Consider the following 143,051-nt stretch of genomic DNA (forward strand, 5'->3'; position numbering starts at 1 on the left):
TATGCATTTTTCTGCCTAACAAATTTAACCTACATGCTAGCTAATGTACAGGCACCCTTCTATCATGTTTGGCTGACATATTTTTGCATGGTGGATAAATTATTGGCAGACTATGCATCCATTTAGTCATTCCTGTGCCAACAAATGGACATGCTGAAACTCCTGTAAGTATCAACTGTCTATTCCCTTTTGGTCATCACCGTTTCATGTAATCCTAAAATGAGTCTTTTCCAAGGTCAACAGTTCATTATCAAAGTCAATCGGAATATGAAAATTAAAATTGGACTTCAATTCGGTAATAATTTCAGGAAAAGTGATCCTGGCAGAACATCTGTTCCATTAGCCAATGGGATTACCTCCCACAGGTTTTTATTTGTTAGTGTAAGTTACAAATTTCTAGAGTTTTTTTTACGCACAAATTTCTAGAGTTCACCCAGAATCTAATCACCTTGTTACTTTTTACCTGCAGTGAGCAGATACGATTCAGAGGAACTATGGTGGAGCATGTGTGCAGATGAGGCAAAATTTACTTGTTGTTCATCACATAATTCCTCTCTAAAATCCAAAGGTTTTTCTCTCTGTTTATAGCAGCATTCCATTTTGTGGCTTTATGTTTTCATTCTCTTAATTGCTTTATTAGAATGGAATTCATTAATAGGAAGGTCGCTTATGGTGATGGTCCACATTGACCCCATCCTGTCAGTGAAAGGAAGAGCCTGTGAAGAAAGAGGTATTTCTTTAGCCCATATGAATAAGCATGATCTACGAGCACCATTTACATATTGTCCTAGCACCTTGCATTGGTTTAATCTTCAGTGCTATTTTGACTTAGACTCTTATGAGTTATGATACATGTTCTAAAGTATCCTTCTGTTTTGTCATTTTTTCAGTTTTGACTGTATAAAATAGTTTGTGGATTGGTTGCATTTGTTTTTTTTAAGAAAACAACAAATATATGATATTTTGAGAAAACAATCATGATGTCTCATTAATAAATTTAGAAATCATAATAGGACGTTGCCTAAACCCTATCATAACATACACTTAGAGTTTAGTGTTCAGCTGAAAAATGAGTGTAGATGAGCTTCGTTTGCCACTAAAATTGATCATGCATGACAAATGTCAAAAAATAAATGTTGCTTTGATCAATTGTGGCTCTAAATTTGTAGATGTTGCTTTCACCCACTGAAGCAAAATTAATTTATGTGGCCTTAGAAATTCACCTAAATAATTATATAATTTATGTTGTTGGGTGATCTTGGAGAAGTGTTCAGTGGTTTAGTTGGTGAGGTCATCAGCATTCAATTTATATGATTGGCCCTGTTCAGCTTACCCCATATTCGGCTTGTTTTTTCAGTCGGAACAGTGTTTTTCTCTCACAACAATTCAGGCAGAACAGTGTTTTTCAGCCAGTTTCAGCCAAATTAGGGTTCATGTTATCAGTCCAACGGTTGGCATTTATTATAGAACGAACTATGATTATTGCTAAGATGTTCTTGATGGAAGGAAATTTGGAGTGCAGGGAGGCCAATGCTTTATGATGGCATTTTGGTTTAGAATCAACTCGCTACGCGACCACTGTACTAGCAGCTTTACTATTATTACCTTATGACAAAATTATAATTTACATGCAAGTGACATTCAAGTGTAGTGCCAAACTCTCTTTAGTCTTCACTGCATGTTCAGATCAGCAGATGCACCAGTAGCTTTTGCATGATAGATTGAACTAAGCAATGTGACCACTATATGTTCCGATTAGTAGATGCAACAGTATACTTCTCTATAATAATCTCTAATCCTGCTATCTATACTCAGAATTGTAATGTGTGGCACTTCCATTATCTTATCCTGCTATCTGTGATTGGTTGATAAGTTTTATCATTGGTTTTGTATTGCCTTTTAGTTGCAGGAAAAGGCATCAAAGGGCTTGAGGGAATATCCAAGTAAATGTCTCTTTCACATGTAGGAGGAAGAAAGAAGGAAGAAAAAAAAGGAGGGGACGAAAGGAAAGGAAGAAGCAAGCCCCCCTTAAATCCCGTGCTGCAAAATCTGGTTGTCGTCAAGGATGCAACTACCCAAGAAAATAAGTGACGCCATATTTGTTTTTGAATATTATTTACATTTCAATAAATAAATAGTTATTCTAAATTTGGACATAAATCCAAGAAAAAGTATGATACAAGAAAATAAAGTGACGCCATATTTGTTTTTGAATATTATTTACATTTCATTAAATAAGTAGTTATTCTAAATTTGGATAGAAATCCAAGAAAAAGTATGATAGAAGTAAATATTTTTATAACACTTTTTAGTTCAGAGAAAAGAATTTTTTTAGACACGTGTGTCCCGCACATGCATGGCTACTAGTTTAGGAAAAAGATAGGGAAATATAGCGTTACTGTATACTAGGTAATGGCCTGGTTACAAGATCCCTATCTCATTCTCTTGTTTGCAAATTTGGTTTGGGATAACATCTATTTGTGGGACCCAGAATAGATTATGTATCTACTGATGTAGACACATTCTATAGGAAGGTTTATAGCATGTCAAAACAAGTACATAAGCTTTTATAATTTACAAAAATATAAGTTCATAAATGAATTGCAGGACGCTTTAGAAAATTCTAAATGCCACATGACACGGTATTCAAGCAACATACAATCTTCAAACATGTAATCTTAAATCAAAGGAAAAGATTTTAATCAAAGAAATTTCAGTTCAAACACATTCCCTGACTAACTTTGTAAGAATGAATATAGTTGATGACGACACATGCATCTGTACAAAAGACGAAAATTCCTGGAAATGGCCATATTTGCCTGGTGATTAATTCAGTTTGTAACCTTATGTACACACATTTTCTTCATTTCAGTGACTACTAAATTTCTACCTAGATCCAAATAAACTTGATTTGTTTCACCAAACTTGCATCCTCACATTCATCTCCTTGATCCTTCATTCTGCATAGATAAAATAAATTACACCAGGTCCTCAGGATAAGAGGAAAGTATAATCCACATCTTAAAAGACTTTTTTTCCAATTATGCATACGTCATTTGAGTAAGCAATTAATTACTCTTTTGTGCAACTAGGTTTTCAGTCTTAAGAATCAAGCCTTTGATAGTATTCTAGTTGACCGGAATGTAAAAGCGCAGAAGCCATGCAGGTACACACACAAACTATTTTTTAGCATGCTCCTTTGACTACCTTTTAGAGTTTTAGTAGTATACACCGTTTTCATGCTGCATCATTTTGAAAGGGTGAAGGGTCAATGGACAATAGAAAATAAAAAAATAGGCTTTGAACCAAATGATCACAAGAACTATCATGTCAAAAGAGTGGAAATGAAATAAGAACCAGAAAACAATGGCTTCATACTAAACGGCAAGAAAGTCAATATTTTTTTCGGTTGTATAAGCCTATATATGTAGACAACAAAAAAAAACTATTTACGGTTAAATTGACATCCCAAATTAGGGGGTTTTTGCTTGTCCCTCCTAAATTTTAATCGTTGTCCCATCGAATGTTTGGATACATGCATGAAGTATTAAATATAGACTAATTACGAACTAATTACATAGTTTGCGACTAATTTGCGAGATGAATCTTTTGAGCCTAATTAGTCCATGATTTGACAATGGTGCGCTACAGTAAATATATGCTAATGCCGGATTAATTAGGCTTAAAAATTCGTCTCGTGGAGTACTGACAGATTATGTAATTTGTTTTTTTATTAGTATCCGAACACCCCATACAACATCCTCCTGACACACCTCCTAAATTTTAGTACCAGGATCCAAACACCCCGGGTAAGTTTAGTAACATGCTGTATAGTGAGTAGACAGAAGTTTGTAAAAGAATACTATAAAGGAAAGGCTAGTAACCTACCATCAGTCCTTTCCAACATCTGGGATGCAGCCACCAGCAGGTCCTGTATCCATACCCCCACGGGCAGGCAGGTTAGTGGATCCAATGCATTGGATATTGGCGCCATCACAGGCACCTTGTTGTCCCAACACCACCTGAGCACTGGAACTTCCCTGCATTCCAGGTCCAGGGTTGCAGTACATGTAATCATTGCATCTGAAATCACAGGAGTTGGATATCCCAAGAAACGCTTCCTGCTGGTCGATGATGTTGTGGACTGGCCTCTGAATCTGAATCTGATACGGGAGAGCAGCACCAATCTCCCGATCAATCCTCCCTCTGAACTCACCAAGGAGGCAGCGCAGCCTGGTGAGCTCCACCTCCCGCGACAGTTTCTCCGCCTGGAGCGCCGCGACGTGCGCCGTGAGCTGCTGGTTTAGTGCCGTCAGGTGTCGCACCTGCTGCTCCAGCGACGCGGCGTGAGCCTTCTTCTTCTCCCGGTACTTCCTCACCGCGGCTCGGTTCCCGGTCCCCGTCCCGCCAGATCCAGACGACGGGAGCTTCCTGGAGGACCCGTCGGACGGCGACGCGGCGTCCGGGGGAGGAGCCGCAGCCGCCGCGGCGACCGTCGTGGCGTGGGCGTGGGCGTGGGCGTGGACGTGGACGCAGGTGTGGCTGTGCGAGGGATCGTCGACCGGCGGGACGCAGATGTGGGTGTGGGTGTGGGTGCAGGTGCGGTGCTCCGCCGTGTCTTCCCAGACGCCGGCGAAGAAGCCGTCCGACAAGGAGCAGCCGCTGCCGCTGGGGAGATGGTCGTTGCCGATGTCCGGGCACAGGTCGGAGAAATCCATGCCCCCGTCGCCCATCGTCGCAGTCAAGAACGCACCGCACCTGGTGGTAACAAGAGCATCGATCAATATGGATATGAAAATGAGACGAACAGAGAGAGCGAAATCCAAGCGAAGCGAGGAAGGATTGCTTCCACCTACAAGAAAGGCAACGTACGGGAGGGAGAAGTCCAACCCAAGACCAATCGAGGAGCGGGGAGGGAGGGGGAGGAATGGAAAGGACAATGGAGGGGGCGGACGCAGACGCGTATAGGGATTTATACGCGTCTCGGTCAATATGGATAATGCCAACTCGGTGCCGAGTCGACAGGGCCACCAAAGTCTCGTTTGTCTGCACACGAGTTCATCTCCTAGAATGTTTGTCGGTCACAGCCAGGAGCCCAGGATGTCTAGAATATCCTCCCTTCGGAGAGAAAATGGCGGTTTTGCCATCATGAAAGGTGAGCTTCCCCCTTTTGCCCTCTCGCTGTCGCCGCATCTTTTCTTTCCTGTTTTTGCCCCTAGCTGAACGTGAACGTTCCTTTTTCAATCATGGTGGGAGAGAGCCGAGTCGAAGACGCCGCCGCTAGGGCACGCGAGGAGAGGGAACGGCTCCCCTGCCGCCGCCGCCAGCCGACGGCAGCCCACCTCCTCAGCCGTCTCCTCGAAGCCAGCCAGGCGTCCCGGCTCCACTGGTCGACGCCCGTGCTGCTCCAAGTGCTAGATGGAGAAGAACTGGCCAGATCTCATCCAAGGGTATGTATTCTTGCTGTGCTGGTAATCTAACTGTGCCCAAGCGTGTAGATTAGCCTCGATTAGTGTAGATGTGGTGGTAATCTAACCGTGCCACCTTTTTTCTTTACTAGGCTCGATGGGGAGCCTGATCTTAGCACCATTATGGTACTAACTTGCATTTTGTGCTTCGTTAATTTTTTTCCCTTTGATAACTTTAGGCTGGCAATGTTTTTTTATCCTTTTTCTATATTGTTTGCCTTCACTAATTATTGTTTTTTGTAGGTGACAAAGGTTATTGGTGAGCACACATGTACATCGAGTGCTAGGAGGAAGACTACCACACCAATCAATGCTTGGGTTACTATAAAGGCAATACATCACCTTAGAAAGAAAACAACTATGGACATAAGTTTTTTCAAAAAAAAACTATGGACATAAGGAACTGCAAAAAAACTTTACAGGATGAGCACTAATATATTCACTTGTTGTCTTGAATTATTGTGCTCATTAACTTGAATATTTCTCTCTAAACTTGCAGGCAAAGAAAGCCAAGAAAAAATACAACAAAATATGGTGAGAATGCAAAGATCCCAACAAAGAGAACAAAGAAACAAGGGGACAGTGCAAGAAATGGCACCTCACCAGACAAGACAGTCCAAAAGAGGAGCCCAGCAAAAAAACTGAAGCCAAGGAAACGGAAAACCAATTGATGCTTTGTGTCTGTAATGTTATTGGGACCATGAAATTATATCTGGACCTTATCCTATGTATCTGAACATGTATCTGGAACTATGTTATTGTAACTTAAATGGTACATATCTATGGTATGAACCTCTATCTAAACTACTATGTTTCTGGAATGTTATTGTGGTCATGAAATTGTGTCAAAATTCTGTCCAAATTGTATTGAAATTCTGTCCAAATTCAAGCAAAATTCTGTCAAAATTGTCTAAATTGTACCAAGATTCTGTCAAAATCAGACCACAGGTCAAAAACACATGTTGATTCTAGGACAGCATCTTCATTCCATAGGACTTAATGTCAGTACAACGCTCTACAAATTAGTTGCTAAACAGACCACCACCAAGAGTCATACAACACAGTTCTAGAACACAATTTTGCTTCACTTGCTAATAAGCACTACCACACCTAAAAGAATCCGACTTTTAAGCTTGTCCATCTTGAGATAGATCCTCTCTTCATCAAAAATCCTGCTTTTAAGCTTCATTTCTTCCTGACAGTTAGTTTCACCATGACCTTCTAATGGCACTGCAGCTTGCAAATCTTCTTTAAGCTTCTTTGCGACTACTTTCTTGTAGTCTTTCAACCACCTAAAGAATGGACATTTCTTCACTGCTGGTAAAAATGACAATACATAACACAGTTTATTTATCCAAACCTTAACACAGTACCTAGTTTGTATATGACAATAAACAACACATCAATATATACTCAGATTCATTGTACTTTACGCATTTGAAGAAAATTCTACCGTTGTTCTTCCAGAATTTGCATTGCACTACTTTATCACCATATTCTAGGCATGGAATCAGGGGAACCCACTAGGGCCAAGTGGATACAGAGAAAGGACAACTGTTGGAATGAACGGCGAACTAGATGAAGCACTCATAGCCTGGCGTGTGCGGCGGTGGCCTGGGGAAGAGCACCCGGACGAGCAGGAGCAGCGGCCGCAGATCCAGCGACGGGGAGAGCGGCGACCTGCTCGTGGCGGCGGCGGCGCTAGCCTGGAATTGTGGCGGCGGCGGCTGTGGGTGGAAGAGAGGCGGTGGCGGCGGCCATGGGCACGAACCTGGAGTCGCGGCGGCGGCGGCCGTGGGCGGGAACCTAGAGTTGGGCCGGCGGCGTCTCCGTCTCGCCCGGTCCGTGCTCTCCGTGAACTCCCCGCGAAGAGACCATGAACGAGGGAAACAAAGAGATAAGGCTCAGGGCCAAAACGGGAAAGAAAAGATGCGGCGACAAAAAAAATATATTAAATTTAGCACAAATTTACTCAAATGGCATTCTAGCTGGTGAGACACGTTTGATAATAGCAAACGGGGGAATTCTATTTGTGGGATGGCAAAAGAGCGAGGCCCACATTTCATAATGGCAAAATCGCCATTTTCTCCCCCCCCCCCCCCCCCCCCCCCTGTTTTTTCCAAGGAAAGCCTTCTTTTCTTTTCTTATTTTTTAACATAAATGGAAGTACACCCAATCCTGTCAAACCTGTACTTCAATGATTATCTTTCTCACTCGTCGTTTCGATGGAAAAATCACTTCAGTGATTATCTTTCTCACTCGTCGTTTCGTTGGAAAATCCCCGCCAATATCATATTGACTCTATCTCTCCGTCCCTCTCTACAATAAGAGTTTCCGAGAGTTACTTTATTCAAATTTTATCCTTTCGAGAGCTCTGCAAGGCTGACAAAAAGAGTAACAGGGCAACACACAATCTTGCTTTCATTTATTTTGAGTTCTTTCTTTGTTGAGATGGACATCGATGTTCTTTTGAGTTTTGAAAAGGGCTAGGTAGGTTTTGGAAAGAAACGAACAAGGTCTAACAGTCTCGTGGTGTCTTCGAGTCAGCTGGTTACTACTGTCATATTTTTTTTCCAGAGCAGGATTTGGGTGGTCTTCTTCTCACACCCTTCCACGTACCACAAGAGCTGACTTAATAATGGAGAGTTTGGATGGACAACTCCAAACAAGACGACGATTGACAAAAGATAGATTTCCTACCAATCCAACATAGTTACAGAGATGATTTACGGTCCATTGTATTTCTATGTACAAGTGGTTGAATCTACTCAAAGTAAGAATGAAAGGTACAGTGTGGCGTTGGCTTAGCAACTTGTGCCTGTTTTTTTTAACTTGTAGGGGCTGCTGGTAAGTGGTAACCGCAATAGTAATTTCGTTAAATGTTATAATTAGAATTATAAATTATAATAATCAGAGTGTTTGAGTCAATGGATTGTTTTTTTAGAACTGGAAGTCTCCCCAATTTCCATTATGCAGATAACGGAAATACAAGCATTCAGAGTTATCCAGAGTAGACGGGATAGCTACGAAAGATTTTACAACCAGAATGATATTCATGCCTACACACAGACAGTTTTCATCATCTACTTGAGACGCCTGACTTAAGATCAAGGAACTCCCAAAAGTATTAACCGGTACCAACTGAAGGCGAACATTACAGCAAAAGAAAACGTAATAAGAGTAAAAGGAACTGCCCCTGAACCACGTCCAAAATGGAGATATTCTTCACTAGAAACACCCAAAACGTTCCACCAGTAGGGGAACCAGACTTCTAGCGTTTGCTTCAAAAGCAGCTCTTCTTCCTTCAAGTTGCATCACTGTCATCACTAGACCCCTGCAACAAATTATGTTCACCATATCTCTGCTTCCTCTTCTTCGTCAGCTTCAGAGCAATTTGCAGCATCATATTGATTCCAGCTTCCAATGCCGCCTTATCATTGTCCAGGTAAAGACCTGCCCAGTAACTCATAAGGGCGCATGCATAACATACAATCGAGGTAGGATCATGTAAAGCTTTGCCTTCAAAGCATGTTTTATAACGAGTTTTCCATATAGCCCAACATACAGTAGCAATTCCCAGTGTGTGAAACTTTTTACCAAAAGGGAGCCACCTTTCACACCAAATCCAGCATTGATCCAATGATTTGGGAACATTGTTAGCCCCTAAGCTAATGGCAACAATTGCCCATACAGCTTTAGCAACACTACACTGGAATAAGAGATGATTTACAGATTCAGGTTGATTACAGAAATAGCATGAAGGATCATCCTGCCACTTTCTCTTGATCATGTTGTCCTTAGTTAGAATAGCATTATTAAGGACCATCCACAGAAAAATCTTAATCTTAGCAGGTATTCTTTCTTTCCAGATTTTTTTATGATATGGGCCACTATCATTCACAGTTAAAGCATTATAGACAGACTTAACAGAAAAATGTCCATGACATCCAAATTTCCAAGTGACTGAATCAACACCATTACTAAGATGAATACTGGTTAAGTCAAGAAAAATTTTCTCCCAATTTTCTCTCCATTCACCTATCAACCATCTAGAGAATGTCAGGGTATTGGATTTAACTTGAGAAATAATATCAGATTGTTGACATATAGCAAATAAGTCAGGGAAGAGCATATATAGAGTTTGATCATACAACCAAATATCTTTACAAAAAAGTGTTTTTTGCCCATCCCTAATTTTGAGCTTTCTTCCTTGTAAATAAATTTTCCTTATCTTGAGTAAGTCAGCCCATACGGGAGAGTCAGACTGTCTGTGTTTCACAGTACAGATAGAGCTCTCCTTGATATACTTGAACTTCACAATTTCTTGCCACAACCCTTGTTCATTATCTAGTTTCCACCACCACTTATAAAGGAGGCTAATATTCATTAATCTAATATCTTTGATTCCTAAGCCCCCCTTCTTTTTACTCTTACAAGTCTTAGGCCATCTAATCAGGTGATACTTCTTTTTGGTCCCCTCACCTTGCCAAAAGAAAGTCCTTCTAAGCCTATCAAGGTTGTTTACCACTGTTTTTGGCAACAAATAAATTGACATTTGGTATACAGGGGCATTGTTAAGACTTGAATTAATAAGAGTGGATCTCCCAGCAATAAACATGTTCCCACCTTTCCAAACAGCTAGTCTTTTTTTGCTTTTTTCTTCTAAGGGTAACCAGTCTATGATGTGTAATCTACTAGGACTTACAAGTACCCCTACATATTTAATAGGAAAAGTACCAAGTTGGCAATTAAAAATCTCAGTATAAATCTGTAACACCCCAGGTGTTTGCCACCAGTTAAGCAATGGGTTTAAGCTTAAACATGACAGATTAAGTGACGATGGAGGTGTCAAGGTCAAACCTATAGAAACGAGCCACAACCTAAACTTGGATATTGCACCTTTGCTCGTCGATAGACCCCTTTTCAAGATATATGCTTAGGTGGTGTGATTGGGATATCTTCATGTGTCTCACATCAATACCCATCTATATTGGACACTCGAAAAGTTTCATGAAGTTTGGAATCAAAAAGTCACATGAAATGATAAGTTATATCCTTGTTGGAATGATTTTACTAAGTGCTTGAATTGCGCTATTAAGTGAATGAGAACATGAGATGTCAACCAAAACTTGCAACCATGCCCAAATGACTCTAGATGAACTCTACAACAAAAGTCATGAAAGGTTCATGTTGGGAAAATGCCAAGAAAATGCCACAATGGGTCACAACGGAAGCTTTATCGTGGTCCTTCTTTGATCAAAGTAGAACTATAGCTTCTGCACCTGTTATGAAGTTGAGCCTTTAATAAAAGTTGAAGTTTGAGTGGAGTAGAACAAACTTTGTTTTTGGACCCAGAGCCAGATCAACTTGGAACTAAGTCAAATCGAGGCTCGAACTTTGAATTGACAGCTGTTTTCAGTACTTAGAAAATTTTCTAAGTCTGGAATCCATTGTCATCGTTGTTGGCATTCCGCGTTCTCCAAATTTTGCTAAGCAACTTGAGTTGATCCAAATGTAAAAGTTGGAGCTTACATGATGGGGAAGAACATACAAGAAGATGCCACCAGTTGCATTTCATTTCGACCATCAATTTTGGATGTTCGCTTGTCGCTGTCAAATCACCGACACTATCAAGTTTAGTACTAATTATATGCTAATCCAACAGCCTAATGGCCGAGCACCCTTAATCAAAGTCGAAGAGCATTCTGAGGACAGCAACTTTTCTATAGGCGCCAAGGTTCGAATCTGCACCGAATATGCCGAAAACGGACTCCAAGTCGGGCACAGCAACGCACGCCACGTACTCGATGAAATGACTTCGTGGCGGCCATGCACCAGAGCGCGCCCCACCATGGCCGACGTGCGTCCGACCTCCGTGCCACGCGCCACCTCGTGCCCTGCTGCTTCAAACCGAGCGCCTTAGCTGCCCCAGTCCCCATTCTCCTCTCCACTCTCCCTCCCTGGCGTTTTTCCTTCGCGCTCACGCACGCCAGAGCGCGGCCGCCATGAATGCCGCCGCCGAGCTCGCTGCCGCTGCTACTGCCTCCACTCCATCCCTCCTCCATCCGAACCAAGAACGGCATCATCTTCTCCTCATCGCGCCGCGCCTCTGGACCTCCTAGACCGGCGCCGTTGGCCTCTGTTGCTCCCCGCCGTCAGTGAAGCTGCCGTCACCGCCACGGCTGCTGTGGCCGCGCCACCACAGGCCGCGTCGGGCCATGCTGGGCAGCCCAGCATGCGCGCGCAGGCCCAGGGTCCCTCCCCGCCACTTCACCGTCGCCGGCGACGACCATGGCCGGCCGGAGCCGCGAGCCGGTCACCTCTCCCTGCTGCCGTCCTGAGGAAGAAGAAGGTGGACCACGCGCGTGAATAGAGTGTCTTCCAGGGGGTTAAGTGATGAAGTTGTGACTCATATGAATAGTGCAGTAAAGGATCCGTTCGTTCGGGTTTTATTTGTGAAAACTTCAGGGTCCTCGATGCAAGATTTAGATTCCTTTTCTTTCTGATTTTTGCAGATTTGAATGCTCCACTTTGATAATTCATAGTAATTCGTACAAAAATCGTAAAATAGAAAATTAGGACTTTTTGGAATCTTTGTGAAATTCTCTATGCAGTAGATCTATAATATGGCAGTATTTAGTTTAAAGTTTGTGCTGTAAAAATCAATTGATGCAGTTAGGTTTGTACTACTAGTGGTGTCTTGTCTTTTTCATAACTGTAGTTTTTATGCTCAAATAAATGTGAAATTTTTGTGGAGTGCTACTGATGTGATTAGTGATGTCTGGTAAAAATTTCAGTATTTTAGGCTTGATAGTTTAAGATATATAAAAATAACAAATTGCCTGTATTGCCTTAACCCTATTCTGAATAGGCCTGCAAGATTAAATTAATTGGCCTAGTTAGGTTATGAATCATGACTTGGTGAAAATACATGAGTTGTAGTACTTTTATTAAGCTTTCCAAAAAGTTAAATATCATGATTTTTGGTTAAGTAGATCTTGAGTTACACTTGCTTAAATCTCTGTGTCTGTTTCTGCCCAAACCCAGACAGGGTTTCATTGTTGGTATTGTGGGGCCTTCTTAATAGTATAATTAGCTTTAGGTGTTTACAACAAAGTTGTTTAGAATTTGACAAGCTTTCTAAAAAGTCTAGAACCATATTTATTGGACCTGTATAACTCCATTTATAGTTGTTTAAAGTGGCATGTCAGTTTCTGTCTATGTTTTGGATAGCGATGCAATTATTGGATTAATTGACCCTTCTAACTGTAGAATCATCTTAAGATGATAATAATAAAGTTGTAGATAACTCACCTAACTAGCTTGTGTTAAATTTTCATGGCATGTGGCCAAGTAGTTTGTGAGTTATGACTGTTCTAAGTTGGTCTTCAGAAATTGTAGCTTTCTGGAATTGCTGGACCAGCTTTGATAAATGTGCCTGTTTAACCTGGTTAACTTTGTAATCATGCTGATAGGTTTAAATATGAATTGTAGACAATTTCATAAGATTTCCAGAATGTCTTCTTGCAAGTCATTTGGATTTGTGTAACTCCAGTTATAGCTAAATCTTGTAGCTGTTGTTTGCATGTCCAGAAATTGGTAGATTCCAATTATAGTGTTTGCTTGTATATTGTTAAGTGTGACTTATGCCTTGAGTGATGACTGAGTTAGAGCACCTGAGATCTTGGGAAACTTGTGTCATGCTTGATGTTGTCGTCTTCTTTGCCATCTTAGCATGATAGATTGTGTGATGTTTAAGTTAAGCATCGCAAAGTACTTAAGTGTGTTAGTGTAAACTATGCTTGTCTTGCTTGCTATTTTGTGATATGTCTCATGGTACTATTCTTCAGATTTATGCACTTTCATATTGCATCTTATCTAGGTGCGCTAGATGAACCACGTGAAGAATGTGATGTTGGAGCCAAACCCAAAGACGGTGTTTGATGGATCTGTCCCGAAGATGGAAGGACTAAGCGAGTGCTAGGATCTGAGATGTCACCAGGATGGTGCAAGTTAACTGAGCTGACTTGTGTCGGATCCCAGGCAAGCCCCGGAGCATTATAAGTCTCCTACTTTATAAAAGCAATTCTTTCTATATATATGAGTTTATATATATTGTTGCATTAAGTTGTAGGAGTTGATTGAAACCGTTGATGCATTTATTACTATCCTTGCCTACCTTACTACCTTGTCACCCTGTTAGGTCAGGATCGAATAACTGCTTAGCCTTGCTTAGACCAGTAGCGATCGGTGATATCCGGTCACCTACATTATAGGTGGTTACTGGAAGAATTTAGCTATGGAAAGAATGATATCCTGGAATTAACCATATGTGATGGATAATTGGAGACCGGATGGAAAAAGTTGGAGGCAACCAGACAGGGTTCTGGGGTGCTGTTAGTTTCCGTCTGTGTCGATTAAGGACCGATCGTTGTTGGCCCTCGAGTCATGTTGAACGCATGCCTTACATTTAGCTGGCCGGATAAAGTACCTTCCGACCGCGAAGCTGGGAGATTTTTCGGGCCGAGTAGATTGCCCGCAGCGCACTGTGCCGGAGCAGATGTGGTAGGACACGGGGGCGAGATGATAAGACCAAAGTGTAGTCGGTTGGCCCCCGGGTACATGTGGTTCCTGGCAAACTCGAGATTCCTAGAAAGTTGACTCGGTGATCAATATCTCACTTTAGCAGGTGAGTGAGGTTTGTGTAAGGAATAAATCACCAGCTGGTTAGGAATCGATTCGAATCGCCATCGCTCTTGGATAGTGAGCACTTGACTCGAGTTACAGCATCGTAGTAATTATTATGGAATAATGATGGTTATCTGGATGGTATGGGATATGCTAAATCTAAATTGGTAACTGGATGTTATTGGTTAATCAAGTGATTGCTATAGTACAGGTGCTTACCTAGATGGATAGGTCATAATAAAGATGATGCAGAGTACTTAAAATGGTTTCTTCATGATAGCTTATACTTTTCACAAACAAGTCAGCTAGCCCACTAAAGAAAGCCATGCATAATCCTTGGTGTCATTTATTTTGGTTTCCGACGAGTAAGTCTGGCTGAGTACATTCGAGTACTCAGGGTTTATCCCACCTTGTTGCAGGTGATGTTCTTGACCTGTTGATGATGGTGGCTAACCACCGGTGGGCTCGGTGATTCTATACTTACTTCTCATCTATATGCTTTTGTCGGATGATGTCACTAAGCTAGCAATATATTTGGAACTTATATTAATGTAATCATTTGAAAGCTATGTTGTTTTCACTAAGCGGTTTTGAAACCCAAACTTAACTTATACTATTATTTGTTAACCCCTTTGTAATATTATTTCCGCTGCAACCCGATGTATGTGATGTGTATTTGCTTAATCACGCGATCTTGGTTGTGATGTTGATTTACCGAGGTCTTTCGGGACACTCGGCGGACTACCGGGTTTATATGAGTGAAAGTATGGGTGTGTCAACGTGTTAGCGGGGACAACCGTACTTGATCTTGTATAAATTGGGCGGTTCTGTCACAGCTGGTATCAGAGCGAGATTAAGCATAATACTGTCATGTACATTGTTTTAAAAACAAAGTTTTGGTTTTAAAAAGTCTATTTTAACTAAAACTTTAGCTACAGGCAAATTTGTCAATACTAATTTGCAAAACTATGCTAGCGACATCCTCCTTTATGCTCAGTTAAGGACTATTAGGTGGCTATCTAAGTACTAACATGGGTGTTTTTACTTTCGTCGTCCATACGGCGTGCTATTGTATGGATGCCATTCACTTGAATGGTAATGTATGGATCAATTGCCTCTACGCCCAGGTAAGTGTGAGTTGTGAGAGCATGACCGTCCAACTATCGGTCTAGGGGAAAGTTAGCTGTGGTTACTGGAATATTTACATGTCACACACATGTATATATGAAGGTACTTAATTGCAGGTATAATTATCGGGTAGCTGTGATACTAGAGTATATACATCGGGGGATGTATGTACGAAAGTATTTAGTTTACTGTTTACTTTACATGCCTTTTTGGGAAATTATGGGCTGCAATGAATTTGCCTGCAGGTACGCTAACCACGAATGCGAAGATTGAATGTAGCTGACGACTAGCTATATATCGAGAGAGTACGTGTTATGTCACCGACATAGAACGTGATTGCCACCTTAGGCTGGCAATTTCGTGAGGACGAATAGGACGAGCATGCATCATGATTGTGCTTGTGCATAATATGCTTCCCTCACCTTGTTCTAATACTAAGTAACTTGTGATCAATGTGATGTTACTATCTTCCTTGTGTGGAGTTAAACAAGAATGCCTTGTTCCATGTTGCTTGAATAGGAAGTGCTTGAGAAAAGTGTGTGCTTAGCCTTGCTAGAAATAATTGTGGTTACATGCTTAACCTATAATGTCATCTAGTTAGCCAAGTGGGGGTAGGTATGCTTGTTATCTAATTAGTGCCATAGTTATCACCCCTTTTGTCCTCGGTAAGCATACGAGTGTTGAAGAGCGCTATCCTAGAACCACGTCCAAGTTTTGGTAATCACTTGGTGGACACAAGACGTATATGGAAATTCGGCAAGAAGTCCCCTGCTCAGTTGTCCTTGGCAATTAAGCTATGCTCTCTTGCGTTGTGTTTTGATTTTCGGATCCCCTGCTTGTTGACTCCTAACCTTGTGACTGCCTTTGTTTGCTATCCCTCCTTCGCATAGTGCTTCCTCCTATGCAACCCAATTTGTGCCATGTGAGATTTCTTGTAGGTTGTATGTTCAGTAATGGTGCCACAATTAGCAATCTACGGTGCCGCGACGAAACCGAGAGCCTCCTGTGGGTGCACACACAAGGCTGTGCTGCTCGGCACGCGCTGGTATCAAGGTTTCTAGTCATGATCCATTACAGAACTACACCGACATGTTATTTTCACGTGAGCTCTTCCTTGGTTATCTCTCCTTATCATGTCAAGCGATCTATATGTCGAACTAGATGCAATAGGACTCCCTTGTGAAGTCATCCAATGGTTAACCTTTGAAGAATAGGTCACTAACAGGAACATAAATAGACTGCAAGAGGGTAGACAAGTGACTCTGCTCGACGTGACTGTCCCTGTAATGACGTCGATCATCTAGTGAGCAACTTATGTCATTTTCATTGGATTAGAAAGGTGCACCACACTTAAGGTTGAACAAGTTATCAGTCGGAAGGTAAATGGACTAGGATATTATGTGCTGTAGTAGGTCACCTAGTGCTCATGAGCTTCCTGTCCAAGTCTTGACCTTTATGTGCAAGGTGATCAACCGACCTTCTTTGGTGTGACCCCTTTCTGCTGACTTCAATGGCGACCATCTGTAGGCTTCGACTAAAATTTTTATTATCAAGAGTGAAGATTTGGAACCTTTTTAGTGTTGAGGGACAACTGATTTGTTACTAGTAGGAAAGTTAGTCTTCAGATAGGTAACAACTAATTGGTAACTATGAAGGCCAGATCTCACAGAACAATGTTGATCAAGGAAACAGCAAACCTGGCCCCGCAATGCAAGTGCTACTTCTTCTCCAAATGTGCTATCAAGTCAATTCCATCTTGGACAATCACACAGATAGTGCTGGATGCTATATCAGCTAAGTAAAGAGCTAGTGAAAGCACGTCCCTGATTTTAGTTAGCTTCTTTATGCCCCAAGGTGCCAATTACACATGTGTCCGGACTCTATTGGATGAAGTGTCGAAGGATATATAGGAATGGTTCCTTGTCAATATAGAAATGCCCTATATGTGGAATAATGTTTTGTGACCTGCGAAAACAGCCCACAAGTCCAATGCTTGTGCATAGTCAAGTTGGTGTCTAGAACGATGGTTGAAGTGTTACCAGAGAAGCATGTAAGGAAAACTCTAGCCTCCATCCTTAGCTAGGGAAAGGCTGCTGCTGCTATGAGAAAGGTTAGAGAGTGCAAAACACACACATCAATGTGTGAAAGCAAAGAAAAGGGAGAACACGAAATATGTCCAGATTTTGTGGCACTAAACCGGTTATCTTCAAGCCGGCGATTAGTGACTCAAACGAAGTTGGATTGACCCCAAACTTGGTGATCTCATTCCTTGCTTAGGACCCTTCAATGTCTTAAGTTGGTTTGAGTATTGGTTGAGTAAAACATCGGATTTAAGAGATATCTTGTCGGCTCGGTTTGCTGCCATTTTAGAACACAACAGTTTTGGTAGATGAATTGTTTGGATGGTCAAACGGTGTCCGGTTGAGTTGATTTTTGGTGAGTAGTTAAAAGACCCATGGATCTACCCGCCCACCAAATTTTGTGCATATTGGAGCAGTAGTTTGTGAGATATGAATAGAAAACAAAAGGGTATAGAATCTGCAATTTCGTGGTGACTGCGATCATCATTTGCATTAGACGGTTGTGTTTGTAATTCATGCCAAGGAATTACAACTTGTAGGTGTATCGCTGTTAGACAACCCTCCATGCCCTAGAGAAGACTCCTTGCACCCATGTTTGTGCCGTACCTTTGTCCTCTCGTATCGATAATAGTTGAGCAGTCAAGATGTTCTACAAGTCAACTTGTGCCGTTACAAGTCAAAAATTAGATTGGAAGGGTGTTAAACCATAGATTTTCGGATTATGGTTTTTGAGATATTGATTGGCCTTAGAATGGAAGCCTCGACGACAAATGTAGTAAGAAGGCTGGTTTTGCTACGATGCAAGTCAACCCAACTTGTTGTGCAACTGCACCACGAAGGCAAATTGTACTCAACCTGCTTGGTAGTGAACTAGTCCCTAGTTTTGTGATTACTTGCAACTTGTATTGCCCTCCAAGCCTCGCTAACATCCTTCTACGTCAATGGTTCTCCAATGCTGACATGCCTTTGGTACCTTATATGTGTTTTTACCCAAGAGGTTGCATCAGATTCAACCCAGATCACTGTTGCAACTTGGATACGAAGGCTCCCTAAGGAATGATCACCGAGAACGTTGAGCCGACAGAGTCAGCTGCTATGTTTACCACTCACTCAGCAGACTCAGACCATACAATATTGTTATCAGAGAAAGAGAACTGCACATATGGAACCATTGCAACGAGTATCCTTCAGAAGATTATCATCTAGTGCAAAGTCCATAAGGTCTGTGCTATATCCACTTGGGAAGTAGATGCTGCAAGTATTTAGTCTACGTTTGTATCGCTCTTCGTACATCAAGGACGAAGTACGTAGGACATTGCTATCTTGGATTCCTCCCAAAGTAACAATAATTCATGAAGGCCAAAGAAGGAAATTCTTCAGACAACAGCTTACGATGAAGAGCAAGTATCAGAAAGTGTCATGACCAAATTAGCCTCTCTGATGCTCCAAAGTTAAGTAGCCTAATGCTATCACTAATGTTGGAAACTGGATGACATGTTTCTCTTCCCTTAAAAGTCTTTCGCATCGAATCTCGGGACGCGATTCCTTTAAGGGGGGAGGGCTGTAACACCCCAGGTGTTTGCCACTAGTTAAGCAATGGGTTTAAGCTTAAACATGACAGATTAAGTGACGATGGAGGTGTCAAGGTCAAACCTATAGAAACGAGCCCCAACCTAAACTTGGATATTGCACCTTTGCTCGCCGATAGACCCCTTTTCAAGATATATGCTTAGGTGGTGTGATTGGGATATCTTCATGTGTCTCACATCAATACCCATCTATATTGGACACTCGAAAAGTTTCATGAAGTTTGGAATCAAAAAGTCAAATGAAATGATAAGTTATATCCTTGTTGGAATGATTTTACTAAGTGCTTGAATTGCGCTATTAAGTGAATGAGAACATGAGATGTCAACCAAAACTTGCAACCATGCCCAAATGACTCTAGATGAACTCTACAACAAAAGTCATGAAAGGTTCATGTTGGGAAAATGCCAAGAAAATGCCACAATGGGTCACAACGGATAATTTAAGCTTTATCGTGGTCCTTCTTTGATCAAAGTAGAACTATAGCTTCTGCACCTGTTATGAAGTTGGGCCTTTAATAAAAGTTGAAGTTTGAGTGGAGTAGAACAAACTTTGTTTTTGGACCCAGAGCCAGATCAACTTGGAACTAAGTCAAATCGAGGCTCGAACTTTGAATTGACAGCTATTTTCAGTACTTAGAAAATTTTCTAAGTCTGGAATCCATTGTCATCGCTGTTGGCATTCCGCGTTCTCCAAATTTTGCTAAGCAACTTGAGTTGATCCAAATGTAAAAGTTGGAGCTTACATGATGGGGAAGAACATACAAGAAGATGGCACCAGTTGCATTTCATTTCGACCATCAATTTTGGATGTTCGCTTGTCGCTGTCAAATCACCGACACTATCAAGTTTAGTACTAATTATATGCTAATCCAACAGCCTAATGGCCGAGCACCCTTAATCAAAGTCGAAGAGCATTCTGAGGATAGCAACTTTTCTATAGGCGCCAAGGTCCGAATCTGCACCGAATATGCCGAAAACGGACTCCAAGTCGGGCACAGCAATGCACGCCACGTACTCGATGAAATGACTTCATGGCGGCCATGCACCAGAGCGTGCCCCACCATGGCCGACGCACGTCCGACCTCCGTGCCACGCGCCACCTCATGCCCTGCTGCTTCAAACCGAGCGCCTTAGCTGCCCCAGTCCCCAATCTCCTCTCCACTCTCCCTCCCTGGCGTTTTTCCTTCGCGCTCACGCACGCCAGAGCGCGGCCGCCATGAATGCCGCCGCTGAGCTCGCTGCCGCTGCTACTGCCTCCACTCCATCCCTCCTCCGTCCGAACCAAGAATGGCATCATCTTCTCCTCATCGCGCCGCGCCTCTGGACCTCCTAGACCGGCGCCGTTGGCCTCTGTTGCTCCCCGCCGTCAGTGAAGCTGCCGTCACCGCCACGGCTGCTGTGGCCGTGCCACCACAGGCCGCGTCGGGCCATGCTGGGCAGCCTAGCGTGCGCGCGTAGGCCCAGGGTCCCTCCCCGCCACTTCACCGTCGCCGGCGACGACCATGGCCGGCCGGAGCCGCAAGCCGGCCACCTCTCCCTGCTGCCGTCCTGAGGAAGAAGAAGGTGGACCACGCGCGTGAATAGAGTGTCTTCCAGGGGGTTAAGTGATGAAGTTGTGACTCATATGAATAGTGCAGTAAAGGATCCGTTCGTTCGGGTTTTATTTGTGAAAACTTCAGGGTCCTCGATGCAAGATTTAGATTCCTTTTCTTTCTGATTTTTGCAGATTTGAATGCTCCACTTTGATAATTCATAGTAATTCGTACAAAAATCGTAAAATAGAAAATTAGGACTTTTTGGAATCCTTGTGAAATTCTCTATGCAGTAGATCTATAATATGGCAGTATTTAGTTTAAAGTTTGTGCTGTAAAAATCAATTGATGCAGTTAGGTTTGTACTACTAGTGGTGTCTTGTCTTTTTCATAACTGTAGTTTTTATGCTCAAATAAATGTGAAATTTTTGTGGAGTGCTACTGATGTGATTAGTGATGTCTGGTAAAAATTTCAGTATTTTAGGCTTGATAGTTTAAGATATATAAAAATAACAAATTGCCTGTATTGCCTTAACCCTATTCTGAATAGGCCTGCAATATTAAATTAATTGGCCTAGTTAGGTTATGAATCATGACTTGGTGAAAATACATGAGTTGTAGTACTTTTATTAAGCTTTCCAAAAAGTTAAATATCATGATTTTTGGTTAAGTAGATCTTGAGTTACACTTGCTTAAATCTCTGTGTCTGTTTCTGCCCAAACCCAGACAGGGTTTCATTGTTGGTATTGTGGGGCCTTCTTAATAGTATAATTAGCTTTAGGTGTTTACAACAAAGTTGTTTAGAATTTGACAAGCTTTCTAAAAAGTCTAGAACCATATTTATTGGACCTGTATAACTCCATTTATAGTTGTTTAAAGTGGCATGTCAGTTTCTGTCTATGTTTTGGATAGCGATGCAATTATTGGATTAATTGACCCTTCTAACTGTAGAATCATCTTAAGATGATAATAAGAAAGTTGTAGATAACTCACCTAACTAGCTTGTGTTAAATTTTCATGGCATGTGGCCAAGTAGTTTGTGAGTTATGACTGTTCTAAGTTGGTCTTCAGAAATTGTAGCTTTCTAGAATTGCTGGACCAGCTTTGATAAATGTGCCTGTTTAACCTGGTTAACTTTGTAATCATGCTGATAGGTTTAAATATGAATTGTAGACAATTTCATAAGATTTCCAGAATGTCTTCTTGCAAGTCATTTGGATTTGTGTAACTCCAGTTATAGCTAAATCTTGTAGCTGCTGTTTGCATGTCCAGAAATTGGTAGATTCCAATTATAGTGTTTGCTTGTATATTGTTAAGTGTGACTTATGCCTTGAGTGATGACTGAGTTAGAGCACCTGAGATCTTGGGAAACTTGTGTCATGCTTGATGTTGTCGTCTTCTTTGCCATCTTAGCATGATAGATTGTGTGATGTTTAAGTTAAGCATCGCAAAGTACTTAAGTGTGTTAGTGTAAACTATGCTTGTCTTGCTTGCTATTTTGTGATATGTCTCATGGTACTATTCTTCAAATTTATGCACTTGCATATTGCATCTCATCTAGGTGCGCTAGATGAACCACGTGAAGAATGTGATGTTGGAGCTAAACCCAAAGACGGTGTTTGATGGATCTGTCCCGAAGATGGAAGGACTAAGCGAGTGCTAGGATCTGAGATGTCACCAGGATGGTGCAAGTTAACTGAGCTGACTTGTGTTGGATCCCAGGCAAGCCCCGGAGCATTATAAGTCTCATACTTTATAAAAGCAATTCTTTCTATATATATGAGTTTATATATATTGTTGCATTAAGTTGTAGGAGTTGATTGAAACCGTTGATGCATTTATTACTATCCTTGCCTACCTTACTACCTTGTTACCCTGTTAGGTCAGGATCGAATAACTGCTTAGCCTTGCTTAGACCAGTAGCGATCGGTGATATCCGGTCACCTACATTATAGGTGGTTACTGAAAGAATTTAGCTATGGAAAGAATGATATCCTGGAATTAACCATATGTGATGGATAATTGGAGACCGGACGGAAAAAGTTGGAGGCAACCAGACAGGGTTCTGGGGTGCTGTTAGTTTCCGTCTGTGTCGATTAAGGACCGATCGTTGTTGGCCCTCGAGTCATGTTGAACGCATGCCTTCCATTTAGCTGGCCGGATAAAGTACCTTCCGACCGCGAAGCTGGGAGATTTTTCGGGCCGAGTAGATTGCCCGCAGCGCACTGTGCCGGAGCAGGTGTGGTAGGACAGGGGGGCGAGATGATAAGACCAAAGTGCAGTCGGTCGGCCCCCGGGTACATGTGGTTCCTGGCAAACTCGAGATTCCTAGAAAGTTGACTCGGTGATCAATATCTCACTTTAGCGGGTGAGTGAGGTTTGTGTAAGGAATAAATCACCAGCTGGTTAGGAATCGATTCGAATCGCCATCGCTCCTGGATAGTGAGCACTTGACTCGAGTTACTGCATCGTAGTAATTATTATGGAACAATGATGGTTATCTGGATGGTATGGGATATGCTAAATCTAAATTGGTAACTGGATGTTATTGGTTAATCAAGTGATTGCTATAGTACAGGTGCTTACCTAGATGGATAGGTCATAATAAAGATGATGCAGAGTACTTAAAATGGTTTCTTCATGATAGCTTATGCTTTTCACAAACAAGTCAGCTAGCCCACTAAAGAAAGCCATGCATAATCCTTGGTGTCATTTATTTTGGTTTCCGACGGGTAAGTCTGGCTGAGTACATTCGAGTACTCAGGGTTTATCCCACCTTGTTGCAGGTGATGTTCTCGACCTGTTGATGATGGTGGCTAACCACCGGTGGGCTCGGTGATTCTATACTTACTTCTCATATATATGCTTTTGTCGGATGATGTCACTAAGCTAGCAATATATTTGAAACTTATATTAATGTAATCATTTGAAAGCTATGTTGTTTTTACTAAGCGGTTTTGAAACCCAAACTTGTACTATTATTTGTTAACCCCTTTGTAATATTATTTCCGCTGCAACCCGATGTATGTGATGTGTATTTGCTTAATCACGCGATCTTGGTTGTGATGTTGATTTACCGAGGTCTTTCGGGACACTCGGCGGACTACCGGATTTATATGAGTGAAAGTATGGGTGTGTCAACGTGTTAGCGGGGACAACCGTACTCGATCTTGTATAAATTGGGCGGTTCTGTCACAAAATCTCAGCCCAATTCTCCTCATCATTGATTACCATGACTTCACTTTTATGAAAATTTATTTTAAGGCCAGCCATCAATTCATACATATATTAGTCAATGTATTATGGTGGTTGATTACGGTTAGTTAAAATGAGAAATTCCTATCTTATTCTTTTAATCTCCATCCGATAAAATATGATCACCTAAGCTTTTGCGCAAACACGGGGACGACGTCATGTTGACATATGGTTTCCGCTGCAATGCACAAACACTCGGCCTGCTGCAGATGTCATGAAACGCTGGGAAACGCTGGAAAGATTAACGCGTGTTTGTTAGTAGCTACTAGGACGGTCCAGAAAAGATTAAAAATCACCTTTCTCCAACCCAATGTTGTTTCGATCGTTCAATGGAACTCTTGTACCCACATCATCGGAGCCAATATGACAGTCATGTAATTGGATATGATGGTTTACGTGTCTGCCAAGGTAGTCATTAATCTACGTTCAGGTAAACGAGACTAGTAAACCAAATTGCAATAGTACCACTACAGAAATCGCTATATATGAAAATTGGAATTTCCCTCTAAGACAAAGATTTTTGTCTGGTTCTTAATGAAGGATGTTATTACAACAAAAGGCAATATCCTAAAACAAAATTAGACTGGTGAAAGTTGTTGTTTTCCAATAACAAAGAATGCGTGAGACACTTTTTGGAGTTTTGGTTACAAGTAGATCTAAAATTGCGATCTCAAATGTTAACGTGGGAACAAGTACTTCTCTTTTTTTTTTTGTTTACTAGCAAATATGCACGTGCATCGTAACGGGAGGAAAAAAAACTACTAAACATTCATGTAAAACGATAACGTGCATGGTACATATCTACTTACGTTTTTTTTTGCTTTTTTAATTTATTTCATGATGACAGTCACATCTATAATATAAGTTAATGCTGACAATAAATAACAATATCCTATTAAAATACACCTCAATATATTTTTCCTTTCGTTGCAAAGCGCATAATTATTTAGATATAAATATATAATAATTTTATAGCTTTTTCATACTACCCATGTGTTTCTATGACTCAATATCGACCTTTTTAGCTTTTTCACGCATCATATCAACCTTTGTAACTTTTTTGTCGATGTGTCAGGATTGGTCTGTCCGCCAATGATTATGACGAGAGATCTTTTGATTTTTCACATGGCAGCCCTTGCCATGAATTACATACATACATTTGTTTAGATTTTATTAGTCAATAATCTGCCTAAGATTTTGGTTCAAGAAATAATTAGTTGTACCATTGACTAATCCATATTTTAATAAAAATAAGTTTTGTTTCTTATCAAAACTACATCAGATGGTGTAAATCTTTATCCTCAAAACTTAATGCGCAAACAAACATAATAAGCGCTGAAAAGTAGGGGTTATGCACCGGGGCTTGCCTTAGGCATGAACCGAACAGCGGAAAGTTAGTGAAGGCTTTGGCAACACTGACAGCGAGGACATCCTCCTCATACTCCTCGGCCACCTCCGCATATTCCGGCTCTGCCTCTAGCATGTTCTCATTCATCGCCGAACCTATATGTGGATTTAATACACCTATAGACAAAGCACAATCTTACAAGATTCATCACATCTATAGATAGATCATATTTTTATGAAGCTAACAAAACTGGTTTGAAATTTTTTTGATTTTTCTATGATTTTTGGTGAATTTTGCAAGATCTCTGTTTTTTTATGTGAAAAGAGAAATATGAAAGAAAAGAAAAAAGGTTTGTATGAGCTTGGTCCAGCTCACAACGAAGTCGGCCCAAGTCGAAAAAAAGGCCACTCGAATTTAGATATTTTGTATCAGGAACCCCGATCTATTTCAAAAACTATTAAGATCCTCCTACATTTTCTTTCTCTCTGGTATCTTTACATCTGAAACCTATATTTCTTTCTATTCTCTTTCCTACTCCTAATCCCTCCTAATCTTTGTTTGCAGCTGACGGACCAACACAGAAACGGATACAGGCTGGACAGAAAAAATTTTGATGGCAGAAATTTTACATCTTAGATATGGCTGACTAGAAATGACGTAATCTTTTTTTTATATAAGACGACACGTTGACCAGTAATGGACTGTGTTTCTATTCAGAACTAGTACTAGAGTGACAGTACACATCATTAGCACACCAAGAGAAACTACTAATGCTGGCTCTGTTCGCTGGTTGGTTTTTTGGCTGGTTTGGACTGGCTGGTGCTAATTTGTTGTGAGAGGAAAATACTATTGACTGGCTGGTTTGGACTGGCTGAAACCAACAAGCGAACATGCTGGCTATCGGCAGACTGAGGCTGGCACGATCAAGGTACGGAGGAAACAAGACAACATGAGTATATGACTGTGAATGAGCAGGTAAGAGGGTGTTTAGTTCCATAACTAAAGTTTAGTCCTCGTCACATAGGATGTTCGGATACTAATTAGGAGTACTAAATATTAGTTAATTATAAAATTAATTATACAGATGAAGACTAATTTACGAGATGAATCTATTAAGCCCAATTAATCCATTATTAGCACATATTTACTGTAGCACCACATTGTCAAATTATGACCTAATTAGGTTTAATAAATTCGTCTCGTAAATTAGTCTCAATCTGTACAGTTAGTTTTGTAATTAGTCTATATTTAATACTCTAAATTAGTGTCGAACATTCGATGTGACAGAGACTAAGATTTAGTGGAATCAGACACCCTAAGTCGCAGTTGGTTTAGTGCCTGTTTAGTTTCCAAAATTTTGCAAAATTTTTCAAGGTTCCCCATCACATCGAATCTTTGGACACATGCATGAAACATTAAATATAAATAAAAAAATAAAACTAATTACACAGTTTAGACGAAATTCACAAGACGAATCTTTTAAGCCTAATTAGACTATGATTGAACACTAATTGCCAAATAACAACGAAAGTGCTACAGTACCATTTCCCAAAAAAAATTCGCCAACTAAACAAGGCCTTAGTAGCATCTCTAGGTTCTAAGTTGACTTCTCGTGAGAGTAAATTTAGGCATTTCAAAAATAAAAAAGTCCCTCGACGAGTGACGGCGAAAACAGAATTCAGTGATTTTCTCGGCTAATTAAGAAGGCAGCGAAACCAGAGTTTTCAGTGATCTTTTGGCTAGCAAGGTTGAGTTGGTTAAGTTCTCCTATCCCTTTATCTTTCTTTCCAATTTTATTGTGGGTTTGATAAGAACCTTTTTTGCTTTGTGGATAAAAAAAAAGAGTTTTTTTTTTTATAACCCGCTTGTTTTATTCTAATAAATTCTATATGGAACTGCCCGCTGAAGAGAAAATCGATCTGATTGTCTCTCAGCCTATATAGAATTTTGGAAAGAAAAAACCAGAATTTTCTTCTTTTTTTTATTAACATTAAGAAAAAATGCCCTGCAGAGTTTATCCCGGACCGGTTGAATTTCTTTTGTGAGTACTAGAAAATGCCCCGCATGTTGCTGAGAAGATTGCGAAGAATTTAGATTAAAATTGAATGAGGATGATGTACATGGATAGATTGCAATTAAGAGGTTACAATTTTGCAATCAAGAGGTTACAAGTTGCTGGGATGATATGAACATTAGTGGAAGATGGTGTACGGATAACTTGCACGTTGACTTGTTCAAACTGTTTTTTTACCTGACGTTGTTTTGAAGCTAGTTTTTGCTGAGACGGCGATGGTTTTTAACCTAGTCTAGTTGCGAAACCATCATCCTATATTGTATTAAGACCTATGTTGACGTGGTGAACCGGTTTGAAAATAGAAATATCCAGTTCAAATATAGTTGAAGGTCCAAAGTCAGTGTTTTAAGTTCAGAGGCCAAAATCGGGCACCTGTGAATTGTGATGCGACAGTTCAAGGGCTAAAAGTAGGTTTTCCCTTCAATAAAAAGGAGCAATTAAAACATGCAAGGCTAAAAAAAACACTGAGACTTTTTCTATAAAAAGATGAGCGCGCTAATATATAGCAGGACCCTCCAAGTACCACTCACTTTCGTTAATGAAGTGCTCAGGGAGTCGGGGTGTGACGGCAAGTCGGTAGAACATCAGCATGAAAAGAGCACCATCACTACTTTCAGCACACAAATTTACAAGCAAACGGCTGCTGAATAGTCCATGTCCATCCGTGTGTCCTGACAAAAGTAGAACGAATTGCATTCCAAAGACTTGCTGGGACTGGAACATCTCCTGGTGCGCATCCTTCTCGGAGTCAGTACAGCTACGAACGACACATCCTTCTCCGGATCAATACAGCTACTTGCTGTGCTTTGCACGAAGTTCAGCAACATTGGCTTTGATAGTGGACGTGGCCAGCGTCGTGGGTTTCAGGACGCTCTTGGGGTTCAAGGCCTGCCGGATCTTGAACACGGCCCACGCCGTCCCGATGGCGTGGCCGGCCGCGTCCAACCCTTCGTTTGTTGCAGCGGCAGCTTTGTCTCCATACCTGCCAAGACACAGATTCAGTGTAAGAGATGCAAGGGATGTTAGTCTACTCGCGTTCGTCAAGACGAACTAACACTCGGTGAGAAGTGTGATGCAGGATATGGGGTCTTTTTCTGTGGAATCGAAAACATACTTGTGAGATACTAGCCCAGTCGTCACAGTTGATGATGTGGACAAAACATTCTTTCCAGCCACCTCCACGGCGTCGCAAATCTTTCCTGTTTGACGACAACAGAAGAGATGTCAACAGAAGTTGAAAAGCTTGGCCCACGCAGTTTAGTCGGTAAATGGATAACAACAATGCCAACAACTTAGCATAAATAAAACAGTGAATATGTAACAATGAAAATTCCTAATAACACCAAATAAGGGCTACATATCTAGCAGACACTTTCCTACTGCAAGCTTACAGCCTAACTAATTTGTTCATCCATGGGACACAAGGATCAGGTGGAACCAACAATCTTCCTGAATTTAGATTTATCGACCACCCTATCAGAAACCATGGTGGTATTCAGGGTGAAAAGTAGCCAATTAGTTCATCTATCGCCCTGACTGATTTGTTTGGAGAGGAAAATACTGTTCGTTCGCTGAAAAATTACGGATTATAAGCAAGCGAACAGGGCGACTACAGAGCATGAGGTGAAAGTTACTAATGTTCAGAAATCTTTAAGGACTTGACTATAGATCATCAACACTGTGTGGCTGTACTGAAACCAACACCAACTCTTCATTACCCAACAATATGATAGAGGCTAATCAGTATCACCAAAATGAATCAGCACCCCAGCAGCAATGGTTCACCATTACTTCGCAGCACTAAAGAATATGGCTACTCTATGTCATGTGGGAAAGAAATGGTGAAAAAACAACGAAAACAAGAACTACCACCTGCACCTGAGTACTGAAATTAAGTTTCCTCAGAAGTCAAACTACAAAAGTTATCTTCACTAAAAAAGATTCAGACCTATTGAGGACACTATAAAGGGCACCCAAGGCATCTCTATTTACACAGAAACTAATAGAACATACCCAGACATCAACAGAGATCAGGGGAAAACAGGGATCTCGGTCTACATATGAGACAAATGCGACTAGGCATAGTAGGCAATGTATAAACATTCAGACCTATTGAGGACACTATTAAAGGGCACCCAGGGCATCTCTATTTACACAGAAACCAGTAGAGCATACACAGACATCAACAGAGACCAGTGGAAAACAAGGATCTCGGTCCACATATGAGACAAATGCGATCTAGGCATAGTAGGCGATGCATAGACCCAAACAACAAATATTTGTTCACTTATGCAAGGTGGAGGACACATTTGAGTTAATATATAACATGCCACTAGATAAAATCAATAATGACTCGCAAGCACATGATCTTATACCATAAAGATGTTAATAACAACACGTACCAAATCCATCAAGTGAAGCAAGGACAATCTCTCCAGGCAACAGGTTGAAGAACTTCTTGCCAGCTTTTGAGTTCGCCAGCGAGCTTGTGAAATAACCAGTAACCTTCACAACTCCCGACAAAATTCCAGTTGCCACTTTCTCAGATATTTGGCTCACCCTCTTAGCCCTGCCAGCAATTGTAAGCATGAATGTTCTTAAGCAACTCAAATATTCGTCTGAAATCATATATCTCAGAAAGGTAATTAACACAGAATATGCCAACATTATCTATGTCCAAAATGGTTTAAATAATAATAAAAAACTTGTATATTCATTAAACAAATCGTAAAGACAATATATCCAGAAATGAGATAATACAGTCAGCCAAACCATACGTAAATTCAACATCCAGAGGCAGAAACAATGCGATGGTATTGACAACAGAAATGTTCATGAAAAAAGTTTATACCATCAGAAATGTTCATAAAAACAGTTTAAAGTTCAAACGACTGTATCATGCTAGCATAGACATCTGAACAATGTCTTAACACCAACATATACTACTCAGGCAAGCAATCACAAGTTCAGAAAACAACGCTTCAATGAACAGTCTCATTATGAGTTATAACATCAGCATATATTTATGGGCATCACTACAAAAATGTTTTAGGAATCGGGAGCTTCTTCTAGATGACAAAAATAAGGAATCAAGGCGCCACACAACTAGAAAGAACACACCATACCCAAATGATGTACAAAGCAAACAATGCTAGATTGAATCCTTAACAATATTTATTTTATAACTAAGGACAAAGGACATTTTATTATATATTGTAAAAGAAAATCAGAGACGGCCAATACCTTTTGATCCTCCTGAGCATCTCAGGGCTGACCTCGGCGTTGGCGTCGCCGGGCTGCATCCTCTTCTTGAGGACCTCATTCCCCCAACGTAGCCTCTCCACCGTGACCTCCCCGCACCACAGTATCCCCTTGGCCAGGTGCTCGGCGCCCGTGGCGATGCTCCTCGCCACCGCGCCGCCGTACGCCTCCACATTGGGCGCGACGGCCGTCCAGTACGCGGCGGCCTCGACCTCGTCGCGCACCCTGCCCTCCAGCTCCTTGGTGCCGACCACGGAGTGGACGGAGAAGCTGGTGTATGCGGCGAGGACGCCGTCGAGGCGCGCGTCGGGGCAGGCGAGCGTGAGCCCGTAGTGGAGCGGGTCGGGGCTGGGGTCGTCGGCGGAGGCCGGCACGGTGAGGGAGAAGGCGTAGTGGCAGGGGTCGAGCTTGACGGCGGCCACGTCGCGCGCGAGCGGCCACTGGACCGGGTCGAGCAGCGCGATGGCGGCGAGGGAGGTGTCGCCGGAGCGGATGCGGAGGAGGGAGAGGTCGCCGGCGGCCAGCGGGTGGCTGCGGCTGCGGTCGATGAGGTGGAGCTGCGCGCCGGGGACACGGAGGAGGACGTCCTCCGACGGCGGCGGCGCGTTGTCGTGCTGCGAGGGCGAGCCCGGCGCCGTCGGCGACGAGGCGGCGGGCCCTATCTCGACGGGCGCGAGGTCGGCCATGGAGAGCGTCGGGTACAGCGGCGGGGCGGAGGGGGCGGGCCAAGGGTTAGCCTTCGACGACGGGGAGGAGGAGGAGGAAGGGGAGCCGCGGGAGCGGGATTCCATGGGGACGGCGTCGGCGGGAGGGATTTATAGCTCGCCGGAGGAGGAAGGAAGGAAGAGCCGTGGGGCACGCGGCGACGGCGTGCCGGCGAGCGACGTGGCGCTTGTATAGGGCGCTCCGGCCGCGTACGTGGCGACGGGGAGGTGGGTGGGGTCCACGCGCTTGACGACGGTGGGGCCCGGTTTTGCGGTTGGGGTGGTTAGCTGGTTTTATTGGGTGGAGGCCGGCGGGCGCTCCGCTGTCCATGACCTGTGGAACCCCCTGTGCTGTACTTGGGTACCGGCCTGGCCGGAGTCCCACCTGTCGGTGAGTGGTGGCGGGTAACATTGGTGAGAGTTTAGAAGCGTGTGCGCATGCACACGGGCACGGCACGACCGCCCCACGTGGAGATCTCGTCGTCCAATCCAACCGCAGTCGACTGTTTCTCTCTGGCTGACGGGTGGGCCGTAGATTGCAGTCGGCAGGTGAGTGGCTCTGGTCGGCGCCGGTCACGACGGTCCGTTTATACTCCCTGCATCCCACAAATCAGTTCGTTCTGGGCTGTAGATCAGTTTTCACATATCTGTTCGTTTTGAGTGAACCACGGCTAAAGTAGACGAGTTTGCCCTGGCCTCTTCGGTTACCGCACGGGTCATTAATGCAGAGCGGCGCTAGCGCATGACTGCATGCAAGACGAGGACGGGCATTGAACACATGCAGCTCGCGCCTCGATCGCGTCGGCGCCGGAGTCCATCGCGCTGGAAAAGATGACGGCGGAGGTCGCGTCAAAGGCGAAAAACGCGGCCGAGTGCACAATTGCCATGCAAAATTCGTGACCTTTGCAAAAATGCCGAGCGTGGTAGGGATCGAACTGAGGCCTCCTAGATCAGGAGGCAGCGTGCATACCACCCCAGCTACGCACGGTTAGTGTATAAATGATACCCACAGCCCTATTTAATAAGGGCATACAGGGAAAAATACACTCTACTTAATTGCTCCTTGGTATCCTAAATCATGTCCAAAACGAACTGATTTGTGGGATGGAGGGAGTATCCTTTTCTTTGATGGTTTTTTTCCCTGTGAGCATCTTCAAGAGTATCTAAAACACTCTCCTAATCCACGATTTTTAGCAGGATAGAAAAAAATCATCTCTAATATCTCCTAATTCATCTCCTAATCTTTTAGCACTTGAGAAAAAAAAAACCTTCGTTGCGTGTAAAGATGCGCGGACTGGAAATCGCGCGTATCGGCGTGAAGGACGGGGAAAGAATAAAAAGTAATAAATGGTTCCTGATGTAAATATACAAGAGAAACAATTTAAAAAAGTGATTAGAATAATTTAGAAATAGTATAGAATTCCTGATATAAAATTGTATTATTATTTTAGGAGTGGATTATTAGAAACTGTTGGAGATGATCATATTTATTCCTCCCAATATCTTTTTAGGAGTCGGAAAACAACATATTTTTGGAAAGAGAAAATAGGGTATTCTTGGAGATAGCTCTAAAGAACACAATTCCCTCCTTGATGATTAAGGAAGCAACTTGGAGGCCAAGGGCAAGGGCAATGTTCCTTGCTCCATGGATTGGACTAGGGCAACTGGGCAAAGCGTAAGTGTCCTGGCGTGTGGGGAGGAGTCCTAACGTGTCACTCCCAATACGCAATTATACATGAATATCTTTGCCATAATTTTTGTTACCTGATGATATCAGTGATCAAACAGACAGCATGTTTAAGCAAAAAAATTAGTAAATTCTACGCGGAAAAAAAATCACAATACGATTACTTTGCACAGTCATTTATGCATCACACCATGGCATATTAGCAGAAAGAGAAAACAAATCATAGTACGAACACCAAAAATCTTATGTGCACGCACACTCACCCCATACACAGAGCCAATAGATCTTCTGGTTTCAAATACATATTGTTTCTAACATAAATCTAAACAACATGGTCACGGGCATCCATCTAGCAAATGATTGTTGTTAATTTTTTTACGGCCTACTACACAGAGAAGACACTTAAAATCATATTTGTTGTCATTTGTTAGGTCTGGAGTCCTATGCATGACTTAACCTAACGAGCGACACTGAGATTGTTCTTAGGAGAACTAATTTCTTCTTCAACACCTTCTAGTTTTTTTAGGATGCTCATGTGTAGTAGGGCCCCAAAACCCCAATGTCTCTTGACTCCGTCCAATGTAGTTCAAATCTCAGTATGTGCATCTAATGTTGTATGCATCGTGCTGGCTGCAAAACTCTAGGTATTGATGTGCATGGATATCTACCGCATCGCATCCCCAGCGTGAGCATCGCCGCGTAGGGATACTCAGCCCTACACGCAGTAACGAGGCGAGAGTGCTCTGGGCGCATAGCTCTGAAGACGGCATTGTGTCTGTGCTTCCAGAGTTCCCAGCATACTAGCAGGAGCAGAGATGAGAACACTGCCCTTGGCATCTCAATTGTTGGGTTATTATTATAAATCAATCCATAATTTGAGACGTTTGGATGACCTTTAGATTATTTTAGCTGGTTACTATAATCTAGTCGGGATCAAACACATTTTTATAGCCTATAAAAGGACTTGTAGTGTCCTATTCATTCTAGGTTTTTATCTATCGAAACTCTTCTTACCGTATTTATTTTACTTACTTTTTTTTGAGTGGACCGTATTTATTTTACTATACCATTGGGGTTTGTTGATGCTGGCTGATGGACTAGGCTCAGAGAAATGTCGACGACAGCCATGCCGAGCAAATGGCCCGATATGCCCAGCCCAACCCATTCCGTGTCCCACGACAATATTCTGATTCTAACCTTTTAATTTCCTATTGCATCTACCGTTTTCAACTTTCGCAACATCGCCAAATTTCCCTCAAAAAAGCCTATACTAGAAGCAGACACCTGTCGTTCAAAAACTGAAAGAAGAAGAAGAAGATATATCTTTCACAAGAAGCCATCTCGAATAACCAAAAGCAAAAACGCCAGGGAATATATGCCGTTTCAGTTGCGTTGCATGGGCAATGAGCAACAACGCACCAGGAGAGGAGATATATATATTTACAAGTCCGAGTCAGATCAGATAATCTAGCGGAGAATAAGACGAGATAAAGGTTTGCGAGGTCCCGTTCTTTGCGACCCCAGATTCGATTCCGCAGGGATGGCCTGCAATCATCCACTGACGCGACGGATACCGTAAATTCTTGCACTCGTAAAAATCCCCATTCCTACGCCTTTACCGATTCCATTCCATGGCTTCCCGTGTGGTGTAAATAAAACGAGAGAGCGAGAGAGGAAAAAAAAAGGGTGAAGATGACAAGGAATTGCAAAGCAGAGCATATGTATGTAAGATCATGGAGACATTTCAGCTTCAAACTTTACTAATATATGCACATATTCATTCAGCTACCCAAATGGCCCCCAATCGCATCGCAATACGAACGCTACTTTCACCTTCCAGGATCACGAGTAGCCACCTGCTGGTTATTAGTCGTAGTACACATCCATCCATCACACACGATAAAAAAAAAACCAAAATTAGCCGCTAATAAATCGCAGGCGTTAACCCCGGATCATGCACCGTTAATCATCCATAGCCGGGAGAGTTGTTGAGGTTTCAGAAGGCGTGGAGGACGTCGGGCTGGGCCGCGGCGGAGGTGGAGAGCATGTGGACAACCTCGCGCATGGTGGGCCGGGCCGTGCTGGCCTCCTCCACGCACGCCATGGCCACCTTGTAGAGGTCCGCCAGCAGCGGCACCGGCTCCGGCGCCAGGCGCCGGTCCGCCACCGCCAGGGCGGGCTCCGCAGCGGTGGCGTCCGGGAGCTCCGCGGTCACCTTGCGCACCCAGTGCACGATGTCCACGCCGTCGCCGAAGCTGCCCACGGGGCGGCGACCCGCGATGAGCTCCAGCAGCACCACGCCGAAGCTGTACACGTCGCTCTTCTCGTCCACGCGCAGGGTGTACGCGTACTCTGCATGCGAGTCGGATCACATCACAAGGCTTGTAAACGTCACTTGAAGTGATTACAGTTTTCTTCTGAATACATGAATTGCTGCTAAGAGTTTACTGTGTCTAAGATCACAAATCCTTGCCCCATGCATACACATGCACATCAAAGTAAATGACTCCAGCCAAAAAAAAAGCAGCAATTTAAATTTTGAATTTGATTGAACTTATTTAAGTTTAGTAACCAAGTTTATAGAAAATATTATTAAATATTATAACTCAAAGTAGATAGATTCTAAAGTACATTTTTTAATTAGTCTAATAACAATGTTAATATTTTGATAGATTTAGTAAGATTTAAAAATGTTAAGACTCTTTTGCATTTTTTTAGACGGACAGAGCACTGAAGAGTGAAGCCGACATATTTATGAGGCACCTGACAAGTCAAACATGTGGGCAGATCTGCTCCAGGCAAGGTGCCATGGACATGGAAGGGAAGCTTTTTAACCCCTGTCGGATCAAGCTAGCTGCATGAAAAGGCCCACAAGGATACACACAAACAAACCAAGGCAGGTCTTTTGTCCCCCCCATCGAGCTCCACAAGATAACAACAAGATCTGCTTCTAGGACATGCCAAATCCAAGCTCTACTACAATCCAAGGAACAGAGCTAGAGCAAGACACTAACCACATTGATTAGCCACTGTCTCCATCTAAGGATACACACAAACAAACCAAGGCAGGTCTTTTGTCCCCCCCATCGAGCTCCACAAGATAACAACAAGATCTGCTTCTAGGACATGCCAAATCCAAGCTCTACTACAATCCAAGGAACAGAGCTAGAGCAAGACACTAACCACATTGATTAGCCACTGTCTCCATCTAAGGATACACACAAACAAACCAAGGCAGGTCTTTTGTCCCCCCCATCGAGCTCCACAAGATAACAACAAGATCTGCTTCTAGGACATGCCAAATCCAAGCTCTACTACAATCCAAGGAACAGAGCTAGAGCAAGACACTAACCACATTGATTAGCCACTGTCTCCATCTATCTCCAGTGTTACTACTACACTAGTACAGCCATGCATTGCAACAGTGAGTTTGATTGAACGCGTGGTTTGCAGTGAGTTTTGTTACCTGGGGCGATGTAGCCGTAGGAGCCGGCGATGGCGGACATGCACTCGGACGTGGCGCCGCCGCCCGCGCCGCCGAGGAACTTGGCGAGGCCGAAGTCAGCGACGTGCGCCTCGAAGGCGGAATCGAGCAGGATATTGTTGGACTTGACGTCGCGGTGGATGATCCTGGGCGCGCAGTCGTGGTGCAGGTAGCAGAGGCCGCGCGCCGCCTCGACTGCGACGCGCGCCCTGGCCTCCCACCCGAGGTGGCCGCCCTTGCCGCCGTGCAGCATCTCGCCGAGGGAGCCGTTGGGCATGTACTCGTACAGCAGCAGGTTGGTCTCCCGGTTGGAGACGAACCCGAGCAGGCGCACGATGTTGCGGTGCCGGATGCGGCCCAGCGTGGTGACCTCCGCCGTGAACCCGCGGTCGTGGTCGCCGCACCCTCGCCCCACGAGCCGCTTGATCGCCAGCTCGGCGCCGCCGCGGGTCACGCCGTGGTACACGATCCCCGCGCCGCCCTTGCCGATGATGTTGTCCTCTTTCAGGCTCTCCACCACGTCGTCCGCCGAGAAGTCCAGCTTCTGGAACGCCGTCATCTTCCAGGCGCCCGAACGCCGCCGCGCCGCCTCGCGCCACGCCTCGCGTGCCTTCCGCGCGCCCAGGATGGCCAGGACCAGGAGGATGAGGAGGACGAAAAGCCACACCAGCAACTTTTTCGTGTTCCACCGACGCAGCGAGAACGGCGAACGCGCGCCGCCGGCCGATGGCGAGCACGGGCCGCTGGCGAAGGGCGCGCCGCACAGCCCCGGGTTGCCGACGAACGAGCTCTCGTTGAACACCAGGAACTGGCCCTGCATCGGCACGGGGCCCCACAGCTGGTTGTAGGACACGTCCAGCGTCGTGAGGCTCGTCATGTTGGACATCGCCGGCGGCAGTTCGCCGGATAACCTGTTCCTCGACACGTTGAGCGTGCACAGGATCTTGAGCGACGTCACGGTGTCCGGTATCTCGCCGGTGAGGCCGTTCCGGCTGAGGTCGATGGCGCCGAGGGAGCCGCAGCCCATGAGCTCCCTCGGGATGCCGCCCGTGAGCGCGTTGCCGCTGGCGTTGAGCCTGGTGAGGTTCCGCAGCCTGCCGATCTCCGGCGGTAGGGGCCCCAAGAAGTTGTTCGACTCCAGGGACAGCGTCTGCAGCGCGAGGAGGTTGCCGATGGCGGCGGGGATGCGGCCGCCAATCCCATTGTTCCCCAGCATGAGCATGCCGATCTTGTCGCCGGCAATCACGTCAGGCAGCTCGCCGGTGAGCATGTTGTCGGTTAGCTCGAGCATGTTCGCTTGGGGAAGGTCGAAGAGCCCGGGCGGGACAGGGCCGGTCAGCAAGTTCTTGCCGAGGCGGACGTGCGTGAGCGTCTTGCAGTCGCCGAGCGAGTCCGGAATGCTGCCGAAGAAGGCGTTGTCCATGAGCACGAGCAGCTGCAGGTTCCGTCCGGCGCAGAGGTCCGGAGGTATGGTTCCCGTGAGGTGGTTCCCGGTGACGTCCAGAGTCTTGAGTCGTCCGTTCCTGCCGAGCGCGGGCGGGAGGCTGCCGGTGAGGTTGTTGTCCCACACCTGCAGCACCTCGAGGAACGGGAACTCGCCGACGAAGTCCGGTATCTCGCCGCGGAGGTGGTTACGGAAGAGGTTGAGCAGCGTGAGGTTAGTGAGGCCGGCGAAGCTGGCGGGTATCTCGCCGCTCAGGTCGTTGATGGAGAGGTCGAGCGACTGGAGGCTGTTGAGCGCGCCGAGCTCCGGCGGTATCACCCCCGTGAGCTGGTTCATGGCGAGGAAGAGCGTGTCGAGGCGGGACAGGCGCGCGAGCTCCGGCGGGATGGGCCCTGTGAGCGTGCAGCTGCTCATGTCGAGGCGGACGAGTGACTGGAGCGCGCCGAACTCCGGTGGCACCCCGGCGCTGTACTGGTTGTAGTAGCCGACGTACATCTCCCGGAGGCGGGTGAGGCGGGACAGCGACGGCGGGACCCGGCCCGACAGCGCGTTCCCGTTGAGCCCCAGGTACTCGAGCGCGGCGAGGTCGCCGAAGGTGTCCGGGATGGAGCCGTTGAAGTAGTTCCCGCCGAGGTGGAGGTAGCGGAGGGTGCGCGCGTGCGGCGCGCCCAGCGGCGGGAGCGGGCCGGACAGGTTGTTGTTGTAGACGTCGACGAGCTCAAGCGCCGGGAAGTACGGTATGGAGGTCGAGGCGGAGGGCGGAGACGGGAAGGGGCCGCTGAGGTTGTTGTTGGAGAGGTTGAGGTGGCGGAGCGCGGGCATGGACGCGAGCGCCGGCGGGACGCGGCCGTGGAGGGAGCAGGCGGCGATGGTGAGGCTGGTGAGCGCGTCGAGCAGCGCGACCTCGGGCGGGAGCGCGCCGCTGTGGAGCGGCACGGCCGTGAGGTTGATCGCGACGACGCGCGACGTGGCGGCGTCGCAGGTCACGCCCGTGAAGGCGCAGTGTGCCGGCGGGGTCGCGGCCGGGTCCCAGTCGGACAGCGCGGCGGCGGCGGAGGTGGAGTTGGTGGAGGTGGACGGGACGAGGGACGCCTTCAGCCTCGACAGCGTGTACGCGTCCCGCTCCGGCGTGGCGGAGGCGGGGGCGGCGGTGAGGAGGAGGAGGAAGCAGAGGAGGATGGGAAGAGGCATTGTGGCTGTGGCTGCTGTGGACGGGCGCGGAGTGGTGGCGAGGGGGACGTGGTGGTGGTGGATGGAATAAAAGGGAGCGGAGGGAGGGGACGGTGGTGGTGGTGGTGGAGGGAATGAGCATATGGAATGGAATCCGCGGCGGCGGGGACGGGGCGGGCGAGCTGATGATAGGCAGGTCAAAGGAAAAGCAGCAGGGCGGGAGGAGAGGGAGAGGAGGAGGGGTGGTGCTGGATGATGGCTCGGCCTCGGCGCACGGCAGGCTGACGGCGTGCTGTGTCAGATAGGCGTAGGCGCAGCAGAGGGAGAGAGAAGGAGACGGCGTTGTGTAGTGTTGTGGGATGCGACGGGACGGGACGGGGTCGGAGGGGACATGACGGGCGCCATCAATTTGCTCTCAGCTTGCTTGCAGACTTGCAGTGGTTCCAGGGCCAGAGACGCGGGCGACTAGCCGAGCTAGTCGCTTCCTTTGTTCCCTGCACCATTAAACCCTCCAGCACAGGCACAGCCATTGGCGCCATTTTTGGAGGCGACTTTGCTCAATTTCTCCCCGTCTTTCTCCCCTACATAGCCCGTAGGGCTCCTCCAGAGAACACATGTCCACGTCCCTCCTAATTTTTCCGTCCGTCTGATCTTCGATTCTACGGCCCGGATTGCATGGACCAGCTTTCGCCGATAGTGGCTTCTCCTGCGCTTAACCAGCTTCTCCACTGCGACGGCCGAGGCGACGGCGCCCCCCGGGCGGTGCGCGGACCTCCGCGGCGGCGCACGGCCGCGACCTGCACCCCGCTGGCCTCATCTCCCTCTTCCCATCAGTCTCTCCCTCTCCCTCTCCATCACGACACGGACAGGGCAACGACGGCTGGCACAGGCGGGCGCGGCGGCTACGGGCGCCCTCCTCCTCCTCCTTTCCCCCTCGCGACCGGGCCCCGGCGGTGGCCGCCGGCGTCGCTTGCCCCCGGCGCTGCCTCCTCCCTCTGCTCCGTGTGTGTTCATGTGCTGCAGGTGCTACAGGAAACCCTAGCAGCCTGTGCTAGGGGTCGCGCGGCCCAGCTTCGATCCAACCCCCGGCGACGGTGCCCTTCTCCAGTGTGGACACGCTCGCCAACGACAGCAGCAGCGACTGGCAGGTTGTTGTCCCTCCGGCGACTGCGTGGGCGACGAGGTAACCTCCCATCTCCTCCCTCTCTCTTGACGTTCTTTTACTGGATGTTTTGGTTGCGGGAGCCCCAAATTGTTGGTCCAGTTACCAAATTTTTGTGAGATTTTTCCTACATTCCTGGTACAAGTGATGCAAATCTGTTTCAAGAAGGCCACCTCCCTTCAATCACTCACAATGTTCCCCAAGTGCCGCATTGGTGAATACCCAGGCCTGTACAAACCATTTTAATTTATGTTCCTCAGTATTAGATTTTCACTTTTCAGACTAATGTTTTAAACAAGTTAAGAAATTTTGGATAGGTCAATGCTTACTACAGCAGCTGACATGGTTTTCGTCCTTTCAAATTTGTGCCTGAATGTTCTCCTGTAGACATGTATGTAGTTTTTTGTGTGAATTTGTTCCAGTTTGAGAGGCGAGTGCTCTTTGTTGAGGTTCCAGATAAGACCTAATTTCTTCGAGCTAATTCTAAAAAAAGGTTTTATTTTGTAAGGCAACCATGCTGCAGCCTCACATTTACCTTCGTCCCATATTGACCAGCATAGATGTTATACTTAAACATTTGCTACGGCAATACATGTTTTAAAATCATTTTACCTATTTGATTTTAGCATCCATCTTTACTTCTGTGAGCGAAGTAATTCACTATAACATTGCTGGAAAATGTTGGGTTGCTTCTTATATGTGCACTCTATACTCATAACAAGCCGATCTTCCTTTTCCCTCTTGTATAAACTGAATCCCCACTAATGGATTTACCATAGTCGCAAGCCAGCTCAAAATGTGTGCTTCAAATTTGTAAGAATAATAAGCCAAACAGTGACAAATTGAGAAGTCAACTCGTCTTGAGTGATGAGCATTTCACCATGCTTGGGCAGATGCTCAGAATGGAGTTCCAGTACAGTTTTGAAGTGCACAAAGTTTCCTCACAAAGTGAACATTCATAATTTTGGAGTCAGGCTAACAAATCTTTTTGCAGGATTGCCATGCTCTTTTTACTGGAGAGGATGATACTTGGGAAGATTGCCTTCTCGGTGTGAGAGGACTAAAACCAAATAATTACGAGGCAGTGTGCTCTTGTCATATTATTTTTACTCAAATGAACCTCCATTTTAAATGTATCTCTCTTGCTTACTATACCTTGTTTGTGATTTGGTTTCTTGTTTCATATGATGGCCGTAGCCCACTGGCGATCCTCTCGCATGGTCTACCGTGGACGTCAGTACTGATCATGCCAAACCCTCTTCCTCCCTGCACTGTAACAGAACACTCCCTCTATTTCGTGCAAGTGACGGCTGATGGAGTTGGCCCAGGATTGCCTCCATGTGCATCATCCATTGTTGCTTGCAGAGCCGCATCAGTATATGATGTTCTTCCACATTGTTAATGCTTCTGTTTTTGTACTGTAGCTGTTGCTTGTGTTCTTGTATTATTTACTTACACATTGCTTAATTAGAGATGAAAATTTACTATGTCACAATAAGATTCCTATGTGCAGGTTACTGAAATAGCTCATTGTAGACAAAACCAAGATGGCCCGCAGTCTTTCTTAACACAGATACTAGATGTTTACAATATTTTCTTAATGCCTATGCTATCCAATTTCCAGTTAAATTGATAACTACTAGCTATTCCATAGTTTTTTTATTTAGATTATACTGACAGTTAATTAGAATATTATATTCTGTACAACAACAACAACAACAACAAAGCCTTTAAGTCCCAAACAAGTTGGGGTAGGCTAGAGTTGGGCCACAGTCTTACCATTTCTATTCCATAGTTTTTTTATCTAGATTATACTGACAGTTAATTAGAATATTTTATTCTGTAAAGCCAAAAAAAACAATGTGCATAAAATTTAGATATATTTGGGCCACAGTCTTTCCATTTCTACTGCTGCAGGTTGTTGCTGTCTTCTTTCTACTGTTTTTTTATACCTGGTGCTTTTTGTGCTGCTGCTCTCCTAGGCTGGGAAAATACTATTGTTCAAATCTGCGGTCCCTCTCATTGAGCGCTACTTGCCATCTGAAGCTTGGTTGTTTTTCCACATTTGAATTATCGATTATTTGGCTTCCAAAGTGCCTGTTCTGTTGGTTTTCTCATGCAGACTTTAGGAAAACATATTGGCAGCATCTAACTAGCAAAGGCAAAGGGTTTTGAATATAGCAGTTATTTTGAGAAAACTGGCTCAGTGATTGGTTTCTGATACTTTAATATTACTGACTGAACCTGGTTCTGAAGCTTTTCCAGCTAACAAAACAATGTATATGGGACAGGTTCATAAACCATTTTGAATATGCACCAATACTGGACCTCCTCTAAAGAAAAGAAGATTGTGTGGGTGCATCGACAATTCACATATTATTTAACCATCTACAAAGGAACCTTTTTATAGCACCAGAAGCCTCATGAAGTTATTCTGATAGTTTTAGACCTCCAGTAGTATTTCCTTTGCATGATCACATCAATTGTTCATATCATAGTTTGAACATTGGAGGACCAATGGTCATGGGTTCACTTTTTATTACTGTTGTGTATGCAGTAATGGATAAGTACCTCAGGAACCTTAGTTAGCGAAGTTGTCTGAAAGGGCCACCAAGTTTGACAAACTCAGATAGGTTTCAATCATCAATGATGGACTTGGTGCTAATAGAAATTGAAGCACATCTTCATGCGCACCTCTGTCTGTGGTAATTACTGTTTTTGCTTCTCATGAAACTATTGGTTTAATTTGATAGTTGATACGTAGTTCAACTAATGATAGTGGAGTCAACTGTTTGTTGTTTTGTTTAGATAATAGGCATAACACTGTGCAGCTTCGACCACTATGATAGCTGAGAAAATTCATTACAAAGTCTGAAAAGTGTTGTATGACACAGGGAAAAAAACTCGGAACACTACCTTACATGATGCAAATCAAAAGAATGAAAATATCTATCTTCCCTGATTCTACAGTCTATTTTACAGCCTAATATAGTTTCTAGGATTATGTAATGCCAGTGTCTCCATAACTACATTTTTTAGCTGCTTAAAATTACCAAAGCTTGATATGATTATTTCTCCAATGCTAACATAAGAATAGTTCCAGTTTTGTGCAGAAACTCAAAAGAAGCTATGTGAAAGTTAGAAGGATCCAGCTGTTGTCGCAAAATTTCCATCTCAGAGGTACTTCCTTTCATGGTCATAAACTCATAACTTAAAAATGTAAATGAATTCCTTAATTTCCTATTGTACATGTACAAATACTTAATAATGCTATTTCTTTGTTCTCTGAGAACAGAGAATCAGGCAGGTTCAGAATTCACATCCACACCGATGGACCAAAGTAGCTCTCATTTGTATCCATTGATTTTTGTTTTATGATTATTACAGTACACATAGGTGGTACATGTTAAATTAACATTTTTAGTTGACTCCTTCTAAATGAAGTTTTGCAATATTGAATTCCAGCCTACTTTCAGAGTACAGGTTAGACCTCAATAGCATTGAATGAATTATATTAGGAAGAATTTTTTTTACAACAGTGTAGTTTCCAATTGTCTCAATCACTGTCCCTGTGCATTTCAGCATCTATATTGTTAATGGCTCCACAATCACCTAAATCCTTAGGTTGCACCCTAACCAAAAGAAAAATGGTCGCATATTGGTCAATGAATTCAGCCACTCACTATTTGTGCTTCTCATGAATTTTCGCTTTCTCGTCAGAGATCGATTCCTATCTTCAGTAGGATACCTTTTCCACAAATAGAGGCACTAAACCTACGAATACTATGTTGATGATTAATTCCTATCTTCAATCTGTATTAAGAGCTAATCCCTCTAGATTAATACAACTCCGTTTATCCATTACCTGCTTGATCACTGTGGCTCTTAATCAACAGGTGTTGTTTAGCAAATATTTAAGCTAACATATTATTTTTGTACCCAGTTCCTGCTAATCAACCCACTCATCCAGATATAGGCAACAACAAAATTGCACTACTCGGCCTCTGACACCTATGGAATCACAAGGATCATGGAACCAGGTGAGACAGCTACATTAAAGTCCGCAGGCCATCATACTGCTTTTTAGCAAATATGAGTTCGTTAATTTTTACCTATGTTTTCCTGTTTTTCTCTCTCGTTTTGTTACCCTTCTTTTAAACTTTGCCTATTAATTTTGCCTCTCACTCACAGTCCACTCAGGGCCTGTTTGGTTTACAGGATTTTCAAAGGAATTCTAAAGGAATCGTAATCCTATAGTTTAAAACACTGTAGCGACGTTTGGAACGGAGGATTCGTGAATTCCTTTCCAGAGGAAAGGCTCCTGCAGACGCTCATTTCAGAGGAAAAAAAGAATCCACTCAAATCTCTGGTTTTGATTTCCTTTGAGCTGCGCAGTGTTACTTCCTACGTTTTTCCTGTATTATGGATTCCTGCGTTCCAAACACCCCTTCTAATTATTTCCCGCGTTTTTCCTTTCATCTGTTTTACCACTACACACCCACCCCATTCCTACGTTTTTTTCTATTCCTGTGTTTTTTATTCCTACGTTCCAAACAGGCCCTCAATTAATAGCACAGCCACCAGCCCATCCACAACAGCAGCAGGTGAGATCCGGCAAAACTCTATACTCCTACTCCCTCCCACTGCTTGCCAATCCATTGAATGGCAGCTCAATTTTTGGACCATTGATCCTTTCAGTCTCAGGAATCACGAAAACAAAAACAAAGTGACATATCCATGCAAACAATTAGTAATGCTTAGTGTTGACATGTGACAGTGCCATTTAAACCAACGAAAGTAGCTAGCAGTATGCCAGTGCTGATTCACAGCTTTATAAACTGTTGTTAATATAGTCAGGATTCCTTTTACACAAAAAAGGGTACTAAATGTAAGAATAGTACACTGATGAATGATTCCGTTCTTAATTCTATGGTCACAACTAGGTCCTGTATATTGACATGATTTTTTTTTATACATCACCTTACCTGTGGCTGAAATTAATCCTTAACTTCAATTGAAAAATATACAGGCCACAACCGACAGGATGCCTAATTACCATTACCCAAACCTGACAATAATCAACGAGACAGACCTCCACAGCAAGAACTCAAATGTCTTTGACAATGCAGTGATAGTAAGTCTTCCACTGTCAGCCACCGATGCAATCGGCCATCAAAGTACCAGAGATGCAATCCAGCAGCAATTCCAACTGGGCATGCAGGTAGAAGACGTATCAAAGTTATGCTTCCTGCATTGTACTTAATCTATCAAGACTATCATGCTTGCCACCATTACATGCTATTGTCACCACCATGAAGCAATCTGGAATCGTTTACTCTCGCGCGCAAGGACGCGCGTCATCCACTAGTGATACTACAAGCGTGGAAAAAAAATTTCCCTATGTTTTGTCCGTGAAATGATCCGATTTCTTATACCCTCACTTCGTCCACAGAAGAATACAATTTTCGTTTTTCAAGAAATCAAACGGTTTGTACTTTGACTAAAGTTATATAAAAAAGTACTAATATTCATAATACAAAACTAGTATCATTAGATTAGTTATAAAATATATTTTCATAATAAATTTATTTGGAGACGTAAATGCCAATAATATTTACTATAAACTTAGCCAAACTTAATCAAACTTGACCAGCACGGGTCCCATATTTGCAAAAAAAAATTTTGACGGATGAAGTAGTAACTCCTACTACACTCGAAGAAAGTCCTAAAACTAGATGCAGGAGCAGGAACAGGAACAGGTTGAGGTCACACCATAATGTCTGGGCGTCTGGCTGTGCCAAAGTAGGATGTGAGAATTCCCAGAATTGGCAGCAAATTTCCATTCTTTTCTTTTCCAGAAAGGATCAGATCATCAGAAGGAAATTTCCGATGGACATCTCTTTCTCTTGTGTCGCGTGTGACGACTAGACTAGAAGAGAAAAAAAATGGCTGGTGCCTCGTGACTGGTCCCACTTCCTGACAGTCCTCTACCCTGCTCGGCCTCTCTCAAACGTGACTGGCTGCATATCTGCATGCATGTACTGTTGCAGTAGTATCACTAGTGCCACGGTACTGTACACTGGTACGAGTCTCCACATGTGGTGATGCATCTAGCCGAGCCCACCTCACAGCCACAGATTTTTGGATCGTAGGAAAACAACATAGTACAAATATAGGGAACTTTTCTTCAAGTTTGAGTTTCTGTAACTTCCTTTGGTTCTCAGGAATTGTGTGAAGCAAAACAAAAACATAGGGAACTTTTCTTCACGTTTGATCTCACACTCAAATCTCATGTCCTACAGATTTCTGTATTTTTCATTCCTCCATTTTGTATATATGCATTCCTATTCTATTCCTAATATCAATATATCATGCATGTATTTCTAAAATCTTACCGTACACTCCAAAGGGCCTTAGATTTTATACTGGAGCTCAAACACGAGGACAGTGCTAGTGTGCCACCCGTGCTGGATCATGCTGCTGAATAAGAACATGGGAAAGGGAGGACGAGGTAGCAGGATCAATCAAGGGCGCGACTGCTGCATATCTGCATGCATGTACTCCGTAAGTCCCAAAAAGAATACAATTATGGGAATCGTGCATCAAATTTATAGTAATTAGTCTCAACCAAGATTTATTTATGAAAATATATTCTGTCGTTGCTCCGTTGATATCCGTTCGTACTGGAGGTCTGGAGCAGCACTACACTACCACTGCCAGTCTGCCTGGTGCTGCACCTGTGCTGATGATGCATCTAGCACACACCTCACGGTCACAGATTTGATTTGGATTTCAACGTTCACATTCAGGCCTTTTGGATCGTAGGGGGGGAAAATCCACTCAAACCTCACGACCTTTGCTTTATAATTTTCCTGTATCTCCGTAAATTGCTGTATTTTTCATTCCTTTATAGTATGCATTTCTATTCTACTGTATTCCTGTATTTCTGAAACTGCTGCTTAGCAAGAACAAGGGAAGGGAAGACGTAGCAGGATGCTCTCGATCAGTTGCTGCCATTCTGGCGAGCACATGGGCGTCTGCACAGTTTGACGAAGCAGGGGATGGCGCTGCCTGCTGCCTGCTTAGACTTTTTTCTTTCTCCTTCCTGGCTCCCCCCCCCCCCCCCCCCCCCCCCCCCCCCCCCTCCTCCATGTCCACTCTCCAACAGATCTGCCTTGGTAGCCGTGCCCTGCCTGCCTCTGCCCAGGATAGAACGATGAAAGGTCTTCTTCTTTTCCCATCCATCCACTCCTACCAGAGTACCAGGCACCAGCAGCGCCGCTGCAGCAGCAGGAACTGCCCCGGCGCAGCCGCACAGTGCACGGCCCCGGGCAGGCGGCCACCGCCAGTCCGCCACCTCCATGCACGCAGCATGCATGTGTGCTACGGCCGGCTACTACGGCAGGGTGCAGGGACAGGGAGTGGGTCTCCTGCCTCCTGCCATAGACGTACGTAGGCTGAAATGTTTCATCGTTTGATTGTTTGGCGCATATTCTTGGGTTCCATGTAAGGACTGTTTACTTTTCTTATAATCTGTCTTTTTCAACTTGTTTTTTTAGTCAGAACCATGTTTTTCTCTAAAAAAACAACCGGAACAATATTTTGGTTTATTTTTTCAGCGAAGCGAACGGGCCTAAGAATCCTAAACGATTCTCGTATCCAAACGGCCTCTTATTCTGCATTTCTTAAAGATACCACACACTACTATACTATTTCCTACTTCATAAAAGGATACAACTACGAGATTTGTATAATTCAAACTATCTTAATTTTGATCAAGTTTACGATGAATAGTATTAACAGTTATGTCTCCAACTTGGTTTACTTCGAAAATATACTTCATAATTAATTAAAGAGTACTTAATTTGCATCATTAATCATAAATGTTAGTACTTTCACTCTTACGGGTTGAAAATACATTCCAATCTCCATTCGTGCCTAGTACCAACTAGCAAATAGGGAGCAATATCGGATTTGTCTAGTAGTGGAGGAATGCGAGCCAGGCCGGACAATGCTATATAGCCTACCAAATTTCAGGCAGAGAGTAATGGGAATTAGAAACTACTACAAGAATCCACACCCGTGCCGTGCGTGTCACTGTCACCTGCATATTAGCAGTTGAACGTTCAAAAGAGAGGCAGCTTGTTACTACTACTACTACTACTACTACTACAATGCGCGCACTCGTCCATGGATCGAATCGATCTCACTCACTCACTCACTCACTCACAGTCAGGTTAGGTTTAATCACGACATGCAAGCAAGCAAATAATATACATACATATAGCTGAAGCAGCAAAGCATTTTGCATCTCGAAAAGAAAATACTACTGCTACTGCCCTAGAATCTAGATACCGCATTAGGACGAATATTAACCTGAAAGAACATTCGTCTCCCACTTCCTCCTGCCCTCCATTACAGTTCCCCTTTAATTAATAGGAGTATACTACTAACAAATAATGATCCTCTTTGAGCATGATGATCCGCGGGCGATGGACAGAAAGGCTACCTGCTCATTGCCATCCATGTGCCGCTACGACTAACCTGAATGCATGGCATGGCTGCAGCTACTTTGTTTGTCTGTTTGTTGCAGCAAAGCCTGGGCACCTTTTGTTGCTCTCAAGTCTCTTTGCTTTGGCCTTTGGCACAAGTCAAGCACTAAACAATGGCAGTTCTGGTGGGGGATATAAAAGAAGAATCGAATCGCATTAGTGACAAATGTAGCTTTGGATGGAGCTTCGTTGTTGTTTAAACAAATGGAAGAAAAGCGTCGTCCATCCATTGCGAATTTGCAAAGCTGCAGGCACACTTTCAGTGCTAGCTGCGTGGAGGAAGGGGAAATTGGCCGACCGGTTGATTTATTGGAGCTGCCCGTGGGAGAGACGAGAATAGATGCAGGTGCTAGCTCCTTCCCAAAATGATGTCTCTTGCTGCTCTGCTGGCAAACACTTTCACTTTGTTAGGCCTCTGCATCTGCACTTGTGCTGATGATACGTTCCACTACTCAAAACCTGAAACGAATTTACCATGGAGTGCGTTTGTGCAGTGGTGCCGCGAACATGTTCCAAAGCAAGCGGAGCGGAGGACCGAATCATGGCCTGCTGGGTGGATGCTAGCCCACAGGCCACAACACCACCATTCCATGCTTATGCTTATCCACCGGCCGGCCGGCCGGGCGTCCACTCCTTGCCTGCTTACTGCACGGCTGCACTGCACCTCCATCCGGCCGTCTAGCGTAGATACATCATCAAACGACCATGACCATGAGCAAAACACACATGGCAATTAACCAATAACCATATAGCAGATCTATTAAAGTCACCACAAAATTACATAAGTAAAATGACCATGTACGTATCGTGACCTCAGTTTTCTTCCGCTCGGTAATTGCCATGAAGCTCTACGTGGAAGCCCAATAACTGAAGCCCAAAATAAATACTTTTGTAATGAATCCAGCCGAAAAAACATATATCCTTTCCCTCTCTAATGGACGGCCCAACAAGGCTTGGCCCAACTTAACTTCAACCAGCCATCACTCCATCAGGAACAGTCGCACGTTTCACACCCGAGCATCGGGACATTGGCCGCACCGCTCCTCTGTTCCCCCTCTCGTTTTTTCCACAAACCCTAAGCGGCGGCTGTCGGCGGACAGCGGATTCCGGCGGGCGGCGCGTCGGCCGTCGGCGCGAGGCGGTGGCCGCACCGCGCCCGCCGTGGCCCGTCGCGCGAGCTGCCACTGCAGCGTGCAGGGCCACTGACCGACAGACCGAGGGGCTACTGAACTGTGAAATTCAATATGTAAGTTAAAATTTGTTCAGTTGTCTTACCAATTTTCCATTTAATATATTACTGATTGCAAGTAGTGAAATAGAACCACCAGCACTGATCATTACTTAGTCTGTTTATCATATGGTCTACATATTTCGCATGTTGGAACTTTAATACGCTGAACAATTGCTACTTTTTATATGTTATAAACAATTTTCATGTTATACTCAGTTCTAAGCATCTATGGAAGAATGCATTAGTATGTGTTATATCTGCTGTATATTATACAATACAACTATATTGATATCATCAATACAAGTTCGGCACATCTCGTGCCGACCGTTTCCAAAAATAAAAAAAGCCAGATATTAAGGTTGTAAAAATAAAAGATGGCCCTTCGCAATTCAAATATCCAGCCTCAAAATTCTGGACCTGCCTACCCTTGTCAAGTTTTAGCTCCGCATAGCAACTTGCTAAAGCCTGTGAGAGCTACAATTTCATATCGATGACTTCATTGCGCCTCCTTGTCTAGATTTCATGTTAATATAAGACATCTGCCTTTCGTGTGTGTTTACGCTTTGTTCCTGCTTGTCCTTGATACATCGCTCCTGTTGCAAATGACGATTCATTTCATTCACTTTAACCTCCAGTTAACACTGTTTTTGCCTTCCTTTCCTTCCCAATCTCTTTGCCTGCAGAACACAACACAGCGATGGACGGCCAGCCAGGTGCTGCGACGGCGAGTCTTGGTTCAAGAGTAAAAGCAAACCTGGTTCTTGGATCTGAATCGTTTGCTATCAGCCCCGAGTCCGGTATCCTGTCAGAGCAGCTGGCTGCAATGAAGGAGAAGAGCACGGCGATCCTCAAGGAATACATCGCCAAGCACAATGCTCCAAACGATGTCCCTGATGAGTCGGTTGAGGGCGAGTCTGACGGCGAGGGTGAGGCGCTTGTCAACAACCCGCCGAAGAAATCTAAGAAGCAGAAGTGACCGTCCTGAACTTGGTCAGATTCGTTGTTAGGCACAGCTAGCGTATGTATCTCCAGTTATGCTTTTGACACAGGAAGACCAGATTGTTCTTTGGCACACACGTCTTGCTTGTGTAAGACCAGATTATAATGAGCCACAATTACAATATGCAGGTGTAAGCACTTGCTGTTCATACCATTATATCATGCAATTTTGCCCAGCAGTTCTGTCTCTCTGTCATCTGTTCATATTTTCTTGTCCTAAACTCTCTCTGTCCATGTGCTCTTCTGAACTCCGAAGTCTGAATTCAGCTATATGCATAGCTATGGAATATATGGGCCTATCTATGGATCTGACTAGTCTCTAGTCTGTATGGGCAGGGGTGTGCCGATGATCCAAACGATGGCTGGATGAGCTGGCTGAGTGGCGACCAAGCAACTGATCCTTCTTTTTTTTTGAATCAGTATATGGTCTTCTTTTCTCTCGTTTAAAACTCATGAACTAGTAATCCTCTGATACCTTGAAGAACAATCACAGCAGATGGGGCTAGGGGGTTGGGGGAGTCTGTTTTTGACTTGTTCAGTAGGCCCATCTAGCTTGAAACGTAGTTTTTGTGGCCTGCGTGCTAGACCCTGCAAGTCGTGTTTGCTGCTCCTGGGCTGTAAAATGATTTGAAGTTATTGGTTCAATAGGAGTTGCTGACTAGGAGCGGCCGCAGCGACAACCGCACGCCCGCCCTAGGGTTCGACTCCGCCGGCGTTTTTCACTGTCGTGAGGTTCTTCGGCCACAACACTACCCCTTCGTCGTCCCCTGTCCTGCTCGGGCTGATTAAGGGGCCGACTTTGCTCGGCTACCCGGCTTTGGCAGGATCAGAGGCAGCCGGATCGTGTTTTTGTTGTGTTGGCTTGTGATGGCGATGGCGCCGCCCAGGGATTTGGGCGGGGAAGATGGTGACCTGAAAGATCTGCTAAAGGAGAAGACAACATCTGATGATATGGCGAGCTCCCTCGAGGAGTCCCGCCGCTCGCAATGAGTTGCTTAAGCTGGAACTGTCGCGGACTTGGCAACGCCGCGACAGTTAAAAAGCTTTGCGAGTTCACGAAGGATGCTGCCCCCACGGTGTTGTGCGTCATGGAAACATAGGTCCATAGATCACGGATGGAGAGGTTGAAGAAAACACTAGGCTATGTTCCAGTTAGCAATAATGGCCGTAGTGGTGGTTTGGGAATTTTTTGGAACAATAATATCATTGTGTCTTTGTTACCGTATTCACAATATCACATCGATGCCATTGTTACAGGGGGGCACTGACCCTTGGAGACTTGTATTTACCGGGAGGCTCAAGTTAGTGAGCGACATAAAACTTGGGATATGCTCAAGTTTAACAGATCATCATCTCCATTACCGTGGCTTTGTATTGGAGATTTCAATGAAGTTCTACATCGGAACATGATGGTGTCCAAGAGCGAAGCGCTGCACAGATAGGAGCGTTCTGGGAGATGGTTGATGTGTGTGGCCTTACTGACATTGGCTTCAGCGGTCGAAGCTGGACTTTTGAAAAAAAGGTTAGGGGGGGATCCTACTGTCGCACTCGGCTAGACCAGGCGCTTGTATCGGGTGATTGGCTGGCGCGCTTCCCTATGGCTACGGTGCAGCATCTGGTAGCGGCGGCATCTGATCATGGACCAATTTTACTGACCTGGCGTAGGGTGGATAACATGCAGAAAGAAGCGCCGCCAGTTCAGGTATGAGGTGATGTGGGAAGAGCATGAGTCTTTCCCTGCCTCTCTTGCTGAGTCATGGCAGCAAGAGCGTGAAGCAGTGACAGCAAAGGATTTGCAACTCAAGCTGAAGGGTGTCGCCAATCATCTGGGAAGATGGGAGCGCCAAACCTTTGGCCATGTGAGACGGGAGTTAAAGCGTCTGAAGGAGGACCTGGAGAGGATGCAATCGACCCTCACCGGTTGGGGCCATCATCAGAGAGATCGCGCTGGAGCTGCATCGCTGAGGCCGCAATAGGCATCGCCAGGGGGCTGGAGTACCTACACGAAGGGTGCAAATCTCAGATAATCCACTGCGACATCAAGCCTGAGAACATACTGTTCGATGGTATACATACACCGAAGATTACAGATTTTGGGATTTCCAGGCTCTTTGGAGACAGAAAGACACACCACACTATCACCAGCAGGGGGATTGCTGGTACGAAACCTTATGTCGCACCCGAATGGTTTGATGGTGGGGGCAAGGTGGATGTGTACAGCTTTGGAGTCATGCTGCTGGAGATGATATGCTGCAGGAGGGCAGCAGAGCTGCAGCAGCGGCTCCAGCCTAACGACCAGGATGAGAGCACCATGAGAGCTTTGGCGGAGAGCTTACTAAGGAGTGGGAGGGCCTTGTCTTTATAATCTGTCTTTTTTAGCTGATTTTTTAGTTGTAATAGTATTTTTTTCTCACGACAAATTAGCTGGAACAGTGTTTCAGCATGTTTTTTCAGCGAAGCGAACGAAGCCATTGAGAGCGTGGAGAGGTTCACACGCGTTGCCATCCATCACGTCGTAAACAATCGTAGAACAGTATTTTTCTCTGACACCAAACCAGCCAGCAGTAATAATCCACGATTAAACAGGCTGTGTATGGTGCTTGCAGAAGGAACCGTCGGCTAGGCCGAGGATGCGCAAGGTGGTGCAGATGCTCGAAGGCACTGTGGAAGTCGACCCTCTGCCTGACCCTCCAAGGCCTCCGACCTTCTCTTCCGACGACGGCAACGAGAGCCTCCCTCACTCCGCAGTCGCACTTGAGATCGATTGATCCATCCATCATATGCTATTATTATGCTATATGATATTATCATATTATGCATGCGTGGTCAACTTCTTATCCCACTCCCTCCTGTTTCTTCTTCTCTTTTTTTTTTAAGTTATAGCACATTTAGGACAAGTTAATTACTCCTACTTTGTATTTAAGTGATTAGCTTTACTAATATTTGTTTAAAAACGGAGGAAGTGATATCTTGGATGTCACTTTACTTCTTGTGTTCAGGAAAAGATATGGCATTATGGAATGTATGTATATGTAATAATCGAGTGCAGCTGTTGTATTATTACAATATTACTGCTGCATGTTTGCTCATCAATCGTGCTGTATTCTGTTCTATTGTATTCTAGGGGACGGGAGCATCAGTTCCAGACTTCCAATGTGATCTGATAGTGCAGGAGATTGAGCTGTGACCGCAAAAACATGCCGCGTTTAGACCCTATAGACTCAGTATAGTTTCCTTTGCATCAGCAATGTTCAGTTATTACTGTGCGTTGTTAGCTAATCTACTGCTACCTTATGTGAACACAGTAAGGGAAGATGCTGCCGAAAATGTCTCCTGCTGTGATACTGTAGCCGCTGCAGGTGCAGGTGCAGATGCAGATGTAGGCGCCGCACGGCTCACCTGTAGCATTGTAGGCACATACAGTGACCGGCGCAGAGCCAGTCTTGTATGTTATCTAGTTACTGTTACAGCATGTGCGCTGTATTAGGACTAGATTGATAGAGTTGTATAAATAGACTACCACGGCAACTTAGTAAAGAGAGCTTAGATTTGCCATCTCATAGACATGGCTTCGGTCAACGCTGGTGTCTTATATTGTGCGTGCATGCTCTGTTCTCTCTTCTTCTTTTAGCTCAAGCCATAGTGTGTGGGAACGGACAACGCTTATTCGTGGTCGGCATGATTAATGAGTGCTCGACAATATTAGCGGATGCTTGACAAAACTGCTAAGGGATCCCGTAGGGCAACATGCGTTCCTCTTCTGTTTCAACTATGCATAGCACAGCAGCACCTTGGACTTGGATATGTCAAAAGACTTGATTTCACCTCCTCTAGTGTACGTTACTTGTTATAAGGCATCCAACTTTATTTGCACACATCTCCTAGAGTTCAGTTGCCTGAGCTGTCAGGCGACGAGTTCAGGACACGATCTACTTCCTTGCTGCTGAGCTGACGAAAGGAAGAACAAAGGCTATCACCGTTTGACCATCACACGTCGCCTGAACTTTTTGGAGAAATCAGGCGCCTGTTTAATAGCAATTCCCTTATTTGCAACTGCACAGTTTTATGCTTTGTTCATACTGTATACTTGAGACGGCCGCTCCTGTTACTGATCATCCATTGGATTTGACCTGTCATACTTATCATAGTCCTCGCGTTCAGTTTTCTGCCTGCAGGCCACCACACCAGCAATGTTGGGCGAAGCAGGTTCTGCAGCTGCAAGTCTCGGTCCGAGAGTGAAAGCTACTCTGGTTCTTGGGCCTGGTTTAGATTGTCTCAAAATTCTAAGTTTTTTTATTCTTTTTTCATCATATTAATTTTTGGACGCATGTATGGAGCATTAAATATAAGTAAAAAAATAACTAATTGTATAGTTTGGTTATAAATCACAAGACGAATCTTTTGAGCCTTGTTAGTCCATGATCGGACAAAGTTTGTCAAATACAAACGAAACGTGCTACGATATCCAGATTGTAAAAATTTACAATCTAAATGAGACCTTGGAGCAGAATCGTTTGCCGTGGGTCCCGAGTCTGGACTCCTGTCGGACTAGCTGGCTGCGATGAAGGAGAAGAGCATGGTGATCCTCAAGGAGTACACCATCGCCAAGCATAATGCTCCGAACGACGTCCCCGATGAGTCTGTAGAGGACGAATCTGATGGAGAGGTTGACGCTCTTCTTGTCAGCAACCCACCGAAGAAATCTAGGGGTGTTTGGTTCGAGCCGCTAAACTAGCTAAACAGCTTAGTTACTTTTAGTAACTCCAAAGTTATTATAGAGAACTAAAATCTTTTTAGTAGCTTTTAGTCATAGTGTTTGGTTAAAAAATTACTAAAATGATTAAAAGCTATTAAATTTAGTAGCTACTCGACAAACCAAACAGGCCCAGAAGCACAAGTGACTGTCCTGAACTTTGTCAGATTCATTGCTAGGCATAGCTAGCGTATCTCTATAGCTTTGGTTTTCACACAGGAAGGCCACATTTACCTAGACAAGCCCGGCAAGGACTCCAAGAAGGAGACACCGTCCACGTCTACGGTAAATTTTTTGTCCGCTCGATCTCGCGTCCAACGCTCCAGATTTATAGGATCAGATTTTACCGAGAGCAGCTTCTACTGCTTTTGTTTACTTTCTCGGCTTCTCCTCATCTCTTCCTCTCTTCTTTTCTCGCTGCTATCCGGCTTCTCCTTCAGACCTGGGCCAACAAATATATACTGGCTTCCAATTCTCCTTTCCCATCCCATCCTTCCAGGAAAAAAAGAAAGCAACGCCGTTGCCTCTCCGCCTCGTCCTCGACTCCTCTTCCTCCCGTGCTTCTCTCACAGTGCGCCGCCGCCGCTCGCGCCGCCGCGAGCGCCCACGCCTCCCCTTCTCCTCCCTCCCTCTCGACGTGCCAACGCACAGGCTGGGCCCGAACGCGGACGCCTCCATGCCTCGCGCGCGGCCGGCATTAGGTGCTTCTGCGCTACAGGAAACCCTAGGTACCTGGCTGTGCGTGGCGTCTTCCTCTCCGGCAGAGCACCGGTGCGGTGGCGTGGGCGCCCCCTCCCCCGGGGCGAGCGCAGCAGTGCAGCGGCGCGGATGGCCGCAGAAGGTGTGCGCGACGGGATGCTCCTGCATCGGCACACCTCCCCGCTTCCCACGCGCCGGCAGCGCGCGGTGCGTCATCGTCACCCCCCGCATCCCGGCGTGCCAGCTAGGCCCGCGCCTTGGTGGGGCGCGACGGCACCCCTGGGCTACGGCGCAGCCCGCCCTCTGCTCCATTCGCTTCTTGCCGTCTCTCAGGTGAGACAAGACACATGTTTCTCTCTTTATTTCCCTCTCTTGATTGCTACAGGTTCACAGGTTCATTCCATTTGTACCAAAGCCAGGTCCTTTACATGCTTTTGGCTTCGACATAACTAGGTGTGAAGTGTGAAAAAGAAACCATGGATACGCTGTGTTCTTTGCTTCGATTTACTAATGTGTTTTATACTGATTTGTACATCCTAAGATTAAATTACCACATGTGGCTATATGCTTGCCGTGATGTGGTAATATGCCTTATATTATACTGAAGGATTACATCAATTGAATGCCTCTAATTACCGTGTTTCCTACTACGTAATCATACCATTGTATTTATTACAGTGATATTTTCCTGCCAAGGATATTGCATTCTTAGTTTATTAGTCACATCGATTTGAATTTACGAGCACGTTGAGGTATGGAGCTAATGCACACCATTTTTTTCCCAGTGCTGCATTGGATCAGCGATGATGTCAACTCTCCTATTTTCAATTGAGAGGGTGGCATATTTTCTTTCAGTGATCAAAGTAAATTATCTGAAGCCATGCAAATCTACTTCTATCATGAAAAAAGGGGGCAGAATGGCCACTCTTGGTAAGAAAAACTCTTCCAATGTTTTTTCTTAATACCTCTAAGTTCTACTGTGCACTCTGCTTCATAGATTCTATTTCTTCTGTTATTCAATAACATGGGTTTACAAAATCCATTTGTCCTTTTCAAATATATACTGATAGTTTAAAATAGTGAGAAAGTTATCATAGCTTATTGACTTATCTGAAAACCATTGTTCCATTCTTTTGCCAAAGTAATTGTTATTTTCCTGTGAGATGACACAAATAGTATGGTAAATGCTTCCAACAATTGTTTCTGTTCATTGCCGCTTGATTGCTGTGCTTCTCCTATGATTGTGTCTGTGGGATGCCTGTTATTTGAGATCTTATAACAATTTGATTGGTTCAGTAAAGTTGTTTGGGCCGTTTACTGCAAATATATGCTTACTGCTTGAGCTCAACACATCCGGTGAAACAACAAGGGTGGCTTCTAATCCAACAGCTATGTATTCTAATAAGACAACAGTCATGGTATTTAACTATAACACCATCTTGCTACAGATTTCTTATACATTTACTCATTATCATACTGGATAACAAATTGTGTGGTTGGCATCGTCCATTTCGATTAAGCTATATACCTATACGCTATGTTTTGCTATTTTTAGATGCTCTTTCTACCTAATAACTAGGTCTGTTGTGTACGTAGTTCTATTTGTCAGTGCAATTCTCTATTTTAGTAGTATGTGGGGTTTCTTTTATCTCTTTTCGAAGATATTTATATATGATTTCCAATATTTTTTTCCTATGCTCCATGTAGGTCTGAATCATCTGGAGTTGAGGTTTGGGTGGGTTCTCTGCACCTAAATTCTCTAAGATTTGGTTAGTGCCTTCAAGCTTTCTCTCATCCTTTATTTTTTACTCTTGTGTGTGCTATTGTCCGCTTAGATGTTTATTCTTTCTTTCAATAGTTCTTCAGGACCAGGCTGTTTATTCTTTCTTTTAATAGTTCTTCCTCTACTGTGGGTACCAACAACAGCATGTAAAATGCAGAGTAGTAGTGAATTTCAAAACTCTCGTTCGAGATTCCTATACTCATGCTCAGGTAACTGAATGATCTAATATTTTGGAATTAATGATCTGCTCCCTTGTCCTACACTTCTAATGAAAAAATCTACGTGCTTTACTGCTGTGACAAAACTATTTACGCTAAATGATTTTTTTTAATCTATACAGCACACATGCCTGCTGTGATTTTGAAATGATAAATTTTCAAACTATAGTGCAATGTTTTCGTCCTGTTGGTTCCCTTCTTGGCAGAGAAGTTGGTACTGGCTAGCTGGTAAATGTCTCATTCCACAGATTTATCAAGTAGAAGTATTTTGTTAGTTACAATTTCTTATGAACATTGATTCATTAAGATCAGAGGTGCAGTGTCATTTCAATTGTATAATATACCTACTATTTTTTCTGGCATTATGCTATTCATCTATTTCTCCATGCTTATGGTAATTACTGACGCCACATATACAGGCCATTTAATCATACGATATTTTATATTTAGCCAACATATGCAGGCTAGGTTACGATACTTATGTTCGTTGGTGCTTTGGATAGTGTAAATTGAAAGCATGAAAAAATCTCTCTTGCAGCGTGTCTCTTCAGTTTCCCAAAGTTAATCATCTACAGTTAGCTTTTAATATTGCAAGGTAATTACTCTCCAGGTTGCTACCATGTGCCAGTTGTTTGCATATATTGGGGAAATGAAAGTGACATCATTTGTGTTGCTTCCTTTCCGAATCATAGTGTTCTTCTTCTGTATTTTATGTGCCTTGCTTTTTGACCCCCGTGCTTTATCCTTGAGGCCGCGGCCTGTCACCAGCTAACATGCTTATGAATTCTATGTGTTTGTGGAGCTATTCCCATTCCAGGTAAAAATTAACTAATCCTGTTTTTTAGACGCCTTCCTCTTTGTCGGTTTTCGATGTCTGAGTTAGTGCCATTCATCATATGTGCCAGTTCGTCTTTTGGCTAAATATTTTTGTCATTCGTTACTTGCAGTTTTTGGTTTAGGTTCCCTTTTCTTCTAGCATATATTAGTACTTCTTAGACTTTTAAAAATTCACACTTCTACATTTATAATAGAAAGCATACATCCCTACAAAAAATTATGTCAGCCTAAGTGTTAAAAACTATCATGTGTAAAAACAAAAAAAAAGACCCATCATGACACCTTAATGACAAAATGCTGCTCTCTTCCTACCCAGCCTGCTACTGAACTTTGCCCCCCCCCCCCCCCCCCCCCCCCACCCCCTCCAAAAAAAGGGAGAAGATATAATTAACCTATTTCTTCCCTAACGTTTACTAATTCGTTATGTTCCTATAGCAGGTGACTGACGGCAACCAGCAAGATGCCTGCTCCAGCGTTTTCAAGACATGCGAATGGTTATATTTCCAACGGCAAAGGCACCCGTCGTTCCCTTACCATATCCACCGTATGTATATAGGAACAGTCCCAGGCTAAAAAGAACCCAGGCTACTTAAAAAAATGACGCTCGAACTGATCTTTGTATATCATATCGTAGCTTCAGGTGCAAGTAGCCTACTATGGCTGTGTAATGGCACCGACTATGTACCAGCTGTTTACTTAACCACTCTTCGTTCATTCTTCAAAGAACTACATACATATGTTCGGATGTGAACTACCAAGTACCATGCTCAAACTGGTATTCTTGTGTCTTTTTCATACATCCAGCATATTTCCTCCGTCTTCGAAATGTTTCCTGGTGTCCCCCTACGCGGGCGAGGGCGCGCGCCTTCTACTAGTTATCTATATGTTTGAGGCATCTTGCTTGTGTAAAAAGACCGGATGGTTGTCAGTCAAACACTAGAGGAGGCGTAAGAACTTGCTGTCATTCTTGCAATATTGCCCAGCAGTTCTACTTCTCTTTGTTTCGCGAACGCACTTCTGCTTCGCTTTGTTGTCTGTTCATATGTTATGGCAGCGGTCTCCTTTGTTCACTGCCTGCATGCCTGCGAAGAGATGTGTGGCAACTGAATCACAAGAATCCGTCTGTTGCAACTTGCAAGATGTGCTTAGAATCTTTCAGTGCTCGCTGTTAGTTTTAACACCGTATTACTAATCTAAAACAATGCTTGGAATGGCAGGCTAAACTCTTGTCAGAAGTCATCGTCCTGATTTGATCACATATATGGCAACCGCAAGGATATCATTTCCTATGTTTAAGCACGAGAAAATGAAGGCACTTGCGATATGGAATCCAGACGAAGTACATGTCTACTTCAGAACTGCAGTACGTTTGCATCAGAGAGCATTTCCATGCACCATTGAAACCTGATTAGTGACAATAGTGAGGTAGCAAAGCAATGAGACAATAAAAAGCTACGCACATCACAAAGGAGCTGCTGACAAACATTAGTCTGGTATCAATAAGGCAACAATGACTGTAATCCAAGAAGCACCATGTTGGGAGGACGAGATATCAACCCACTCAGTAGATCTTGCAAACTATTTGCCCTTTACATTTTACATCATGGAAACTAATCACAGTAAGTCACAACACTGCAAAACTTCATAATTGAGATTACCCAACATCACACCTAAGTGCTTTAAAAACTACATCCCTGGTCCTTTGCTACCATCGTGACCAAATAAATAGAAACCTAAATAAATGAAACACATACAGAGCTAAACCCGGTTTCTAGGTCTTGAAAGAAATCTCCAAGAGTTCTCATGTTTTGTTCAACATCCCCAGTCTTGGTTTCATCTCTCACTGGAAATGTTGAAAGTCCATGGGCGGCTTCTTCAGTTAACCGCAAAAAATCCATCAATGACAACCTTACTGTACTCAGCTCTGATAAAATAGACCTCAAACCAGACGTTGCTGTGTGCTAAAAAATCACTGCATGTCTCACTTTGTGTTGGCACCACATTATTATCAGACAACACCATCACCATTTTGGGCATCACTTGATGTAACTTTCCGTAATTCATCAAGCACCTCCAAAAAATCATCTGGTGGGGGGCATGAGAATTCAAGGATCTTTCCTGAATGTGGATGCTTGAATCTGGGGGGAGAAAATGATAATCACATTCCGAACTTGGAAAACACAAGATACATGCTGTGTAATACCTACCCAAGCAATGCAGCATGAAGACATGGCCTGTCTACTTTAGATATCAGATTTGAAAGATCGCTGTGATATTTCGAAGGAGTCCTTGGTCTCAAAAGTGATAATGCCATGCTTTTGGTACCTCCATAAGTTTCATCACCAAGAAGAGGGATCCCTATATACTTTGCATGCGCCCGGATCTGATAAGCACTAAGTTCAAGATCAGTACAGAAGTAGTCATATTTAAGAGAGTTTCCCGAGCTTCATAACAGAAATGCGTTGAGATCAAAATTTAACTATCACAATGCTTCGTAGTGCTACTCTTGAATAAAGAAGAGATGTAATCCAAATAACATACACGTTAGTAAAGAGCCTAGGATCACAAAAGCTTCTTCCTTCTTTTAGGAGAACTTTAGGCGGTGATGGTTCTCTTCTAAAAAACTAAACTATCATGGGATGATTACCTGATGAGTGCGTCCTGTCTCTAATCTCCACTCCACTAGTGCAGATCCACCACCAGCAAAGACCTCTCTTACTTTGTACCTGTATGAATTTTTTAAATAAGTTCCCTAAATGAGCCAAAGTACATATGAAACCATGAAACTTTTAAATCAGGTTGAGGTTTGGAAAATACTTAGTTTCATGAGAGTTCCCTTTTAGAATCCAGCCAGCCTTTTGTACATGAATTTTTTTGTTACTTTTCGCATGGCCGTGGTAACCCACTAGAATTTTCATGACTAGATTAACTAATTGGACATCATTACAACCTTTGACTGTTACATGGGCCCTTCTACGTCCTCATTCTTACCTGCTTACATGGGTGGTAGCAATTAAAGTGTTGAAACAGAATTGTTGCAGTAATTAAGCATATCTGAACAAGGTAAATAGCTTTAAACTACATAATTAAGATCGTTATACTATACCTAGGATATATTTTTAATTCAAGTGAAATAGCATTGAGGAGGCAACGTCATATAACGAACCAAAAGAAATGGCACAAGTGGCAAGCATGGATCACCTACTAGCAGCATGCCGTGCATATCTGTGGCCTGATCCAGCAGTAGCAATCATACGAATCCTATTGTTAGGATCACGTGCAATAGATGCCTCAATCCTGCCTGAATTTGGATTCGGCACGCCACAAGTAAGACTGATGTATACTCTACGAATTGTATGCAGCTTGAACTGTTCTGCTAATTGAGCATGAGAATGCTCATCCTGTCCCAAAAAAGGAAGAAAAAGAAAAGATGGAGAGTTCAGCATAAGTCTGTAGTTATGTACTGCTACAGGCATGTGCAAATTTCATAAAACATTTGGAAGTGCCAGTTTTGTCACAACTCATAATTAAATACCTTAGCAACAACAAGAAGTCCACTTGTCCCCTTATCCAGCCTGTGCACAATACCAGGACGCACAAGAGCATTCTGGACTTCTGAACTTACGTCTTCAGTAGCAAATTGATCCACATTAAATACATCAATGTCGTCATCTGAAGAATCCGGGCATTCATCACTAGTTGAACTGCGTGCTAAGCAAGTAAATGTGGAGATCTTGCAGTGATGAAGTATAGCATTGACTAATGTGCCATTGGCATTTCCTGGTGCCGGGTGAACAACCATATGCGCCGGCTTGTTGACAACAAGAACATGGTCATCCTCATAAACAATGTCTAGCGGGATGTCCTCCGCCTCTGCCCTCAGCGGCTGAAGCTCCGACACCGTGCAGCTGACCAGGTCCCCTCCCTTCACAGTACGTGAAACCTATAATGCACAAAGTGAAGCAGAGCAGAGCAGCCTAAGACTCGATTTAGACACAAGAGCAAGTATAACCAAGCCAAGAAACTACAACTACCAACATGAATTATCCATTATGTACTAGTGCTACTAAATAGTACTAGACGTTAATACTTAATACAATTGGCGCTGCATGACCTCATTTGCCTTCTGAATTATTCGGCATTCTCTCCAAAATCAGAGTTGCAGTTTAAGCTACAAATTAACTACGATATTGTATAAGTAGTACTACTATTTCACGGTTCTGCTAACACAAGTATCAAACTTTGCAGGAAGTAAACAGAGCTTAGAGGTAGAGGTTAACATAACAGTGGCACCTTGGAGATCGGGCGGCCATTGACGGCGACAAGCCCCGCGCGGATGCTGGCCTGCACGCGCGCGCGGCTGACACCCCCGCCGCCGAGACGCGACGAAATCCAGGCGTCTATCCGCGAACGCCCCTCGCCGATGGGCACGGCCTCCTCCAGGCGCGTCCCGCCGTGGCCTCCCTTCCGGCTCTCTGCCGGCTCCGCGCTCGCGTTGGAGGCGACGCATCTCGCGTAGAAATCTCTAGGGCCGCCGCTACGGATCTTCTGGCGGCATATGAGGACCGAGAGGGTGGTGGCAACCGCCGCCGGCGGTGGCGCCGTTGCAGCTGCCATTGGGCTGCCGGCGGGGTGGACGGGTGGGAGACGTGAGCGCTGAGGGAGAGGATAGCGTGTGGGTTGATAGGCCTATTGTTGGGCTGACGTTGTCCAAAAATGGGCCGAAGGTTCCAACTAATTTCTCCAGCGTATGGGCCCAACTTTGTCTAAAAAGACGCTTAAGACAATCGCCAAGGCCTTTTGTTTGGCTTCTCGGCTTAATCGAAACCTCCGCCAAACGCGAATTGAGTCTAGCTCAGTTGGATCAGGTGCCTTCGGGTGGAATCTGTCTGTCTGGGCTTAAAGTCCTTCACCTGGTACGAGTGCTCGTATCTTTCTGGATTTATACCAGAACGTGTGTGGATGCTCGTATTTTTCTAGATAACGTAACCTGTGTGGATAAGTTCCACCACAAGTAACCCAATCAACTAATCTAACCATTTAAAAAAAATCAAATCCATAAAAACGTGTTTTTTTTTGCTATCACCGTTTTTCGAGAAGCCTAAGCCATGCTAAAGAGAATCTAAGCCTACCAACGCAAAGCTTTTCCACTAGCCATTATGTCCGAATGTGAGTGCAACTAAAACACTAGAACCACATGCTTCAAACTCGTTGGCATTATAAACCACAGTTTTAGACAATGGTTCATCCCTAAAAAGTTGAAAAAAGGACAATACACAATTAATTTTGTGGTTTAGGACGAAAATCACTCTCACTCCACAGTTGGGAGTAAAACTTAAGTACAGCCTTTTTATTTCTTTTGTTACACCAATGCCGACAGTTGACGGATCTAGAGCTTAAACCTAAGCTGTAAGGCCACCGGGCCCACAGCTTCTGCTAAATACGGTTAACTCCTCTATAGAATTTGTAAATATATATTTTGATTTTGTAATTCACGTAACACTATTAAATTTAGTCATATGAATCATGAATCCGGTGCAGTAAAGATCAGCTATTTTCGTCATGCTTTTTGAAAAAATATCGTCCATGGATACAGGCCAAAATCATTTTGATATTGTTCCCTGCCCATTCGCCACATGCTGCTGCACGTGTGGTTCGACGAGAAATCTCCTGCAGCACAGTGTACATTAACACGTGTGATATCTTGTGTCGGCAGTGGCCGAGACAGGGGGGCAAGGGGGCTTAGACCCTCCTAAAAAAATAATTTTAAATTTAAATTTGACTAAAGTTTATAAAATATAATGCTGCCTTTTCCTGAAAAAAAAACCATGCCTTTTCATGTATGACGAGGACATTTGCTAAATTTCATATTGATTGAACTCACTTCCTCTAATCATAAACATACATATATTGACTTAGGTGATGTTTAAATCTAAGGGGTAAAGTTTAGGAATGTCACATCGGCTGTTATATTGGGGTGTGACATGGGAGTGTTCGGATAGTAATAATAAAATAAATTACAGAAGTCCTCAGTAATCCACGAGACGAATTTATTAAGTCTAATTAATCTGTCATTAGCACATATTTACTGTAGCACCACCTTATCAAATCATGAACTAATTAGGCTTAAAAAAACTCGTCTCGCAGATTAGTCGTAATCTGTGCAATTAGTTATTTTTTAGTCTATATTTAATACTCCATGTATGTGTCTAAACATGCGATGTGATAGAGAGTAAATTTAAGAGGAGAAACTAAACGAGACCTGAAATTCATCTACCCATCTCTTTTATTTTAAAAAAACACACACTATACTACATGGCGCCAGCCAGGAAATGGAAATGGGAATGGCGTGGCAGGCGCCGATGCATGGTGATGATGGCGAGGCATTCATTCATCCTCCTCCCAATCTCTGAAAGGGCCGAATCAATGCGGTGGGCCCTCCGGCGTCACGACCGCGGCCCATCACCATTAACTCGCTGCCGCGCAGTTGTACAAACAACAGTTTGAACACGTCGGCCCCAAAAGATCTTTCCTTTCCAATTTTTTTACCCCTCCGTCTCTCCTTTGCCCCCTTGTTGTTTTGAGGGAGAGAAAAATAGCTTCACGAATGATGCGACTATAATGATAGAAAACAGTGTAGTAGCTACAGTATCGTGAAGAGGTTCTTGTAGAGTGGTTTTGACCGGTGGTCTTAGCTGATGTGGCATGTAGGTCCCACATATATTTCTTAATCATACCATATTTTATTGAATATTTAGATTCTTCAATAATCTCAAATAAAAAAAATTAACTAGAAAGTTTTAGATATTTTTAAGAACAACAAAGTGCAGAGCGTGTCTGCAAGATTGTTTGGAAAAAATCAAAAATTGAATTTTATAGCCAAAGAAATTAAAATGAATATTTGGCTCGAAACGATCTCAAATATAAATTTTCAACTCAAAAGTTATAAATTACTTTGAGATCTATAACTTTGGTATCGGACCTGCTAGCGTCTGGACGCGGTGCCCGCACAACGAGCGAGCGAGCGTCCCAGCGCGTCGGGCTTGCGAGCGAGCGCCCCAGCAGCAAGCCCGCGCCGCCCCAAACGCCGCCCGTCACCGGCTGCTTCCCACGCGCATCCCATGTGCAACACCTGATCTACTTTTGAAACATCCAGATACAATAGTTGCAACATACAAAAAGAAGCAGATGAAACACTTGAAACAAAGCGTATGAAACACTTGAAAAAATAGCTGAAAACACTTAAAAACCATTGAAAACATATGCAGCATCTAGATGAAACACTTGCAACATAGGTATGAAACGCCTGAAACACTTAAAACATATACTTTCAACATGCATATATATGCAATATCCAGATAAAACACTTGCAACATACGTCTAGAACAGATAAAATATTTACAAAATACACTTAAAACATACGTGTATAGTCATTGCAACATGTGCAACATCCCGGTCTACTTTTGCAACATCGAAACATACCTTTGAAACACCTAATAAAACATACTCTTACAACATTCGTTTGCAGCGTAGCATCTACTTGTTGTTTGGACGAATGGAGGCTCGTCGACGCATAGCTCGATACATGTGCGGAGCTCGACGCCACGGAGTGGCGCGGGGGGATGCCAGTGGGCAGGCGGCTGCTCGACCCCAGCGTACGGCTGTGCGGCCACCGACGAGCTACTGCCGGCTCCCGATGACAGGGCAGGCGGGTGCGGTCCACCGCGGTGGAGGGACAGCGCCGAGCGACGGCGCTACCCACGGCGAGTGTCCCCACGCTAGGAACGTGAGTAGCCGGCGGGCGGCGTGGTGGAGTTGGCCACAGAAGATGCACGTGCGCAGTGAAAGAAGGCCGCGAAGGGCAAGGAGGATTGGGGAATCGACATGTAATTTTTTTTATGGAGAAGCCGGGAGCAGGCTCCGTATTTGGCTCCGACGCTCCATAGCTGAGGAAGAGCGTGTCTAGAGCGTCGGACGCCCTGAGAAGAACATTTCCGCTAGGGATCAAAACAGATCGGATACGAACGGATATCACTGATATTATATTTGTTTTCATATTTCTGTTCGGATTCAAATTCGAATACGGATAGTATCAACCATGCCGGATAGGATACGATTGGATATCGACATCATAAATACGCGATTTGAGTATTCAAATACGGATATGGTATTGGATGTTGAATATCCAGACTCGGATACGGACAGATCTGAACCCCTCTAAACGGATTCGGTCTAGAATACGGTCAAAAAAATATCCATACCGCTTTCATTCCTAATTTCTACTTTGATATAGACCATGTCAATATTCGAGGTCATTCAAAAAATTCAATAAAAAAAGAAATTTTAAAATATGAGAAATTGGGGACATCTAAATAATTTCAAGTAAAATCTTTTCAAGTACAAAGTTATAGAACACATTTAGAGCTAAAACTGTAGTATAGACCATGTCAACATAATCAGTCGTTTGAAACATTGGAAAAAATTGAACTTCAAACTCTGATAACACAAATATTTGAGCCTCGAGAAGATATCAGATAAAAAGTTGTTAACTATAAAGTTGTAGATCATATGAATCTATAAAATTTTAATATAATGTGTGTATTAATTTGGCTTCATATGAAATACTTATGCCTTTTTTTATCAAAGAAAGAGAGACCAGCTGACATACGGGGCTCACCGCCACATCACCAAAAACACTAAAAAAACCACTTTAAAATGGTTAAGAGGAGGGTAATTTATCTGATTTTGAAAATGAAGATGTATATGTTGTATAGTATTGAAGTTTGAGTTAAAAAAACAATGACAATAGGGAGGATATTGGACTTTACTCTCTTTTTTAAAAAGAAAAGAAATCGAGATGGATTTCCCTTTCATAAAAAGGGGAAAATTATCTAAGGTGAGGTGACGGAAGATTAATTGCACGTGATATTTCTTGTTTTCATCTTTTGATTGAAGGAGCAATAGCAGCATGTGAGTTTCTACCTGCCATACGTGACCTGCTCACGCATCACTCGTACAGTCGACTTTCTTTATTTCGGCTCACGGGTGGATAATGGGCTCTCATTGGTCCAAACAAAAGGGAAACATTAATTTATATTCATAAAATCAAGTAGGGTTATCAAAGGACAGACGTGTGTTAGCTGATTTAATTACATCCCTTTCAAATGCCCGAAAAAAATAAATAGATGTTATATCTATAGAATGTATAAAATTGCTTTGGACGGCCTTGAAGTACTAGTATAAGTCAGTATCATTAACTATATAGTCTTATCAATCTGTGTATTTTCTTTTTTTCTAATAATTATGATAAAGCAAAAGCGTATAGTTTTGACAAGTTCGTTTCGAAAGGCAGATTTTGTTTCGACCAAAGACTTTTGGAATGGGTTTTTAAAAAATGGAATTGTTTGATTGCTTCCATTATAAATTTAGAATCAGAACTTGGGCAAAGAAACAGTAGAGGCCCAAACTAACACGGCCTTATAGAATAAATAAATATAGATAAATTGAGGTTTTAGGCAATATACCTATATCATAAACATTTGTGAGTAACGATTGACCACATATGTGACCTCATAGGTGGTCATTAGGTCACTTAAACTAACGTAGCGACCAAAAACTATGCTCAAAGATGATCTTATCCATTTCATCTAGATGTGCAACTGACATTGATCTTGTTTTACTCACCCACAAAACAAGTTCTGCAACCAATATCAACTAGCAACTAGCATAACAAGGCCCTCTTAGAAAGGTAACCACACACACACACACATGCAAGTGTAAATGCGGTGAAGTGATGATCAAGAGGATCGGACGCTCTCAAGACGAAGGATTTATTGTGTGGTAGCGGTGGGCAAAAGCAACTCTTAATCCATTTTTTAGCTCCACCAAAGATATGCTCCCAACCATCAAGTCTCTTTCAATCTAGGCAATTGGACTCGCCACAAAGGCTCACGCCAAGCTGAATGAGCAGCTTGCCATAAAGGCAAACCCACCTCAACCTCTTTCCAAGTTACCTTGACGTGGGCCTTGTTTAGTTGGCGAAGTTTTTTGGGAAATGGTACTGTAGCGCTTTCGTTGTTATTTGGCAATTAGTGTCCAATCATAGTCTAATTAGGCTTAAAAGATTCGTCTCGTGAATTTCGTCTAAACTGTGTAATTAGTTTTATTTTTTATTTATATTTAATGCTTCATGCATGCGTCCAAAGATTCGATGTGACGGAAAATCTTGAAAAATTTTATAAAATTTTAGGAACTAAACACTACACTACCGTGATATGTCTGTCGTAGAGCTTCTCCACCAAGAAAAGGAGTCATCTCGTCCCCCAAACAAGCTGTTGTCGCCGCTCCACACCGAAGGGTCAATGAGCAAGCCACTGAGGCAACAAGTCCCCAACAGTTCAGCACAAGTAGAATAGAATCTTGATGTCACATTTGGAACCAGTAGAGACTCAAGCTCACACTTGAAGGACCGGAAACGGCGACTAGAGGGGGGGGGGTGAATGGGAGCCTCAAATTTCTTTCGAAATCTTCGACCACTGTCCCAACATCAATCCCCAAAAAGCATACACGAAAGACTTGATGACCATGACCCTAGAGAAGGGTGGATGCTCCCTCAGAACATAGCGGGTCACCACAGAGCAAACGGAACACAGATCGAAGCCCAAACGAGCAAACTCCCAAAAGAAAACAACACTGCTCCTGCAAATATCGAACACGTCCGGTATTATATCGGACACGTCCGGTATTTTCGGACACGTCCGGTATGATCTCGGACACGTCCGGTATTTTCAGCAGCAAGCTGACCAAAAGAGAAAAATCCAAAACCCCGTCAAATGGTGTCCAAAAATCATGAAATTTTAACCATAGCTCTTTAGACACCAAGGGAAGGTCACCACCAAATTTCAGCTCAAAACTCCAAAGTGAGAAATATCGGACACGTCCTAGATCATATCGGACGCGTCCGGTATGAACGAGCAGTTTCTCGGGAAAAATCAAATCAAGCCATAACTTGATCAAATCAACTCCAAATGACTTGAAACTTTGCACAAGGGTTCACAAGCGAGTAGAAAGGCAACCTCTAAAGGATCATGGCCCGAAACAAACTCTAACTCTGTGAATCGAAGGAATTAAAGAATCCCCCAAAAAATAGGTCAAGAACTTAAATTGCTCGGATCTGCGATCTCGTGAGGAATTAGTGGATTTCCTTCGGTGGAAAGCTTCTACTCATGTCATTGATCGATCCAAGGCAACAAGAACGAACCAAAACCATCCCAAAACGAAGAAACGAGAGGGGAAACAAGAGGGGACAAAAGGAGCTCGTGAAGAACACCAAAATCACATCAAGAACACAACTAAATCATGAATCCCGGAGGGCATACGATGGTTACGGCCACCGATTCCTTCAAAACCAAGTCACAATTTGAGTTGTGGACCTCTCTCATACATGGAAGCAAACTAGAGGAAGAAACCCTAAAGGAGAAAATGAAAACTGGAGGAGGTGAGGGAGATGGGGGCTCCCTCATCCTATTTAACAGGGCTATTACACATTCCCAGTTTTGCCCTGGATACAAATGAGTTGAACCGCTAAGCCCAAGGGCGTTGTTGTCCAACCTAGTGTAATCTTGATCCGACGGCCACCGCGCCTTCTCACCGGTAGCTTCGCCTCGACGCGAACTCCCCGATGCCGCCACGTGCCATCCGTCCCTCCTCGGAACCTCCGCCCGGGTTTTGAGGCCCAAACCCGTAAACCGTCCGTGGGTAGCGTACTCCATACGCGTTCCCCGCCATCCGACGCGTGTCACCGCCGTCCTCGACCGGCCGGCCCGCCAAGTCCTCCTGAGCCTCGCTCGACTCACGCGTCTGCCGTCTTGACCCGGTCAACACCGTCACTCCATGTCTTCTTGCACTTGTCGATGTCCCAAGTGTCAGCCACCGCGGCTAGTCACCCGGCCTCTGGGTCCCTCGGTCCAAGCCTCACGTCCGTCCTTCACCGCTCCCGGTCTGTCGGCACGGCACGTCCTCCTTGACCTTCACCTCGCCGTCGACCACCGCATCCGAGCTCCACACCTGCACAACACAAGCCAAAAGACATGTCGCACACATAGCTTTCGCCATGGTAAGGTTAGTCACCACTCAACCCACTTCGTGGATCACATTGGCAATCACTCATCACAAAACGAACACACAAGGGTACTTGTTAACCTTATGTTCGTAATCTCCCCCTTGATGAGTGCATTGTCAACACCAATACACGAACAGCTTGAGCAAAAGAAAAAGAGAAAGAAGAGAAAAGAAAGAACTCACCCAAATGACCAAAAGCCAAAGAAAAGTCAAGAACTGGGTCATTTGAAAGTGAGCAAAACTTGGTCCCCAAAGACATGGGCAACGGCTCGACGCAACCAAGTAAAACAAAACTAGCCCTCAAGATGAGGCAACGGGCTCAACGCCACTAGCAAAGCTCGAAAAGCCGAAAAACTGCTAGACCCTCCAGAAGAGGCAAAGGCTCAACACATCTAGCAAAACAACTCAAATGCAAAACTGCTAGACCCTCCAGAAGAGGCAAAGGCTCAACACATCTAGCAAAACACCTCAAATGCAACTCCCCCTGAACAAGTGCAATATCTCTCAAATAAATGCATATCGCTCAACTTTAGGTGACATTGTGAGTGTGGAAACTTCTCCCCCTTGTTGACATATGCACTTATCAAGCTAGAGCCCAAGAATTGCAACTCCCCCTCAAAACAAGCTAGGAATGCAGAAATGCGCGAATGCAGAAGCTTCAAGATTATAGCAAGTAGATTGAAAGAATGCTCTAGTGGATGCAAATAGTAACCTTTAATGATTTAGGTTTTGTTTGAAATTTTGGATTGAGTGATGACCTTGGGTCATTTGTTGATAATGATCCTTGGCAGTTGATGTACGTGTTACGAAAAAGATTTAGTTTGTTTGACTTGCAACTGTACCGCGAAGGGAAGTTGTATTCAAATTATTAATTTTTCATCCATCATCGAGCATCATGTTTCGTAATTCCGCATCATGTTAAACATGGCATTGTTATTACGTGTAGTGAACGAAGGTGAACATGCGGTAGTTAATCAAGTTGTTGAGGAGGTTAATCCTTCTGTTGAGGTCGGATCGAATACTTGTGAAACGACGCAGGAGCCGGACTTTTCCGTCAACGAAGGCAAGCCCCGGATGCATACAACCCTACCTTGTGTTTTACAAATTAATTTCGCTTTTGCTTTCCGTTACTGCATTAAGTGATTAGGAGTTAAGTAAGAGCCTAATTGGTGCATTACCAACCTTGTTATTCCATATTTACCATATTACCAGTTTTAAATTCGTATATGCCTAGTTTTGCTTAGCTATGCGTAGAACGATGAAAGTCGGGTGATTACCTGCCACCTGCAAGTTTTAAATGGAACATCGGTTAATTATGTTAGCATGTGATATGGGAATGTGGAGTAATAAATCTAGACCGGGCGGACTCGGTGTGTGTGAGCCACAAGACATGGAGGTCTTGTGAGCGGGTTCTTTCCGCCTGTGTCGATTAAGGCACGTCCGTTGTTGAATTGCATGAGGTGAGACTTTGTAGTACTAACCACATACTCCGGTAAGCCTTAACTTGGCAATTCTATTACGAGAATGGCTACTCGCGCACTGGGAGTGGAGAGATGGCGGGAATAGCGTGTACCCACGTGGCAATGGGCTGGATTGGTGGAGTACTGTATTCTCGGGTGGCGCGGACCCGTTCTTGTTTAGAGGATCCGAGGGTAGGTTGGTATATGTAGGTCGGGGACCTACATATGTCGTGTGGTCTGGAATTCCCAGCTGAGTTTATAATCGGTTCGAATCGTCGTTGCTCCTCGGTTATGGAGACTCAACTCACTGTTCATCATCGTAGAATTAATAACTAGAACTTGAGAATGGTTGATGAAGGTGTTGGATATGAAGTTTCATGATCTCATTACGGATTGTGTCATCTTTGTATATGATTTTATGAAGTTTAAATTGTTGAAATAAAGAATTTTGTTAAAGAGCTTTTACGCAAAATAACTTTGATTATTGCTAAAACCATACCTTGAATCCCTGAGCCTGCATTCCTGAGTTATCAGTTCTTATTTCGGTTAAGTCTTGTTGAGTACTTTTGTACTCAGGGTTCGTTGACCCTTGTTGCAGGTGAGCCTCATGAGCAGATCTGTTTTGGATCGTGCTGCATGACTGTTGTACCTTGTGGTGACGATGAGAAGTAAATGTGTGGCCCTTGGGCAGGGCAGTTTCATTGTGTGTTTTGTATTATATTATAATGCCACTCCACTATTTCGTTTTGTAATAAACGTCGAACCTAGTTGCGAGGTTTGAAACTACTGTTTTGTAAATTATGTTATTGTAAGACTTCCGTTGTTTTTACTCTGGTGTAGATATTTGAATAAAAGTTGTAATACTGCAATGACTCTGTAACGTGATCCTGCTCGGAAATCGTGGATGATTCGGGGTTCCACGGGGACACCCGACAGTCTTCTTAAGTTACTAGGAACATATGCATAGTCGTCAGAGGTCGTTGGACAGTGACAGGTGCATGTGGGTCCTATAATTTAGGAGGTTCTGCCACAGAATGGTATCAGAGCGATTGTTACAAGGTTTTTGTTGTATTATTTTACAAAAACTTCAAAATAATTTGGGATGACTAAATTTAACTTGATCATTTGGTCCAAATTGCTTCTGACTTATCTTATTTCTTTCTCACCATTCCCTATTTGATTAAAAGGTTTTTGTGTGGTGGAGTAGTAATCATACTATGCCCTATATAAAAATAAATGTTGTTTATGTGCATTATAAACTTTGATGTTTTTGTTCGTAAGAACGATTCATGCATCATTATTAATTCACTCGTTACTTCCTTCACCTCTTAGTCTGGAGTTGAGTAGTGAGACTGGTTTGAGTAATGTAATCCATCATAGCTGCTCTTTAGACTTTGATCAAATGGTCTTACTTGGATTAAATTGGTTTCCTACAGTATGGCTCGTGCCAAGATGACGCCCCGTAAGTCCACTGGACCCAAAGGAGTTCCTCGTCACCAACTTGCCTCTAGAAACGATGGTGCTAGCAGTAGCAGTTCTAGGCCTGATCCCCAAGCAGAGATACAGAGGATTTCTGCAGAATTAGCACAAGCTACTAGAGATAGGGCTTTGGATGCTATACAGTTAGGAGAATTACATGATCAATTGAGGCGTCTCACCACCGCACACAGGAACTGCGAAAGCATGTTAGTTCGTACGGTGGAGGGACGAAATGAGGCTTGGCATAGGGAAGATGTAGCTAGAGCTAGAACTCATGAGCTAGAATTTTATGTAGAAGATTTAGAAGAACATAATACCTATCTACATGAGGAAGTGCATAGGCTTAGTAATCTACTAAACCCGAATCATGAGCCTCAAGCTGATGCCATGGACCCCGGTGTCATCCTTGCCGATGATAACGAATCGGAAGAGGAAGAAGAAGAAGATCCTGAAGAATTAGTAATGATCAATGAAAGTGATGATGAAGGCGGTAATAATTCCGGAATGGATACCGAGCCTGAAGTTTGAAGTAATCACGGAAAAGAGTAGAGTTGTATAATAGTTAGTTATAGTTAAGTTATGTATCTTGTTTTGGTACTTACAGGTTCTGGTGTTTATAGTAGTAAACCCTATGTAATGTGTCTGGAGTAAGCTTTTGTGCAATTTAATAAAGGCTTGTGAATAAAGTTTGGTTTGTTATGAGCAGATGCGTCGTACGCGGGGATCGCATATTCCTCGTACTTCACAAGATGATGATGATATCCCTAACCCGCCACCGATGCCGACCAATCTGGCTGATGCTATCGCTGCATTAGTCAATGTGACTGTGGAAAATTCTCGTTTGCTTCATGAGATGGCTCAAAGTAATCAGAATCAGATGCATGGAAACCGTGGCCGCAATCATAACAGGCATGAGGCTACCTATGTGGATTTCACGGATACAAAACCCCCGGTGTTCACCAAGGCAGATGAACCACTGGAGGCTGATGACTGGCTTAGGACCATGGAGCAGAAATTTGATCTTATTCACTGCACAGAGTTTCAGAAACCGGTGTTTGCTGCCCAGCAGCTTAGAGGTGCAGCTGGTGCTTGGTATGCAAATCTGATGGCCATGCAACCCGCAGGCATTCCGTTAACTTGGACAGAATTTCGCACTGCTTTCAGAGCCCATTATATCCCGGAAGGAGTGATGGCTATGAAGCTGGATGAATTCCTTGCTTTGAAGCAAGGAGATCAAACCGTAATGCAGTATGTGGAAAGATTTAATCATCTGTCGCAGTATGCATCTAAACATGTCAATACGGATGCTAAGAAAAAGAAATGGTTCATGAGAGGTCTGAATACCAAACTACAGACAATGATGACAGCCTGTACGAATATCACTTATCATGAGGCAGTAAATATTGCAATTGCTTCAGAGGCAAAGTATCGACAGCATAAGGAGCTCAAGAAGAAAAAGAATGTGCCGTCTGGACCTTTTGGTGGAAACCAAAAGAGGCAGAGAGTGATTTATCATCCCGTAAACCATTATCGTTCTCCTTATCGTCCGCCGCAGTTCCAAGCTGGGCAACAGTCAAATGTCCGTCCTGCTATAACCTATCCGAACTCACAGTCAACCAATGCTTCTGGTGGCAATGCTCCAACATCCCAGGGTCACAACTATCCATGTTACAATTGTGGAAGGACTGGTCATTTCTCTAGGGAATGTCCATATCCTAGGCAGGCTAATCAAAATTATCAGAAGGCCCCTGCCAATCAACAACAGGGTAAAGCACCAAACAAGAACCACAATCAGAATGCTCAGAAGGGCAAAGATGAGAGGAAGACAGGAAGGGTTTTCTATATTCAAGCCGGGGAAATTCCTGAAGGAGAGCCAGTGATGATGGGTATGTTTCCTGTCGCCAATCACCCTGCAGTTATACTTTTTGATTCTGGCGCATCGCATTCATTCATCAATAGAACATTTGTCATGAAGTATGAAATTTCAATTGGGGCAACAAAGGAAAGTTTCTTTATACAGTCGCCCGAGGGACGTCTGTGTACTAAGGAAATGGTATACCAGGTACCCGTAAACCTGGGTGGGCATATTTTTCCCACTACCATGATTATCCTTAAGGATCAGGATATAGATGTAATCTTGGGAATGAATTGGATGTATCAGCATAAGGCTGTTATAGATGTTTTGAATAGGACCTTAAGAGTAAGTTTGCCTGATAGTAATTCTCAACTTCTCATCCAACTTCCAACCCTAAGAAGATCAGTGGGCAAGATTTGTGCGACTGCTGTCAAAGAGATTAGAGATATTCCGGTAGTGTGTGAATTTCCGGATGTGTTTCCTGAAGATTTACCCGGTCTACCACCCGATAGGGACGTACAGTTCAATATAGAGTTACAACCTGGAACAGCTCCGATTTCTCGGAGAGCTTATAGGATGCCACCTAAGGAATTGGCCGAGTTAAAAACTCAGTTACAAGAATTGATTGAGAAAGGGTTTATCCAACCTAGTTCTTCACCTTGGGGATGTCCGGCAATTTTTGTGAAAAAGAAAGATGAGACCCTGAGGTTATGTGTTGACTATCGTCCGTTGAATGAAGTGACCATCAAAAATAAGTATCCATTACCTCGGATAGATTTGCTTTTTGATCAGTTGGCCGGAGCCAAAGTTTTCTCCAAGATAGATTTGAGATCAGGGTATCACCAAATTAAGATAAAGCCTGAAGATATTCCCAAAACGGCATTTACCACAAGATATGGGTTATATGAATACTTAGTAATGTCTTTTGGTTTGACAAATGCTCCAGCTCATTTCATGTATCTAATGAACTCAGTATTCATGCCGGAGCTAGACAAGTTTGTAGTAGTGTTTATTGATGACATTTTAGTATATTCAAAGAATAAGAAAGAACATGCGGAACATCTCAGAATTGTTCTGACCCGCTTGAGAGAACATCAACTATATGCCAAGTTCAGCAAGTGTGATTTTTGGCTTAAGGAAGTGCAATTTCTTGGACATGTCTTGTCAGCTGAAGGAGTTGCAGTTGATCCTGGCAAAGTGAGGGATGTGCTTGATTGGAAACCGCCAACCACAGTTCATCAAGTTCGGAGTTTTCTTGGATTGGCGGGGTATTACCGTCGGTTTATTCCGGATTTCTCAAAAATATCAAAACCTATAACTGAATTGTTGAAGAACCAAGTCAAGTTTGTCTGGTCATCAGATTGTGAAGAGGCTTTCCAGACTTTAAAAAGGCTGTTGACTACTGCACCAGTGTTAGCCCAACCTGACATCGAGAAGCCATTTGATGTTTATTGTGATGCTTCAGGTATTGGTATTGGATGTGTGTTGATGCAAGAAGGCCGAGTCATTGCCTATGCATCTAGGCAACTTAAGCAACATGAAGAACACTATCCTACTCATGATTTGGAGTTAGCAGCTGTGGTTCATGCTCTAAAGATTTGGCGACATTACCTGCTTGGTAATACGTGCCATATGTATACAGACCACAAGAGCTTAAAGTATATCTTCACTCAGTCAGAATTAAACATGCGACAAAGAAGATGGTTAGAACTGATTAAGGATTATGATTTGGAAGTACATTATCACCCGGGTAAAGCAAATGTGGTTGCAGATGCCCTTAGTCGCAAAAGTTATTGCAATTGTCTGACAGTGAGAACAATGGGTTTGAATTTATGCCAAGAAATGGAGAAGTTGAATGTAGAAGTAATTCAACAAGGAAGTTTGACCAACATAATTGTTGAAGCTACTATTCGAGATCAAGTTATTGCTGCTCAAAAGGAAAACAAGGGTATATCCCATATCAAGGAAAGAGTCAGGGATGGAAAAGCAGAATGTTTTAGTATAGATGATGAAGATGTGTTATGGTTCAAGGATCGCCTGGTGGTACCAAAAGTTCCTGAGTTGCGGCAGTCAATTCTAGATGAGGCACATGCTACTAGGTTATCTATCCATCCGGGAAGCAACAAGATGTACCATGATTTGAAGCAAAGATTCTGGTGGACTAAAATGAAAATAGAGATTGCTAGATACATAGCAAAGTGTGATACTTGTCAAAAGGTGAAAGCTATACATTTGAGGTCTGCTGGTGAATTACAACCATTACCTATTCCATCTTGGAAGTGGGAGGACATCAGTATGGATTTTATTGTTGGTCTACCCAAGACATCAAAGGGATTTGACTCAGTATGGGTTATTGTAGATCGACTCACTAAGTCAGCACATTTTCTTCTAGTCAAGACAATATATCCTATGATCCAATATGCCAAAATGTACTTAGCAAGAATCATGAGTCTCCATGGAATACCCAAGACTATTGTGTCAGATAGGGGTACACAGTTTGTCTCCAACTTTTGGAAACAATTGCATTCTTCGTTGGGTACTAAACTTCTGTATAGTACAGCTTATCATCCGCAGACTGATGGACAGACTGAAAGAGTTAATCAAGTGCTTGAAGATATGTTAAGGTGTTGTGTCCTTAACTATTCTAATAAGTGGGATGAATGCTTACCTTTGGCCGAGTTCTCATACAACAATAGTTATCAGGAAAGCATTAGAATGGCTCCATTTGAAGCACTCTATGGTCGTAGATGCAGAACATCATTGAGTTGGTCTGAGCCAGGGGAGAGAAGATTCTTTGGAGTTGACCTTGTGAAAGAAACAGAAGACAAGGTTAGACAAATACAGAGTAATTTGAAGATAGCTCAATCTCGACAAAAGAGTTATGAGGATAGAAGACGGAGACCATTGGTATTTAACAAAAGAGATTTTGTATATCTGAAAGTATCACCAATGAAGGGAGTTAACCGTTTTGGTGTTAAAGGAAAGTTGGCACCTCGATATATTGGACCATATCAAATTTTGGAGAGATATGGAAAAGTGGCATATCGCTTGAAATTACCTGAACATCTCACAGCTGTGCATGATGTGTTCCATGTTTCTCAATTGAAGAAGTGTCTCCGAGTGCCTGAACAGAATGTTGAAGTTGAAGGAGTGGAACTAGAACCAGATTTAACTTATTCCGAATATCCTATCCGAGTGTTAGATCAGAAAGACCGTGTTACTCGAAGACGGACAATCAAGTTCTATAAAATACAATGGAATCAACATTCAGAAGAGGAAGCTACTTGGGAATCAGAAAATTACTTGTTAGAAAAGTTTCCAGAGTTTCTAGCGTCAATATAGAATAGAGTAATGTTAGTTGAGTTCGGTTGTACAAGTTGTGTTTTGTATAGGGACCTCAGCTGTTTTATGGACAGATTTGGTATGTGTTCTCACGACACATTTCCTTTTCCATTACTTACTCTATGGCTTTAAATCTCGGGGCGAGATTTCTTTTAGGGGGAAGGATTGTAACACCCCGGGTGTTTAAAATACTAAAACTGTCATATCATCATATGCATTGCAAAGCATTTGGCATTTGGTGAAAACTTTAAGATGCATACACTAAAACAAGTTTATATTCATGTGGTGTGTGTTGAATTGTATTGTTTGGCTCAAGTTCAGAGTTTGTTTGGAGTTTGAATTTTTCGAGAAAACCCCGATTTTCAGCATTTAAATCCTACCCTGAAAATCCATTTCAAAATCTAAGCATATTTTGGGGTTGATCCCAAAAGCAAAAGTGTAGAGCTTGGCAAGTTAAGCAAAGTTTATTTTTGGAGTTTTTCAAGTTGTTTAGAAAAATTTTGAGTAATTCAAAAAGGCGTAATTCGTTAAATATCCCCTATTTGAATTTAAAAGATCATTTCAAAATCTAGACCGAATTAGAAGATGGTTATAAAAGCAAAGTTGTAGAACTTTTGATTTTGAACAACTTTTGTTTTTGGAGATTTTTGAGTTGTTATGAAAATTTGAGAGTAATTTGTGATTTTTGGCGGGTGGCAATTCTGTAATTTGGATGAACAGTGTCCACCGCCGAAGCTACATGGCCGGCGATCTTCGGTTTGCTTCCAGTCGCGCGCGTGGCCGTCTGGGCGTCGCGTTGGCGCGCTGAAGGCTTCGTCGTGGCTTCCTTGTGCTTCCTTGGCCGTCCTATAAAGCTCTGGAGCCGCCGCTGTTCTTCTTTCTTTGCCCTCTGTTTTTTTTTCCGTCGCCGCTGCTCCACTCCGGCGAGCCCGTGCCGTCGTTGTCATGCTCCACCGTCGCTGATAAGCTAGTCCCAGCTTCGCCTAAACCTTGCGCGTCCATCTGATCCACCAATTTGGCTTGTCTTCATCGGGAACTCGAGTTTCATCATCTTCTTCCTCGCGGCCGGCAACTCCTCCGCCGAGCGCGATTCGCCGTGGCCAGAGCTCCACGGTGCATCTTCGTCCCTGGTTTTGGCTGATTCTGTTTCATCTCGATACTGTGGTGCTTACTCCATAGTTGGTTGTTCATTTTGACCACTGCAGTCGCCGGTACACCATCGCCGACGACGTTTTGCTCCGCCGTGATCACCGTGATCGTCGTCACGCCTCTCCGTTGCTTCTCCGACCTCGCTCCTTGCTTCAACGCGTTCGGGGTGAGCTGCTGGTGCTTCCTGAGTCATCCGTTTAAGCTTTACAGGTCTCACATCGCCGGCGTAGTGCAGCAGCGCTGTCGTGGCCGCCATGGTCGACGTAGTGCTCGGTTCAGTCCGTAATTGGTCGCGTTAGTGCCATAAATCGATGCGCCTAGACTTGGTGATCATTTTGGTACGTTGGTCGTCGCCGGTGATCTCACCGTCGGCGAGAAATCGCCGGTCAGAGCCGTCGCTGCCGTGGTCAACGTCGGAGGTTGAAGATGACATGTGGGACCCGGGTGTCAGTGACTCAGCGTTCTAAGTGGATTTTCTATTTTTCAGAATTAAATGAATAGTGCTGTAATTTGTTATTTTTGTGTAGAATTATTTAGAGCTCCAAAAATTATGAAAATTTTTGTGTGAATTCTATATGATGTATATTATATAACAAAATTTTGAAATATTGATTTCCAGTATTTTTGGGGTATGATAAAAATTGCTCAATTAATTAATAAATGACTTTCCATGATTTTTCTAGGCTTATTTACTTGTCCAAAAATTATGAAATTTGTTTTTCCACTTAGTTATCATGTAATGAACATTTACTAAAATTTTGAGCTCAATTAGAATAAGTTGATTTATTTCATAATTTTGAATTAAATAATTAATTCATAAAAGCAAATAGTAACCTTTAATGATTTAGGTTTTGTTTGAAATTTTGGATTGAGTGATGACCTTGGGTCATTTGTTGATAATGATCCTTGGCAGTTGATGTACGTGTTACGAAAAAGATTTAGTTTGTTTGACTTGCAACTGTACCGCGAAGGGAAGTTGTATTCAAATTATTAATTTTTCATCCATCATCGAGCATCATGTTTCGTAATTCCGCATCATGTTAAACATGGCATTGTTATTACGTGTAGTGAACGAAGGTGAACACGCGGTAGTTAATCAAGTTGTTGAGGAGGTTAATCCTTCTGTTGAGGTCGGATCGAATACTTGTGAAACGACGCAGGAGCCGGACTTTTCCGTCAACGAAGGCAAGCCCCGGATGCATACAACCCTACCTTGTGTTTTACAAATTAATTTCGCTTTTGCTTTCCGTTACTGCATTAAGTGATTAGGAGTTAAGTAAGAGCCTAATTGGTGCATTACCAACCTTGTTATTCCATATTTACCATATTACCAGTTTTAAATTCGTATATGCCTAGTTTTGCTTAGCTATGCGTAGAACGATGAAAGTCGGGTGATTACCTGCCACCTGCAAGTTTTAAATGGAACATCGGTTAATTATGTTAGCATGTGATATGGGAATGTGGAGTAATAAATCTAGACCGGGCGGACTCGGTGTGTGTGAGCCACAAGACATGGAGGTCTTGTGAGCGGGTTCTTTCCGCCTGTGTCGATTAAGGCGCGTCCGTTGTTGAATTGCATGAGGTGAGACTTTGTAGTACTAACCACATACTCCGGTAAGCCTTAACTTGGCAATTCTATTACGAGAATGGCTACTCGCGCACTAGGAGTGGAGAGATGGCGGGAATAGCGTGTACCCACGTGGCAATGGGCTGGATTGGTGGAGTACTGTATTCTCGGGTGGCGCGGACCCGTTCTTGTTTAGAGGATCCGAGGGTAGGTTGGTATATGTAGGTCGGGGACCTACATATGTCGTGTGGTCTGAAATTCCCAGCTGGGTTTATAATCGGTTCGAATCGTCGTTGCTCCTCGGTTATGGAGACTCAACTCACTGTTCATCATCGTAGAATTAATAACTAGAACTTGAGAATGGTTGATGAAGGTGTTGGATATGAAGTTTCATGATCTCATTACGGATTGTGTCATCTTTGTATATGATTTTATGAAGTTTAAATTGTTGAAATAAAGAATTTTGTTAAAGAGCTTTTACGCAAAATAACTTTGATTATTGCTAAAACCATACCTTGAATCCCTGAGCCTGCATTCCTGAGTTATCAGTTCTTATTTCGGTTAAGTCTTATTGAGTACTTTTGTACTCAGGGTTCGTTGACCCTTGTTGCAGGTGAGCCTCATGAGCAGATCTGTTTTGGATCGTGCTGCATGACTGTTGTACCTTGTGGTGACGATGAGAAGTAAATGTGTGGCCCTTGGGCAGGGCAGTTTCATTGTGTGTTTTGTATTATATTATAATGCCACTCCACTATTTCGTTTTGTAATAAACGTCGAACCTAGTTGCGAGGTTTGAAACTACTGTTTTGTAAATTATGTTATTGTAAGACTTCCGCTGTTTTTACTCTGGTGTAGATATTTGAATAAAAGTTGTAATACTGCAATGACTCTGTAACGTGATCCTGCTCGGAAATCGTGGATGATTCGGGGTTCCACGGGGACACCCGACAGTCTTCTTAAGTTACTAGGAACATATGCATAGTCGTCAGAGGTCGTTGGACAGTGACAGGTGCATGTGGGTCCTATAATTTAGGAGGTTCTGCCACACTTGTTAACCTTGTGTTCGCAACACTCTTCTCTAGTTATTTAGCACTAATCACACCTAGGTCTTGTGGTAATTTCCTTGAACCATTTGAGCACTTTGGTGGCTAGGAGCTTCTCTCAAGTGTTTAACAATTGCCTTAAGTCTTAAGAAACTCTAGTAACCCCAAATGGACCAGAAGATGGGGGTATAAATTGGTTTAATCACCAAAACTAGCCATTACAACTCGTTTGACAGAAAATAGCGGTTGGAGATTCAATTCCAGCAATCCTCCTAGGCGTCGCGCTGTGGCTAGTCATCCTGGCACCATAACTCACACAAAGAACCTTCAAAACAGAATCTCTATTGCCTGCTCTCTCTCTCTCAATATTCTCAGATATAAAAATAGTGTCCGGGGACCCAATTTCGGTAAACCTTCAGGCGGAGAGTGGCGACATTCGGGGCCAATGGGGAGCGTCGAGAAAAGAAAGTGTCGCCAACACTGATAGGGAGTATTGACGATCCACGTATCATTGCAAAAAAAAAAAAAAAAAAAGAAGAAGATTGGGAAGTGAGTTTATCAAACCGATAGAGATGCTCTTACATAGAATTTATGCCAGCTGATGCGGTTGGCTGGTAGGGTGCATGGCTCATGGAGGAAGGACAATTACAATCAATCGAACATACAAAACTATTGCAAAATATATTTAAACAAAAAAAATGTCAGGATGCGTGGGTCACGGTGCTAGCAGTCCCGTACTTTATAGTTAAACTCATAATAAACACAAACATAAATCCTTAGAGGACCTAGGATACACCGACGAAGGACAGGTCACCTCACGCCTATACACGGCCTACACTTGGCACACATCTATTTGCAATTGTTTCATGTGCATCTAGATCTAATAAACGCTCCATGGACAAATTCTCTTCTGCGTTCCTACTTCCTAACCTGATTATCAGACGTGTTAAGTTCCCTTTGGATATATAACCGATTAGTTACTAGCTCAACTGACTGAAGGTGACTGAAGGGCAACTTTTTTTTTTTTGATCTATTCAGTAGGGAAAGCCCCTACCTGATATTTTTTTTGGATTTCAATTAAAAGAAAGAAAGTTCTGTACACAAGAGCAACAAAAGAAGAAACAACTGATTAGAAAGCTTGTAGTGTGCCATCAATTTGGAAGATTACCAGGCTAATCCCTGCCGTTCACAGCTAAGACGATAGTAACAACACATCCTCATCACCTAAACAGATTTTATCTTTTCAGTCTTGGCCCACTGAATGCCTTAATTGACATGAAATCGTCAATCCTGCACGTCGTCATGTCATTTTCGAAGCTGGCTGGCAGCGATACATATGTAATAACCACCTGTATCTATCCATCGTCTGACGACCTGAATGAATCCAAGAGAAGAAAGGAAGCAGGCGGCTAATTGAGCTTTGCTGACAGCGTTGATGGCCAGTGAGAGTGTGACACTACGAGAGTGACCGATTGACCACTCATTAGCCTGTTGCTGTGTTGCTAATGGCAAATTGAATTACTGACGTGATGCTATAGCTTTCAGCTATTACAGGCAGCGATGAACCGCCCTTTCCCTCTTCGGCTACTCGTGGAGGGTACCAGCCCGCATACCGTACATGCGTCGCTTCATATATTTTGACGCCATTATTATTTAGGGCCTCTTTTCTGTTCAATGCACCTAATAGATACAAGTATTAGCAAAGATTCCGTTTTTTTTTCCGAAAAACAGGTGAAGAGTCCATTTGGATCCTGAGCTAATAGATTAGTTAGTGTCTTACCATCACCTAGCTCAGCTAAAAAATTAGTTGTTAGTTAATTAGCTGGTTTATTCTAGCTAACACATCGCAAAAAAAAACACATACGACTAGTATATAGTTAGCTATGTTGATGATCTAAACAGGGCTTTGCTAATATTAGAGCTTGTCCGATTAATCCTCAAACCCCTTGGATTGGAGGGGATTGAAAAAGATCAAATTGTCTGCAAGTCAAAATCCTCCTTCAATATCCTCCAATCCTTTTAATCCCTTCGATCGGTTTGAAGATTATTAACCGAATAAGGTCTCATAGTGTTTCATGTCTAGACTAGATATACAACCGTGTTTCTCCCATGAGCTTGCACATAAAGTGATAGGAAATGAAAAGGCTATGGATGTGTTTTTTCCTACTGGAGTTCCATTTCTCCTGATACCACACCAATTCTTGGCGAAGTAGCTATCCTACCTTTAAGGAGGTTAGAGCCTGTTGGGTACTTCTTGCTTTGTTCTGGCTCCTAAGAGGTACCGTTGAGAAGTGTAGACCAATATACGGGGAGAATAGCTCCGACTCTGTTTGAAAAGAACCGAGAAATTAACTAGGGGTTATTTAGTCTGTGGAATGAAGTGGCCTTTATCATCTCACTCTCTAGTTTTTTTTGTTTGGTTTGTGTAATAGAATGAGTTGACCAATCACCATCTTATTCTTCATAAGCTAATAATTAGTACTAGTACGAGAAATATGATCATTTCACTAGATTTAAGAATGCACACATGATGCATCACTCTTTCGAGGCCTTAGCCCCCAAACATCGGATTGTCACGCGGGTGAGTTAGGGTATTTATCGGGGAACACTCTGCAAAGATACAATTTATTTAAACCCATATTCTATCATATGAATGAAACATAGTTCGAAAAAGAGGAATAAAATAGTTTACTTAAGACTTATTTATTTTTATTATTGAATTTCCATTCTCAACAGAGAACTCAAGATGATCAATCCTGAAATGAGAAGGATCGACTCTTTCCCAACAAATAAACTATCAACCTCAAAAAAAGTGGAATTAATTTAATGAATTAATATATTTTTCTGTAACAAAAACAATTAACTATTAAACAAATAAGCTACGCCAATGAAAAGATTTGTCGTTTTTGGGTAGTTATAAAATTCTCATACTTCTTCGACTCGAATAACAAAAGAAAGAATTTTTTTTGTTTTTGTAAAGTAAAATTAAGGTATTTGCTTTTACTTATAGCATTCTTTCTTTTACCTAAAAGAAAGAAATAACTCAAAATAAAAAATAAGAAAAGTACGATTTTTTCGAATCCATTCTAACCAACACGGGACGAATAATGGAGCGAAGTCATGTAAGCGAGACGCTAACGGTACATTTGTTATTGAATTGATCTGTGTGTCTTACAATCCCCAACCTCGGAGGCTATTTATACACGCCCGAGGGCTTCTTGCTGACAGTAATACCCCTGCAACTACTACATATTCGGGGGTATATTCCTGCCTGTCCTGGACTTGTTCGGCCTTCTGGAGATGTCGCCCATCTTGGAAAACGACAGCCCTCAAGTCGCTACCTGGTCCCGCACCATGCCGCTACCCTGCCAATTGAGCGGGCCCTGACAGACAGGTGTTGTCGGCGTCCTGTCTCCCGACGAACTACCCTTCCAGCGAAACCTGCAAGATCAGCCATTCGGACAAACGTTAACCATCCGCCCGGGCGAATGGTCCAGGCCATTTTGTCGCCTTCGGCAGCTCTTCGCAAGGCTGTTCCCTCTGAGCCGAAACAACTATCCGCCAGGCCGAAAGCGCGTGCAGGGCTTGGCACGCAGCGGCACCGGCACCGGCTTCTGTAACACCTTCGGTGTTACACCGTAAATCATTTACTAAAACATGTGATGAGCATCATGTTTATGTGTTAAGGCAAGTGATAAAGTGTGTAGATCAATTTCTGTAACTCGAAACGATCAACTAAAATACGGAGCGAAAGTTGATTCGATAGTCATGTTATATCACTTAGGGTTTAAAACCATTTTTATTAAGCAAAAATGCTATAGAACATGCGTGTGATACTTAAATAAAGTTTGAAGTACAAACTTTGTAGATGACAGTGAAATACTTGCAGTCGAAAAATGATATTACTAGCTAATATTTCTACTAGCTTAGAAATCGCAAATGGAAATCAAATTCAGCTCTAAAACTTAGAAATTTTCAAGTCTGCCGACTACTAGACAATGCTATGTTTAGCAATTTTTTGTGGGAGATTGGGATAAGGAGTAGGGTAGTATTATGGCTTGATTTAGTAGCCTAATATACCCTCAAAGGTATAGCAAAGGTGGTTTGGGGATTGGATCAACAGTTTAGACGTCTCGAACGCTTTAAAATCCGTGCATAATATGAACTCGAACCATCTTCTTATGTTGGGCGCACTCACCAGGCCGTCCTGCCCCGACATCATGGCGCCGGTGCACCGGGCGCGCGCGCACGCGCGCACATGGCCACGCTGGCCGGCTGCTGCCACGCGTAGCCTGGCCGTGGTGGGCACGCCGCTAGCCGCCAACCGCGGGCTGCCGCGCCCGCCGCTCACCTGCACCTGGTCGTCCTGCCGCCGTGTCGCGCTGCTGCTGCTGCCGTCGCGCCACCTGGGCTTGGCCGAGGCCAGCCACAGCGAGCCGCTGGCCCTGCGCCCTACTGCTTCGCCTCGCACTGCCGTTTGGGTGCCGCCACGGCAACGATGCACTGTCATTGCGTCCGCACTGCCAGCACTACTCACGTCGCAACGCTGCTGCTGCCGTCTCATCGTCATCGCGTTCGCACTGATCCGCTACACCTCTGTGCTTTTGCCAGCCCTGTGAGTGTCACATCTGCCACACGCACGTGGGCGAGCCGCCGTCATCACGCCATTTATGGCACTACGGCGCGCGGGCCACGCCGGTCGGACACGTGCACGCGTTGTTCGTAGCGTCAGCGCATGGGCCTCCCATGCTCGCCACTCATGTTCCGCCAAGGCATGGACGAGCCGAGCCCACCTATCGTGTCGTCTCTCTCTTTCCCTCTTTCTCCCTCTGTTTTCCACCGCCGTCGCGCCGTGTCACGGTGAAGCCAGAGAGCGAGCACCTCTCATCAATTCCTCGTGCTCGCGTCTCCGCCTTCACGCCCCCTCTCCAGCCGACCCTACCCCACCTTGACTCGCGTCACGCCGAGCTCCAATTTTGGAGCTTTGTCCGCCGCCGTGCGTTAAGGCCCGTCGCCGCCCATGTCGTGGTCAGTCTGCACCACTTCATCCCGCGCCAATTCCTCTACACCACTAGCTAGCCTTGGCTCCCTCTTCGTCATGCACACACTAGTCGCAACTCTAGTGCTGCCTCCTCGCCGCTGATGTGGCCATGCCTTTGCGGTCCACCGTTCACCTCATAGCACGCATGTGGCCAGCCTCGCTCGGGTCGTCTCTGACCGTGCCGGTTTCTCGATAAGGTCACTGGTGAGTGGTCATTGCTCACCCGCTACCCCTACTGGCTTGTTGTTGTGGCTCGCCTGAACGCCATCGCCATTGCCGTAGGGTGCCGTCGTCGTGGAGAGGTCCCTCTACGGTGTCCCAGCTCGTGCAACCATCGCCCATCGTCTCGTGTCGAACCTTAGATGAGCGTCGGCCTCATAGATAGGTCAGCGGGGGTCCCGTGTGGCCAGCATAAGCACTAGTGCCACCGCTCACCGCGCCAGAGCGTGCGGGGATGGACGAGGACCTTGCTGTTGAAAAGAGGAGAAAGATCCGAGGGTTCCATTGTAAAGTCGCTGTCAATAGAAATAGTAACGTGGACTATGGGTTGTTTTGCTCATATTCCATGGGCGCTTTTGCAAGAGTGCCGGCGTGCGAGGGCTTCCTCGCCGTAGGCCGCCTCGGCGTGTGGGTCGTGCCTTGCCTATGGGCCGCCGCGCGCTCGCGCGCGCGCGTTACGCCGCGTGGGCCGTGTTGGGCCGAATTGAGTTTATCTTTTTCGTGGAGAATAGAAATATCTTTTCATTTTAATTCTGAGTTGAATTTTGGTAAATCATATAAAATCGTGTAGGTATCCAAAAATTATAAAACTAATTTTGTTAGTTCCTAAAAGTATGCTCTATCTGTTGGTGTATTTAGTTCATATATATATATATATATATATATATATATATATATATATATTTGTTGATACCAGGAACTATTAAATCATTTGAAAGTGCTTAATATTATTACGTTAAATATTTTAGGAATTTTTGTGGCAATATGGTGATAGCTATAGCTTTGAAAATTTTACAGTAGCTTCATGGTATTATTATGTGCTCACTGTAATCTTTGTAGATTTAGAATAGACTTAACATAAGAGTAGTTAAATGCTCTTTGTTTCAAATATACATTAAATCATTAGTAGAAATAAAGATATATCCTTCATTTGTAAAGCTAAGTGTTTGTTAGTTGAATCCAACACTTTACTTGATGAAAATGATAGTTATCTTAGTATCTTAGTCTTTAGAGCTAGCTTAATAGTTTACCATGTGTATTCTTAATTTAGGAGCCGATGTTGTTAAAATACTAATTGTTGCATCATCATCGCATGCATGTAGAGAACGAGTTGGCGGAGATCATGACCATCAAAGACCATAAGTTCGAGGAGGTGATTGAGGAGTATGAGGAGGAGATCCTCATGTAGGAGGAGGTCTCGGAGCCGCCACTGACTGACTGAGTTGACACCGCGTCTGCCCAAGGCAAGCCCTGGTGCATAACCCTTATTTTGAATGATCACTGGATATATATATGTCATGTGCATTTACGTTATAGGATTTATATTGAAACTACATGCATAGATATACCTACCCAGGAGTCCTACTAGCATAGGTCGAGTAGCTGCTATGCTTAGGCTATCGGTAGCGTGAGTAACCTGCCATTACTCACAATAGGTGATTATTATTATCACTCTCATGATAAAATGGTGAAAGAAAATGGAGACCAGACAGGGATATGGTATGGGTATTGGTGGGTGTAAGAGGTTATGTCCCGCGGCCAACGGGGTATAGCTTGGTTACACTATTTTTCATGTCCGTGTCGGTTAAGGACCGGCCGTTGCATTGGATTCTAGTCAGGTCATAGACTTATTATCCTAAGCACAAACTTGTTTATAGGAGCAGGAAAGGCTCGTTGCTCTCTTGTCGTGGGTTCCGGCTCTTTTCGGACCGACTGATTGGAGGCAGGGATGGTGGAGGTCTAAGCACCACACTGAGTACGAAACTCAGGAGTGGGGGCTTAGAGTCCAAGTTTAGACGAGGACCTGGACCCCTTGATAGGAGAGTGGTGGGTTGGTCATGTTTGTGCCTAGAGTACAAGCGGGGCGTGTGTTTTGTGGTACCCAACTAGGCTACATTTATTCGCAAATCATCGTGCAATATGGTACGACTTGTCTACGATCTAGCACCGTAGTAAGAACTGAAAGATGAAAGACGGTGAAATAGATCTGATTGCTCAACTCTTGCTTGAAAGTAGAACATATGCTTACATAGAATGGCTAGATAAATGAACTAATCATGACTGCTAATAAGAACATCCATAAGGTTTCACTACTAGTAAGGCTTTTCGCAAAAAGGAAACCCAGCAAACCATAAAGCTTATCATATCATTTGGAGTCGGGAAGTTATTCCCATTAGTCGGGTAAGTCTTGCGAGTACATTGTATACTCAGGGTTTATTTACCTCTATTGCTGGTGCAGCTTGAGGAGTAGCTATTGAGTGGATGATTCTTCCGGTGGGCATAGACGGATCCTTGTATCTTATCGTTAGAAGTTTATTTCAATTCCGTTGTTTAAATTCCGCATTCTGAACTTTGTTTTATAATAATTTATTTCTGAGAACTCTTGATGTATGAAATGGGCTAAGTATTGTAAACTCGTTCTCATTATTGGATTCTAGAAGGAAAATGTGGATTGTTCGAGTTCTTTCTTAGGGTGTGCTCTACAGACCCGTCTAATGTAGCTTGCTTTTAGGGTGTTTAGTGTCTAGTGGAAGACAAGCGCCTCCAAAGGTGTATTATTTTGGAAGGTTCTGCCATAGCTTCTCTCAAACCACTATTCGCCATTACGAAATGATGCCCCGCTCGTCTATCCCTCTTGGACAAGAGTAGAGGATAGACCCCACAACCGAGTCGCGATGACATTTCGCCATGGCGAAATGATGATGGCCCTTGGCGATCAGAGGGCGGCTGGACCATCAAAAACACGTGTGCTGCTTTCTGGGGCCTCCCTCCGCTTTCCGCATGCGCTCCTCCGCTTGCCGCACCCGCATGCCACGCGGGACTGCTTGTTCACTTGTTGCCATCGCCCTCCGCTTCCCACACCCGCTGTCGAGTAGCGGTCCCATCACTCCGCACCCCCACGTGCATGCACGGCGCCCAAGCAGCTACAGTAGGCAATTGTGCCAGGTGAGTCATTTTTCAACATTTGCAACATCTCGAACTACTTTTGAAATATCCAAATGAAACACTTGCAACATTTGTACAAAGCAGCTAAAATACTTGCAACAACCGTCTGAAACATTTGCAAAAACATACGAAAACTCTTGAAAACCATTGCAAACATATTCAACATCCAGATAAAATAGTTGCAACATACGTGTGAAACATATATAGCATCCAGATGAAACACTTGCAATGAACGTCTGAAAAAACAGATGAAACATTTGGAACATACACTTGAAACAGACGTGTATAGCCATTGCAACATGTACAACATCACGATCTACTTTTGCAACATTAAGATGAAACACTTACAACATCCAGATAAAACATATGAAACACTTGAAACGCAAGCTTGCAACATGCACTGAGCAATGTCACCTTGCTACTTGGACGAGGTACCGAGCAGCGTGGGCACACCGGCGAAGGAAGAGCACCGCGATGGCTAGGAGCTTCCACACGCCGAGGTCGAGGTCCCCGCCAAGGAGGTTCGCTTTGATGCGCATATGGAGGAGGTTGTCGTTGTCGTCCCCCGCACCGCCAAAGACGTCCGACTCGTCGACCACGCCGGCGTCAGCGAGGTTCTAGAGAAGGAGTGGGCGCGGCGTGGCGAGGTTTTGGAGGAGGAGTGGGCGTGGCGTGGCGGCAGATGCGGCGCGGAGAGGGATGGGGCCGCCGCCGGGCGGAGTGGGGCGGGCGCCCGATGCGTTGAAGCCGTGACGAGCGAAGCGAGTGGGGATTTTCGTCGATGGGGTTATGTCGCTAGGTAGAAATTTTTTTTAGGGGAAGTAGGTAGAGACGAAGAGAGGATAGAGGAAAGCAGGTTGATTGCTGTTGGGCCCGATTCTCTACGTAGGAACGGGGCGTGTCCGGATGCACACGACTGGATGGAAGCCCTAATCATAGCATTAGCGTTAAAAAAATAGTTTAGTGGGCCCTGCCGTCTTGTTCGTCCAAGGGCCAAGTTGTCTAGCTCGGCCAAACAAACGATAAGGATTAGCTGTTACGTTTGATTTTGGACTCGGCCGGCTGTGTCGCAAGAATCTGGTGAGAATAGACGAAACACACCGTCAACATGCAGGGTATGCCAGTACCACCCGGTGGAAGTTGCATGCTTGATTGGCCAATTAGTCAGCAAATTCAGATTTGCTCACAGGAAATTGAAGTCAGAGAGCGCAAGCCGGTTGCTTTAGCGCCATTAAATTTGCATGCCGAACATGCAGTAGCACGGCGTGGCTGACGGACTCCTAGCGTGGAGAGGCCAAATGGTACGGCCGATGGTGGTTACTGCTGATAAATTGACTGATGCTGTTTTATTTTGAGAAAAAAAACAGTGTATCATGACTCATAAGTTCCAACGAACAGAGCGTAGCTCTACACACATACTGTCGTGAGGATACGGGATAAATACACGTATATCTCCTGACGCGGCAGGCTCGGAGTGGTGTGGTGCGTACTGTGTACAGCTACACCGTATATGTACGTATGTATGTAGTATTATAGTACAAGTACATAGGTAAACCTGGGACTGGGATGGTGAACAACAGCAGGAAGAGGTAAGTACGGAAGCGTAGGAGAATGTGCTGGCCGGGGCATGCACCGATGCACGTGGCGCCAAAGCGGCCAAAAATATCTACTGTACTCTTTAATTAATTGTAATTCCATCCCATTTGCCTTTGTTCGATCTCCGCTCTCTTTCGTGTGTGTGACAACGAGGTAGGACTTAGGAGGCCAAGCCAAGCCCCAGTAGTTTTTTTATGGCTTCGGCTCTTGGAGCAATCTTGGAGAGACATTCTAAATTTTATACTCCATATCTTTATTTAGCTATTTACTTCTTAAAAATTCTCCACTCATAATCCAACGTATTTGAGCATACTAGCTATATCTCCAGGAGGAAAGAAATGAAATTTGGAGCAATGCAAACATGACACTAACTGTCAGCCTCACATGCCAAGATAGCAAGGCAGGTCAGCTAGCCAAATTTAGCTCCTGAGGCTCACGAGATAGCATGTCGAATAGAATAGCAATCGCGGAGGCCAGTTTTCTAAAGTTTTAGCTAAAAATAGTAATGGCAAGTTAGCTCTTAGACATGCTCTTAAACATATGGAACTACAGTATTAAGAAGTGTTGAACTGTAGATCAACGTGAGAAACACGGGAGGAGAATAGCTCTAACTCCATTTAGAAAGAACCGAGAAACCGGAGGAGTCATGGAAAGCCACAATTTAAGAACTCCGACGACTCTGTAAAAGCTAGCACGGAAGGTAGCCAGTGCCGGCCAGAGATTGGCCCAATAAACCCTTGGTATTTATTTACGATTAGAGCATCTCTAAGAGATTATTTTTTAGACCTACCAAAATCTCTATTTTTATTGATTATGAAGTATATAAAAAGACTCATCAACTTAGATAGCGCTGTTGTTCGTTTCGGTAAAATTTGGCTTATGCTGATGCTTTGATTTGTTGTGAGAAAAAAACAATGTTCGTTCACTGAAAAATACTGCTGAAGTAGTGCTGCAGGACACGTCCAACGTTTGGTTGGGAGACATGGTGGGATAGGATGGATCCAACCCTTTTGAGGGATAGGACGGTTCTAGCTATCGGGTTTGCTTGAGGAGATGGAATGGTCCTTGTTTTTTTTGTTTGGCAGGAGGAGTGGGAGAAGAAAAGCACCGTTTAGCTCCCTGTTAGACAGCGTTAAAATGGGCCCGGCGTGTCAGCCTCTTTACTTCTTCTTCCTCTTCCACGAGCAGCACTAGAATGGAGCGGACCGGGGAGATCGGCATCGGGGCTGACTGGCCAAGGGACGGAGGGTCCAGTGTCTGGGCGGGCCAACCGCGGGGCAAGAAGGCCCAGCCTCGCCGCTCCGGAGACCCCACCATGGCTGTTGCGTCCCTGTGCTGTGCTCTGAAGGCACCACCATGGCCGCATCGTCTGAAGATCGCGCCCCTCGCAGGAGATGGAGCCCTCACCGCCGCACAACCTGCAGAGAAGCGGTGCAGTCCACCCGATTTGGCACGCCACTCATCATCGATCCGAATTGCTGACTAGTAGCAGGCCGCCGAGTCCGTCTCCGCTCGCCTTGGCCGCCGACAGCCTTGATCTGGCCCAACTGCGAAGCTCTGCCCGCTGTGGCCACCATCGCCAAACTGCAAGGCTCCGCCATCATCGCCCAACGGAAGAATACATCGTGATGCGGGGACGAGTTGGTCCATGCTTTTTTAGAGGCAAGGCCCCGTCCGTTCGGCTTACCTTAAATATTCGATTTGTTGACTTTTTTTCGTGCAGTCCTGAATGTCACCGGTATCCAGAAGAAGAGGGAGGGGCAGCGGATGCCCGACCAACGCCGGAAAGAGGAGAAAACACCGAGGCGAGACAGCGGAAAGCAAGAAGTGAGATATAACATTCGATTTACTTTTACAAAACATCCGATTTACTTTTACAATATCTAGGTGCAACACTTGCAACATACGTTCGAAGATAGATAAAATATTTGAAACATACATCTAAAACACTTGCGAAAACACATAAAAAGCACTTGAAAAACATTGTAAAACATACGCAACATCAAGATAAAACACTTGCAACATATGTGTGAAACATATGCAACATCCAAAGAAACGCACTTGCAACATACGTCTGGAAAAACAGATGAAACGTTTGGAACAAACGCTTGCTACATACGCGTACAATCATTGCAACATATACAACATCTCGATCTACTTTTGCAACATCTACATAAACACAAACATCTGAAACACTTAAAATATACACTTGCAACATATCAGGCGCGACACTCGTGGGTGGCGACCACCATGTCTAGCGAGCCTCGAGGTAGCCACGAAGTGCGGCACAACCACGCCGCCCTTGCCGTCTCTAGCTACAGGAGAGGTGATGAGGAGGACACCAGCACCGGACATCGACAATGGCCATGTTCACTTCTCTTATAATTCGTCTTTTTCAGATTGTTTTTTTCAGTTGGAACATTGTTTTTCTCTCACAACAAATTAACGGGAACAGTGTTTCGACTTGTTTTTTCAGCGAAACGAACGAGGCCAATGAGGCGGCGGATGTGCGGGAGAGGGACCTTGTACTGGTACCCAGAGCGAAAGCCATCAAAAGGTATGAGCAACACCACGGACTTGGGGAAGCTTCAAGAGCGGCCGTGTGGTAGCAGACGCCATGGTCACGACGATAAGGGACGGGTGGAGCAGGACAAAGGTCAGTGGCAACGGCGAGGGCCACAGTGACGATGAGTAAGATGTGAGGGCGAATGAGGACTGGGATGCGGCGGAGGAGAGAAGAGTGGCAGTGGGCCGCGCCCAGTCGTCAAACGCTAGGGTCCGGACCTTGATCGAGTGGGTTGGAGACGCCATCCACAGAAGATGTTTCGACTACGAGACTTCGGGAGTGTGGAAGTGAACTGGCAGCGTCTGCACCGTGCAGCATTACCGAGGTAAACCTGGGAGGGGATGGTGAACAACGACAGCCTATAAAATAGGACTTATTTAAAAAACTGTGCTGGTCGGGCCGGGCCGGGGATGCACTGCAGTCTGCACTGCACCCATGCACGTGGCGCCAAAGCGGCCAAAAATATCTACTCCTACTCGGCTACTCCGGTAGGGGCTCACGCTCAGCAGGGGGCAGCACAGCAGCAGCAGGCCAGCAGCGGAAGCAGGCGAGCCGCGTGAGGCGTGGTGACCCCGCAACGGCGCAACCTGCCTGCCGTGCTCTCTCCGGTCTCGTCGCGGCATAAATGCAGAGGCGACGGGTTGGTTGGCGCCATAAATTACTCGCCAACACCGCTCGACCTACCCGTCCTCCTAGCTCATCCGCGCCTGCCCCTCCCTCCCCCTTTCCCTTTGCTTGCATCAGAGCAGCTGCTGCCTGCGTCGTGGCCACCTCAATTCCCTCGCTCGTCGTCCGATCCGTTCGCCACCTCGTCCAACTTCCTCTCCCTTCCCACCACCTCTTCAACCGTACCGTCGTCGTCTAGCGGACTAGCGGAGATTGCTACGACCAGATCGGAGAGCTAGCTCAGCCCAACCCAGGAGCGGGAAGAAGAAGAGAAGAAGAAGCGAAGCGGCAGGTGAGGTGGTGGTTGCTGCCGGCGCGCGGCTAGCGAACTTAAGCTACCTGCTAGGCCATGGATCCGTCGGGCGGCGCGTTCCTGCCGCAGCTGCAGCAAGGGAGCTCCTCCTTCCCGCGGTCCTCCAGCAACACGTCGCTCGCCAGGAGCGGCAGCGGTGGCGCCGGGCGCGGGAGGGGCGGCACCAGGGGCAGGAAGATGATGCGCAGGGTCTGCCGCGGCGTCATCACCTTCATCTTTGCCATCGGTACGTACGACGTCGTCCGAACCAACCCCCACCCCCACGCGCTTTCGCCTTTCGTTCCTGCTTATCCTTTTCTCCCCTGCCTCTTCCTTGCTCATCCTCCTCCGATCCGTATCTGCTCTGCTCTGCTCTTGTAAAATTGCATTTGCGGTGTGGCCGATTTGGGCGCGGCGCGTGCGAATTGCATGCGATGCGAATCTTGTTTACGTTTCTGCAGAAGGTTTCCCTTTCTTTCTTCTTTGGTTTCTGTTCCCATCCGCCAGCCTGATTCACTGCACAAAATGGGGCTTTTTTTTAATCAAAGTTCATGATTATGGGCCTCTAAAGTTTTCACTTGATTCTGCTTGTTTTTTTTCCTTTCAATCCTAACAATTTTCTTCATGGTTTGGCTCTGTTTCAGCTTTCAAGTGTTTTGTACATCATAGGATTATTAATCGGTTGCAATTGCTCAAAGCTCACAACTTTCGAGTGTTTGTATTGTACTAACTCTGATGCCTGATCCCTGAAACAAGAAATACAGAATCAACCTTGTCTAACTGAAACATATTTGTTGAGCTATCTATGTTCTTCCCCACCACTAAAGCTACCAGATTTTTTGGGCTAGCTGCAACATAAGATTTGATGGCTTCAATTTTTAAGTTCAATTTGGCAAGCGATCTTTCTCTTTACTTTCTTTTTGTTTCTTTGTTTTAAGGAAAACGCTCTCTCTCTCTCTCTCTTTATGTATCAACTTCACTTTTGTTAAGCAAGACAAATATCTTTGCATGTCTGATGCTGCAAACTACTAATCTGAAAAGGCGCTGGGTGCATGTATGCATGCAGCTGGGCTGTTCCTGGGGGCGGTGACCGGCGGTCTGATCGGGCTGGCGACGGAGAGCGGGCTGTTCCGCGGCACCGGGATCGGCGCCATCACCGGCGCGCTCGTCTCCATCGAGGTCGTCGACTCCTCCATCCGGCTCTGGCAGGCGCGCCGCTCCGGGATCTGGAGCATCCTCTACGTGGTAAGGATAAGCACTCACCATTCACCACTAAGCACTACTGCAGATCAGGATCAGCACTGGTGATGACAGTTTCATTTGAAGATCAGATAATGCTTGCTGTGCCATGGCCCAGCAGTAGCTGGGAGTAGGACAACAACTCGCGACTGCATACCTGACTTGCTTTCTTGCGTGGACTTGCTTGCTTCTGTCTGCAATCTGCATGTCGGCTAGCTTCTGTTGCTGATCAGTCAGTTAGTTAGTAGTAGTTTATAAGCATATGCATGGATCATTAGATATTTTAAGGCTTTGTGTTTCTTTCACACAGTGCTTATAATGACGTATTCAATCAAACCTGCAACTCAGCCAAGACCCATTTGGACAGTTTCCTCCTCAACAAAGAACAATTCCTGCCTGCAATTAAAATCCTTGTGGAAAATTTGTCTTGACTGAGCATTTCCTACCTTACCAGCTACTAGTTAGTATTAGTAAATAGCCGAATAGGATAGTTGCAAGGCAGTCTCTGGCTCTCTGCATCATCTTTTTTTGTAGCATATATACAAATGACGTGAACATGCTCGAGACGACGGCGTCTCTGAAGTCTGAACTTGAACATGCTCTGAGATGAGAAAGCGTTTCTCATCTCTGAACTGAACTTCAATCTGTTCAGTTGTGCTGCTGCTGAATTTTCTCGTGTCTTCACTAACGGCCGCAAATGTGAACGGTTGCAATGCAGCTGAACGTGATCTACAGCCTCCTGACCGGCAGGCTGGTGCGGGAGAAGGTCGACCCGGCGGTGCAGAGGGTGGTCCGGAGCCAGGTCTGTTGTTGATCCATGTCGAACATTCATGCATGCATGCATCTTGTGCTTCTCTGAACCTGCAGTGCAGCTATGCACGCAACGCTCGGGTTCGTTCGTTCCATTCCACGCCTGACGAGCTAGGTGCCTTGCCATTATTTGCAGATGAACGCGGTGGACTCGTCGCCGTTCAGGGAGTCGCCGGACCTGTTCGAGGTGGAGGCCACCAACGGCATGCCACGGGCGTCCATCGACAAGCTCCCGGAGTCGTGGATCACGGAGGATTACAGGCGCGACGCCGTCGGCGACCTCTCCGGCTGCTCGGTCTGTCTCCAGGTCCGGATCGATCTTTATTTGACGTCCGTTTCAGACATAAATCGCTGCTCACTAGGAGTGGCGTAGAAACAGGTTTCTGAAAATCTGGATGCTGTTCGTTCGTGAATGGGTGCAGGATTTCCAGGTCGGGGAGAAGGTGCGGAGCCTGCCGGACTGCTGGCACGTGTTCCACGTGCCGTGCATCGACGGCTGGCTCATCAAGCACGGCTCCTGCCCGCTCTGCAGGAGGAAGCTCTAGACCGTACGCCATGGATGCGTTCTCGCCAGATGATGTGCCCCCGCCCCCGCCGTCGCTACTAGGATCGGAGGAGGTTGGAGCTGGAGGAGGAAGAAGAGACTGACATCTATAGAACCCTTAATTTATAGAGAGCTTTTGGTTTTCTGCTTTGCTGCTGCCGCTGCTTGTACGTGTCCTACTACGTACGTACCTTTTGCATCTTTTTTGATCCTCGCCATGATCTTCCTCTACCATGCATCGATCACCTCTCGGTTCGGTTCCTTCTATCCTGAAGATCTCATGTAATATACCCTGGACCGGCTTGTGCTTCGATCCATTCCATGCATCTCCGGACTGTGATCTGGTGTAATATATAAAAACTAGTATGTATATCATCGCACTTTGGACATGCATGATGATTGCCGTTGCTGTACGCCTGGCTGTTCCAGTTTCTTCAGAGTTTCTTCAGAGACGAATGAACTCCAACGGTTAAATTCTTGAAAACACAGCCACGATAAATTCTTGGACTCGGTCAGATTATAACTGCTCGGCCGGAGCTACCGATAGATTTCGCAGTAACTGCAAGTGACCAACGCCATGATCGGGCCTGTTCGTCGTGTGTTCGTATCACTGGCGATTGTACGCCGACCGCCGACAGAGGTCGCCGGCCGGGCGGCCGGGGATTGGATTGGATTGGTTAGGTACGTAGGTTAGGTCAGATGATTCATGGCGTCGAATAGTCACCGTGTCCGGCTGCCACTGCGCATATGTGATGCATGCGTCTGCGTCGGCGACAGCGAGAGCCATGGCAATAAATACGGATCTCGATCATCTGACAAGGTGCACATCAGTACTCCTATCAATATATAGCGGTGCGCTCAAAACAAGATTAGCCCTTGTTTAGGCTGTGTTTAGTCGTAGGAATTTGGATTTTGGGTTACCGTAGCACGTTCGCTTTTATTTGGTAAATAGTGTTCAAACATGGACTAATTAGGCTCAAAACGTTCGTCTCGCAATTTCCCACCAAACTATGTAATTAGTTTTTCTTTTCGTCTACATTTAATGTTCCATGCACGGGCCGCAAATATTCGATGTGACAGGTACTGTAGCAACTTTTTGGAAGTTGGGGTGGAACTAAACAAGGACTTAGGCCCTGTTTGGTTCCGACCTCCTAAAACTTTAGTTCCTAAAAGTTTTAGGCAGCCTTCTAAAAACCTCCTAAAAGAGTGTTTGGTTGCACCTCCTAAAACTGACTAAAAGCAGTAAATGTTGTTGAACAAAGACACTTTTACCCTTTTTTAGGAGAGAGAGAGGGAGGGTGCAATAAATGAAGGGTAGTGGGGGTGTCTAGGAAGGACTTTAGGAGGTTTTAGGAGGGGGTGGAGCTCCTAAAGAAAAACCAGCCTCCTAAAACTTTTAGGAGGTTTTAGGAGGGGGTGTTTGGTTCTTTAGACAGATTCTATCCAGATTTTAGCTCCTAAAGCTTTTAGGAGGGGTAACCAAACAGAGCCTTAGTTCCACCCTAACTTCCAAAAAGTTGGTACAGTACCTGTCACATCGAATGTTTGCGGCCCGTGCATGGAGCATTAAATGTAGACGAAAAAAAAACTAATTGCACAGTTTGGTGGAAAATTGCGAGACGAACGTTTTGAGCCTAATTAGTTCATGTTTAAACACTATTTGAAAATAAAAACGAACGTGCTACGGTAGCCCCAAAATCCAAATTCCAACCACTAAACAGCCAGAGCTGCTGCTGCCCCAGATCGGAGTGGCCAGACAGACAGGCTATGGATCGGCAAACGTCAGTACCTGCACCAGTCGTTGCCATGTGCCAAGCCATGCATGCGATGCAGCGAGAGCGAGAGAGAGACACGGAGGCATGGAATTGAAAGGTGGGACGAACATGGGCGTCGTCGTGGTTTTCACGGTGGGTGAGAAGATCAATGCGTTCCGCACAACAACACAACCCACGAGACCCAGCTTCAGTTTCGAATGGTATCCATATCAATGAGCCCCTGTAGGGGATATTTGGTTGATAGTCAAATTTTGTCACACTTCACCTTAGTCAAGTTTGATCAAGTTAGCAAGTATTTGGCTCACAACTAAACTCAAGTATATTTTTTTAGCGGAAGGCTCAGCGCCGCCTAAGTTTGATCAAGTTAGCAAGTATTTGGCTCACAACTAAGCTTAAGTATATTTTTTTTAGCGGAAGGTCTGGCGCCCGGACATCCGGACGGGATGTCGTGTCCGAACGTGGCTCCCATATCTACGTCCCGCATCCCGCCCATCACGGGGAAACCCGCGTTCGCATCCTGCCCAACGCCCCGCGTCTGCATCCCACCCAGCGCTAGCGCCCACGTCCGTCGCAAGACCCGCGTCCCCGTACCCACCCTGCACCCGCACAGGGGAAATCCACATGGGTTGACCCACGGCTGCGCCCCAGCAACAGCGACAGGCGACTGTGGTAAGCCGCCGCCCGCCAGCCATCGACGTCGTGCAACACCCCGATCTACTTTTAAAACATCCAGATGAAACATTTGCAACATACGTCTAAAACAGATGAAACATGCATGTATATGCATAGCAACATATGCAACTTCCAGATCTACTTTTGCAACGTCTAGATGAAACATTTGCAACATAAATATGAAACATATGAAACACTTAAAATATACGCTTGAAACATGCGGGCAGAGCCATAGCAACATTGAAGGCATCTAAATGGAACACTTAGACACAAACGTCTCAAACACCTGAAACACTTGAAACATAGGATTGCAACATACGTACATTGTAATTGCAACATATGCAACATCGTAGATCTACTTTTGCAACACCCTGATGAAACACGAAACATAAGTCTGAAACGCCTGAAACACTTGAAACACAGCGTCGCTGGCGACCACGGCCTACATGGTGGGGAACTGCGGTAGCCAGCAAACTCGAGTCCGGGGGGCGTCGAGAGTTGCCCCTTCCTGCCGCGGTATCTTCGGCTGGCCGCGGTGCACACCATGGCCGTGAGGGCGCGAGGTGGATAGGGGCGCGGCGTGGCGCGGTTCGTGGAGGAGTGCGATATGGGGGTCGGGTGTGGCGCACCCACACTGGAGAAGGCCGCCGGGCTGGAGAAGGCAAGCTAGAGAAGGTCGCCGGGCTGGAGAAGGTGCGAAGTGGATGGGGGCGGCGGTCGCATGCGCGCGGTGGGTGAGCGACGAACGCATGCCTACGGCGGGCGAGCAGTGGGCGCATGCGTGCGGCGGTGGGGAAAGGAAAATGTCGTTGTCTTTTTTTTTCCGAGAAACCGTGAAATACTTAAGTGGAGCGGAGCAGGCCGGTTGGGCCTGATGGCTGCGCAGGCCCGAAAACAGGGAAGTCCGGACGGATATGCCTGGACAGACATTCCGTTTTTTTAGACTTTACATCTCATAGAAGTGTGGCAAGATTCTTTAGACATGATAAAATGTGGCATCAAATTTTCTAACCACATTTTTTGTAACTTGTCACAGTTAACTAAAGTTAGTTATGACAAATTACGGCTAGGAACCAAATAACCCGTAGCCTTCAGTTTCACTATCTATCGCCCTGTTCGCTTGGCTTATAAGCCATACTTTTTCAGCCAACGAACAATATTTCTCTCTCACAACAAATCAGCCAATAGTACTTCTCATCATCAGTCCTAAAAAGAATCTAACTCTAGGTCTACTCAAAGTAAAAATTATTTTAAACTTAACTAAATCTATAAAAAAATATTATTAACATGTTGAAATAGATATATCTAAAAAGAATACAAAAGATGTAATTCTGGGCCTGGTCAAAGTTAAATTATTTTAAATTTAACTAAATTTATATAAAGAAATATCAACATAAATGACTCCACATAAATATACTATAAAAATATATTAAATATATTTCATGGCGATCCATCCTAAGAAAAAACCTACAAATGATACCATTCTAGGCCTGGTCAAAGTCAAACTATTTTGGTCGAAGTCAAATTATTTTAAATTTGATTAAGCTTATAGAAAATATTATCAACATGAATGACTCCAAACAGGTATGCTATAAAAATATACTAATACTCTTTTAGTATGATAAATATTAGTATATTTTTATAGAATTTAGTTAAATTTCAAAGTATTTGATATAACACTATTAGAATTGCATGCTTTATGAGGAGGGACAGGGAGTATAAGTACATACTAGGAACAGTCAAATCAGCAAAACTGGGAACAACTGATAATAGTGAGACGAAATCAGTGATTTCACTTTACCAGCGGTCAATTAACAACAGTAGATGCAGTAGCAGTCAAAAACAGTACATACACATACAAAACATACATACACCTCACAGCATCAGTAAAATAAGTTACTCCTCCTTTTGGCTTATTATTATTTGATATGTATATATGCACTAGGGTTAATTCCAGCACTGGAAGACATATTACTTGCTTTTCAGGTGGAAAGGATTCGAGCTTTCCACAGAGCATCATCAGAAGAACAGCGACGAGCTATCGACTTGAGTCCACACCTTGACACCATTGAGGGCATTCAAAGACGCTGGGGAGGAGCTTCCGCGCCTCTCCTACTTCTTTTACACCAGTGAGGGGGGATGGATGATCTTGGCCGGTACAAGTACATATATAACACATTTGACACAAGGAAAGAAAACCTCCTTCAGTCAAGGGCGTAGCCTCCTCTCCACCAGGCACTTCATAGTCACGTGGGTGCAAGCGTGTTGCTGCGCAGGCCGGTGCTGGCACCACCGCCTCGCAGGGAAAGAGTGGGACCTCGGTGCGTGCTTGCCTTGCTTACGAGGCTGGAGTCAAGGAACACTACTATGACTGTTATGTCGTCGTGGAAGTGGCGGCGAACACCGCGATCGATCTTCTTGAGGTCCGAGTACCTCATCTCTCTTTTCTTGGCTGCCTCTTGCAGTGCCGCTCTTATCAGCCTCCTAGCACAGCCCTGTAAGACCAAACAGAGATGTGAAGCATTAGACGCCGCAGTTAGCAGCCAGCTACCTCCTAACATCTAAACTTATCTTCTGTTTGGCTAAGAGCAGCAGTACATGTACCAAAGTTTTCTTAGTACCACCAGTCAAGTATAGTTGATGTTTTGGACACAAATATATATTTAACTAAATGCAGGTCAAAATAGCTGTCCAAAACGTCATTTGATTTCGACCAGAGGGACTACAAAAGAAATAACTGAAAAAAGAAAACTTTTTCTGCGTTAAAGTGTTCAGTTAGGAGTTAAGAAAACCTCATTGTTTGGAGAGATTTCTAACATTTAAGCATATAAGTCCATGATGCTAGGCTCCTGAGAGCTATAGGTCCAACTCTCTGTCAATCTGACAATCACAATTCTACAGCAGTGGTTCTGTTCTCTACCTTGCCTGAACTGCATTATTATTTGCCAATAATTTGACCCTTCTATTTTGTTTACACGTATTTCGAAACAAACACGATGGTCCACATGCACAGTACCCAAGGGTTATTATATTTCTGTTACTATGAAATCAATGATATTTGCAAAAGATATTCGCCTTTTCTAAAGGATGCAACTTTTTGTGTAGCAACAGTCAGCTATCAGTAGGCAAATTCATCATATTATCTTAATCACATAGTCCATGCCCCATCAACAGAAGCTTGTAGTGAGTATCCAAAGAAATATGAAATACAACAGGGGGGAAAGACTAACTTACACTGCAGGGGCTACTGTGAACAATATCAACAGCCTCTTGGTTGGTTAAGTGCTCCCAAAGTCCATCAGATGCAAATATGAGAAACTGGTCGTGTGGTTGTAGTGGTTGCACACTGATTGATGGTTCTGAACTTAGTATTGGCTTGTTAAAAGGTTCACGGAGGCGGAATTTTACATATAGGGGTTCCCTGTTGAACTCTTGCTTTTTGAGATAAGCATCACCAATTGATCTACAAACCTGCAATGTACGATAGAGAAAACTCAATAATAATTGATATACATGTGAAAACTTAGGAAGTATTGCCAAATTTGCTAGTTGTCACTAATATAATAAAAAAAATCACAAACTTAACATCTTAGCATAGCAAGTCCTTCAACAGGCACTTAAACCATTAACAGATTGGGTATAGTAACCACCTATACAAACAAGCCTGAAGTTGAAGGGTAAGGGGGGCTTGTTTATTTTCAGTAATAGAAAGTTAAGCTGATTGACGAATTTAACATGACATTCACCAAATACTCCCTCCGGTCCATTTTATCTGGCGCACACGCATATCAAGATTCAAACTTTAAAAACTTTGACCAATAATTAGGCTAATAATTTTTAATTATTATAATACAAGCTTTATATGATTAGATTTGTAAGGAATTATACTATCCAATGATTATAAGTTTATAAACATAAATAATATAATATAAAGCAAATGAATGGTCAAAGTATAATCTAGGAGACCGTGTCATTCTAACTTGCGCTAGATAAAATGGACCGGAGGGACCAAGACTTTAGCAGTAATAGTAACTAATGAGAAAGAGCTTAATGCTATTATATGCTTCAGGCACTAACAATTGATACGGAAAAAACAAAACCCCACACACATCCAATACTAAAGCTCCCTGCATAAGAGAAATATGAATGGTGCCAACAATTAATCATAACACAAAGTGAGTAAGAATATTTCTGTTGTACTTCAAACAGCACCTACGAACCACTTTTTTTTTCATCCAAAGACCTACACGACTGGTGTCATTTAGTAACAGCATTAATGGATAGTTCAAGACGACCAAATATCAGGCTTGGCACAGCTCCAGACCCGAGATGGCGAGATTCATGCAGGATTTGGAATTTGTAGAACAAAATAAAGTGGTTTCAACATATGTGTTCAATCTAAAATAATAACAAAATTGCTCAACTAAATACTCTCAACATGTCCACAGCTCCAGTTCCAAGACTTTCTGGAGCTAGCGATGACCAGTTCCAAAAAATTCTTGGAGCTGGGGCTGTACCAAAGAAGGTTTGAGATGATAATTCTAACAAAATCTGAACCCAACAAATTGGTTCTCAGATACAGAATACACACCTGAATTAATCCTTTTACACGCCAAACATTGTGCTTGAGAACAACAACGTGCCTATCTTCTGGGTGCATTGACTGAAGTTCTTTTCTCACTGACTCAATACTTACATTATGCTCTGCTGACAGTTGGACAGCCAAAACTTCTCCAGTGGCCTTGACATGTCTTCCTAAAACAACACGGGAATCCCCAACATTGGCAACATAAAGCATGCCACCACAAATTACACTGACCAGGCAGCATGAGCCGACAGCCGCTATCTGAGGCTTTACAGGCCATTGTTTGGTAACAACAGAGAAGAATCCATCTTCTGTAGCTTCATACGCCTTCTTCAGTACATCAGCAGACATTGTATTCTGCTCAGATGCAAACCCTAAATACAAGCCATGAAAGATTGGATTGATCACTGGATTGCTCCTTTAAGTGTAAACTGAAAGCCAAATGCAGATATAGTACTAAGAAATGGGAATAATGCTACTGTGCAGTATTAAAAGGTTAGCAAGTTACTTTTCAGATTCTGGAAGAGATGATCATTGATATAGCAAGCCGTCTCTGGACCACCATGTCCATCGTAAACGCCAACGAAAGTGCCATATGGTCCAGAATCTAGAAAACTCAGTGGGCCCGACTCGATCTGACACTGGTCCTCAAGTAAGTTATTGGCCTGAACAACAGCCATGGAGAACTCCCCATTGACATGCTGCCCAGCATCCTTGTACCATAGAAGTCCATCCTGCCTACCGGTAACATCTGAGCCTGTTCGGGCATGCCGGTTCGATGACGGTCGCCAGCACGCCCGTAACAAGTTCATCAATGTCACTAGCATCCCTCATCAGTCATCTCTTGCACATACGCCTTCGAGCCCGCTTCATCTGTAGTACAAGAAAACCACAGTTGGATTTGTCAGCTCGCCAATAGTTTTCTTCCCTGTGTCCTGTAACAAAAACAACTAGAAATGAAGCAAACACAGCTGTGGCTTATGAACGTTGGTGAGAACTGAGAAGTCCATTGACTTTCGATCTGAAAGCACGATTCAATGATGAGTAGATAACGTTATTTCTTTTATTACATATCAGTTAGCAAATAACACTACAGGTATTATATCAATGTTGCCATAGCTGTTCTCTAAACCCCTTAGACCCCAGGAATCTCCTTCTTAATAGCAGTAGAGTAGAAGTGCAAATAATCATGACATGTCCTTCCCACAATTGTTCAAAGCTAGCACTGGACTTAAAAATACTGAGAATCCAATGATAAATGCAGAATTCTGTAGGACTCCTTCCACCAGATAAGCAGAAGAAACTATATCTAATCTAGGCATGTAAATGACAATCAAAGCCAATCCCCAGGAACTATAATTACGCAAAGCCTCCTCCCCTCGCCAGGTAAATTGTTAAGCTCTCTCTGGGTCCTTATCCTTATTTATTCGCGACGCGGATGAACTGCATCATCAAAGAGGAAATGAAAGATAAAATTGGACACCGCAATTCACACATTAATTTCGCCGAAAAGCCTCCACCCCTCCTCCTCTGAAACGCTTACGCGCTTCCCGCACATGACAGGCACCCACCCCGTCAATTGGAGAAACAAGACGTGATTTTCCTTAGCCCACGAACGAAAAAACACAAAATTGGAACGATACCACGGCACGCAAGCACCGAACGGCGAACACTAATAGGACAAACCCGCGGATTCCGATCAGGACGGTGCCTGTCACCGATCCTGGGGGCTGGGGCACGCGGCTCCAACCTCGAAGAGGGGGGGGCAGCGGGAGGGAGGAGGGGGAAAATCGCACCTTTGCGTGGGCGGGGCGCCCAATTGGCGGGCTCGAATTGGGATTCAGCGAGTAGGGGCGAGGGGCCTCGATCAGGTCGCTCGATTTGGGCGTCGCCACGCTGCTGCTGCTCCTCTCCTTCTGGTCTGGACGAAGGGGGAGAGAGAAAATAGCAGAGGAAAAGGGGAAAAGTAACCGGAGCAGCCGTGAAACGGGTCGGGTGGCGCGCTCTCGCCTGGCCCGGCCCGACCCGACCCAACCCACACGAGGCGACGCGGTGAAATGATGAAGGTGGGGGAGCACGGGAGGGGAAGCTTGGGTGGGGCGCGCGAGCGCGACCGGCTGAAGTCGGGGACGACGGTCGGCGACGGTGAGCAGAAGCGGCGGCGGCGAGGGGATCACCGGCGGACGGCGGTGGGGATCCGCGGCGGCGAGTGGCGCGAAGCGAGGGCGTGGTGTGGGCCGTTGCAACAGACACGCTAGATGATGACGTGTGGTGTGGGTAGACAAGTAAAAAAAAAAAGAGCAGAGGAATTTGAGAGCAACACCCCCCTGGGTAAAATCCTAATTTCATATTAGCCCCTGTCAAAACCTCCCTGCTGAAAAATATCAGGCCTGACCAAATTCACTGCCCATTTCGTTCGTTCGTCCGCGTCCCCGTTCGTTCAGAATATAAAATTTGTCAGAATCGATGTCGAATTCACCTCGCAAAACCGCCAGAAGATTCTTCCCCAGTCTCGATTTTATCTCTGACGACACTGAAATTAAAGAAAGAGAGCAAGAAATCGTTATGTGAATGCCGTCTGCAGCCTATTCGTTGGGTCATAAACGATCGTAAATTTTCAGCTAGAACAGTATTTTTCTCTCATATCAAATCAGTCAGCAGTAATAATCCACGACGATCGTATCAGCACCAGCCGAACAGGCTGCTGATCTGTCAATGCGTTCACATGTGGATGCAGTTAGTTTTAGAGCGTAAAATTTAGGGGTGTCACATGGAGGTATCGTATGAGATGTTCGGATACTAATAAAAAAACAAATTACAGAATCCGTTCGTAAACCGCGAGATGAATTTACTAAGCTCAATTAATCCGTCATTAGCGTATATGTTACTGTAGCACTTTATTATCAAATTATAGTCTAATTAGGTTTGAAAGATTCATCTCGCAAAGTTGTCACAAGCTGTACAATTAGTTATTTTTTTAGTTTATATTTAATACTTTATACATGTGTTCAAATATTCGATGGAATAGGGTGTAAATTTTTAGGAGAAACTAAAATCCTTAGTTGGTCACGCTTGGGAGATGACTGATGATGGCTCTGCCTGCCCTGGCAGCGGCAGCTGCTTCACCTACCTGTCCACCAAGGTCGTCATCGGCATCTGCTGCCCGCTCCGTCGAAAAGCCACGAGCTTGCCAAAGATCACGGTCACGTTTTTGACCAAATTTGTTGGCTGCAACTGATCAGGCATTCAGGCCACAGACTCTTGGACCCATATCTGACTGAATATTCATTTGTGCGGTTCCTAACTGGACAGAACTCTGAATATTTGCTTCTGAACTGTGAAAATTCAGCAGCTGGCATGAGACGACGACGGCCCGGTATGCCAACAGTGTGGTACCGCTGGTCTCCGTCTCTTTTACTCCATCTGTCGTAAATTATAAGTCATTTTGGATTTGTCTTAAGTCAAACTTATCTAATTTTATCAAAAAAATAAAAAATATATTAACACCTTATATAATTTTTAAAAATACACTGTCAAAATATAGTTTGATGTTGTAGAGATTTGCATATTTTTCTATAAATTTGATCAGGTTAAAGATGTTTGACTTAAACAGAGCTAAAACAACTGATAATTTGGGATGGATGAAGTACTTATCTCTGCCAAACACAACATAAGCATGCCGAGCTGTCAACGTCCATCTTTTTGCACTGCTTCTATATTGAAGCGTAGATAACAACGTGAAGAAAAATGCGGTGCAGGAGTATGAAGAGCCTGCACCAGTCCTTGCTTCACTGCATGGCTTTCATTCAGGCGTTCACACTGACCATGACTAGATCGTGTCAAGGCAGATGATCAGCATTGACCAATTTATTAGAGTGAGAGGGTGTTAGTACGTTCAATAATAGCCTAGCAATATAATACATATCTCATTGATTAGTGATAGAGCAAGGTGGGTGGTAAAACAAGACAATTATGTTCTCAAAACAAAATGAGATTGAGTCAGACTTCGGAGCTAAGATAGGATGTTGATCCTATTGTTGGAATATGAGTGAACTCTCACAGGTTTATAAGCTTTACAATTGAATTGGCTGGTGTATGCAGCTCAATATCTAACTCGTCACTCCAGTTATAATGAAACACGCCTCTCGCTCCTGATGCTTGACCCGTCGTGCTTTTTGTATTTGTTATTTTACCCTCTTAATGAAACACGCGTTAATGGACGGTTCTCGGGGAAAAAAAACTAAGCACAACTTTACCTAGTCCGATAATCCAGTTATAATGCAATCCAAGCACAACTTTTATGCTATGCTTAACTAAAATTGCATGCCACATCTTCGTGGTATGTTACCGTCCAACGAAATGTGTTGAATCTACACATGGTTATTCATGAATATTCTTTTCACACTTACTCTATCTTCATAAATATTCTTTTCACACTTGCTCCCTTTCTACAATAGCGCTAGATCAAATAATCTAAAGTTTGACCAAATTTAGATAGGAATATATCAATATTTAGAGTTAAATTTACGAGCAGTCCTTAAAACCTGTACAATGATATCATTTAGGTCCCTAACTCTTTTTTTTTTTATATTTGAGTATGTAAACTTGTACTGTGGTGTTACTTTGATCCCTAACTCTTAAATTTTGATATTTGAATCTCTGAACTTGTACAATAGTGTCACTAGGTCCCCAAACTTGCAGAACAACACACAATTAGCATACCCGGTTAGCGTCATCTATGTATTGACGTGCAAGTTCTGGGTCCTAGATGACTTACAAGTTGGGGATCCAAATATAAAAATATGAGAGTTGGGGACTCGAGTGACACCGCAATACAACAATTTAGGGACTCAAATATCACAAATCGAGATGACAGCAATGTGTAAGCTTAGAGACCGCTAGTGAATTTGCTCCGATATTTATTATACTCAATATGTATCATTAGATTCGTAGGGAAATATATTTTTATAGTATACTTTTTCAAAATCATACATGTTGATACTGTTTCATATAAAATGTAGCCAAATTTAAGATAGCTTGACTTTGACCAGACTTAGAATTGTATTTTTTTTTACAAAAGTAGTAGCTAATTGGCGGTTTCATTGAGGCCTCTTGTTTACCCGTTCTATAGAAAGTCATTCTTGGTGCCTTATCCATGCAACTTCCCAGCCTAAAAAAGTATGCAAGACTTTTGTGGCCATTCTCTGCCAGTGCTGTTTATAAAGAGCTAGTAGATAAAAATTAAGGGGAGTAACTATGTGCCATCTCTTCCTGTTGGGAGACCAATAATGCTTAAACTTTTCGGACTCCATCCAAGTTCTCATTGTGGCGAAGTTTCACGGACAATGGCCAGCCCTGAAAAAAAAAGGACTCATGTCTGTACCGAACTTCGCTTTCCTTTATGCTCCAAACACTGCAGGCCATATCGATGAAGCCAGTGCTGTCAGGCTCAACAACACTACATGTGAAACAAGAATGGCGTGGCTAATACAAAAGTCTTGCACACGATCGATAAATAGATACCAAAAAATATATAATATATAAGGGGAGTAACCATGTGCAGTCCTTTCTCTATAGTAGTGGAGAAGCACGTGCGACGCACATGTCTATGAAAAATCTTCCATAATAGAAGAATAACAATCAAATTTTTAAATCTAGTTACTATAACTATAAAATCGTAGTCCTCAACCATAAAGCCTGATTTTTTATAATGCATAGAAGCAGTCTTGAACTCATATCACCATTGGCCTAGTCACAAACTCATAAAAATTTACAGCATCACTTGTAATGTCATATGGAAAGAATATTATTTCTAATGCATAGCGAAGCATAGCGGCAAAATATTAAATTTCCTAATGTGTAGAAGCCGTCACAAACTCAAATCAATATTATTCTAGGCCCAAAGTAATAAACAATTACCATCACCTCTATCCTAATTGAAAATAAAGAATATTGATCTAGGCATACATATATATTCAGGTGAAGGCCAAACTCATCCAATAAACAGAGACATAAATATTGTATCTGGCACTTTTGGCAAAGAACTCAATGAACTCACTTGCACATGTTCGCCCGGTCTGGGTACCTCTCTAGTGCTTCCTTCACAAACCCCTTGTCATCCTTCTTGTCGAACTCCACTTGCACGGTGCTCTTGTCGACAAATTTCAGGTTCGGCAGCTGCATGAACCGTATGCTCTTGACCTGCCTAATGTTACCTTGTACTTGAAGACGTACTCCTGCACAAGCGGGATCACCATGAGCTACACGAACATTCAGTTAAATAAAGAGTAGGCAGCATATTGGAGTCAAGGAGTAAAATCAAATATACATTTACTGAACTGGAGCAAAATATAACAGAGCTACAGACCGGTTATTTATATGTAGATGGATACAAAATATGCATGCAGTGCCATTGATCATAACATTAATGGATAGAGGCTCTTTGGATAGGGAAAACAAATTCAGTGAGCAGGTTTGAGTATCAACTGCACGTGCGGCACTCACGTGTATCATAAAACTTTATTCACAATAGAAGAATTATATACGCACACTTAATAAATTATGTTCCATGGTAAAATGAATTTTAACCAAATAGCCGGTAAACATAATTAAGGACAAACTTTGGTAAGGAAGTTTCAAGAGGCTTAAAAACTTAATTGATATTTGTACATACAATTTAACAATTAAGCAAATGCATCAATTCTTGCCCCTCAAGAGCGGGCCAAATTAACTGTTGAGGCATACCATATCTCTTGGTCAAGCGTGAATATTAGAGTTTTCAGCTAGATAAAAACTCTTTTTATTCAACAAACAGAACATTTGTTCTTAAACCCTTGACATTTTGAATTCATTTTCTCTAGGTCAAGCTTATTTTAAATTAACTATTTAAGCATCCCATATCTCTTAGTCAAGTGTGAATATTAGAGTTTTCGGCTGGATAAAAACTCTTTTATTCAACAAACAGATCACTGGTTCTTAAACCTTGACATTTTGAATTCATTTCCTATAGGTCAAGCTTATTTTAAAGAAGGCAATATTGCTATTTGGACTTATTATTACGGTCAAGTGTGAATATTAGAGCTCTCAGCTGGATAAAAACTCATTTTGTTCAACAAACAAACCATTGGTTCTTAAACCCTTGATATTTTAAACAGTATTTCCATGAGGACTTCTAAAATTTGTAAATCAGTAAATGCCATCTGGACTGTGTAAATTAGATGGCAGTGTATTGATGAGGCTATAATCGAGCATGTTTTGAGGATCCTCCTCCCTCTAGTTAGCTTGATGAGGAACTTGATAATAATTGAGAAGCATGGCGGGTTTGTGCCGAGGGCATCACACACGGATTGGACACGCGGTGGTGGACGCGAGCTAGCAAATAAACCGTAGAAAAGAACTGCACTATGGTATTCTGCCATATACATGTAGAGATATCTCACGGGGGCATCACACGTGGATCAGACACACGGTGGTGGACGTGAGCAAGCAAACCGCAGCAAATTACTGCACTATGATATCCTGCCATATATATGTAGATATATCTCACTTATGTCCAATGAATATAATAATAATTATTATTATATATAGAAACATCTCTACTAATTGCAGCACACTTTATCCTACTACAACTTCATTCATCAAAGGAGCAGAAATTAAAGTAAAGTCCATTAATTAAGCACCTGAAATTCCATCTGATGCGTCATGCATGACAAGGCTCTCCAACGATCATTTTTCACCAATCTTGGACAATGACCTTTTCTTTCACCTCAACTGAAAAATCAAAGGACACAGATTAGATGAAAGAATGACCAAATGGCAAATGTGCTGACAGTAATTGAAGTATGACTGTGATATAGTATGCAGAGCAGTAAACTGATCATCAATTAAAAGTCTATTTTGTTATAGATACTATGACTGGAAAAGCAAAAAAATTATGATCGCTTAAAACCAAGAATATACAAACGAAGGGGCAAAAGTACACTTGATGACCCGTAATCCAATTATTCTGACAAGAAAATCTGAAAGAAATGACTACTCAAAGCAGCGATGCCAATGCAATGACCTTGACAATAATTCTGAAACAAAGTATTGTATAAGACGACTACACAAACCTAGAAACATGGACAACGCATCAGCATCAACTAAAACCAATGAGCATGAAAAGTGACATATATAGTCTACACGATCTAACAAATTAAATTATTGAATGAACACGTAAAACTGATGGTTATCACCTCGTTGCTGTGCGCCTGTGCCCAGACTTCTTGCGGCAGTTGGTTGCCCTGTGGGGAAGCCGTGCATAGCACCTGCATGGTTAAAGACAAAATTGTGCCTATGTTTTTCCGTGTCCACATCGGACTTGACAAAAATAAAGGCAGCATGCTAAGTGAACACCAATTAGCTAGATGGTCCGAACAGCCCTAGCTAGGGTGGATCCAAACATGGCCTTAGACATGTTGAGTTGTCACAAACCTATGACGCATTCTGGTCATCAACCAACACGCTCCCAATTACCGTCTTCCATCAAAGCAAGTTATTCGGTCTCAGTAAGCTTGGTCGTGCCTCTAAGTGAAAACGACATTTTTCTCTTGATGCTATTATGTGGTTTTTATATAGGAGTCTTGCACAAGATTTTTTTATACGAAACACAATATATACATGTTCCGGTCATCAACCAAACACTCTGAAAGCATCTAGGCCTCTAGTTAGGTTTCGGTGATTAATGACAATACGTAATTACTGTGACTAACGTGTGTTTTGCAGAAACAATTGAGTTAGGTCACGGTAATGGAGATCGATTGGGCAATCAAGGTTGTCATGCCCCTACGATGGAAATCATTTCGGTTTTCAAAGGATGGACGACAAGGTTAAGGATGGACTAGTTCTAAGTGTCGATTGGAGTTGAAAAGACACTTAGAGTAGTTTATGACTTTGTTTTTCCTTTGGCCATACTATTAAGGGGGTATGAACGGGTAGCTTGACCTAGGTGAGACTAGTGAGTTAGGTGTGGTGCACACTTGTTAAAACTAGCACTAGGTAGCTCCACAACATCCCTTTGATCCTATGGAGCAAACTTCATTCACATATGTTTGAGAGTTGGAAGTAAATGGAGGGTCAAATACTGACCGGACGCTGGCTCCGGTGTGACCGGACGCTGGCTCTGGGTCCGGTCAGTTCATTTGACCAAGGTGAAAGCGTCTGGAAGTGACCGGACGCTGCTAGGTCATGTCACCGGATGCTGAATGCCAGTGTCCGGTCGACTCCAGTAAGGTCCCAGAGAGGGAGAATCCTGATCGGACGCGTCCGGTCAAAGCTGACCGGACGCTAATCAGGTTCTGGTTACTGACCGGACGCTGCTCAGCAAGTGATCGGACTCTGGAGGTCCAGCGTCCGATCGACATCAGTAAGGTTCCAGTGTGGGGAAAACGTGACCGGATGCGTCCGATCAGTGTTGATCGGACGCTGCCAGCGCCCGGTCAACTCTTAGCCACTGGAGCTCGGGGTATACTGACCGGAGCGTCCGGTCAACATGACCGCAGCGTCCGATCACATCGCAGAGGCACATAACGGTTTGTTTTTCAGCCGGTGTTATAAATACAACCTCCGCTCGTGTGTGGGGGTACTTTTGCTCATTCCAACAGCTGAGAAACACCTTAAAGAGTGCCAAGAAGAGCAAGGTCCTAGTGAGGTGATTGAGATTTGAGAATCCCAAAGAGAGCTCTCATTAGTGAAGATCAAGAGTAGCAAAATGTGCATCCACCTTCTCATTAGGCTTGTCATAGTCAAGTGAGAGTTCGTGCTTGTTACTCTTGGTGATCGCCATCAGCTAGAGGGCTTGGTGGTGATTGGGAGCTTGGTGATCACCCGACGGAGCTTGTGGGTGATCCAACTCAAGTTGTGAGCGGTTGTGGGTGATTCACCGCGATGGAGTGTCGAATAATCAACCCGTAGAGAGCACTTGATCCTTGCACGGATCAAGGGGAAGCCACACCCTTGCGCGGGTGCTCCAACGAGGACTATTGGGGAGTGGCGACTCTCCGATACCTCGGCAAAACATCGCCGCGTTCCTCCCTCTCTATTTACTTTGAGCATTTACTTTGAGCAATTCAATTCATGTCTTTACATTCTTAGAATTGTCATGCTAGAGTAGGATTGGAACTTAGGTTGCAAGTCTTTTGTGCGGTAGAACAATTAGAAACACTTTCTAGGCACAAGGGGTTAATTGGGCTAACCATAGGATTTAATTATTGCAAAGAATTTTAGAATTAGTCCAATTCACCCCTTCTCTTGGGCATCTTGATCCTTTCACACTCCCTAAATTGTCATCTTCCATCGTAAGTCCAGAAAAAATCAGCCTCGTTTTCGCCCTGACGCTTCTTTGTGCCGCTTAGTGAAAACATCATTTTTTTATGGAATGACATATGAGTCTCACACAAGAATTTTTGTTATGAAACATATTATAGACGTGGACACATAACTAAAAATCAAGGGGAAGTACCAAAAGCTGTGCAGTCGTCCTTTCTCTATGAGATGTACCCAAGTTTGTACCAAAGTTTGGATTTTTTTTTTTTGGGTGGTTGGGTAACAAGTCTTCACTCTGATGTAGCATCCGCGAGAATTGTCGTCGTCTATCAGAGCAAGTCCAGAGAAATTGGTTGGGCTCGTTTTTACCCCGTAGCTTGGTTGTTCCTCTCAGTGACAACATCCCCGTACCTTTTAGCTGAAGAATGAGAGGAATAAAGACCTTGTCGTCAAAGTCGCATGCAGCATCAAGTGCAAGCATGTACGAAGGTTTAGAATGGAGGAAAAAAAACTGATGAGTGATTGTAAAGCCTTCGTGTGTAGTCAAAACACCGTTGCTATCAGTCTGAAATCTCGGTTGTCAGTTGTCACAGTCTTAGCGGGCACACAGCTACAACTATTACACTGTGCATTGCTCGACATTGCAAGTGACAGGCAATAATTCATATGTATGTTTATATATGTGTATATATAGATGATACTATGAGTTATCTGGAACGGCGTAGAACAAGAACAATGTATGTGTCGTGATATTGAAACTTTGTGATCTTTGATAGACAATTTATTTACTGCTAATATGTTGGTTCTGTTCTTGAAAATGATATAGAGTACATGTCATAGTTGGTGTTGTGTGAAAGCGTTTGCTCCCTTATCGTCAAATTTTGCTGCTTGCTGACATTTGTTTGGCTTTAATAAGGAGTAATTAAGTACGCACAATATAAACTAATGCATAAGCCTGAGCGATGGAATTATATTCTACCAAAATGACGTGGAATGATGAGTTTATTATTGTTATAACTCATGGTTACCACGTGATGGGTCTAGAACTCTTTTTATGGTTACCAAGATGATTTATGATTCCTTAGCTTAAGAAAAAGGTGATTTACGATTCCTTAGCTTGATCACAATGACGACACCGCCTCTCTGGACAATGGAGCCCTCTTATCATCTGTCCAAGACCTGTCATGAGCTACCAACCACAAGAATAATTTACACTTGCTAGGAGCTCAATACCTCCAAATCCTAAGGTAAGTCTGAAAGGAGTGCATCCCTTGAAAGAAATTCATATATGCGGATCGGACCCTGCCAAATACTGGTCATTCGAAGGCGGCAAGTATGGTTGTTGGGAACACCATGCTGCAATACTACCTCCTTGTTGATGTCCAAGAGAATAAGCTATTCTGATTTTACTCCCATGCTCATGGCGCCCTGAATGTGAGAAACCCAGAGTGGCTTGTGAGGGCATTCTGAACTGTCCTCTTATTAGCTATTCTTTTTAAAACCAATGCAAAAACTTAGGGTGCATAGTCAATAATCCTTTGGCCAAGCAACCATATCCATCAATCCAAAAAAAGGGTGTTTCTTCCTCCATCCCTAACCTCAGTCAAGATTTCCATAGGGAAAAAAAGCTTGGGTGCAGCGGTGGACCTGAATCTGAAAGGCAACCCATGGCCGATCGACTAGGAATCTAGGGTCATTATATTCTTTTGGAGCCACAACCATCACAACCTGAGTGTCCATCTAAGATTTTGGAGATTAGCAACACCGAGCCCCCAAGTTCTTTGGGAATGCACACTTTAGTCCAAACTACACAACAATGACTACTTTTCACATCCCTTCTTCAAAGAAAGACATACGTGTGGTTTAAACCCTGCTTGGATCCCTTAGTCTAAAGTTTAGGCACTAAACCTTAGACCACTTTAGCTCTTGAGACTCCAAACATGCATATGGTCTAAAGTTTAGCCAACCTCACGAAAAAACCATTATTTTGTTAGACCACACAAGTTAGCCTTATTAAATGAAACTCATCTAGACCATGGGATCGATCCAAAAAGGGCCATAGTAAATGAAACAACCTGTTATATTATATATATATAGTTCTTCAAAGAAAGACACAAGTTTGTTACTAGTTGCAATAAGCTGATTGAAACCGTGAGCTAGTTTATAACCAGTTAACGTTCTCCTATCTGGTTTCAGAAGAGGGTGGATCGGCGGAGGATGTAGATGAGACTAAGACCGAATTATTGGAAGCTATAAGAGCTGACTCGTAGCTGGCCGATCGACTAGCTTAGCCATGATCCAACACATGCTGCTGAGGGCATTGCATGCATGCATGTGGCAACTTCCGTGCTGCTTCTCTGCACGGCGAGGTACGTAACGTAGGGAGGTTACGTACGTTGTACACTTGTACTCCAGTCTCCAGGGATGGATTAGATCATCAGACACAGCAGAAGCTAACTATCTGGCGATCGGATCACGCATGCTTGTCCCCTGCTGCAAATCCTTCACCTCATCTCCACCAGTCCCCACTTGAAGCTAGGTGCATGCATGCTGTTAGTAGTACTACCTACTCCTATCCTATCTATCAGTATTCTTTAGCCCCACACTAACTTCCAAAAAGTTGCTACAGTACCTGTCACATCGAATGTTTGCGGCCCGTGCATGAAGCATTAAATGTAGACGAAAAGAAAAACTAATTGCACAGTTTGGTGGGAAATTGCGAGACGAACGTTTTGATCCTAATTAGTCCATGTTTGAATACTATTTGCCAAATAAAAACGAACGTGCTACAGTAGCCCCAAAATCTAAATTCCTACAACTAAACACAGCCTTAGTAAACTCATCAGGCCAATAATGCCCGTCAGTCTCCATCAGTCGGCGATACGGGACAACTGCAGCTAAACAACAACAAACGCGTGCGTGCATACGTGCTTCCACTGCGTTGCATTCCATTTCCCATCCATCAGCGATCGAGATTGCTTTTCAGTTCAGAGTTGAGACAGACCCTGTTTTGGGCTGGTTTCTGCGTGGATATATATACTCCATATATGCTTGTACTTGGACTACAACTTTGGCCCATGTGATATTGGAAAGATGTATTGGACCTTATTTTCATTTTGGGGCTCTTTTATATGGGTAAAGCGAAAAGACTTGCATTGGTCTGTCCAGATACACTAACCGGTCTTTTCTTCTACCTCCAAAGTCCAAACAGAAACAAAAAGAGGGCACCAGCTGCAGTACAAACGATTCATAACTAGGAGTACTACTTCTAGACACATAAAATAAATTCAGGAAAATGTGGCCTGGGACGCGGGGGAGCGCAGCGCTAGCAGCCGCCGCGGGCTAATTTCGTCTGCTGGGCTGCAAGAAAGCGGTGCAACGCGCTACGGGCGCGATTTCATCACTGGGCCATGGACTGTTTTCCCAGGCCGGGCCGAATGAACAGTAAATAGTTTTATTATTTTTAGAAGCAAATTTTGATGAATTTTGATTAGTTTTTCATCTCTATTCAATTTTGAACCAACGGGATAAATTGTTCAGAGAGTAGATGAGTACAGTGAATGCTTCTGAAAAGTAGATAAATTATTTTTTCATATTTTGGCTGCAAAGTTTAATATTTATTATCTTCTAATTAAATTCAAACCAACAGGAGAATTTAATTTGAAGAGCAGTTATATTTATTTAGTAAATTATGATTATGTTTATTCTCTAATTAAATTAGAACCAACGGGAAAATTTAAATTAGAGGAGTAGTCCGATTTATTTATGTTAAATTATGGTATTGTTATTTTCTGACCAACGTTGATGACAACAATATTATAATGAGTTTAAGTTTAAAGTTTAAATCTCTGATAAATTTTACACCAAGATGGTCAATTTTTCAGAAAGTAGATAAAGACCAAGAAATGCTCCTGAACTAATAGAATGTATTTTATTATCAAGTTTCCACTGCAATGATATTGATTATCTTCTAATTAAATTCGAACCAATGGGAGAATTTAATTTTGAAGAGTAGTTATATGTCTTTCAAGTTAATTTATGAGTTTTATACATTAATTCTATTTTCTGCACAACGGTGATATAGAATTGATGCAAAAAACATCTTGTAAGTTTATTTTTTAACCGACGAGATCACTCGGCTGCATGCCAACGGGCTGCAATGCTGTGGTATGTGAATGAAAAGGCTTGAGTCAAGCCAGTTCATGACAAATTTTTTTGTTAGTTTACTAATTTTCTGATTAAATTGAAACCAACGGAAAAATTTAATTGGAAAATAAAATATAAGTGAATGTTTTAGTCATCATGACTAAATTTTTCATTACGGTATTTTGTATATAGATGTATCCCGCATGTGGAGAAGTTTGGCATAGTACTTATGCTAGTCAATCCTGCATGACAGGAGAAGTTTTGTGATGACTCATATATTTTTATATCTCGTATAGCGAGAGAAGTTTGGGTAGCTCTTATGCTATCCTAGTATTGACCATGGCACAATAGAAATACACCGTCATAGTCAATACTAACCAAAAGATAAGAAATAAATGCAAGCGTGACTTGTAAAAGTACAGTTAATAAAAGACCTCGTCGAGTTCTTAAAGTGGAATGAGGAAAGTGTACTTCTATATGGATCAAGAAATAACTTTATTTGCATGGCATAATCATGTGAATGAAGTAAGTCATAAGTGTCTCCTCGTTCATAGTTTTCTAAATAGTTTTCAAAATTATGGCAGTATAGTTCATGCCATATGGTCTGTTCGTTTGAACTTATCAGCTAGAATTTACAGTATTTTTCTTTCACAACAAAACAGCTTCAGCTGACTTATCAGCCGGCTTTAATACCAGCCGAACATGCCCATATTTCGAGGGGGAGAATTTTGAGATAAATTAAGAGTAAGAATTAAGATCAATTAAGAAACTACTCTTCATTAAGTGTGAGATAAAGATGTTGATGAATGTGTACTCTTCATTAAGAGTGAGATAAAATTTTTGATGAATACGACCGTCGATCATAACAATGATACCCCTAAGCAGAGAAACAACTAAATTCCTAGATTTTTTAAAGTTCTAAGGAAGATAGCGTGGTCACCATCAAAGATATAAAGACAGTGCTTAAAGCACCATATGAGGTTTTAACATATTAAACCTGATGAATGTGTACTCTTCATTAAGAGTGAGATAAAGTTTTTGATGAATGTGACCATCGATCATAACAATGATACCCCTAAGCGGAGAAACAACTAAATTCCTAGATTTTTTTAAAGTTTCGAGAGAAAGATAGCGTAGTCACCATCAAAGATATAAAGACGGCACTTAAAGCGCCATATGAGGTTTTAACAAATTAAACCCAAACAAAAAATTTAAAGGTACACTATCTTTTTTAGAAGATGGGATGATCTGGGGGAGCATGGTACGTAGAGATCTATGACTTGAAGAGAAGCGGGACTGCGTGCCCACTTCAGTGATTTAAAAACAACGAATTTCTCAATACCTATTGATGTTGTATAACTTATACAACACCTGTTGTTGACTCTTTGAATAAGATGAATAATGCAAACAAGGATCTTATAATACAAGAGCCTATAGAATCAATTGTCTCTTGACAATGAAGAGCAACAACAGCCCCATATGAAAGTGCCAGTAGTTGAGGCCCCACAACGCCTAAAAGAATTAGTAAACCAGTTTTTTTGATGACTATAAAGTCTATGTTAGTAAAGAAATTCAAATAGAGGGTGATCCCACCTCATTTGAAAAAGCCATGAGAAGCGTTTACTCGTTTAAATGACAAGAAGCTATGGAAGTTAAAATGAATTCGATGAATATCAATGTTTTTGGGACCTAGAAGAAATTTCTAATGGAGCCAAAACAGTAGGCTATAAATAGGTCTACAAGACAAAATATGACTCCAAAGGGAATATAGAAAGATATAAAATATGACTTGTAGTAAAAGGCTTTACTCAAAGAGGATGAATAGATTATGATGAGAGTTTTCTCTCTAGTCTCATGCAATAATTCTTTAGAATCAAAATAGTGTTATTGTCACATTATGATTTAGAGTTACATCAGATGGATGTAAAGACGATATTTCTCAACGGGGATTTGTATGAAAATGTTTACATGGCACAACCCAAAGATTTTGTCGTGGAAGAAAAAGAACATATGGGATGACGCCTGTAGATATCCATTTATGGGTTAAAACAAGTCACAAGACAGTAGTATTTAAAGTTGATGAAACAATGAGAAAGTTTGGGTTTTAAAGAAAATGAGAAGGATAATAGCGTTTATGCGAAGTTCAAAAATGAAAAATTCATTTTCCACATCCTATAAATAGATGACATTCTACTCACTAGTAGTAATGTTAATCTATCATTGGAGGAGAAGTTTTGTCCTCAAGTTTCGATGTGAATGATCTTGGTGAAGCGTCATTGGTTCTAGGAATCGAAATTCACCGAGATAGAAGAAAATAGGGTATTAGGACTATCGCAAAGGCATACTTAGAAAAGATTCTAAAGAAATAAAGTATGTATGCGAGTAAACCTATGCCTGCACTTATAGTCAAGGGTAATAGATTTGAGAACTTTAAGTGTTCTAGGAATTAATATGAGATCGATCAAATAAATATGGTTCCATATGCTTCAGCTGTTGGAAGCTTGATGAGTGTACAAGTACAAGGAAGAACTTACCCTGACATAGTTTACGTATCCAGAATATTTTAGTAGAAGTCCAGTCTAGATATAATCACTGGAATGGAGTTAAGAATGTCTTGCAATTTTGTAAAATATCATAGGCCTCATGCTGAGTAAGAAAGAACAAGTACTCTCAAATAGTAGAGGGTATAAATGTTAAGTCTTGGCGAGATGTGTAGTGAAATCCACAGTAGTTGCTAACACTCGTAGTTGGAGTATTATTGTGGAAAAGTTCCAAAAAAATAGTTGTGGTGTCATCAGTGATGCATACCATAGTGTCGGTGTCTTGGACCGGCGGGCCCTCAACCAACTAGTAAAAATGTACTGCGTGCCCCTAATCCCGGATGGTGATGCAAAGAGACACAAGGTTTATACTGGTTCAGGAATGGGTGCCCTACGTCTAGTCTGAGAGATTGATCTTGTATTCCTTGCACTGAAATGCTCGTAGTAGGGGGTTACAAGCAGGGCAAGAGAGGGAGCTAGTCCCAGGTCTCTGCGAGGAGTGGCGTGGATTGCTTGAGATGTTGATCTCAGGCGGCAGGGAAGCGTGCGCATTACAGAGTATCGAGCATGTGTTTGTCTACCTCGTGAGCTCGTGAGCCTGAACTAGTCGTCCCTAGAAACGGCCCCGGTCTCTCCCTTTTATAGTTGAAGGGGGGACAGGGGTGATACATGTGTTAGCTACGTGGCGTTGTGCGAACAGAGGCGGCATGTCCGAGCCCTGTAGCCTGTTACTATGGCGGCATGGTTGATGGAGTGGTCCTGCCTTTGAAGTGCTGGAGCAACGCGCCGGTCACATCCGATCCTGTGCGACGTGGGAGCTCCAATGATAGCTTGACACAGGGCTTGGCGAGCGACGTGCTGGTCGCTGTTTGTCGACAGCGTAAAGAGCCGAGGCTCAGTTGGTGCCGAGGCCGAACCGTCGTGGGGGGCTCGGCGGGTGCGAATCCCAAGGCTACCGAGACCCTGAAGTGGTTTGCCGAGGCCGGAGGGAGCAGTTGGTCCCATACACTGATTCTGAGGCTACAGGAACCCGAGCTTAACTCCCCATGCCGCGTTGTCCTCGGAGCAGTTGGAGTTAGGCAGCATAGTGCGGTATGGGTGTCAGTCGTGGGCACAGTGCTAAGCACAGCGGTCGGTAACCCCTGCTCTGTCCTATCTCAGACGGCATGGCTTCGATGCGACTGGCGTGTCATCGCCCACTCCGCTATGTCGAGCCGTCGTTCGGCTGATATCGCGGGAGCGGTTGAACGTGCTGGTCGGACGTGACATCTTGTCTGAGAGTTGGTCGAGGCGGAGGCGACGGGGTTGTTTGTCGAGCCAGCCTTGAGAGAGGCGAAGAATCGATAACTCGTCCGAGGCCTTCTAGGTGGGACCTCGGGCGAGTCGGAGAATCGGTTCCCCGTCTGAGGCCTCTCGTGCGAGGCCTCGAGCGAGGCGGAGATTTGGTAGGCCATTCGAGGCCTTCCGTGCGAGGCCTTGAGCGAGGCGGAGAGTCGGTGGTCTCGGTCAAGGCCGGGGGTTAGCCAATAGTTTGTTTCTTGGCACTGATTTTGATGGGGTCTAAGCGATTTTTCGGTTGTTGCTTAGGGGGGCCCTTCTTATGATACCCGACAGTAGCCCCCGAGCCTCAGGGAGAGTGTGAGCGCTCTCCTTGAGGTTTTGACGAGACTTGGCTCGCAATAGCTCCTGGTGGGATGGTGTTTCGTACTCGAGGCCTCGGTGGGTGCGCGCGAGCGCACCCACCGGGTGTAGCCCTTGAGGCCCTGGAGGAGTGGATTTATTCCTCCAGGGGCTTTTCTTACGTCGTGAGAGGGGTTTTATTGCGTTTGCTGAGCCCATGAGTGCGAGTTTGGGTCGCTGAGCCTCGATAAGATTGTAGGAAGAGCCCCCTAGCCTTTGCACGGAGCGAGAGGGCTGTCAGGGGTTCCCTTGGCTTTTTGTGCGACCCTCGCGCATCCTTTTTGTTCGAAAGAAGGGGTTGTTTTGCCGAGCCCTCGCGTGCGAGCCTGGGTCGCTGGGTCTTGGCAAGTTTGCAGGAAGAGCCCCCTAGCCTCTGCACGGAGCGAGAGGGCCGTCAGAGGTTCCCCTGGCTTTTTGTGTGGCCCTCACGCATCCTTTTTGTTCGGAAGGAGGGGGTGGAGGGTGCCATGCTACCCTCGGTGGGCGCGAGCAGTGACACCTCCGGTGAGCTATTATCGGGTAAGTCCGAGTGGAGGCCCATGCCTCGTTCGATAGGGGTCGGCTAGCGGTCTAGAGACACACTCCAAAAGTACCAGAGGGCTTCTCTAGTGGGTGCCGAGGCCGTTCGATGGGCCCTGGTGGCTCGATGCCTCTCTACGGTGGGATCCCATTTGGAGATCTCCCTGCCGGTCTCGGACATGACTTAGGGCGTCCCGAGCGATCGTTTGCTCGGGCCTCGGCCATGCGCGGGCTCGCCCATAGTTGTCTCTGACTCTGCTGCCCTAGGGCGGCTGTCGAAACCCTCGGGGGCCCAGCCTTCGAACCCCTAGACCGTAACGGGCTCAATGCCCTTTATCACGTTTTTCTGAGCCTTTGAGTGTGAGGTTGGGTCGCTTGTCTTCGTCCTAGGTGCAGGAAGAGCCCCCGAGCCTCCGCACGGAGTGAGAGGGCAGTCAGGGGTTCCCCTGGCTTTTTGTGCGACCCTCGCACATCCTTTTCATTCAGATGGAGGGGTTGTTTGCCGAGCCCCCTCGAGTGCGAGCCTAGGTCGTTGGGTCTCGGCAAGGTTGCAGGAAGAGCCCCCTAGCCTCTGCACGGAGCGAGAGGGCCGTCAGGGGTTCCCCTGGCTTTTTGTGCGACCCTCGCGCATCCTTTTCGTTCGGATGGAGGGGTTGTTTGCCGAGCCCCCTCGAGTGCGAGCCTAAGTCGCTGGGTCTTGGTAAGGTTGTAGGAAGAGCCCCTTAGCCTCTGCATGGAGCGAGGGGGCCATCAGGGGTTCCCCTGGCTTTTTGTGCGACCCACGCGCATCCTTTTCGTTCAGAAGGAGGGGTTGTTTTGCCGAGCCCTCGCGTGCGAGCCTGGGTCGCTGGGTCTCGGCAAGTTTGTAGGAAGAGCCCCCTAGCCTCTGCACGGAGCGAGAGGGCTGTCAGAGGTTCCCCTGGCTTTTTGTGCGACCCTCGCACATCCTTTTCGTTCGGAAGGAGGGGTGGAATATGCCAGGCTACCCTCGATGGGCGCAAGCGATGACACTTCCGGTGAACTGTTATCGGGTAAGTCCGAGTGGAGGCCCGTGCCCCATTCAATAGGGGTCGGCTAGCAGTCTAGAGACGCACTCCAAGAGTACTAGAGGGCTTCTCTAGTGGGTGTCGGGGCCGTTCGATGGGCCCCCATGGCTCGGTGCCTCCCTACGGTGGGATCCCATTCGAAGTCTTCCCTGCCGGTCTCGGACACGACTTAGGGCATCCCAAGCATTTCACTTGCTTGGGCCTCGGCCCTGCATGGGCTCGCCCGTAGTCGTCCCAGACTCTGTTGCCCTGGGGCAGCTGTCGAAACCCTGGACCGTAACGGGCTTGGCGCCTAGTTCCTTCGTCTGAAAGGAATCGGGTGGGGGATATTCCCCCCCCATAGGCTTGACAACAGCAGGCGCGTCTTTTGAGGTGATTTTCTTGGGGAGGTGGAACGGCGCCTGCCACTGCAGCAGTCGGACGCGACGCTGTGTCAGCGGATGGAACATAACTGTTCACGCGATTAATGAGGAAAAGGTGGGTACGTGGGCGGTAAAATCGGATCTAGATTAACTGTGTTAGATCTGAGGGAAACTTTCCTGATTTTGTCGCCCACCCATTTCGCCTCCTTCCTACATAAATACAAAACGAGCCTCGCCCCTCCCCTCCTTACCTTGCCTGCATTCGCCTTTGCCGCCCTTGAGCCATTGCTAGAACAGAGAGCACCGAGGAGAAGAAGGAAGAAGGGCGAGGCAGAGAGAGGGAGCGAGGGAGGCTTACCGCCGTAGTCGTATTCTCCATCGCACTCATGGCCGGCGCTGTTGTCATTGAGGTGGACCCTTGGGGTCAGTCCGACGTATCCGTGGATACGCTCCAGTCGCTCATCGATGACGGCCTTCTCCGTCGGGTTACCGACCCCAACAGACCGGAGTGGATTGCTCCGTCGGGTGAGCCGGAGCCGAGGCCACGTGACGGCTACGTTGTGAGCTTCGTATCCTTTCACAAGTGTGGCCTCGGCCTACCGGCGGACTGGTTCATGCGGGCGCTCCCGCACTACTATGGCGTGGAGCTCCACAACTTCAACCCCAACTTCATCGCGTAGGTGGCCATCTTCATCGTCATCTATGAGGGGTACCTGGGGATTGCTCCCCATTGGGAGCTATAGCTCCACCTCTTCCGGGCGAGGCATACCACCAAGCCGACGGGCACGACGGGCACGAGGAAGGCGGTGAGGGCCGGCGGCTGCACTCTCCAAGTGCGCCAGGATCGGCAACACCTTTACATCCTGGCCTAGCTCGCGTCGACCAATCACCGCTGGTACACCAGCTGGTTCTACCTCCGCAATGGCGATGACGGACTTCCCCCCTACACCGGGCGGATCGTGGAGAGCTATCCGGAGAAGTGGAGGTATGGTGTCCCGAAGGAGGATCAGCCCAAGCTACAGCTGGTCCTAGATGGGCTAGAAAGGCTATGAAACCGCAGCCTTACGGCGGCTGTGGTCGTGGCTGCCTTCCACCACTGGAGGGTGCTGCCACCGATGGCTCGGTGCCGGTGCCTATTCAAGATGAGACCAAACGAGCCGATCGAGGGCATCCGGATATCCGCCTCCACCCTCTCTGACGAGGAGATTCTTTGATGAGTGAGAGAGACGGTGGAGGGGCGGCTGAAGATCGGTGGTCTGACCCCGTTCACGATGCGCCCATCACAGGGGTACCTTTCTTTGGTAAGTCATACGCTGCTGCGGCCCCTGAGGCCTCCTCGTTCCTTGCGGTTTTCCGGTCCCTTATTTGTGTTCGCTGTTCCTACAGGGGATGAGAGACGTGCGAGCCTCCCCATCGCCCGCTCCTAAGGACGCAGCGCGGCGGTCGGCGAACCGGGCGCATGCCGAGGCGCAAAAGAAGCGGAAGGATGCCGAGGAGGCAAAGCGCACGAGGAAGATCCTCGTGCGTGAGGGACTGGAGAAGCGCCACCGATAGCAGAGGCAGGACGGTCTCCTGGTGGAGTCGTCCCCGTCAGCGTCACTATCGATGGATGCTTTGGATGGAGATGACGAGAGCGAGATGGGGCGAGGTCCCCTGGACCATCTCCCTGATGTCGGGGAGACGGCACCCGGGGTGTCGGTGAGCAGGCCGCCGCTCCCAGGAGGAGGAGGAGAGGACGCCTCGGGGCCGGTGATCGCCGCCCCAGGGCCAAGGCCGACACGCCTGAGGCACGACCGAGGGGGTGCTGGAGTCCGGCGAGGGCCGGCTGGCACTAGTGAATACGGAGGCCGTGCCACCGCCGCCGCCACCGCCGTTGTAGAGGCGGGTCGCAGTGCCGAAGCGGTTGCACCCCTGCTCGAGGTGAGTGTTTTTTTAGTGGAGTTTGTATTGTTTCCCGCTCGCTTTATGGTCATATGTTGACCAATTGAGTGTTTTGCCTTCAGCCGGAAGCATAAGGCGGAGGTGCCTGCCCTAGCGTCACTTAAGTCACTCAAGGTGAGCACGGGCTCCACTGCTCATCAGGTGGTGGAGGCGCAGGCCGCCGTATAGCGCGGCGGGGCATCGACGAGGGCCGACCGAAGGAGCTGGTCGCTCAGGGGGAGGTTACCGGGGCGGCCACGGAGCGAGCGGGGGAGGAAACGCCTACGCCCCACGAGGCCGAGGCCCATGAGTCAGATGGGGCCGAGGCACCCTCAGTTGCCGACCCCACCGAGGGTGAGACAGAGGCCCCCTGGACTTCCGAGGCCGAGGCGACGGAGGCCGGGGCGCCCAGGACCACTGAGGCCGAAGTGGCGGGGACCGGAGCCCCTGAGACCACCGAGGCTGGGGTGGCAGGGACCGGAGCCCCCGAGATCGCCGAGGCTGGGGTGGCGGGAGCCGGCGTGAGCGTGGCGAAGCCAGCGGCCTAGGAAGTGGAGGCGGAGGCGGGACAAGCCTTAATACTGCCGTCGGCCCAAGGCCCGCCACCGTTGCAGGAGAGCGCTCGGGAAGTGGAGGTCCATTCGATCCCCTCCGACGATACTTCTCGGGCAAAGGAGGTGGTCGATGCTGAGGCGGCTGGCACTATGGAGCAGCCGGCTCTGACCTTGGGCGAGGGAACCTCAGCCCTCGTGTGGGTACGACCCGAGCCCTGCGGGTGGGATCACCCGTGTGTCTTGTGGTAGAGCCGGGACGACCCTGAGGGGGAGCCTTTGTTCGCCCTCAAGGACGCGGCCGAGGGGGGGCGCTAGGACACCTTCGAACAATACCGTCAGCTGGCGGAGCAGTCGCTGTGGACAGTGTTGTCCGTCGTGGCTGACGATCTGCCCGGGGTCACCTAGGTTCGCGCCTTCTTTTCTCATGTGGTGTCATCCTTTTTCGAGTTTTCTCGCAGTGAATGACCCCTGTTTTGCCTATCTAGGAGCTCGAGACCCGGTCCCTCAGGAAGTCTTTGTTCCTCCGACGGGAGAGGGATGTCTGGGACCAGCTCCAGCGGCAGAAGGGCTTGCTCGCTGACACCAACAAGCTTCTATCGGCGCGGAGCGCGGAGGTGGAGGACCTCCACCTCCGCTGTGCCGATATGAAGGCCGAGGTAGCCACAGCTCAGGAACAGGTCGCCCCTTTGGCGGTACGGGTCAAGGAGCTAGAGGAGGAGCTGACCCGGGTGGCCGGCGATCGGGACACCTTTTGGTCTTGGGCTGAAGAAGCGACGGCCTCTGCCAAGGCCCTCGCTAGGCAGCTAGGGATGGAGCAGGGTGTGCACCTACTAGCGAAAGGCGCCCTGGTAGAGGCCCTCAAGGTAGCCGAGACCTCCCGGACCGAGGCTGTGGTCTGGAAGGGAAAGGTCGAGGGTGAGTCCTATTCTCCTTGTTTTATTTGTTTCTCTTGTGTTCGACTCCTAACTCCCTAGTGTGATGCAGAGCTGGAGAAAGAGGCGTCTAGGGTGGCCGAGGCTTCTTGGGTCGAGGTCCAGGGCTGGAAGGAGAAAGCCGAGGCCTCTCGGGTCGAGGCCCAGCGCTGGAAGGAGAAAGCCGAGGCCTCTTAGGTCGAGGCCCAGCGCTGGGAGGAGAAAGCCGAGGGTGAGTCCCATAGGCCTCCAGCCCTATTTGGCTCGTTTTCCTTTGCGCTCAACCCCATTCCGTTTGTTTTGGCACAGAGCTGGAGAAAGAGGTCACCCGGGCAGCCGTGGCCTCTGTCGCAGTGCAGGCAGTGCTTGAGGCCAAGATCGGGGAGCACGACGCGCTAAAGAGTGTCGCCCGTACCATGTGCGAGGCCCTGGAGGTTGAGGGGGCCTAGTCGGGCGGCTCCCTTAAGAGCCGTTTGGTCGCGTTGAGCGGCCAAGTGCGTGAGCGACTTCGGGAGGCGCTGCATGCGGGTGTCAAGCGTGCCCTGGCTATCATCTCCTCGCACTACGCTGGCGTCGACCTCAAGGCCGTTAGTGACGGCTACGTCTTGCCAGAGGACGACGAGGAGGCCGACGAGGAGGTCGCGAAGCTGATGGAGTCAGCTAAGGGCCCCAACACGGCGCTGGCCAAGCTATTTGAAGAGGAGGTGGTCCCTCCCCCGCCATCCGCCGATGCTAGAGACCCTGAGCCCTGACCTGGGCCCCAAAGGCCATGTAAATAAATTAGGGATTACGTTGCAGTATCATAACGCTGGTGGCCTATCGAGGCCTTTTTGAAATACTTATGCGTCTACGCTTCTTAATCGTTTTTCTTTGTTGTATTTCCGAGCCTCTGCCCTCTGTCTTGTTTCTGAACATATCATTCACAAAAAACTTCCTCAGAGCCTAAGTTGTCCCTAGGGCAAAAAGGTGGTGAGGGAGTGCCGTAGCCCGGAGGCGTAGGCCGTCTCGTGACTCCTCCGGCCTTTTGGCCCTAAGACGTACTTTCGGTCCTTAGGTTCTTTACAATTGATTTGTCAAAACGCTAGAGGGTTTGGTGTGGAAATGTTTTTCAAAAAACGACTAAAAAATGGTGCGTGGGACTTAGGGGGGAGTCCCCCTTTCTAGCCCCTGAGGGATGCTCGGTTCTGCAGAGGCAAAGTCGTGTCTCGTTCGAGCCTCGCAGTAAGCACCTCTGAAGAGGTGGAGCCGAGTCTCCCTAATGATGTTATCGTATCGCTGAGGCCCTTGATGGGCCCGGGGGGTTTCTCGAAAAATTAGGACAACGAAAGAACGCTTCTTAATTGTATTTTGAGAAACAATGTATACAATGCTTGGAAATTTAAGGGTAAAAGCGATGTAGCTGTTCTATGTTCCAAGCGTTGGTGAGGATTTCACCCTTCTCGTTGGCTAGCTTGAAGGTTCTGGGCTTCAGCACTTTGGCGATGATGTATGGTCCTTCCCATGGTGGGGTCAACTTGTGGCGGCCCTTGTTGCTCTGCCTTAGCCTCAGCACCAGGTCGCCCACTTTCAGGTCTCGGCTTCGAATGCGCCGGGCTTGAAGCGTCGTAGGGCTTGCTGGTACTTGGCCGAATGTAGCAGCGCAACGTCTCGGACTTCCTCCAGTTGGTCGAGGGCATCTTCACGGGCGGTGCGGTTACTTTGATCGTTGTAGGCCTGTAGCCTTGAGGAACCATATTCCAAGTCAGTGGGGAGGATGGCCTCGGCTCTGTAGACCAGGAAGAACGGTGTGAACCCCGTGTCTTGGCTCGGGGTGTTCCTCAGGCTCCAGATGACCGACGGGAGTTTGGCAAGCCATTTCTTGCCGAATTTCTTCAACCGGTTGTATATTCTTGGCTTAAGGCCTTGTAGGATCATGCCGTTGGCACGCTCTACTTGGCCATTTGTCCTAGGGTGTCCTATGGCCGACTAGGCCACATGGATGTGGTGGTCGTCGCAGAACGTCAGGAATTTTTAGCTGGTGAATTGTGTCCCATTGTCGGTGATGATGGTGTTTGGAACCCCGAACCTGTGGATGATATCGGTGAAGAACAGCACCGCTTGCTCAGACTTGATTCGATTGATCGGACGAGACTCTCTCCACTTGGAGAACTTATCAATTGCTACCAGCAGATGGGTGTAGCCCCCAGGGGCCTTTTGCAGAGGCCCAATGTGACAGAACTGCCCAATTTATACAAGATCAAGTACGGTTGTCCCCGCTAACACGTTGACACACCCATACTTTCACTCATATAAACCCGGTAGTCCGCCGAGTGTCCCGAAAGACCTCGGTAAATCAACATCACAACCAAGATCGCGTGATTAAGCAAATACACATCATATACATTGAGTTGCAGCGGAAATAATATTACAAAGGGGTTAACAAATAATAGTACAAGTTTGGGTTTCAAAACCGCTTAGTGAAAACAACATAGCTTTCAAATGATTACATTAATATAAGTTCCAAATATAGTGCTAGCATAAGTGACATCATCCGACAAAAGCATATAGATGAGAAGTAAGTATAGAATCACCGAGCCCACCGGTGGTTAGCCACCATCATCAATAGGTCAAGAACATCATCTGCAACAAGGTGGGATAAACCCTGAGTACTCGAATGTACTCAGCCAGACTTACCCGTCGTAAACCAGAAATAAAGTGACACCAAGGATTATGCATGGCTTTCTTTAGGGGGCTAGCTGACTTGTTTGCGAAAAGCATAAGCTATCATGAAGAAACCATTTTTAAGTACTTTGCATCATCTTTATTATGACCTATCCATCTAGGTAAGCACCTGTACTATAGCAATCACTTGATTAACCAATAACATCCAGTTACCAATTTAGATTTAGCATATCCCATATCATCCAGATAACCATCATTGTTCCATAATAATTACTATGATGCAGTAACTCGAGTCAAGTGCTCACTATCCAGGAGCGATGGCGATTCGAATCGATTCCTAACCAGCTGGTGATTTATTCCTTACACAAACCTCACTCACCCGCTAAAGTGAGATATTGATCACCGAGTCAACTTTCCAGGTATCTCGAGTTTGCCAGGAACCACATGTACCCGGGGGCCGACCGACTGCACTTTGGCCTTATCATCCCGCCCCCGTGTCCTACCACACCTGCTCCGGCACAGTGCGTTGCAGGCAATCTACTCGGCCCAAAAAATCTCCCAGCTTCGCGGTCGGAAGGTACTTTATCCGGCCAGCTAAATGTAAGGCATACGTTCAACATGACTCGAGGGCCAACAACGATCGGTCCTTAATCGACACAGATGGAAACTAACAGCACCCCAGAACCCTGTCTGGTTGCCTCCAACTTTTTCCGTCCGGTCTCCAATTATCCATCACACATGGTTAATTCCAGGATATCATTCTTTCCATAGCTAAATTCTTCCAGTAACCACCTATAATGTAGGTGACTGGATGTCACCGATCGCTACCGGTCTAAGCAAGGCTAAGCAGTTATTCGATCCTGACCTAACAGGGTAAAAAGATAATAAGGTAGGCAAGGATAGTAATAAATGCATCAACGGTTTCAATCAACTCCTACAACTTAATGCAACAATATATAACTCATATATAAAAAGAATTGCTTTTATAAATTAGGAGACTTATAATGCTCCGGGGCTTGCCTGGGATCCGCCACAAGTCAGTTCAGTTAACTTGCACTGTCCTGGTGACATCTCAGATCCTAGCACTCGCTTAGTCCTTCCATCTTCGGGACAGATCCATCAAACACCGTCTTCGGGTTTGGCTCCAACATCATGTCCTTCATGTGGTTCATCTAGCGTACCTAGATGAGATGCAATATGCAAGTGCATAATTATGAAGAATAGTACCATGAGACACATCACAAAATAGCAAGCAAGACAAGCATAGTTTACACTAACACACTTAAGTACTTTGCGATGCTTAACTTAAACATCACACAATCTATCATGCTAAGATGGCAAAGAAGACGACAACACCAATCATGACACAGGTTTCCCAAGATCTCAAGTGCTCTAACTCAGTCATCATTCAAGGCATAAGTCACACTTAACAATATACAAGCAAACACTATAATTAGAATCTGCCAATTTCTGGACATGTAAACAGTAGCTACAAAATTTAGCTATAACTAGAGTTACACAAATCCAAATGACTTGCAAGAAGACATTATGGAAATATTATGAAATTGTCTACAATTCATATTTAAACCTATCAGCATGATTCCAAAGTTAACCAGGTTAAACAGGCACATTTATCAAAGCTGGTCCAGCAATTCCAGAAAGCTACAATTTTCTGAAGACCAACTTAGAACAGTCATAACTCACAAACTACTTGGCCACATGCCATGAAAATTTAACACAAGCTAGTTAGGTGAGTTATCTACAACTTTCTTATTATCATCTTAAGATTATTCTACAGTTAGAAGGGTCAATTAATCCAATAATTGCATCTCTGTCCAAAACATAGACAGAAACTGACATGCTACTTTAAACAGCTATAAATGGAGTTATACATATCCAATAAATGTGGTTCTAGACTTTTTAGAAATCTTATCAAATTCTAAACAACTTTGTTGTAAACACCTAAAGAAAATTCTACTATTAAGAAGGCCCCACAATACCAACAAGGTAACCCTGTCAGAGTTTGGGCAGAAACAACCACTGATATTTAAGCAAGTATAACTCAAGATCTACTTAACCAAAAATCATGATATTTAGCTTTTTGAAAAGCTTAATAAAAGTACTACAACTCATGTATTATCACAAAGTCATGATTCATAACCTAACTAGGCCAATTAATTTAATCTTGCAGGCCTATTCAGAATAAGGGTAAGGCAATACAGGCAATTTGTTATTTTTATAGATCTTAAACTATCAAGCCTAAAATACTGAAATTTTTACCAGACATCACTAATCACATCAGTAACACTCCATAAAAATTTCACATTTATTTGAGTAAAATAACTGCAGTTATAAAAAGAACAAGACATGACTAGCATTGAGAACCTAACTGCTTAAATCTATTTTTACAGCTAAACCTTTAAACTAAAGCAGGTAATATTATTGATCTAGTACATAGAGAATTTCACAAGGATTCCAAAAAGTCCTCATTTACTATTTTACGAATTTTCTACGATTTACTATGAATTTCCAAAGTTCTTGCAAAATAATTACAAACCAGTCCTTACGGTACTATTCACATGAGTCACTGACTTCGCAGTTAGGACCCTGAACTTCGTCGAATTCTAGTAGGAGGTCCCTGACGGGATTTTGAGCAGGGGAGGCCGTCGGAGCTCGCGGAATCCGGCCGGAGAAGGCACGTCGTCGGCGGCTGAGGGGCGGGGGAGCACTAGGGGGCCCTTACGCACCCGCCGGAGGCCTCGGCTCGGCCCGAGGTGGCCCACGGCGGCTTGGCCACGCGCGGGCGGCGGCTGCAGCGGCGGCGGCCGGAGCTGCCATGGCCACGGAGGCGGTTTGCGATGGCGAGCACGAGCAAGACGTGAAGGAGATGGCGGTGAAGCTTAGGGCGGTGCTCGTGGGGAGTGAGGAGGCTAGGAGCGGCGAGAACAGCTGCGGCGGCCGGAGCTTCCACGGCGGCCATGGTGGACATGCACGGCGTTCGCAGCTCGAGAGCGAAGGAGGGCGAGCGAGGGCAGCGAGTGAGAGCAGGGAGGAGTGGGGAGCGTCTGGGATAGCTCGGCCTTCATTATGGAGCAGCAGGGGCACGGCAGGGCGGCCGGGACACGCGGCGAGGAGGTGGGCGCGTGGTGTCCATGCGCGACGACCACGTCGGCAAGCGGTCGAACAGGTGGCGGGCACCGGCGAGGGCGACGTGGGGAGCCAATTTGGGCCAATTCCAGGCCGAATCAGTCCTTGGGCCAAAAATGAAGTTTGTTCACCTCGGCCTGCTCTACATTTTTCATTTAGAGACCAAGGTCATTAAAGCTCTGCAACAGCGGGTAATTAAGCCACAAACTGTCAGTGTCAGCGCCTTGATAACGGTCACGGAAATTCACTTTCGGAGGTCAAAACTCGGTCAAACTCAGTGCAACTTTTTGCATGCTCTTCTCCATAGTATAACCTTCAACTTCTCTTTTTGGACCAACTCAAGTTGCTTAATGAATTTCGGAGAACGCGGAATGCCAACGTCGTTGCTTAGCGAAACTGACTTAGAATAATTCTAAGTGCTGAAATCAGCAGCAGGTTCCAACTTCGAGCCTCCGTTTGACTTATTTCCAAGTTGATCTAGCTCTTGGTCCAAAAACAAAGTTTGTTCTACATGATATGTACTACAACTTTTTATTTAAGGTCCAACCTCAAAAATGGTATAGAACCTACTGTTCTACTTTGACCAAAGTAGGATCACGATGAAGCTTAAATTATCCTTTTTGATCCATTGGAGCATTTTCTTGGTATTTGCTCAACATGAACCCTTCATGACTTTTGTTGTAGAGTTCATCTAGAGTCATTTGGGCATGGTTGCAAGATTTGGTTGATGATCAAGAATTCCCTTCACTTTATAAAATAATTCAAGCAACGACATAACTCGTCATTTCATGTGACTTCTTGATTCCAAACTTCACGAAACTTTTCCATGGATCAATATAGGTGGTTATTGATGTGAGACACACGAAGATATTCCAATAACACCACCCAAGCATATATCTTGAAAAGGGGTCTATAGGCGAGCAAAGGTGAAATCTCCAAGTTTAGGTTGGGGCTCGTTTCTATAGGTTTGACCTTGACATCTTCATCATCACTTAATATACCATGTTTTAGCTCAAACCCATTGCTTAACTGGTGTTAAACACCTAGGGTGTTACACCCAACCATGTTGAGCCCCCACACAGCGAACGGCCATGTGATAGGGATGGTTTGGAGGGCTTGAGCCGAGAGATGCGTCTGCCGTGCGTAGTACTGGCATCCCTCGCAGGAGCGTACGAGCTTGGTGGCGTTAGCAACCATTGTTGGCCAGTAGAACCCTTGGCGGAAGGCATTTCCGACGAGCGTCCGAGTTGTCGCATGGTGCCCGCAGGCTCCCATGTGCAAGTCCCAAAGTAGGGCACGACCTGCCTCAGTAGTGATGCATCGTTGGAGGACGCCAGATGGGCTTCGCTTGTACAATTCGCCATCGCTGAGAACGTAAGTCTTGGCTCACCGAGCAAGCCGTCGGGCTTCGGTCCTGTCAGCGGGAAGCTCTCCTCGGACAAGGCAATCAAGGAATGGGACTCGCCAGTCCGTGCCCTGGTTGGCCTCAGGAGGCTCCGTGTTGACTTCCATGACCTCGGGCTCGGCCAAAGGAGTCCCGGCGATAGAGAGGGCCTCGAGCCCTGCGGGGGGCTCGACCGCTGGGCCCTCTTCTACCGCCGAGGCGTAGTCGATGGAAGGTTTGTGGAGGTCTCTGGCGAAGACATTCGGGGGGGGGCGGCGGGGCCTGAGCCGATGCCATCTTTGCTAGTTCGTCCGCGGCCTCGTTGAATTTACATGCGATGTGGTTGAGTTCGAGACCGTCGAACTTGTCTTCAAGGCGATGTACCAACTTGTAGTACGCCTCTATTTTGGGGGCATGGTAGTTCGACTCCTTCATCACTTGGTCGACAACGAGCTGTGAATCACCTCGAACATCGAGACGCCGTACTCCAAGTTCGATGGCGATCCGCAAGCCATTGATGAGGGCTTCGTACTCGGCTGCGTTGTTGGAGACGGCGAAGTGGAGCCAAATCATGTAGCGCATGTGTACTCCAAGGGGTGAGATGAGGAGCAGACCCGTGCCCACCCCGGTCTTCATCAGGGACCCGTCGAAGTACATGCTCCAGCATTCTGCCTGGACTTGGGTAGGTGGCAGTTGGGTGTCGGTCCACTCTGCCATGAAATCAGCCAAGATCTGAGATTTAATTGCTTTCTGAGGCGCAAAGGACAGAGCCTCCCCCATGAGTTCGACGACCCACTTGGCTATCCTACCCGAGGCCTCCCGGTTATGGATTATCTCTCCCAGGGGGAAAGACGATACCACGGTCACCTGGTGGGACTCGAAGTAGTGACGTAGCTTGCGTCGAGCAACGACCCAAGTGGGGGTACCATGTTTTGGTCTCGGAGAGCACTTCGCTGATGAAGTAGATAGGTCGTTGGATGGGTAGAGCATGCCCCTCTTCTTGCCTCTCGACCACTACGGCCGCGCTGACCACTTGGGTCATTGCGGCGATGTAGAGTAAGAGGGCCTCGCCCTTGGCCGGTGGTACCAGGATGGGAGGATTGGTGAGCAATGCCTTGAGTTTGGCGAGGGCTTCTTCGGCCTTGGGGGTCCAAGAAAAACATTCCAATTTCCTCAAGAGGCGGTACAGGGGCAAGCCTTTTTCGCCAAGGCGCGAGATGAAACAGCTTAGGGCCGCAAGGCATCCCATGACCCTCTGTACTCCCTTGAGGTCTCGGATCGGTCCTGTCGGGGACCTAATACCGGGGTACCCCAGAAGGTGGAACCGATAACCACCAAACGTAAAAAAACTTCTGGACACATGAGGGCGCCATGTCATCCTTTGTTCGAATGACAGGAGTTCGGTTCCGCCTCGCCCGACATCCTTGGGACGGGCTCGGTCTCGCCCGAGGACCGAGGGATAAACTCCGTCTCGCCCGACGCCTTGAGGACGGGCTCGGTCTCGCCCGAGGGCTGAGGGATGAGTTCCGTCTCGCCCGATCCCAGAGGGGTGGGGTCATCCTCACCCGACGCCTTTGTGGGATAACCCTGCCTCGCCTCAAAGGCTCAAGGCTAAACTCCGTCTCGCCCGACGCCTTGAGGACGGGCTCGGTCTCGCCCGAGGGCTAAGGGATAGATTCCACCTCGCCCGATCCCGGAGGGATAGGGTTAATCTCGCCCAAGAGATAGGGACTGGCCTCCGTCTCATCCGACGGCCCAGAACAAGCCTCGCCCTGATCGATATCTATCCCTCATAATGATGGGTACAGGACGAGACAAGACGTTCGGGTCAACCATGGCTCCAACGACCATACCCTGCACCCTGACAGGAAAAGAACTGCCAGGGAACGACAGGACTGACGCTTTAGACCCTTCCGGGCGCCGCAGAGCCCAAAAGGTATTACAGGCGCGTGCACCTCACTCTGTAGAGTTGTAGGCGCCGCCTTCAGCTCTGGGACACGGAACCCAACGAAGATATACGACAACCGCTACACTCCAAGAACGGATTTGCTATCTCCATGAACGACGGATACTCCGTCACCGCGCTGTGGACCCGAGGAAGCAGAGGGGGCCCTCTTCCCGACCCCTCAGGTCCTCCAAGTCAGAGAGCCTTGGCCACGGCGCTGCACCGGACCCCGACCCCGAATCCTCCCAACAGGAATCATGGGAACCAGAAGGCGTGTGGAGCAAGGCTGGGAGGAGGCCCCTAAGTCAAAACCACTGTACTACAGCCCATACCCTGGGGGCAGCATGCTGTGACTGATCTGACATCCTACAGAGATATTGACGACATCTTAAGCACTTATCTTCCTTCGCACTCATGAGAAGGGAGGACCTGACCAGGTAGACATGAGCCACAAGGTAAGTAGAGTACGCATCCTGGAGCTCTCACCCTTGTAAAGCCAGCCCCTTCATCTATAAAAGGGGATGCGCTACCTCCATCGAGGGGGGACGGAAAAAAGAGGACCGAACAATAGAACACATTCACACACATTCAAGCAGCCACGAAGCTCTTGACCACCTTTCAATCCTTCGATCAGAGACTTGGGACCAGTCCCTCTCTCGGCAGTTTGTATCCCTTACTACAGATCGTTATGGTGCTAATAACACAAGCAGCAACAAACTGGACGTAGGGACGTTCAGCCCGAACCAGTATAAATCCTGTGTCCTTTAGCGCACCATCCGAGCCTAACGCGCATTACTATAAATTTACTTGCCGGTGCTTGTACGAAACACCGACAGTTGGCGCGCCAGGTAGGGGCCTTGCGCGTTCCAAATCAGGTCTCGGATGGCCACCCACGCAATCACCTGGGTCCCGGGCGCACACGTGCGTTTCGGCGACCTGGATTTCATCGTCACACTAGGAGGAGAGCTGGCGCTGACTCATTCAGCCGCTCCCTCTCCCCCTTCGATCAACCTCAGTCGTCTCAGGCTTAGGGGCCCACCGGGCAACTCCCGGGGAGTCCCGTCGCCCAAGGAGACCTCTCAAAACACCACCATGTGTTCGGAAGGGTCCGGATGGAGCGCCCCGACAGCGTTTCCGTTCGGTCTCCGCAACGTTGCGGCGACCGCTGGCCGTCTTCTGGCGCTGCGTGTGGTTCAACCACCCACGGACATCGAGTTCGTGGGAGCGATTGAGCGGGATACGGAGACCCTCTACGAGCTCCTTAACGAGGAGCCTGTATCCCTCTCCAGCTCAGATTCCAGTAGGGGGAGCCACCACCCTTCCCGGGAATGCTACGTGACACAGACCCCCGAGGGTCACGTCGAAAGCGTCTCCAAGGAAGAGGCCACCCCTACAAACAATCCTGACAGCAGATCCGGGGAAGAAGGGACAGCCCCATCTCGCCTAAGGATGGAGCAGCTAAGGGCTCGTCAGCAAGAGATCGATGAGGCCGGGCAAGGGCTCGCACGGGAATACGCGGACATCAATCGCGAGATTGAACGCCGCAAAGACGGGGGGCGCGCGCGCGCCACGGCCCGCACCGTACATCAAAGGATCCTCACTGACGATGGGGCCTTTCCTTACTTTGCTCGAGCCAGCCAGAACATCGCCGCAGCAACCGCCTTGCTGCATGGCCTCCCGGAGGCCGCGACGTCCGAGGATCGACGCGCTCATCGGGAGATTCGCACGTTGCTCGAGCGTGCAGCAGCGCAGCAGGCGGAAAGTTCGTTGTCTCGACGACGCGAACCCGACACCAGCCAGCGCGCGCCCTCAGTGCGTCCCACCAAAGACGCGTCCGTACACCAAACACCGCCAGCCGGCGGGCAGCCCTCCGTCGTCCCTGTACATCAACGCCTCGGCCGTGGCCGCGACGTACGTAGCATCATCGACGCCCGGAGACGTGCCCACGGCGACAATGGAGAAGCAGCGCGCCGCGGCTATCATCCCCGACGGGGCGGGCGCTACGACAGCAACGAGGACCGAAGCCCGAGCCCCGTCCTGCCAGGCCCTCAGGCCTTTGGCCGGCACATCCTCAACGCTGCGTTCCCCCTAAGGTATCGACCGCCTACTAACATTCCTAAATATTCTGGCGAAACAAATCCCGGGCTTTGGCTCGAAGACTATCGGCTCGCATGTCAGGCCGGTGGTGCAAGTGATGATAATTTTATTATTCGCAATCTCCCGCTGTTCTTGGCCGACTCGGCACGAGCATGGCTGGAGCACCTACCGTCCAATGCTATTCAGAGTTGGGCGGATCTGACTGAGATCTTCGTGGGTAATTTCCAGGGCACGTACAAACGCCCTGGAAACCCATGGGACCTCAAGAACTGCCGTCAGAAGGCCGATGAAACCCTCCGCGGGTACATCCGGCGCTTCTCTCGACAGTGCAACGAGCTCCCGAACGTCGCCAACGCCGACGTAATAGGAGCCTTTCTGTCCGGGACGACCTGCGAATCCCTGGTCCACAAGCTAGGACGCCGGGGACCGCGTACTACCAAGGAACTCCTGGACATCGCCACCAGTCACGCCTCTGGAGAGGAGGCGGTCGGAGCCATCTTTGATCGCTCCGACGGAAAGACAAGGAGGGACGAGGACGCCGGCGAAGGCGCCTCCAACCGTCCCGCCAAAGGGAAAAATAAGAAGCAACGGCGCGACAACTCACTCGCGGCCGCTGCCGATCGCAAAAGTGGCCGGAAGCCCGCGGAGGGCACTCCGAACCACTTCGAGAAAATGCTCGAGGGGCCATGCCCAAACCACGCCTTCCCGGCCAAGCACCTATACAAGGAATGCGGCCTTATGCGCAAATACTTGGCAGGGGGCCTTAACAAGGAGGAGCAGGGGAAGGAGCCCGTTCCCACCACTAACGACACGGAGGGGAAGGACGACGCCTTCCCAACTCCAACCGGGGCCCTCATGATCTTCGGGGGATCAACGGCCTACGACTCCAGGCGCCGCCAGAAGGTCGCACGTCGAGAGGTCTATACCGCTGGACCGGCTATGCCAGCTTATCTCCGGTGGTCGGAATCTGCCATAACTTTCGACCGGACCGACCATCCGGATGCCGTCACACACCCGGGAAGATATCCGCTTGTCGTCGACCCAATCGTCGGTCCAAAGCGGCTCACCAAGGTACTGATGGATGGGGGCAGCGGCCTCAACATCATGTACGCCAAGACGCTCGACGAGATGGGCGTCGACCGAACGCACCTCCGTCCCGTTCGAGCACCTTTCCATGGCGTCGTGCCTGGAAGGCAAGCCGTGCCACTGGGGCAAATTGACCTGCCCGTCACTTTTGGGGATCGATCCAATTACCGGACCGAGACCCTCACCTTCGATGTAGTGGGGTTCCCGGGGACTTTCCACGCCATTCTGGGACGACCATGTTACGCGAAGTTCATGGCCGTACCCAATTACACATACCTGAAGCTGAAGATGCCGGGCCCCCGTGGGGTCATCACCATCGGCACCTCCTTCCAGCGCGCTTACGAGTGCGAGGTCGAATGCTGCGGACACGCATCCGCGGTCATCGCGTCCGAAGAGCTCGCCACCCTGAGGGAGGAGGTCATTGAAGGGACACCCGACGCAAAGAAGTCGTCTGGATCGTTCGAATCAGCAGAGGGTTCCAGGGACGTCCTCCTGGATCCTAGTAGCTCCGAGGGTAAAAAAGTCCGAATCGGGACCGCGCTCTCCTCCGCATAGGAAAGCGCGCTCGTCGACTTCCTCCGCGCTAACAAGGACATCTTTGCATGGAAACCCTCGGATATGCCGGGCATCCCGAGGGA

At 45.3% G+C, this 143,051-nt stretch overlaps 7 protein-coding genes and 1 long non-coding RNA gene across 17 annotated transcripts; 3 read left to right on the forward strand and 5 right to left on the reverse strand.

Annotated features, from left to right (window-relative positions):
- Positions 1–2,678: 2,678 nt before the first annotated feature.
- Positions 2,679–4,993, reverse strand: LOC136521352 (basic leucine zipper 19-like). Of its 3 annotated transcripts, none has more exons than XM_066515083.1 (3): positions 4,857–4,993; positions 3,889–4,758; positions 2,679–2,960 (listed from the first exon to the last, which is right to left on the reverse strand). In XM_066515083.1, exon 2 carries the CDS (start codon positions 4,731–4,733, stop codon positions 3,891–3,893), a length of 843 nt encoding a protein of 280 aa, XP_066371180.1. In that variant the 5' UTR covers positions 4,734–4,758; positions 4,857–4,993; the 3' UTR covers positions 2,679–2,960; positions 3,889–3,890. The 3 variants fall into 3 exon arrangements, with proteins under 3 accessions (XP_066371180.1, XP_066371181.1, XP_066371182.1); XM_066515084.1 differs by having other exon boundaries at positions 4,873–4,960; XM_066515085.1 differs by having other exon boundaries at positions 4,853–4,960.
- A 22,749-nt stretch (positions 4,994–27,742) lies between these two features.
- On the reverse strand, positions 27,743–31,372 carry LOC136522063 (protein EARLY-RESPONSIVE TO DEHYDRATION 7, chloroplastic-like). Its single transcript, XM_066515853.1, has 4 exons — positions 30,407–31,372; positions 29,566–29,732; positions 28,278–28,362; positions 27,743–28,145 (listed from the first exon to the last, which is right to left on the reverse strand). Exons 1-4 carry the CDS (start codon positions 31,213–31,215, stop codon positions 27,956–27,958), a joined length of 1,251 nt encoding a protein of 416 aa, XP_066371950.1. The 5' UTR covers positions 31,216–31,372; the 3' UTR covers positions 27,743–27,955.
- Positions 31,373–34,515: 3,143 nt separating this feature from the next.
- On the reverse strand, positions 34,516–39,065 carry LOC136522062 (leucine-rich repeat receptor-like kinase protein THICK TASSEL DWARF1). Its single transcript, XM_066515852.1, has 2 exons — positions 36,282–39,065; positions 34,516–35,167 (listed from the first exon to the last, which is right to left on the reverse strand). Exons 1-2 carry the CDS (start codon positions 38,932–38,934, stop codon positions 34,812–34,814), a joined length of 3,009 nt encoding a protein of 1,002 aa, XP_066371949.1. The 5' UTR covers positions 38,935–39,065; the 3' UTR covers positions 34,516–34,811.
- Positions 39,066–49,647: 10,582 nt separating this feature from the next.
- Positions 49,648–51,034, forward strand: LOC136522836 (uncharacterized). Its single transcript, XM_066516635.1, has 2 exons — positions 49,648–49,873; positions 50,542–51,034. The coding sequence occupies exon 2, from the start codon at positions 50,556–50,558 to the stop codon at positions 50,832–50,834; it is 279 nt and encodes a 92-aa protein (XP_066372732.1). The 5' UTR covers positions 49,648–49,873; positions 50,542–50,555; the 3' UTR covers positions 50,835–51,034.
- Positions 51,035–55,922: 4,888 nt separating this feature from the next.
- LOC136521974 (uncharacterized) lies at positions 55,923–60,019 on the forward strand. Of its 7 annotated transcripts, XR_010775734.1 has the most exons (5): positions 55,923–56,642; positions 57,095–57,239; positions 57,606–57,727; positions 58,017–58,078; positions 58,168–59,493. It is a non-coding gene; the product is annotated as an uncharacterized lncRNA (long non-coding RNA). The 7 variants fall into 7 exon arrangements; XR_010775733.1 differs by lacking the exon at positions 57,606–57,727 and having other exon boundaries at positions 55,924–56,642; positions 58,017–58,301; positions 58,433–59,493; XR_010775731.1 differs by lacking the exon at positions 57,606–57,727 and adding an exon at positions 59,583–60,019 and having other exon boundaries at positions 55,925–56,642; positions 58,017–58,905.
- A 609-nt stretch (positions 60,020–60,628) lies between these two features.
- Positions 60,629–63,802, reverse strand: LOC136521616 (RNA pseudouridine synthase 2, chloroplastic-like). 2 transcript variants are annotated; one of them, XM_066515365.1, is made up of 6 exons: positions 63,441–63,802; positions 62,683–63,090; positions 62,349–62,548; positions 61,795–61,873; positions 61,355–61,530; positions 60,629–61,285 (listed from the first exon to the last, which is right to left on the reverse strand). In XM_066515365.1, exons 1-6 carry the CDS (start codon positions 63,762–63,764, stop codon positions 61,156–61,158), a joined length of 1,317 nt encoding a protein of 438 aa, XP_066371462.1. In that variant the 5' UTR covers positions 63,765–63,802; the 3' UTR covers positions 60,629–61,155. The 2 variants fall into 2 exon arrangements, with proteins under 2 accessions (XP_066371462.1, XP_066371463.1); XM_066515366.1 differs by lacking the exon at positions 60,629–61,285 and having other exon boundaries at positions 61,361–61,540.
- Positions 63,803–96,045: 32,243 nt separating this feature from the next.
- Positions 96,046–99,502, forward strand: LOC136521372 (NEP1-interacting protein-like 1). The gene is made up of 5 exons (XM_066515106.1): positions 96,046–96,735; positions 97,555–97,733; positions 98,446–98,529; positions 98,674–98,844; positions 98,960–99,502. The coding sequence occupies exons 1-5, from the start codon at positions 96,546–96,548 to the stop codon at positions 99,080–99,082; spliced, it is 747 nt and encodes a 248-aa protein (XP_066371203.1). The 5' UTR covers positions 96,046–96,545; the 3' UTR covers positions 99,083–99,502.
- Positions 99,503–103,295: 3,793 nt separating this feature from the next.
- LOC136520584 (probable protein phosphatase 2C 60) lies at positions 103,296–108,349 on the reverse strand. The gene is made up of 5 exons (XM_066514134.1): positions 107,910–108,349; positions 106,622–107,048; positions 106,120–106,487; positions 104,763–104,999; positions 103,296–104,023 (listed from the first exon to the last, which is right to left on the reverse strand). Exons 2-5 carry the CDS (start codon positions 106,938–106,940, stop codon positions 103,775–103,777), a joined length of 1,173 nt encoding a protein of 390 aa, XP_066370231.1. The 5' UTR covers positions 106,941–107,048; positions 107,910–108,349; the 3' UTR covers positions 103,296–103,774.
- Between the last annotated feature and the right edge of the window lie 34,702 nt (positions 108,350–143,051).

This window comes from Miscanthus floridulus, chromosome 18, assembly GCF_019320115.1.
Source record: "Miscanthus floridulus cultivar M001 chromosome 18, ASM1932011v1, whole genome shotgun sequence".
NCBI classification, from domain to species: domain Eukaryota; kingdom Viridiplantae; phylum Streptophyta; class Magnoliopsida; order Poales; family Poaceae; genus Miscanthus; species Miscanthus floridulus.

What these genes read in the sequence shown, in the direction of transcription:
- LOC136522062 (XM_066515852.1), bottom strand. Translation starts at nt 38,934, where the DNA reads ATGCCTCTTCCCATCCTCCTCTGCTTCCTCCTCCTCCTCACCGCCGCC. An exon ending in CTACGGCTACATCGCCCCAG is followed by an intron (nt 35,168 to 36,281) that starts GTAACAAAACTC and finishes ACTCGCATGCAG; the next exon opens with AGTACGCGTACACCCTGCGC.
- LOC136521616 (XM_066515365.1), bottom strand. Translation starts at nt 63,764, where the DNA reads ATGGCAGCTGCAACGGCGCCACCGCCGGCGGCGGTTGCCACCACCCTC. An exon ending in ATGGCCGCCCGATCTCCAAG is followed by an intron (nt 63,091 to 63,440) that starts GTGCCACTGTTA and finishes TGTGCATTATAG; the next exon opens with GTTTCACGTACTGTGAAGGG. An exon ending in GCACGGCATGCTGCTAGTAG is followed by an intron (nt 61,874 to 62,348) that starts GTGATCCATGCT and finishes AAATTCATACAG; the next exon opens with GTACAAAGTAAGAGAGGTCT.
- LOC136522063 (XM_066515853.1), bottom strand. Translation starts at nt 31,215, where the DNA reads ATGGAATCCCGCTCCCGCGGCTCCCCTTCCTCCTCCTCCTCCCCGTCG. An exon ending in ATGCTCAGGAGGATCAAAAG is followed by an intron (nt 29,733 to 30,406) that starts GTATTGGCCGTC and finishes AATTGCTGGCAG; the next exon opens with GGCTAAGAGGGTGAGCCAAA. An exon ending in TGCTTCACTTGATGGATTTG is followed by an intron (nt 28,363 to 29,565) that starts GTACGTGTTGTT and finishes GTCGTCAAACAG; the next exon opens with GAAAGATTTGCGACGCCGTG.
- LOC136522836 (XM_066516635.1), top strand. Translation starts at nt 50,556, where the DNA reads ATGGACGGCCAGCCAGGTGCTGCGACGGCGAGTCTTGGTTCAAGAGTA.
- LOC136520584 (XM_066514134.1), bottom strand. Translation starts at nt 106,940, where the DNA reads ATGCTAGTGACATTGATGAACTTGTTACGGGCGTGCTGGCGACCGTCA. An exon ending in TCTCTTCCAGAATCTGAAAA is followed by an intron (nt 106,488 to 106,621) that starts GTAACTTGCTAA and finishes GCTTGTATTTAG; the next exon opens with GGTTTGCATCTGAGCAGAAT. An exon ending in TTCACAGTAGCCCCTGCAGT is followed by an intron (nt 104,024 to 104,762) that starts GTAAGTTAGTCT and finishes TTGGTCTTACAG; the next exon opens with GGCTGTGCTAGGAGGCTGAT.
- LOC136521352 (XM_066515083.1), bottom strand. Translation starts at nt 4,733, where the DNA reads ATGGGCGACGGGGGCATGGATTTCTCCGACCTGTGCCCGGACATCGGC.
- LOC136521372 (XM_066515106.1), top strand. Translation starts at nt 96,546, where the DNA reads ATGGATCCGTCGGGCGGCGCGTTCCTGCCGCAGCTGCAGCAAGGGAGC. An exon ending in CACCTTCATCTTTGCCATCG is followed by an intron (nt 96,736 to 97,554) that starts GTACGTACGACG and finishes GTATGCATGCAG; the next exon opens with CTGGGCTGTTCCTGGGGGCG. An exon ending in AGAGGGTGGTCCGGAGCCAG is followed by an intron (nt 98,530 to 98,673) that starts GTCTGTTGTTGA and finishes CATTATTTGCAG; the next exon opens with ATGAACGCGGTGGACTCGTC.